The following is a 130,987-nucleotide window of genomic DNA, read 5'->3' on the forward strand; positions in this document are numbered from 1 at the left end:
AAAAATGTATAAGAATGGAAACCTGGAACCACATCAGTTACATTATACTAAAGATAACAAAGAAAAAAAAATAAAAAAATAGAAAGAAAGATAATTAGATTGCTTTTTTCCCTTGTTGTTTTCAAGAACCGATGGTATAGGTACATGCAATATCATGATGTAAAATTATGATACACAATAATATAGAGCTACATAGACTTTTATGAAAATAATTTTTACAATTGAAATCAAGATAATATGCATCAAAAAGATACTTCAATATTAAAATCAAATGACTTTGACAGACAATTAAGAACTATAAAACATAGTCTCATTTCTAACAGAAGAGGGGTTTTTATTCTACAGGACACATATATTAATATATGCAAATGATCTTGCACCACAACGTTTGACTCTAGGTAAACTATAGCACCTACTTTCACTTTATCTTGTAGTCGATGAATAGAAATATATTTCAGCCAAATGAATTTACTATCCATCATGTATATGGAAGTGTTGTTTCTATTCCTAGGCAATATATATTCATGTTAAAATGGTTTATTATGGCCCCTATTATACATATCATTTTAGTCATGTCAAGTGCTGCGCCTCAAAAATACAACGGCACGATAAACACTACAATGAGCGGTTTACCTTGTCAACACTGGGTCGATGATACCCCTCATCAACACGGGTATCACGATCCCGATGCATACCCTGATAACACTTTAACTGACGCACACAACTACTGCAGGGATCCAGACAGGAGCGGATATATTTGGTGTTATACACTAGATCCAAGTGTTAGATTTGAATCTTGCCAGCATGAAGGTAGATTTATCTACTCCTTTATTTATTCATGTCGCATGAAGTCATTTATAATCATACAGTTCTGAATCTGAACGTCACGAACCGAACAATTTTGAATATTTGTAGATATATTGTTTTGTCATTGTATAGTATATACCTTACCTTGTCATGTACATGTCATATTTTTTACAGCCTGACAATGTTATAAATATATCACTAATATTTTAACGTTATTTAGGAAATTCAAGTGAAGCTGTAATGATTATACATGTATAACTAGATTGGGCTATTTTCTTACAAGCCAATCAACCCCCTTTATTGTCCTGTCATTGTTTCCAAAACCTTGGTCACGATCAATTGACATTGACTTTAACGTTACCATCTTTTGTTTCTGTTGCATTTATTTGCAATTAGTACAATTATAGTAATGTAGTATTTTGTAATGAAGTCAAATATTTCTTTGTTTACATTTTGCTACTGTTATGATTAATAATTGTACATTTAACGCTTTTTTCTTCACGCGACAAGTGTATTGTTAATATGCTTTAAAACTAAAATTTAAACATTATATAAACACATATGTTTGTCCTTTGTAAAGAAGAAAAAGTTAAGTTAGTCATTGTTCTTTTACATGTCCTTGTACCAATATCAAATGATAACATTCTATAGAATTTTTTTTCTATAGAATAAAACTTAGAGGTTGCTAATGTTTCAGACTTACTTCTTAAACAGAATGTTAATGAACTGTTTGTGTGAAAGGCAATGTTAGTATATAAATATGCAACTTTAGAAGGCAAAGGAAAGGGCACAAGAGTGTTCTATGGACACATTTCTAGCTTTATTTCTCTTTTCAGGGAATGATTTTGTGAAATCAACTTTATTTGCCTATAAAGGTAATGTCTATATTTGTTCATAATCTTTTGGTACTATAACATAATTTGACATATTTAGTTAATTTTACAACGTTAAACCTGTATGCCTTTTGACGAGCTTCTTGATGAGCTAAACTATTACAGAAAAACAAACTTGAGAAAAATATTCTGATATTTTAAGAAAAGTTAAAAAGGTATTCATAAATATTACGTGCGATTAATACAGAAGTTAGTACAAAACGAAAGAATTTTTAAATTACGTTATATACTTCTACTATGACTAACTGTTATAACTTCACAAGCACATTTTAAATCAATATTTATTACAAACCCTGTTGAATGGGTGAAATAAACCCGTTTAATAAAAAAAAAACTATATAACATAAGACTTAGTTTAGTAACAATTTAACGTGGTGTCATTTGCATAGCGTCATAAAGATACAGATAATAACGCTAATGTTAACGTTACTCTATAGGCGCGTCAACAAAAAATAAATATATAACTGTAAACCGTTCTAATTTTGAGTATGCGAATATAGAATTTTAGATTTAATACTGAATGTATTGAATTCGTTGAATAAAACAATATTATGCTAACCAGAAGCTCGATTAAAAAATGATTTTTATGCTGTTTTCAATATATTTACTATTAATCTGCAATCTTTTACAAAATTTTTTAAAATACACTTTGTATAAACAAACGTACTCATATAGTCATTTCTACGACGAACATTTAAAAATATTTGTTTTGAGAATGAACATTTTTTCTACTTTGATTGTTTATTGTTGACTGTCCTCTGTTTTTCTTATTTCATTTTTCTTTGATTCAGACTTCGTTTGTTTTATTCAAAATTTAAAAATTAGACTTTGATAATGTTATTATATTCCAGCATGTTCTACAACATTTAACAAATGCTACAGTATTTTTTCTGGTACGACTGTTTCTTGGAACACGGCCGGCTATGAGTGTTGGATACGGAAGTTAAGGCTTGTATCCTTTTCGTCTTACGATGAAATGTATCTGGTAAAACAAATGCTAAGAAACTTTCGATACGCTGATGTAGGCAAAGACACAATTGATACTATATTTACATATGATGAACCGGATCCGCATTATTACTCCCATATAGGTAAGCCCCAGTCAATTGGTCTTTGCATATTTAAATTATTGGCGGTTTTAGGGGGTGTGTGTGGTTTTTTTTCCAATAATTAACACATGTGTATAAATTTTCTTCTTCTTAAGTAAGTAAAGTATTTAAAACGTTTTAAAAGCGATTGAAAACTGCTGTTCTACGACAGTGAAGGGATAGTTGCGGTTGTCAAGAGTTGTCTAATATTTCATCTTAATGCTATTTTATTTTTAGTGACTGAAAGTATTCTAGTGTACGATTTTAATAATTGATATCGAGAAGAATTGAAAAATATATTCTTGAAAGAGTTTCTCACATTTTCAAATCATAGTATTGTGACTACCTGCAAGTATTTCTCATTTCTATCTATACGCTACTTTAATGAGGCCGAAAATTATGTTTTTATTCCTCATATAATGACTTCTAATTACTGGTGATAATCATCTACTTCAGGTTTACACAAGGTACGAAATGGTAGAGGTGTAATTGAGCATATTTGGGATAACGGCTCGCCTTCAACATTCGCGGCATGGTAACTGAACGTTTTATCTTTCATTGACAAAAACAATCTGTTTTAAATAGTGTAAGAAATAGACACTCTCATAGTGTAAAAAATAAGTTCGCATTTATAGTTTATAGAATAGTTAATAAATTTCAAGCTATGAAATTCACTATGAATATAACGTATTCTTTTAAGTCATTGGAACATCGAAATTTACTTGTTATAGAAGTATTTGACCACATCATTAACAGGTTATGGCTTAAGCTAAATATTTGCAGGAATAGAGATGAACCTTCGTCCTTTAGGGAAGTTTGTACACAGTATGTTTCCATCTTGGGCTTACAATAACACTTGGGAAGTTGAGGACTTGCGAGAGAGGACTGGCCAAATATTTCGTCTGTGAAGAAGGAAAAACGGATTCAACTATAAGTAATAAATATGTCATTACCTTCATTTTGTTATGAGAATGCGGGTGTACTGTAGAGGCAGATTCTTTTTTTGTCGTGGGATGAATTTAACTATTTTCGCGAATTAAAGCTTTTTCGCAAAACGCAAAAGTAGATGTTCGGAAGTATCTACAGTGTAATTTCAAATATCTGATTAACAGTATTTATTTTATAGCTGCATAGGAAAAGAATATGCTTATGTCGCAAGATGTTAGTACAATGTTAGTGAAGGAATCATGTGGCAAGTAAACGCATATTGACATAATTGATTCATTTTATTCAGAAAATATTAATTCAAAATGTGTTTATCATCAGTTCACATCATTATATCATTATAAGTTCAAAAGTAAGTATATAAAAACTAGTTCATTTTGATTGAATATGCAATATTAAAATAATTAGTGAAAATACTTTTGTGTACGATTGTCGTACTTTATGTATTTCCCGGTCTAGTATAAACGTTTAAAAGGATTAATTAGATTCACGTTGAGTATAGAAAACACTTTCTTACTTATTCATTTTTTTTCACAAATAAAAGAAAGGAAAAATAATATCTGTTTAAATACTTTTTTTAATTTTAAATTTAATTCAAATAGTGGTTTTCATTCAAAACATATAAAAATGCTCTACTTATAAGCTATTGGAAGGGCCAACTTTCGAAAGTTGTTAAATCTAACCTCCTCCGACCCTTTTGTTTTTTATAGACAACTACAACATCCATGTAAATACTGTAAACATGTAAACTTAGTTCTTAATTGGTTTTGTCTTATGTACATATGCATATGAAATTGTATTTGTTTCTTTTTAGAAAAAAGGCAATAACATAAAATTAAACTCAGTTATACTTAAAGATATTATTTTTGTCTTATAAGTTCTTGTCAGTTTATAAGTTCTGCTGATATTATTTGTTTGTTTTTATTCTATGTCAGTTCTGCCTAATGTTGCACCTCATGAATATAACGGAACAATAAACATGACGAAATCAGGATTACCTTGTCAGTTCTGGGTGGATGATATCCCTCATCACCACACAAACCACAATCCGGATTACTTCCCAGATGATACTTTAGAAGAAGCCCAAAACTACTGCAGGGATCCAGACAAAACCGGGTATATATGGTGCTATACCACAAATCCTATGGTTCGATTTGAAGAATGTGCTTTACAAGGTTTGTTGTTTGATTTTCCTTAAATGATAGACTAATGACATACTTATGTTCCAAGGAAATCAGCAATGAAAATATATAATATGACTTATATAATTAATCGTGCAATCAATAATATGTGTTACCAGTTGCATAACGAAATGATACCAATTGTTGCATATACGAACGGATAAGAGGAAATACTTGTATGTATGTACACGTGTGGGCGTCCGTGTTCGAGTGGTTAAGGTCGTTGTTTTCAAACCACTTGCCTGTCACTGTTATAGGTTCGAGCTCTTCAAGTGTCGTCGTTTTCTACATATGAGAAAGCTGTCCAGCTTGCTTACGGAACATCGAAGGTACTACTCAGCTGCCCGTTTTTAACTGAAATAATCTAAAGAGGGTCACCTGAGGTCTCTCCCCCCCCCCCCGCCAGTACACCTGGAAAATCGCAATATGACGTATACTGTGTTAGCGCGACGTAAAACCGAACGAAACCATGTATATGGATGCATTACGAAATGAAAAAAAAATATATACGAATTATCTTATTATGCTTAAATTACATACATGTAATGCATCACTCAGGTAACGACGAGTCTGCTCTCCATTTTTACGACTGGAAAATTGAGTAAAACAGCGTCAGGTAAAACATGTCAGCGCTGGGACCAGACTATCCGCATATGAAAAGACGACACTATTAAAGAAACCCAGTTCCCGGATGAGACACTCGCAGATGCGTCAAACTATTGTCGTGATCCGTTTCACGAGAGTATTCTTTGGTGTCGCACAACGGATCCTGAGACAATTATTGAAAATTGTCTCTTTTTCGGTAAGTAGGATATTTTTTATTTCATTTCATAAAATTTAATGCATATAGTAACATTTATATTGACGTTTAAAAAAATGGATTTGTTTATAAACATTTGCACTTAACCATTTGTTCGTAGGGGCTCATTGGCTCTTCCATTCCTATATAGTCTTCTATTAATATGTTTTAATGGATTTTCGATGAAATTTTAAGAAAAAAAATACGAACCCAAAGAATTAAAAACAAATCAAATCTGCTATTACATCCCTGCCGTCTGATCATCGTCTGCACAATTCGCTATACTGTAAGCACATGTATATTTTGAAAATTTCGCTAAAATGATTAATGTTTATATCCGGATTTAAATTAAAGCTGAGTAAATGTATTTAAGGTATTTATGATTGAAATGGTTAGATATTTTGAGATTTAAAAGCTCAATATAAATTAAGCGATTTTAGTTTCTTATTTTAACATTTAGTTTTTCTGCATATAAATCTGCTTGTAGAAACTGCATCAGACAGGTGTTTCTCAACCCTTTCCTCGTACGAAGGAAAACATAATGAAACATACACCGGCAAGTCTTGTCAATATTGGAACGAAACAACACCTCACGATCACGACAAGTTTTCCGATTCACAGTTTCCAGACAGAAATGTTGAGGAAGCACAAAACTTTTGCCGTGATCCATACTCTGAAGGTTACCTATGGTGTTTTACAACTGATCCAGGGACACGTCTTGAGCCTTGTTTGTTCGACTGTGAGTATCTTCAGTATTCACCTCTTTTATTTTGTGTACTGAAAGGAATATTCATATTATACTACCAATCTTACGTTTAGGCAATAAATTTAGATTTTTTAACACTTGAAATTTACCATTTTTTCTTGCCAAAATTAAAATTCTAGACATTTATACAAGTATATAAATATTATGTAGATTGTTTGAAGACATTGATGAAGATTTATGCTAGCATGCATATTGGCAGGCAGTTTTGTTGTAATAAAATAAGCTATCTTGAAAAATGTGACTGAGAAAAAAACTTTTTGTCAGCGATAACCTGTATTGAAACATAAACAGAAACAATATTAAATCTATTTCTGTATCATTTTGTAATATTTTATATTATTACACTAATGAGGATCTCAACAAATTGTATCCTTCTATTTTATATAAGATAAATACCAGCTTAAAGATACAGGCAATGTCATTGGTTGGCATGGGCCACCATTTGTTTGTGATAACGGAAACATTATACCATACGAACATAAATGTAACGGAAAAGTTGATTGCGTGGATGTTTCGGACGAGGATAATTGCACAAGAGGTAGGTTAACCAACCATTTTATATCTCCTTTAGGTGCTATGCACCGATATCTTTTAATATTCTTAAGTACATACCCTCTCGACTATATAAGGCATTCAAAGTTTTTTTACGGTAATTGATTTTTGAGTAAAACTTCATGTCATACATAATATTTGACTAAAATACTAATTTCTGTATCATAAATGATAAATTGACAGTAGCTTATTTTCAATTTCTTTAGGATATGTTTACATTCCATGGGAATAATTTATTGACTTATTGCTCTTTAGTTTTACGAACATTATTTCAGTTCGATTGAATAGAAAGTTTTTTGACACACTTGGAACCAACTAAAAACTAAGTTTCTTGCTCGATGATCTTTTGTGGTAGCTGAGAATGTTGAAGATTTTTTTCTACTCTTTATTTTGTTGCCATTCCATGATTTGACTGTTGTCATGATTTAGTACTATCATTTTGAGCATAAATTTGCTCATCATGTTAAATGTTCACAGTTGAAACAAATATTTCTTCGTGAAATTGTTTTATTTCCAGCGCATAAATTATTAACTACTATGATTTCACCAGAGGAAGAGCCTTCAATGTCAAGGGAAATATTGTTCCATTGTGAAAGTCATGAATGGGTTTTGATCATTGCAAGATGTGACGGTGTGACAGACTGTATGGATGCCTCTGATGAGAAGAACTGTGCAATAAACAGTTCGTTATACTTTTTTATCTAGTTTACCATTGTCATAGCATCTTATTTACCCTTTTGTTTACAGGGCATACTATCGCCACATTTTTCAAGCATCATTTAATGGTTACATCCATCAATATGTAGAAACATATTATTAAACATTTTAAAAGCTATATTCACAATTTTGAAATGGCAAGGATGTTGATGTTTTCAATTTGTATGCAATGTCGGTAGCAGGTACAGATTACCCTGTTTCAATTAATTAACTGTTTATCATGCAATAAAAGGTTAACTTCATTGCGTGTGCCTTCTTTTATTTCAAAGCAACTACAAGAGTAATCAAGAGACTTTGTTTTAAGAAGATAATGTCTCTAGGGCCAGGGTCAATGCTTATATAAATGTTAGTGATTCTTGTTTTAAATAAAAGGAAGGAAAATAATAAAAATGTAGTGTTTATATTGAATAGATTGCATATAATATCCAGTAACGTATGTTTAAATGCAAATTCGCATACTCTCCTTAAGGATAATTATGTATTGTTCGAAATAAGTGATAATTCCTTCTTTGTTTGTCTATATCGTTCCTCATTTCTTCAGTTCTGTTCCAAATCAATCTCAATCGAAAACGTAATTATTTTCTTTTCATTTTTCATGATAGGTCAGAATTCCAACTGTTCTCAATATCATTTTGAATGCTTAACTGGGGGCTGCATTCATATCAGTCAGGTTTGTGACTTTATTCCCGACTGTCCAGACTCATCTGACGAAAGCTGTGGTAAGTAACGCTTACAAGCGCTCTTATTGAATGATGTAAAAATGTTACATGTACACTGCATTAAAATCAATCGTGTGTTATTTGCATAAAACAATCGTGCCTGAAATACTTAGTAATGCATGGAACGGAACCCTAGTTATATTTTCAACCAGTAATGCTTGGCAGCCGTCATATGACCTCTATTATTATGGTGCGACGTAAAACCATACAAACATGTACACAAAACACATTAAAGAACACACAACGTACAAGCAGATAAAAACAATACTATCACAATAAACAAATGTAACACATTTTCAGATTTTGTTCGTCACAGTACTTCATATAAGTGATGAAATGTATAGATTTAAAAAAAAAAAACAAGTTATCCATGTATGTATATTTTGTAAATTAATAAATTTTACGTCCTTCCATATACTTAAAACCTGTAAAAAAATATCCTCGTCCTAGACAAAAGAACTTAAATTGTTCACTCGGAACGAAATGATATTAATGTTTAGAGGCTCATATTTAAAGTCATATATATTGAGCAACAATCATTGTTTTTGTATCTATAGATCATCCACTTTGCCTGAATACGGAATACCGCTGTTCTAATGGACAATGTATTCCAGAAGATCAGAGATGTGACGCATTTAAGCAATGTATTGATGGGACTGATGAACACAACTGTGGTAGGTCATTGTCGAGTACATATACATACAGTCAACTAAGTGCAGTAACGGGTCAACTCCTTAGTTAATCCGTTTATGGCTTCAGTTGACGAATTTTCTATGTAATCACTTATTAATTTATATTTTAGGTGTAATTATTCCCAACTATATGATGTGTATACAAAAGTCAACATAGACAATTGTGTTTTAATTTTTATATTCTACTAAATATTACATGATTCATTAATATCCCACACAAATTCCCGTATATTTCACACAAATGCCCGCATATTTCGACGTAATAAATTGTTGATGATTAATCATAATTGGATTGTCTTTTCCACTTTTCTGTTATTTTTTAATAATACACTACTTAAATGTCATTTTCTTATTCTTACATATTACAGATATTTGTCATAATGGAACTTTTCACTGCGATAAAGTGCGATGTATTCCAAGTAGGCTAGTTTGTGATGATTATCCTGACTGCGAAGACAGGACGGATGAAAAGCGATGCACTCCACCAGTATATTCTTCCTGCAACGACATTTGGACTGCAGGCTATCACACGAGTGGATTTTATAAACTAGGTATGGCATTTAAGATATGAATTACTCGGATATCGACTTTCTACATAATAAATGAAGAATAAATGCAGAATCTCCATTCACCGAAACAGAGAAGCTTTATCACCAGTAGGATAAATGGGATATTTTTTGAGATATTAAAAGCTAACATCACATATGATTAAGCCAAGATGAATTACATGCCGACTTTTGTATCAATGCAGTTGTATAAAAGAATGATTCAATCGTCAAAGAAATGGACATGTATTTGTTTCAATTTACCTGTAACCTAGGCTTTTCTAAATGATTAAAGAGAGTGGCAATGTTTTATAAAGGGCGACAGTATCCAACAAATATCTTTATAAGTGTTTTGAATAACTGGATAGATTAAACTTAATGTAAAGAGGAAAGATTGATTTGGTTTTTTGCCAAATTATTCCTTCACTGGGGTGGGGGCCCTGAGCATTAATTTTGTTCGCTATTTTTCCCCTAAGAAATCTATTGTACCCAAACTGTTTTTTTAAAAAAAAACTTGTTTTTAAGTTTCCCAAAAAAGATAAACATCTACCAAAACATTTTTTGCTTTTGTTACCATTTGGGTAATTAAAATTTAGTATGGATGTCAAAATACTATTTTGTTTCTTTTATGGCAAACAATTTCACATTTAACACTACTTTCTTCAGATGACATGCTTTAAAACCAATATATAAATGTTATGAATCTCAAGTTTGCCCTTTCAAAAGAATAAAAAATGTATTCCGTTCTAAGGCATAATGTGACATTAAAACGAATTTGCATTTTTTTCATGTAATTTTGTTGTTATCATTGGTAAAGTTCTTCTGTTTTTTTATGTTTCAGGTTATACAGAAGTTGAGTGTGATTTCAGTAAAGTAAGAACAGAGGGGAAAATATACACGATATCTCATAATTATAATTTTCATAAACAGTATGTATTTCTAAGTTTACATGTATATATGTACTTAATTACATCAAGCTCGAGTATAAACACGTGCTTTAAAATGCTCTTCGGTGTATACACACTCCTGTTATACGAACTTGTGGTTCAAACATTTTATTTTAAAAATGTATGTTTATAAAAAGTTTTTTATATATTTGTATTGTACATCTTGTAAAATGAAGGAATATAATATCTTTAAACTAAACTTAACATACTCAAAGATATACCGCTAAACAATCTTATTTATAATTGAAAAATAAAACGATATGTTGGACATCGTTAACATAACAAAATGCAAGAAAATATACATAAAAAACATTTTAGTAAAGTATCACAGTAGTGCTTGGCAGGTATATTTTTTTGACGTTAATTAATTAATTCAGCACCGCGTAACGCAAATTTTGCTTTTGTAAATAACAAAATTCAAAATAATTCTAAATACGAGTAACGATTATACAGTGTTTGAGATGTTTGTAACAGTTTTGTTGTAAGAATTGGAATATTTCAACATTTTTAAAAAAAAATGTTAGTCGCTTTTTAACAATGATGTTGTAACCATTTGAGAAGTAATATCGAATAACAGATAATGGCTGCTAGGACAATATTATGTTATGCGTTGAAACCCTCATTGCCTGATTTCCCCGCATCTAATAGATTTGTAAACCAGTGGTCCTCGGTTGGGTTGATATTTGTTAGAAAAGAGCGTTTTGTCTTTAGAATGCAATAATTACATAACATAAATGATTTATAAGTCTTTTTGAAACAATAATATCACATATTTGATATCACAATGTTGTTATCATATCATACGTCACCTTTTTGAATGCTAGATATAAAGCAAATGTTGTATTTTCTAGACTTGACGGATTGTTGATATACTCCTATAAAAATGACTCAACTGGAAAACTCGAAGAGGGCATTTTAAAGATACTGAAAGACAGACAGTACACCTGTCAACAAAATGTAAGTAAGGAAATAATTGCAAACATATATTAGATTGAGATCATTGTATTTGATAAAAGGTGTTTCCATAATTACTATGTTAAGTAATGCTTGTAAAAGTTTAATCATTATTAATACATCTGATCTTAAAAGACATAAGACAACGAATGTTTAAATAGCGTTTCCATAAACACCATATTAAACAGAACAGAACAGAACAGAACAGAAACTTTATTACTTGGTTTAAGCATAAAAAGCTCATCACCATATTAAATATACAAATACAACATATAATACATAAATGACACATGACATGAATATATATAATTACAAAATAATGGTTTATGTGATGTGAGAATGTTTAATTTGAGATACGAAATTACTTAAAAAACATATGAATACATGTATATAATACACAAGAATTGGCCTATCTTTACCAAACATTATCAATTTAAGCTACAATACATTTTCTTTTATGTGAATACAAAAAAGCAAACTGTGACAAATGAAGGGGGATAACTTAGGTAACTTTACGTAACCAGTATTTTAACATTTACTTCCCCTTAATAATTCATGATCAATATTAATAGAATTCATTTCTATATGAAAAATGAATACATTTACTGATTTTGTACGTTTTTTTTATATATATAAAGAAAAGAAAAACCCACACAAAACATACCAATACCCAAAACAACTAACACTTGACTTAATTATAAGGATTAGTTTTGTCAAAACATTTTATCATGGTATTTATATTTGGTTATGTGTTGAAAAACAGATATAGTTAATTTCAGAAGATACAAATATTAATAAATAAATAAAATAAAAATATATGTATATATGTACAATTTCATATTCACATATAACTTTACAAATCTACACGATGGATATACAATGCGCATTTAACAGTTACAATGATACTTTTTTCATTTTTTTTTTAAACAACCGAAAAAAACAGAGAAAGAGAGTAAAGCTTACATGTCAGTATATTATAACAAACTATCCCTCAATTTAAAAGCTTTATCACAGAATATAGCTAAATTTTTCAATTCTTTCTTGCGACCAGTTTGCATTAATGAAATGAATTTAAACATACTTGTGTTGCAATAATAGTATCTTGGAATATATTGCTTTCTTAACTCAGAATATATCGGACATTTAAGGATAAAGTGAAATTCATCTTCTATATCATTCATATAACATAAAGTGCACTTTCGTTCATTCCTTGGTACATTATTATGTCTTCCTAACTCGATATTAAGTTTGTGTGAGGAGAGTCTTATTTTTGCTAAAACATTTCTATATTTTACATTTTCAATATATTTTATATATAACGATTGTTCAAATGTAATCTTATATTCCCTATATACATCTAACAATGATGAAGATTGAATACCATCATTCCAACAACTTATATAAATATCCCGTAATCTATTCCTAAAAATAGGTACAAATAGTTTTATATTAATAGAATCGGGATATAACCAGACTTCATTAAATCCTGCTGACTGAAGAATGTTTTTAACTTTTGAAGCCCAGTTTGTTGAACAATTTACCACATCAACATCATATATCTGTGTACACAATATTGTTCTCAATATACAATTATCTTTTTTACTTGTATTTAACTTAAGGAAATATTTAACCATACGAATATGCCTTTCAATGTAAAGAGGAAATCTCCCCAATTCTGCATATAATGCCAAAGTATTTGTCGACTGTTTAACATTTAAAATAAACCTACAAAATTTTTTATGTACTCGTTCCAAAACTTCTGCATTCATAAACCCCCATACTTCACAGCCATAATTTAAAATTGATAAAACATAAGCGTCAAAGAGATTAAACATAATGTTAACTGGTACTTTGTAGTCACGTAACATATTAAAGCATATTAGCTTGTAAAAAGTTGTAAAATGGTTGCAATATATCATTATTGATATTATAATAAAATCATAACTTATACCTACAAAAATGATAACTTATACGAACAGTAAAAGTATTTCAGTGTAAGACCTTTGTTAAAACTTAGAAATCGTTACTTGTTTCGTTTCGAACTAGAATCATAACAAATCACGCCACCATTAGCCATCTTAATTTCCCTGAAAAAGTATTTTTTCATTTCATACATACATTTTTCCAATAAAGTCATATATTTCTAATTTATAGCATTTACATTAGGAATAAATAAATAAAAACAAAACAAAAAACAATAAGACAAAAGACAAAGAACGTGAAATGTCATACTAAAAGAGGAGTTTTCAATACTCTAAGGTTACTTCCAAATATCGCCATTTCTTCATCTCAATAACACGTCTAGGCTTTTTATGATTCATTTATTCATGTTCATCAATGATATAAATCATTCGTTTAGTTCTAAACATTAAGGTAGACCATGGGTAATGAGCACTATAAGGAACTGTAAAATTGACAACATAGGACAGTTATATGTCTTCAAGGTCACCTGTATTCAAAATTCAAATAAAATTTACCGTGTGGTTTATGAGTTATGGATATATATTTCTAAACTAAGGCTGTGCCATAAGAAGGGCTTATTTTCAGAAATAAGGAAACTCTAAATAATCTATAATATCATCATTATGAAAAATGATTTCCTATTGCTCATTGTAAGGGAAAATATTTATTTATAACATTCAGGTAACACTTACACAAGCAAAAATTGTTTCTAAACAAAATGTTCTTAGTATGTATAAAATGTTACCCTACCCCACCCACTTTAAACACTAATTTGAAGATTTCCCTGTATAAACCCTTATTCAAAATATCCCTAAAATTTACCACAATGAGGGGCTGTTTTCAAAGTTTGTCTAAATTTTCTTTAAGGTATATTGGTTGATCATGCGAAATATAAAATACCTTTACCGTGTAGTTTTTTATTTTATTGAACTTTAAATATATCTGGTATCATATTTGCTATAAATTTTGGCATTATTTAGAAAATAAATCCCTACAAAAATTAAATAATTTAAATCAAACACTTTTTGCTTCCATAAGGGATCAGAGAGATACATAAATAATGTTAAAAGAAAAAAGAAAGAAAAACAAAAATGCCCTTCTGGGGTTTAAACCCACGCCTCTCAATTTCAATGTATTTGGAAAGTGATTCTAGCGTCAAAGTGAAGGTAATGCATAACCCATGGTCTACCTTAAATGAGAATGATATTCTTGTAGAATTGTTTGAAAGCAAAACTTCAACACCCATCGGTAAATTACCTTGACATTATGTTCTTCCAAAAGGGGTGGCGGCTGCGCATATTAAAAACATGATATAATTGTAAAAATACAATCAATAATCCACGTTATCTATGGGCGTTCCTTCAAATATTGTTAAGAATATATCATTAGCGTTCAATTTTTAAAAGAGTCTTCACAATTAAGGTAGTTTTAAAATTTGTAGTTTTGTATTCTATCCTTAACATTTTCCTTTATAACCAGTCATTGGCAAATCACCCTGATAAAAGTCAATCTTTTGTAATATATTACTAATCCATCACAACTTGACAGAGACAAAAATGAGCATGATATCAATTTATTATTTTTTGTAAACCATGCATCTTCGCTTAACTACTTTCATACAATTATTATAAAATAAAAAGTAAATCAGCCAGTCAAAACAGTGCGTGTTTATATTCCATCTGTTTACTGTTACTACACGTTCCTTTTGGATAAAAAACTCAAACAGCAACACGTCCATGCTGACCCTGAAGTCTCTTACAATTTCGTTAACTAAAGTACATCTATTTTCATCCGATTTCCAAACAATTTGAAAAGTTTTAACTTAATAAATATGACTTCTAAAGAGTACTTTCAAAGTTATATTTCAAAATATATTTCTATCAATGCTTTTTGTATTTATGCTTAGCAATTTAACCCTGAAATGAGACCAAGATTAACACGAGATAAAGATACTAAATACAACAAACAAATGTTGTAATAATTAAAACACATGTTCTGAATTGATATTGAAATAAATATAATATTTACTCAAAAATGTCTATTTTCTACAGATAAAGAAAAAATTGCTGATTCTTTCTCTGTTTAGCTCATTTAAAGACATTGTTGACAACGGCAAACGACAAACAAAGACTTAGAAGAAAACGACTTAAAAGAAAACTGCCATAAACCTTTTTGAAATCTATGACATAATGTGTCATGAAAAAAATCCGAATGATTTGTTTAACTCATTATACATAGACTTTCACTGGTAATTAATTTTAGATCACGCAAAAATGTTCACCGACCCAGGAAGCTGTTGTATTAGCACGTGATGAGGAACAGGAAGGGACTTTAAGCCACCAATGCCGATGTATTGTTATGACTGTCAAGCCTTTTCAACTAGATAGCCTGCCGTAAGTCTCTGCATTATTATAGCCTTGTGTTATCATTTTATTTTATATTATATGTGTAATATAATTGTAGTTTCTTATTCAAGGTGCTGTTCCTAAGGTGCCTCAAAATAATGCAGAGGGGTGTCTGAGACCTCCTACAAGTAAAGATACTAAGTCGTCGTATGAACTGTCACAGTGTCAGGGCAGCTTATATGTTGTCAGAAATGCAGTTAAATGTATTTTGGCCAAGAAATGTTTTATTTATGTTTTTTTTTTAAAAACAACAACATTGAAACCATCTATAACAGCAATTATCAAGATCTGTATAATCATACAATTATATCATTTTCTATAAACGCAAAGAGTAGCTCGATTTGCAGGATCGACTTTTAAGTTCTTTTAGGGATTTTCTACTTTAATGCTATTGTTCATTTTCTTCAGCAGTTTTGTTTTTTGTTTTTCTTGTAGTTTTTGATGTTAGATAGACATTATGTTCATGTTTTCATTGACAATATTGGCTAAACTGACTATAAATTGGAAAAGATTGACTTTAATAATGGGGATTGACAAAAAGTTGATATTGGAAAATTGTTAAGATTCGATCAATATAAATCTAGAATTGAAATTGATAAGTCTTGAATTGAAAGAATATATGGTAAAGTAACCAATTATTTTGACTTTCAACTTTTCACCTACTATAATATATGCTTTGATGGGCATAATATCATTTTAAAAATATTTGAATTATATATAAATTTCAGGACCATTAATTACTGTGATAATTTTACATCCAATGTGTCAGAAAGTGAAATTCTCTTTCAATATCACGAGGTTCACAAAAGGCGCAGTATCACAATTTATAGAGATGTTGAGAGTTTTATTGAAATTAAGATAGGCTCAGCTGTTTGTTCATCCGGTAAGTTTACATTATGCTGATATTTTCATCGATATTAGATAATGTTTAGGATAAAATATAATCTACCTTATATATAAAAAGACTGTGTCTCTCTTTTTATCAATTAAACCTCACTTGATCTATACAAAAGAAAACCTTGGGCCACGTGAGTAATTTATCGTTCATGCAAGGTAAAATTTGAATTTTAAAGGAATTATGTGTTAACTTATTTTTACTTTTACCTGTTTACTCACTTTATACCCTTAGATCATTTTTGTCATTCCGCACACAGATTGTTGGTATGCGATTTATTTTGAGGCAAAGAGGAGCACCTGACCCGTTTTAGGTACATGGAGGAGCACGAGTGTATTTTTTAATGAGTCGATTAAGCTATACTGCATGCACATATGGTAGTTTTAAATGGGTATACGTTTGAGATTTTTATATACATATAAACATAAAAAAGACACAAAAAGTTTTGCTTTTTTTTGTTTTTTAAACAGATGCAAGAGATATAAGTGCCAGTGAAGTTGGTTGTAACAGAGGCTCTAAATCGTTTGATAAATCTATAAAATGTTTATATAAACGAGATCCAGCAGGATTTATGTTAGGCTGTAACACGGGAGTCCATCTTCAGAATTGTCGTAAGTAAATAAATATTCTATTTTACGTATAGCGTTCTTATTCTTATAGTGTTTTGTTTTTCATTTTCATGAAATTTGGAAAACCTATTATTAATACGAAAGACCCGTGATTTCATCTTCACGGGTTCAGGATTTCAACTTTATGAATTAAATTTTAAGTTTAAATAATAAATTCACTAAATAATAAAGGTGTTGTGAATTCACGAAGTTGAAATTTTGAATTCATGTAGTTTGAAATCTATATTCATGAAGTTTAAATCGTGAGTTCGTGAACCCGAGAAATCAAGATGTTGAAATGCCACCACTGGTCTTTTGTTATTTATACATATCTCTTATTTATGCATTTATTTAAGAAATTATTCATATGTATATAATTATATGTATATATTCAAAGAAGTTTAATTAACATTTCAGATGACTTCATTTGTCCACCGAATACCGTAAAATGTCCGAATAGTTTTTGTCTCCCATTAGAATACGTGTGTGACGGTGAAAAGCAATGTCCAGGAGGCGAGGATGAAATTGGCTGTGGTATTAACAACAAACACAAAGAATTTAAATCTTTAATATATGCATACTTAGAAATGAAACATTAAGAAATATTAATGAAATAAAATGCGTATTTTCATTTTTCGTATTTTCATTTAAAAAAAAATATTTTTCACTGCAGTGAAACATATTTTCCGTATTTTCACTGGTGTCTTGCCGGACTCCTTTCTTTAAAATTCTGTCAGTACACAAAATTTAAGAAAAAGTCTTTCAAATTGTACTGCAAAAAGAGGAAAATGTATATAATAAACAGAATATTCAGGGTTTTTTTTAAAATACAGAATTAATTTTCATCTTTTGTTATGAATATTTTCATATTGAAATATATGAAATATTTATTCACATACCACGATGAAAATAAATCCTGTATTTATAGAAAAAGTTGAATATCCTCTATTTATTATAACGATATTATATTAATGTAATTATTTAATCATTTTTTTTCAATGAATGTTCTCAATAAACACTTTGCAAATAAGTATTATTATAATAATCATGCTGCGAGTACTCCAATTCTTCTTTTTGTTCTTGTCCGCAGGATGCTTTCAGGAAGGGAATGAAATTGTAATAATGACAGAAAATGAAGACTTCGACGAAACATATCTGAAAAATGTTGCTAAACAGTTCTCTGATCGACATTCAATTTTCAGAGTATTGCGTTATAAAGTCAGAAAAGATCCGACAAAAGTTGAATACGAGCATTTATTTCTTGATATATCAGACACGGAGGTTAATGCATATGACATTATCAATCGTGAATACATGTGCCGTTATACTGTTCTAGCTTCCAACTTCATAAACAGCGTTCAGTTTTCGAAGAATAATTCAAGGGCGTTGGTCTTTCTTCAAAAATCCGAGGTGTCGAAACTTGTTGCCGAAATGATGTTCAAGAATATTAGGTCATCACCGGACTTCCATGTGTACAGAGTGGTCGAAAATCTGAATATTTCTGCTTCAAAACTTGGTCCGTTTGCACACGTTATAGAAGTGTCAGTAAAGCATTGGTCGCATCTTACCTCGATAGGATCATCATTCTTTCCGATGATATGTAAAAGTGAGTGTTAAGTTTATTTTACATACCCAGGTAGCCGAGTGTAATATATCACTCTATCCTCTTATCAAATATGATAAGTTTTAAATTTTAATTTTCAAAATATGTGTTTTCATTTTAGAATTTGAAATAAAATAAATTCTAACAAACGGGCCCTTCATGTTAAAGACAATGTCCTGAGATATATCATATAATTAGGAGATGTTGTGCTAGAATACTTGATAAACGCAATGAAACAATGAAGAAAAAGAAATCAAAAGTCGTCTGAAATTGTTTTAAATGTAGTGCACTGCCTTCTTGTCATTTTTTGCTAGAGCAGAGATCCCTCCTTATAAAAGGAAATCTTTTCATGTTTTAATGTAACGTATATTAATTATTGTAAATTAGTTATTCCGGTAGCTACTCAATGTGTCATTAGATCCGTAGTAACATATATCTTTCATTTAAAATATACCTACATTTTACATTCCAGAACGTGCATCAATGTTTTGCCCGAATGATTTTAAATGTATGGCAAGTACAAAATGCATTTCAATGGACCAAATGTGTGACGGAAAAGTTCAGTGTATCAATCATGATGACGAGAAAATGTGTGACTTCAGATGTCCTGAGAGCTGCAATTGTGTCGGATTCATGGCTGAGTGTAGATCAGCAAATACCTCACTAAGTTTGTTAAACAAACGCACTCGACTATTAGATGCCAGCGGAAATACTATGATTTTCAATGGTTTAATTCAGTATCCGTTTAGAGGCTTACCTTATTTAGTAGCATTAAACCTTTCAATGTGCGGAATACAAGATATATTTCAAGATAACTTTCGGCATTTGAATAATTTGCTATCTCTTGATTTAAGCTTAAATCATATATCGGTCATTCGAACGTCGGCCTTTCTGGGTTTGAAAAGACTAAAGGTTTTGAAACTGAATGGAAACACTAACATTGCAATGATAGAAACTCGAGCTTTTCAAGGCCTTGTTAGCATTAGGACACTAGTAGTAACAGGATCAACCATCAATCACATCTTCTTCTATGCATTCCATGGTCTTAAACTCACAACATTGACATTTTCAAACAATAGTATAAACCAGGTTGACAACTTTGCCTTTGGTGAATTGACTGCTAGATATCTTGATTTTGAAAGCAGCATTGTAACAACGTTTGATAAGAAGTTATTCACGGGGTTGTCTCAATTAGAAGTGCTGCGGACACCAGCCTACAAGTTTTGCTGCATTCGGCCGAATTACTTACCCGAGAGTCAGTGCACTCCAGGGAAAGATGAGTTTTCATCGTGTGATGACCTTATGAGAATAACAGCATTACAAATTATGGTTTGGATTATGGGAATATGCGCTCTGATTGGCAATTTTATATCAATCATATACCGTTTTGTGTATGACAGATCAAAGTTCAAAATAGGATATGGAATATTTGTTTCTAATCTGGCCGTTGCCGACTTCTTGATGGGTGTTTATTTGATAATAATAGCTACTGCAGACACGTTGTACAGGAAAAGGTATGTTTTCTGTCCTTTCTGTTCAGATAAGTGTATTGACTTTTCATAGTTTGCATGTCTTATTAGTAGTCATTATTATGCTACTGACCGTTCCAAGGCGGCGCCCCTCTGTGTTCCTCAGATGTATGTCTATGTTGTTTTATACTGTTTTGGTGACACATTTGCTTGTTTCTCTTGTTGTTTCTCGTCTACGGTAAGTATCTTCCCCTTTGTCCCTATTTTTTATTTATTTTATTTATTCCCCTTCCCCGTATCTCGTGTCCCCTTCCCCTGTGCCTTTTGACTTTATGGGCCTAATATCTATTCATTTATTTGTTTTCTTTTAGTTCCTAATCAGTTGCTAATTATTTGCCTGCCCGTGCTCTACCTTATGCCCTGTCCTATTTTTCTTTGGGGTCCTCCTGGGCTCCTTACCGATGGCGCTTGTTGCTGGGTCGGGTGGGGGCTGCGTTCATTGAACGCCGCCTTTCCTTGTCGATCTTGTTCATCATATTTTAACATTTTATGACGTTATAACTGGCCTTTAATGGTGAAATGTTTGTAATATATTTTGCATAGTAACTGCTAGTTTAAGTGAAGAATGTCATGGTATACGCGATTTTTATGTTAGTTTTGACCTTTAAGAAAACGTTTAGATGCTATGTAAATCGACCAGAATGAGTATTTTCGCGCGCATGTGCATCAGCGTATGGCAAAAGGACCATGCCCCTATACACCAAACACAGAAATATATATAGACGTCCGCAAAGAATGTATTTAAATTTGTTGAATATTATCACAAAGAAAGTGATTAGCAGAAAAAAAACATTTATAGAGCTGTACCCAAGGGTGAGCATAAAAATATGGAGGCGATTAGGAATATTTTCTTACATCTCCCATTAAGGATCGTGTCATACTTGATAATTAAAAGATGATTTTTGTAAAAATATCTTTTGATTTAAATACAAAACTCAAAATTCTGCATTTTTAAGATTCATTTACTTCACAAAGAGATGACTTGAAATGGCAGGTAAATGAAATTAAAACAAAATCATGTACAAGATATGCGCGTTTGCCGGTTTTTTTGCTTATATGATCAATGAAAAATTAAATGACCATGTTTGGATCCTGATTCTTGTGAACCCGAGGACTGGATTTATCTTTTAGGTTCCAGAAACATTACGAATATTTCTATTGAATTATCCAGAGCAATAACGTCTATGATAATCCTATATACAGTACAGCGTTTTCACTGGCATATCGTATTCTTTTTCTTCAGGTATATTTTCATGGACGAGAGTTGGAGAGCAAGTTCTTGGTGTACTTTATCTGGTGTTTTGTCAACCATTTCATCGGAGGCTGGTGTTTTCTTTCTCTGCTTCATCACGCTAGACCGGTTTATTATCATAAAGTATCCATTCAGCAGTTTTCGTATAACGCCTAAAAAGGCAACCATATGTTCAATTATTTCTTGGGTTATTTCGGCATTCATTGCTTTGTATCCGTTGGTCCATACAAGCTATTTTCAAGGCCGGTTCTATACAAAATCAGGAGTTTGTATTGCATTGCCACTTACTCGTGACAGGCCTCCTGGATGGATGTATTCAATTGTTATTTTCCTTGGTCTTAATTTTATCACTTTTATTTTAATAGCTGTCGGTCAGTTGTTAATTTATATTGAAATTAAGAGTGTGTCTGGGAAGATAAGAAAATCAATGAAAAGGAAATCCAGAGTCCGCAGTGCAGAATTAGCTGTTGCAAGGAATCTGTTATTTGTTGTTTCAACCGATTTTTTGTGCTGGTTCCCGATTGGATGCATGGGTGAGTTGACATCCCTTTTTCATTTCTTATTTCTAGATATCAGATGACTTCTATTTATAAATTTCTGTTGTTGAAAATTTGTTTAACTAAGCAATCAGAGATTGGCTTTTTAAGTTGCGTTTGTCTTACCAGTGTATAGAATTTTAATTGACCTTCATATAGATTTCATGACAAAACATGTTATACAGCTTGATTAATGAATCATAATAATTTTGTTGTTCTTCTTGTTATTTCTGTAGAACGTGCATAAGAGTAATATAAAAACATGAATTTCTGTACTTAATGAACTCGACATGTTTGTCAATATACTGATTAAAATCGTTTGTTAGGATCTGATTGAAACCACATTTGTTTAATTATTGCTCTAAATTGAAATTTTAAATGCTTTTGGAAATCGTAAATATTGTATTTCAACAGCACTTATGGCTCTTACTGGTCACGTGATTCCGGGAGATGTGTATGCATGGACAGCGGTATTTATATTACCCGTGAATTCTGCAATCAACCCATTCCTGTACACATTGACTTCAATACTAGGAAAACGGGTCAGTTTCATAATAATTTCAGTGGTAAAGATTTCTAGAGATACGGAAGAAAGTCAGAAATCATTCTTTGTATACATTCGACACTAAGCCAAGGCCCAGTGACACCGATTGTATTTTTATGTGCTACAGTAAAATTATATTTAAGAAACAGTTACCTATTAAATATATGACTTCATTTACATGTATACCATATCATTTTGGCATAACTGTCAATATTAATTATTTACTAATTTAATAGCAGACAAAAAAACTCAGGTGCATTTTGCGTGCCAGAAGATGCATTAACAAGTGCCTGATTATCATGCAATACATTGAATATTTGTGATAAAATTACGATATATATTTTGTTCTTACGTCTTTTTTATACATTTAAAACGTAAACGGTAACTGAGCGAGATATGGCAAAATACCTGCTCGCGAAATGACTTCAGCTCCATCTATCATTGTTTAGTCTCTTGATAAACTTTTAAGCAAAAATTCTATACGATCACTATTCAAGTGGGATTTTCACGGAAACTTCTGACAACATGAATCATTTACAAAAACCTTTATCTGCGTAAGTGATTTCTCAGATTTTTTTTTTTGTTGATGTATTTTGCTGAATAAACACGAATAGAAAAATTATAGATACGTTCGCACGCTACTTTCTGTTTACACGAAGTTTACGTAAGTTTTCAATGAAGAGTTATAAAGTAAATACAATCTTACATCGCTAAATACTTTCCTCCCCCAATACTTATCAAAGTAAGAAATCCCGACGATTTGGAGCTTTATAAAAACTTAATTGCCGAATGGCATCATACCAGCAAAGCAACAACAAAGAAAAAGCAAAAACTGGAATAACATATAACCAGACGTATATTTGTTTGCAAAATAAGCGCTAATACACCATTTTTTTAAGCATTTGCCCTCGACTGATTAAATCCTTCGCTTTGCGGACTCTGGCTATGAATGCATCTTCGTGCTTCTGCAGATGTTATTTGCATAAATAGCCACAAAATGTGTATCTATCCTCTTATAGAAACTTGTATGGTTAAATAATAGAAAATAGTGATTTTTTCTTATTTGATACAAACTGAGAAGTACTTTGAATCATAGGCATATGCTGTACGTATTGATTTCCCAATTCAATTGCAAGTTGTCTTGGTTGATTTATCACCAAGGACACATTGACTGTTTATGATCCGAGCGTTGATGTTGTGCATTCTGTAAAAATATGGTAGGTCTCCTTCGATGATGCGGAGATAAGCTCAGAACTTTGCAACCTACGAATCACCTGCCAATGTCCAGACGAAATCCGAGGGGATGGCTCTGCAATGTACAATGTAGGCAGGGATAACGAGAGAAGTGTGTCTGGGCCCCTAGCACAGAGTGTCGGCACAAAAGAAAGGCCCTTAACTGATATAACATCCTTTTCTATGTTGTTTCAGGATATTATTCATTAAGATTCTCATTGGCTGCCTTACATTGACTGATTTTTGGCTAAAAATTTATATCTTTTGCTAATACCCCGGATTTGTAACCCTTAGAAAATAAGATAAAAGATGTTGATTATTCTGTTTCTATTATTTATTGTTTTATAGAAACAAAGATCTAAAAATGACGAAAACAGTAGAAGTGTCCAGGAAACGTTTATGTGTAAGTATTTTATATAGGAATTTTCATATTTTTGGGCAGGATTTAAAATTGTCTTGGCACCGCCTTACCCATGTTACCTTTGTTAGTTCGACGATTCACCTCAAACAATAGTTTACATTTGTAGATGACATTTATTGTATTACTTGTTGCCCAAACTAATCAGTTGATATTGAAGGATATGTTGTTGTCTGACATATTTTCTGATATATTTGACCGTTATTGTTCGGTAATATTGGTCTGAGACATTTGAATAATCAATGACGTTTTGTCTGTTCTTTTCTGATTTTGAAGTGAACTATACGGATATTTTAATGTATGTTAGAAAGGTATATGTATACGATATCTTAACACTTGACGCATTAGCCTCAGTGACATTACTCAACTATCAGTTTAAAACTGAAGATAGTAGGTTTTAATCTTTATAATTATTTTTATATATTTTTTAAAGTCATTCTTTATTATATTTTCTGACATTGACCAATATGTTTTATGTATGCAAATCAATTGTTGAAGGACTTTACGCGTTGCGATCAATGAAATGAAATGTATGTTGTATATTTTTAAAGTATATTTCATATCACATAATAACTCAAGCTAGCATTAAGAGAAAACATACTAAATGCATAATTTTTCTCAAAATTTCAACATGTCGCAAATGTATGTTGTATATTTTTAAAGTATATTTCATATCACAAAATAACTCAAGCAAGCATAAAGAGAAAACATACTAAATGCATATTTTTTCTCAAAATTTCAACAGGAGGCACATATATACAGTACAATTGAATTTTGTAATGGACTTTTTTAATATCAACTTTTTCTTGTAGCGCAAAAACACAAACAGAACCTACGCCGGCTGTTTCGATACTACATGGCTCCAAATGAAAACTTTCACCAGGCCTTTATCTGTCTTGATGACGTCATACATTCAGATGCTGCCGTCACAAATGAAGTCGTCTGCAAGATCGCATATGAATTGATCAAGTGTTTGTGTTTGCTTCATGTCAATTCGCTTAGAGTCCCCAAGCTACATAACACAGCGTATACAAATGTGGAGAATGGAAAGGTGAGTTTATAAGAGTCTTACGTTTACCCATTTGCAATTATTTACTCGCTTTGTATATCGATTGAATAGCCATCCCTCACAATTTAAACCGTTCACATTTAAGAAGCTTTCATTTTAACATCCGAACATATCTCAAATTGATAAACTGTTTTAAATGCAAAATCATACGCTAAACAATAAGCACACACATGGTCTAAAATTGTACAATTGCATTACAAGTAGGTATAGTCTTAATCAAGGTTACAGCGGACTTGTAAGCAAATAAGTAATAAGCTATCTTTTCAAGATATGCGTTGACCAATCCTGTAACAATTTGCATAAACCTCATAAGACATCATTCTAAATACCCAAAGCTACGCTACTCTCTGTGACAGTGCTTTTGGGCGGCGAAGACAGCAGCTTGCATTTACGACTGTCATTCATTAACGAACTCAATCAAGCCGGCCTGCAATGATTTTTATCATCATTTTTGTTTAGGCGTTCTTTAAGGAATCAATCTCTTTTTCATACATTAGAAAGGACAAATGTTTAGTAAAGTGTTGTTGAAGTTGGAAACAAAACGTTTCATCATTGCGTTTTCTGAAGGATGCAAATATATGGTTACTGAGATGTTTCTTAACGTACATTATTTATTCAGAATGAATTCAAATTTGGTTTCTTTTTCAGCTTGTCGGCGAGATTCACCTCAGACGGGAACCCGTTGTATCATTTAGTCAAGTAACTAAGTCGGAAGATATTTATCAATATGGTGTTATTTTGCGCAGCCTTGTTTCCAAACTTTTGCTTCAGGAAAAGTGTAATGTCACAAGTTAAACAACACCGATAAAGTAGTGCTCTGGCGTTTACAGATCTTTTGTACAGTATTTAAAATGATAGAAATATCTTTTCTTTTTTTTTCATTCATGTAGATTTGTCATTTAGAAATGATACATTTTATTAAGTTTTTTTTTAAATATCTGAAACTCTTATTTTCATGCAATAATTGTTTGAATGTTCAATGTTATATTTCTCATTTAGATTAGTATATCTTTTAATTGTCTTCAAATCTAATTCCATATGTATAAAGAATTTGTTATGTAATGCCTGTTAACTTTCTTGAAAAAGATATGTAAACATATAGGAAATAGTTTTCATTTGATTTGATAGATGATATAGAAAGCAAGCAAGCTCCTGGGCCAGGTACAATTTGCATAGTTCCACATTATATATATATCTTCCTGAAAAGAAAACAGCTAGCCTTTCGGAGATATTCCTTTTTTCTTTCATTTTTTTTCTGAAAGAAAATGTATTCCCAGAGGACCAATAAACAATGGTTTATATAGTAAAATAGCTAAACTCCGTCCCATTAAGATTAATATTATTGTGGAATTTTGTTGAGGACTTCCGTAAAATCAGTCACGTGAGGTTTAAAGAATATGTTATTTAAAATTCAGTCGCTCGATCACTTGTTGCTTAGGAAATTTTGAATATAAAACCTCAAAACATGAGTTAATAAGTCCATTTAATGAACTTAAAAAAGATAATGATTAGAGTCATACGTAGTATAAACCTCGTAAGGAAACTCTTGGAACTTAATCCTAAACACCTTTACATTAAATTGTCTGACTTCTATTTCTGGAACTCACTGGCGAACCAAATAACAACTAGTCAGACTGCACAAATGTGCATACTGACCTGGGTTTTACTGATGGCAAAAGCTAATCACTTCGGATTTCGGCAAGTTAAGGGTCACGATTTGTAAAGAATATACGAGGGGTATTCAAACATAATGCAACTATGTCAATATCTCGCTTTCACTCAAGTTTTGCATAAACTATGTATATGTATCGAATTGATGGTTGTGTCAGCTCTCAATTGATACAATACATGTGTCAATTAGTTCAGTCTTAAGAGTGATGTAGATTCAGTTAAAGATGCAACTCATGCACGCCTTCCGAAAACTGCAACTATGTCAAAAATGATTGAACAAGTAAAGGATTTGAATGCTAATGATGCAAATTTTTTAACCTATGTAAAAATGTAGCTAAATGCGTTGGTATCTCTGTAGAGCTCGTGTAATTCTCAGACGTGATTTAAAAATGAGAAGAATAGTGAGAGATTAATAATCCATATCCTTACAAAAACTTGGTCGGTTAAGAATTTCGAGACATTTGTTGAAATAGTTCCCTATATACAACAATCGATCTTTCGCAAATTAATGACTGGCGATGAGACGTGGGTTCACTTTTATGAGCCCAAGCGAAAGATGAATAACAAAATATGGCCAACGAAAGGAAGTCGAAGACTTTGCATAGTTAAAACACCATGAGCGTCAAAAATGTAATGTATGTAATTTTCTTTACCAATCAAGGTCCCGCAATTCCAATTGCTGTACCAAAGGTTAAATCTGTAAATTCCAAGTCCTTCATAAATCAAAGAAATATTTAAAAAACCGTCGACCACCAACATGTCTCCGTGGTGTCATGTTGTAGCATGATGCATATAAATGCTTCGTCACACAAAGCGGCCATTGTACGAGAATGCCTGGAACCAAAAAATAATTTTGTCGAGCTTCCTCACCCACCTTATTCACCACATCTTGCCCTTGTTACTTTTTCCTATTTCTGAGACTCAAAAAACACCTTGCTAGAAGAAAATATCAAATGCGAAAGAATATCGGTTCGGCTATTTTCCAGTGCCTGAAAAGTATACCTCGAAAAGACTATAAAAATGCATTTTAAAATTGGATTAAACGACCAAACGTTTGTATATCACATGGTGGTGAGCATTTTGAAGGATTGAGATAATTATTTTTGCAATGTTTGTTAAGCACTTCTGAAAATTGACCCAATTGCATTCATATTTGAACACCCTTGTAAATATGGGTTGTGCTTACTTTTTATATCATTCAAAACAACTATTAACATCATGCTTATTAGTCATTCTTTTTAAAGTTATGTCTTTGATTAATGTTAAAAATTATGTCTTTGATTAATGTTATAGTAAGTAATATTTTAATTTTTTGTATAAAATGTATTATGTGTGTGGTAAGTTATTAAAACGTAAGTGTTTATAAGATGTCGATTGCAAGTAACATGTACTTTTATTAATGGTTATATGTGTTATTAACTATTCATCGCACACAAGTAACATTGTAAAATTTGGCTACATTCTTGACTTTATTAGCCGATTCATGATAATTTTTCGTATCTGTGTATAATAGATATCAACAATTAGTGTTTATTAAATTGGTTTCATTTTTGAAGAATTATATGTCGAACATAAATTGCATGTACCTTTATCATTCTCCTCTTGCTGTTTTGGCTGTGTATAATTTTCAAAAAGTAGCCAGTTTAGTATTTATTATATGGGATGATGATTTTTGTCGACATCGATTTATTTGTTAGAACATCTTTCATTTACCTTTATAAAAGGGTCATGAAATATTAACTGATAAAATTTATAATCGGTAAAGTTACATTGTTTAGATAATCTACTGTCGATTCTCTGAAGAGTTAAAACATAAAATGAGCAAATTAATTCGTGCATGCGCCAATCGCTTTTAAGGTGAGATACATATCTCTTTTTAACAGGCATTTGGAAGAATTTTCCAAACAAAAACATTATAAGCGATTATAAAACTTTGTACTCTTTAATGTGCTTATCATTCAATGTGTTGATTATTAAATGTAGTGATATTTTTGAAGACTCATTGGTCGTTTACATGTTCAATGTACCTTTATCGACACTCCTCTTTTAATCGTTTATTATCTAAATATAGTGTTTATTAATGAGGATTCTTCTTGATTTCTTTTTTCGTTTTTGACAAAAACATGCCCCGTGTACATTTATCGGTGCTTATCTTTTTAAACAGACATAATCAATTACCCATCCTAGTAAACCGTGAAATTTCTTGATATATAAACCTAATTTTACCGAAAAAGAAATATCATCTAAAATATACTTAAGCCTTATATTACTCAAATATAACTGTACATATTGTACTTTTTGGCATGAAGTGTTGGTACCGTTTCGATGATAAATATGTTGACAATCCCCTAAAGTTGCGGCAAAGATAAAGTCATATCATATTCTTACAAACATTTAAAATAGTCTCTTTTTATTGCAACTCAAGCACGCTATCTGGAGATACCCTATATTAAACATGTATGCATACAGAATAAGCCCGAAATTAGACAATAGTTCAATAAAAAAATCGCATCAATAAACACTAGGTCACATGGCGACTTTCCAGCTTTATAGGTCAAGGAAAGCCTCATGTTCTCTTCCGTGCATTATTTAAGGGACGATCGGATACCTGAGTAGAGCCAGGTCGAAAGCCTACTCACAAGAAAGCTTCCAAAGTCCTTTCGGAATTCGAACCCGCAACAGTGAGTGAGATGTGATGTCAGATCAACGTCCAAAACCACTCGGCAACAAACGCAACTTCAAACGATTTCAATCACATGACAGTAACATACTAATAGTATAGTATTTTTTCAAAACGATATTTCTTGTTTAAATTAGAAAGTTGATCTGAAAAATTTAAACTACACTTTATTAATATTTGTCACAGTAGCTTAACTTTTAATATGTATTTTATTTTCAAGAAGAAAATTAATTGGAAAATAAGATTGTCTTAAATGATATTTTAAAAATGATAGTAACGTTGTTTTTTTAATTGTGTTGAAGTAACAAACTTGTGTGTAATTGTTCCAAATGTGTAAATATCTAAATAAAATTTACTTGCATTGAATCAAAGACTGAATCCCAAAAGCAACGCTCATTGCTTTTGAGGTTTTCAGAAAATTCAAATGCTGCAATGATTTGCGAGGGCAACATCTTGAATTGAACTTTTTTGAATCCAACATCATTTCAGTCAGAGCATGTGTTGAAAAAATGACAAAATACGTTTTAATAAGTTTCCATAAAGAATGCAGTATAAAGCCCATAGAATCGGAATAAGAGCTGTTGTATACATCCCATATAAAAGTCATGTTACATTAATCAATTAATGTTTTACAACGAACGGCCTCAAAGCCTTTATACGGATAGAATAGAATAGAACATTTTTTCCTGCCCAAGAAGATTATAAAGAATTCCAAACTGGAAAGTATTTCTGCTACATTCAATGCTTGAGTCCCAAGACACAATATCATTTTCATTTATTACCCCATTAGTGTTACATTAGTGCAAAACTTATTTCTGTAGGACGACGTATACTGGGAACATGAACTGCCTATCAACAAATGTATCGTTTATACACCTTTCTTAAGTCAAAAGGTTGTGAATTGATTTTTGACAAGTTATAAACAACTGAAGAGATAATTATTTTTTGTTGAAACAAGTTTTCGTGCAGCGACCTCCTCTTAACTTGCGGCGTAAGACATTCTTTACTTTCGTCAATCTCTTCAATGCTAGCTGGTTCACTATCACAACAGCTTTCACTGCACTCACACAAGTCACATGGTCGTGTAAAAAGAAAAGACATTTGTTCACTTATATGCGAGAGCATCTTCTCTGTACCCTCAATAATCGTAGTTGTATCATAGTTTGGAGACCTTTCTGTTGAAAATGTGTCAGGGTACCTGCATTCCAGAGCATGAACTTTGCTTGGCTCATTTTTGCTGGGGTTTACATATTGTGACGGTAGAGAAAGGGAAAGCAACAGAAATGTCATATTCAGATGTTCGTTCATTGGTTCATTTTGGCCGGTATTTCAAATTGTAACATGTCTGTTCGGAGCATAGCTCAGAATTATTGGAAGTATCAACTACAAATCTATTTCATAAGTGCATAGATCTCGTTTCGAGGACTGTGCACAGCGCTTACAAAGAAAATCACTTTGTCCTTCATATTTTAGTTATTCGAGCAATACATATGAATAGATATTGCAATTGTTTTAAACGATTTATAGACTTGTTTGAGTATTTACCAATTAAATATCTTTATTGGCCAAAAGCATACTAAAATTACAATTCCAAGAATAATTGTACATTCATACAATATTCTGTTTCTGGACACAAATTCTACTGCATATGTTATAAGCAATTACACAAAATATTTTTCCACTGAGCAGTATGCAGCATCCAATTATACTGCCAGTAAAAAGTTGTTTGATTCTGTGTTGATTATTTCTTAATTCAAACAATTAAAAGAGATAAAATGATATTAATTATAATAATACAAATGTATTTACATATCGTTAAAATTGAAAGCCACATTTATTAATCAATCTGCAATACAGTGAAAATCTAGATCATTGCCAACTCTATTTAACACAAGTAATTGACTGAGACCTAGCAGCATAACAATGCAGTCGTTTTAGTGTTTTGTTTAAAAATTTCGCACATTTTTTATTTAAGTTTTTTTTTAATGTGCTTTCAAATGTTTGGTTGTTTTCATTAAAGATATTCAGAGAGAAAACGGACAAAAATTCATTTCTATGAAGATAAAAATGCCAACTTAAAAAAAAAAACCACAAAAAACACATTATACCGAGAGCTAAATTGCATTTTAATTTATTACAAAATATTTGCACATTGTGTTTTTAATTCATTGATTAGGGTTGACATTAAAAGGATAGAAACAGTGACATTTTGCCAATCCAAGCTATATAATGAGTGAACAGGAGAACGTCAAATAATTTTACATCTTGCTATAATTCCTTTTTATTAGTAACTTTACATGAACGATAAATAACTCACATGGTCCTAGACAATTTCTTTAAAAATTCATCGGTAATTACCCGAAGCGTTCAATTCATAAACAGATAGGTACAGTCTTTTTATACTTTACGCATACTTATATTTTATCCGAAGCATTTTTCTAATATCAACCGTCTGTTAATCACCATTTTTACAGTCAATCATTTGAAGTATAAAAATCAATGCAGCACAACTTGACAATGACAAAATGGGCATAGTATTATAACCATTTAATTGGAAATTTAAAAGCGTTTATGTTTTACAATTAAATATTTCTAAACACCGAAATTTTTCATTTAAACATGTTTAGTATAACGCTTATATTTAGCGCATCTTTACGCTATGTTTATTTAACGCAAATGACGTCACGTCAAAATATATGCACGGCCATGATGTTACATTTTTACGGAACAGGTATGTAATAAATGATTGATATTGAATAGTCTTACCTTACAATGTTTGTTTATCATTTGTTAAATAAATATTGACGTGAGAGAATGTTCTTACACTGTCAGACATTAATTCATTTATTAAAGGACTCCATTGGAAAGTTATATGTTCTTCTGAAGATGAAAGAGGACGAAGAAACAATACACAACTTGCTGACTCTATGTCACCGTCTTCACAGTACAAGTTTCAGCTGTACAATTAAGACGATTCTGGCAAATTATATAGGATTAAAATACGTATAAAGTCTGTGCAATAAAATTGTCTGACAACTCTCCTCATGCTAATGCTAAGCCTGCGTATGGCACAAAAACCTTAAAAGACACCCTTATCAAAATTAGACCGATGTCACGCGTCAGTGATTAATCAGAACTTAACAAAAACAAAACCAAACATGATACACTTTAATATCAAAGTATCACTTTTAACTTAACATTTGCTGTTAGTGGGAACCAGAAATGTACTTTTCATCATTTAATGAAATCTGCACAGTTTATTTAAAGGCTAACTAAATGTTTTTGTGAAATAGAAAATTGCTAAACAGGTATTTAAAATGGTCGTTGACACCCCAAATGTATATGTTTCTATCGTAAATAGGCTAGTGTATGCCATTGTTAAAGTATATCAGTATTCATCATGATCAATAAGATAATTGAATATTACCATTGTATTTGACCGTAGTTACCGAGTCGATTCTGTTTTATCTAATAGTCACGCAAAGGAATACCTAAGTCATTAACCAAATGTTTTTTGTTTTGTTTTATTTCTTACTTATTTAATTTGTGTGATTGTAAATATAATAAATTGGATGAGAGATAACACTCATTGCCATATTACCAGCTAGAATAAATGGAAATATAAATAACAAGATCAACAAGGAAGGTTGTCATTTAATGAACGCATCCCGTACACGACTCAGCAACACATGAACATAAAAACAAGAAAATAAGTTAAAAAAATAAATGCAAAAATATGAGATGTTGTTTCTATAATTGTTCTGTACATTTTTTAAATTACATAATGGTTTATCACAACTTTCCTAAAGTAGTTTCTAAAATCAAATAATGAAATAATAATAGATAATTGAAATGGAAGCCGTAAAAGATTGTTTGAAACCACTAATTCTGTTCCTATTTCGCTATTTTCATAACAAAGCTTGATACAAAAAGAACTTTTTATTATCATTTGTTGTGATTAATGACAAACATTTGTCTTATACAATAGTTAATTATAATTTGCTCTTTTATTTTCTATCTTTTATTTTAAGAAATAGTTAACTTTTCTAAGCCAACGTTTCGATTTTTGAATTTAAAGTATCTGGTTGCAAAACATATTGAATCTTATATTTATGAATTAATTAGAATTGTCTTATCTGTAAATTACAGCCAGATAGCCTATATGTAACATCTGGACCATTATAGAGCAATAATCTGTATTAAACAACAGTATAATTTACCCTTATTAAACTCAACCACTCTAAAGCAATATTTTTAGCAACACCAGCAGCAAAATAGCTTAGTCTCAGTAAGGCAGTTGTTCTGTACAGGTTGCACTGTCTTCAAAAGAAGAGAAATACAAAAAGAATTTGTCGTACAGAATAACCTACTGTGTGAAAAATTGAACTTACCCAATTATTTTAAGTCACATTATGACTGTGATCGAGAAGAAAAAGAAGAAAATCATGTAGATATGTCTTAAAAATAATTGTAACTCTGTTGAGTTTAATGTCCTATATGCCATTAAAATGTAAGAACAGAAATACATTGGTTAACAAATAAAGGCATGACGTTTTTGAAAAAAAATCCTTACTCCTACAGCACAGCACAAACAAATTGAACGAGTTGAGTCCAAGCTAGAAACATTGATCTTTACAACTGATCAATGCTGTCTTGTAAAAAGACACCTTAATACTTTTAATGACAAGAAATTTTCTCTTCTGGTAATGACGATTTCCACGCTTTGGTGATTTAGCTTAAGTGCATGCACCACAACCAACCACCAAAAACTGCATGCGAAATGGGCAAACAAATGTATTGTTCCACAATATCAAGACTTCCACAGCGCAGCACAAACAAATTGAACGAGTTGGGTCCAAGCCAGAAACATTTTGTGTGTAAACATTGATCTTTACCACTGATCAATGCCGGCTTGTAAAAAAGACACCTTAATACTTTTAATGAGAAATGGATTTTCTCTTCTGGTAATGACGATTTCCACGCTTTGGTAATATAGCTTAAGTACATGCACCACAACCAACCACCATAAGCTGCATGCAAAATGGGCAAATCCAGTATTTTCCCACGATATCAAGACAAGAAACACAATATGTCATTTTAGTTGATTTAATTTAAATGTCTCCTTGAGTTAATAGAGTAGCAATTAAACTTAACTGTGTAAATCTTTTTTTATATGATCAAACACCAGTAACACCATCATGTTATGCGTTCCTACAATTCATTTTGCATGATATATATCAAATGCATTTTTGTAATACTTTTATAACTACTTTCTTGATTCATAATACAGTACAAAAATGTCTGTTTTACTGTTAGTTTTATTTAACCAATTAGATTCAAACACTACCAGTTTTCTACACTTACTTTTCTCAATATGTAATATGTTTTACTTTGTTAGATGTGTAAATGCCATTTAAAGGGACGCAATGCAATAATTGCATGAAATTTATATTTGAAGAGTTAGTTATTCGTAAAACATGTATGTATTAATAAAAAATATGAACGTCTTATATTTCGTTTCGTTTAACGAGAAAAAGTAAATATTGTTAACTTTAATAAAAGCACTTTGTAACTGATATTACGGCTGACGTGCACATTTACATTTATGATCTTACAACTGCGCCATAGAATGTATTCTTGGGCTAAGTGGTCTAGCACTTGGTTACTTTTACACTTGCTGGAGTTCAAATCCCAGCCATAGCGGGATTTTTTATGCAAAATGTTGTAAGGCGTGATATTATGGTTCAGTATAAAAACATTTCTAGAAATTGCGAATGAAATTACAAATAAACGACATGAGACCGTTTTTTTAGAAGACAAGATTTTATACGAATAAAGGCGAAGTTATTTAAATAACTGCAAGACATTTCAATCGATTAGATGCTGAGGATGCTATGGAATATGGCGTATTGACATCGCCGCTAATCCTGGTTGTCGCTCTTTCTAAGAAAGAGATAGTTATCGATAAAACAAAAAGTTTCAAAGTTTTCAAAGTTTATTTCAATCAAAACCATTAGGCTTAAAAGCCCATGAGGCATACATATACAAAACTTTATGACGAACAGTTTATACATTTAACAATAATTTCATTTTAACAATATATCTTGCAAACAAAGTTTACTTTGGAGAAGGTTTTTTCAACCTTATTCACCCTTACCAATTGTGACATATTTCGAACTAAATTTCATGTTACCTCTTTCCAGTTTTAAAGTCAACCTTTTAACGAAACGAAACATAAAGGCGACTGACTGGAGTGAACATAATACTAAGATAAACTACATGACCAATGTACTTGTCTGTGTTATAAGACCATTGTGCTACATATGAAAGACAACTTAACACAATACACATTAATATCCATTATATAGATACAGCACCAAAAGTGATAATGCATTCGATAAATTAAAACTTTACATGATTAACAATCTAGATAAATATTTGTATAACATATACCTTATTTCAATTACCATATAATATTTCGTTACGTTTTTTTAAAAGCAGTATGTATGAAAGTTCCAAGCATTCTTACTATCATCTGGTTTTCGTTATTCATCAGTTCTATAAATTTGTACATATTTGGCCGTCGCCAATATTTTTGATAATATATATTTATGTCTAAGTTCATCGTACAACTTGCATTCAATAATAAAATGATACTCGTCTTCTAAGACGTTACAAAAGTTACATAATCTTTCATTTTACTGGTATATTCGCCGGTCTTGACCAACGACCTGCTTCTATTTGCAGTCTATGTGACGAAACTCTTAATCTAACAAAAGATTGACAAAATTTACTATTTGTAAAGTGTTCTAAGTAAGGTTGAAATCTAAAATTTGAAATAGTTTCGATAAAACAATGCTCTACTAGAACTTTCTAATCTATCATGCCAATTCTGCTTGAACTGATCGTGTAATCTTTGTTTAGCTAATGACAAAAATAAATTACTATTACCAACATTTTGTTGCAACCATACATCATAAAATCCAAGTGTACAAAATAAGTTTTTTACTAAAGAGCACCAATTTACTTTACTCGGTGCATTTTCTAAATCATTTTTGAGCATATTATATACCAAAGACACATATTTATTTTCTTCTGTATGTACAACTTTGACCCAATATTTTATTATGTTATAATAGTGTATTGTCTTAAAACTAAAATCTACCTAGTTCACCGTAAAATAAAATCATTTTGTGTGGTCTTTTTTCACTCCAAGTACTTTCTTGCAAAACTGTAAATGTACCCTTTCTATTGTCAAATTTTTAGCAAAACCACACACTTCACTTCCATAATTTAGAATAGGAGCTACTAATTTATCAAATAAATCAAATTTATGCTTAGGAGTTATATATGTGAATTTATACAAATATTTGTTTAACTTAAAAATAGCTTTTTGAGCTTGTCCAGCTAGTGTACTTTGTGCTGTAGATAAAGATCCACCACTTGTAAAAACAATACCTAAATAAGTAAACTTACTAACTATTTCAATTTCTTCATCGTCGCAATAAAATTTAAGATTTCTAGGAATGGTTCCACCTCGTCTAAATATCATTACTTTTGTTTTTGTTGTGTTTACTTTCATTTTCCAAGTTTTACAATAATCTGCTAATAAATTTATATTCTGTTGCAATTCTTCTGCAGAGTTACCAAAAATTACAATGTCATCTGCATATAGTAATATATATATTTTAAAACATGCAAACATCTATTCCCTGTGATCCACTGTGGATGTAAATATCTTCTAAGTCATTGATACAAAGTGAAAAGAGGAAGGGAGATAAGCATTCCCCTTGTCTAACGCCAAGCATGCATGGGAAATCACTACTTAATTTATTCATATATTTTACTCTTGACTTAACTGATTGATACATAGACTTCATGATATTTAAAATATTTCCTCTAAGACCTAATTTTATTAATTTGTACCACAAATTCTCTCTAACCACATAATCAAAAGCTTTAGAAAAATCGACAAATAAAGCAAACAATTGTTTTCCTTGATTTAAAACATGATTAATTAGACTATTTAACACAAAAAACATTATCTACTGTACTCATTTTTGACCGGAACCCAGCCTGAGCTTCAACATATACATTATAATTTCAGCCCAATTCTTTAATCTATTGTTAAGTACATGCGTAAAAAAGTTTACCCAGACAGCTCAATAGTGTAATGCCACGGTAATTATCTACAATATTAGCATTACCTTTTTTATATAAAGGGATAATGAGCCCTCTGACCAAGTCTCGGGAAAATATCCGATATCAAATATTTTATTAAAAAGCTTATGTAATACAGGCACTAATACAGTTTTACCATTCGTAAAAAAATCATTTAACAAATAATCTGGACCACTAGACTTATTATTCTTTAACTGTTTTATAGCATGATTTATTTCATCATATGAAAAATTGTTGTTTAATTCCTCAAACATAACATTAAACTCATTATTCTCATAACGTTCTATGAAATGTATGACATCCTCATCTGGAACAAAAAATCTACTGTCAGGATTATTTTTTGCCTTAAAATACATTTCAAAGGATGACAAAGATAAATTTGTAGTTTTAACACATGCAGTTTCTTTCAGCATGTTCCAATATAGGCGTGCATTTTCAAACCTAGCATTAACAAGTTTAGATGTTTTTTCTTTATCATCATTGAAACGACATTTTCTAACAGTACTCTTATATATTGACCGTGCTTGTACCATATTTATTCTATTTAAATCACACGGGTCATTTCTATATCTATTCAATAAGTTTAAAAATACATTTTTCTTTTCAACACATTCATATCATACACGGGCTATTATTTACTAACTAGGAATGCTTTCACAACCTTTCATAACAGTTTTTTTAAATAATGGCGATGCAACTTTATCAATAATATTTTGAAAATTTTGTAAAACAATCATCAATATCTTGTTTTGTAGAACATAATGTGATATCATTTGACAACGAATCAAAACAATTGACATATCAACACTAGACAATTTCTTCAACAAACTGTGACTTATAATCATTATTCCAAACATAGCGAAAATTTACACATTCTTCATCATTCTCAGAAGTGTCACTGTTATGAACAACTATTCTCGATCTATCTAAATTAAAACGTACAGCTTACAAGACAGTGATCTGATAATATATTTTGGTATATCTATCTCAAATTCATTTATATTACAGAAAATTTCGGGTTTACACAAAACATAGTCTATAAGGCTACAACCACGATTGTTAACAAACGTATATTTTCCTATATGTAAATCATTACCCCTTCTGCCGTTTTACTATACGTAGACCTGACTGTTTGCAAAAATCTAGTAATTGAATGCCATTATTATTAACATGGCCAGCATCTTGAGAAAAAACGTTCAATTTCATTATCACATATATAATCTTCAGGGAGCATATGTAACATATTTAAATGTACGTCATTATCGTTTGTAACAAAGTCCGGTAATAATGACGTGCGTGCATTGTAATCGCCAAATAATGCATAATAACAATTGTTATTTGAGTTATTTTCTACATCAATAAGTGAATCTGTTATTCTGTCAAATATATTATTTTCAACCATAGCTTGCCTACTACTGTCATCCGGTAGAACATAACATAAGCACAAGTAAAAGTACGTCACTCAGTTGAACAAAGTAACCAGAACCCTTTTGTCCCTGTGTTTTATTTATATTTCTAGTTCATCATCTACTTCTCAATGTCATAAAGTTTCTTACGATTCGTCTGAAGATGTAACTTTAAATTAAACTACATGAATAATTGTTTCGCTATTAAAAATTCTGCTACCGACAATATGAAGTCACTTCGGCGGGTCATTTCTTTGCTGTGGCACAGTATTTCTTTTCGTATTTACAGATTTGTAATATTAAACTGTTCTGATGTCACTTGATTATGGAATCAAAACCTAACCTAAAATTGTGTTTGAAAGTGACTCTAGCTCATTCAATGTCTTTGAAGTCACATAAAGTTGGTAACGTCATTTTGCACTTACTGCTCTCATTCACTCCATTCATTCGTCCCCATTATGGAAAATAACTCTTAGTACAAAGGCGACCCAAAAATGAATAATGACCTTCAACTTGCCATTATGGCATTGAAATATCCTTAATTTTATTATTGTTTGTAATATTGATATTAATTTTGTTTATCATTTTCTGTTTGTGCTTAGAAGTATTTTATTGAACGCAATAACACTTAATTATTTAACGGACAACACAACTCTACCGAATTTATTACACGCCGCGTGCATGCGCCGTCTAGTAGATTTGCATTTGTCCATACAGCAATGGGGAAAATTTTAGACTTGATTTTGTGTATTTTTTTTTGTTTAATCAAAATCACACTGTTTTCAAATTTTCTACTAAAATAGTTTTTCTGATGTCAACATGTCACAGAGCTTTTAGGGATTAGAATAAACGTTTAACTGAAGTGATAGTGACATGTTTGAATATCATATTCTTTTGATCATTACCTTATTTTATTTACATATTAAATAACGTGCCAATGAGCCAGTCTATAGTCGATCGTTCCAAACTTAACTGTTGAGAGAGGTAACGACTGAGTCAGTGTCACCCACTTCATTTGCTCCGCCTGAAGTTAGGCTCCGATTTAAATTGTCGCCAAATTTAATGTGATGCTCCGTATGCTATCATTAAGTCTTCGTTGACGGGGCGGAACTTTGATCAATATCACTTGTCGAATCATTAAATTACAGGTTACAAAGCCAAAACCACGCCAACTATCAGAGAAGCGGTTCTCCCTCAATCGTAAGAGAGTAAGCCAAACTCTGCGCACCGGTTACGCTACGGTCAATAAGGGGAGATCACTGCAGAACAATTGGTCCTCAAAATCATTCGAACATTATGCAAATCGAACCAATATTTAAATGGACATATTCTCGGCACATATTGTCTTGAATTTATTACCGAGTATATTAATCATTTCAATTTTACTTGTTGCTTCGACCAGACGTTTCAATCTATGTCGCAACAGACAAATATTTCAGAATTTGAGACATGGCAATACTTTGTGAATTTATGTATTAGGTTCTTCTTTTTCACAAAAATATGAAACTTAATAACTAAACAACGAGCACATACCAAGAACACGATGATCAAATTGATTTGTGCTTCGGATATTCAACTACAATAGAGAACGATTGTCAATGTTGATTGACTGTTCACATCATTTAGCGGCGTCTTTGATGTGCAGCTTGCTTGATTACTTATATACAGTTCCCTTTATGTTCTATATATAGAAGAAATCAGACAATGCTCACATTGTTTCCCTATCACTTTATTATAAGAATATTTTGAAAGTTTTATCGCTTTTATGTGCTGCATTTTTTCGACTCTGTAAAAAAGGTACTGCATGGCTGTAAAGGAACGTATATGTCTACATTAGAACAAATGGATATACATATATCAATCACATCACAATTAAAACTACCATACAATGTTCAGGATTTTTTTCAACCTGAAAACATTAACTCTAACAGGACCGATGGTATATTCGTCTAACGAATACTGCATGGTCGCCTGCGTAAAACCCCTTTTTCTACATGTAAACCTTTCACTAGACACCTGAAATGTAAAGGGAAAAAACAAGTTCCAATATGACATAATGATATTTCAGCGTTGTCTCCCTTCTCATAAATAGAGAATTACATGCTACTGTCTTTTGATATCAATTTTATCAGGCGAGGCTGATATGGGCTAGAAAGGGACGAGGCTTGCCGGACCCTTACTGCCAATATCATCCGAGTGTGATAAAATTGATATCAATAGACAGTAGCATGTTTTTCTATTTATTATGTATTATATAAAAATGTCAAAATTACAAAATAATCTACTTTCAAACAGAGAATTTCGTAGAAAGGGGCATTTGTGTTCAAAGAAATAATTCTTAAAAACACATTCCTCCGATCCTGAAACTTAGAATTTGTAAATGGCTGCCATTTTTTCTTTTGACTCGAGAATAATTCCTGTTATAATAGCTACAGCAGAATGTAATACGATAAGATTCTTACCTTTAAACATCGATCAGATTCCGAATAATCACATAAATTTTACTGCACTTTTTTCCTTGAATTGTCAAATTCAAAAGTTCACGATAATTTCACTCAAAGAAAAGTCAAATCGGCAATCAAACACAAGCTACACAAACATGCGTCTGATTTTTTGAACAAAACAATTTATTCACTTAAATCATAAACTGGCAAAATAAAGTAAACATTTACAATTTCTTAAAGAAAATTGAATGAATGAATGAATGAATAAATTAATTAATTAATTAATTAATTAATTAATATTTTAATACTAAAATTTCTTGAACGAGAGAGGCTCGCAAGATATGATTTTATTTCACGAGTTCAATCAATTCAATATTCAACTACACATCTAAAACAAGTATTGTTTTCAGTTAAACAAGAGTCATTTCTTGTTTATTTACGGTGACACAGAGATGACATGTGTGTGTTTTTATTCATCTTGAGAAAGTTACCTAGTGTTCATAGTTAACTATGTTGTGAGCACGAGTTTTGATGTCGTGAGCACGAGTAAGTAAATGGTGCACACATGATAATGAGGTATTGTGCAGAAGATACTATGTCGTGTGTTGATCAATAAATTCAGTATCAAACCTTCATTCATTCCATATCTTTTTGATATAGCAAATCTTATATCAAGCATTAGACGAAATCTTTTAATTTATTTATGCAGTTTATTATAAGGGAGACAAACCTGCAATGTCATAATTTTCATATTGATACTTTTTGTCTCCTTTTATCAGTAAGGCATGTAGTGAAATGGTTATGATTTTATGACTTTGTTTTGAGTTAATTATCATCATAATGTTTAGTTTGAAAACGTTGAGAATTGGTCTTAAAAAGTTAATGAATTAACCCTGCCAACATTTTAACATTTAAATTTGATTCGTTGATATTTGCTCAGTCGTTAAATTGTGATAAAATGAGATCATACCTTAACAGATAGTTAAATTCATATTAAACGTTATATATTGACCATTTGTGATTGTGATAGAGAAACACATAAACTCTCACAAGTTTCTAAGAAATTACTTCACAATGCAAGTCCAGGCTGAAACTGACAACTCTCGAGTTAGGCAATATCATCTTTTTTGTGGACAGGCAACTGTTAACTAAATCTGAAGATATCTCACAACTTAAAATTGAAATAAAGTATACACTTACACAAAAGACTGTATTTGTAATTAATTATTGCAATAAACAAAGTTATCTGTTTGCAATGATTAAGCGGGATATATTGTTGTCGTTTCTGGTTGTCTTTTTGTTGTTGCCATAAACTACTGGCATGCTCATGTCCCGTGATACGAGTGTGTCGATCGAATTCGGATGCATGATGTTTTCAAGTTATAAAATGTACCAGTAGAGAAACTGATGTGCTTTTACCACGACTTTTTTAATATGTTGTATGATACAGTTTCAATTTAAAACATGTTTATTTACATGCCGGGATGGGAAAAGCCTTTAACTCTATAACAGCCTATTTTACATTTTATTTACATAGCGGAGACTTTGCAACAGTAAGTTTAGATTTACTAGCATGCTCGCCTTTTGTGCAAGCATTTGCGGGTTCGATACTTGGATAAACATTATTTTTATTGTAAACATATTATTATAGTAACACTACACATATCTTATTAATGAATAAAAGATACAGAATATGTATTTTATTTCTTCTAATATGTCTTACAACGCTTTTCAACAGCATTTCTTTTATATAGCGGCGGGAAAATACTGAGTACCCCAAACCTTTTATATTACAGCAAGAAAAATAACCAAACAGGTATGCACCTCTATTCCCTATTCTCCGCAAATAATCGCCAAATTCTTCACATAAATCAGAGATGAATGACGAATGAACCCGCGATATACACGTGTTTATTCGTGCAGGATAAGAAAAATAATGCATAAACGATAGCACAAAAATGAAACTAAACTAAAACGGAGCGAGTTTTGTGTATATTGGATTTTTAATTTAATTGCCATGGTGTATAACTTATGTATAAAATATTTTATAACAGACAATCGTCTGCTAAACCAACTGACCAGGGGAAGTAACTGTTGCTAGGGGTTTTCGGATACACTACACTTTTTGTAGCAGCGGTTACCTCCCCTGACCAGTACAGAAAAGTACAGAGAAAGGACAGAAAAGTTTGTGGTTAATAAATAACTTAGTCAGTACTGAAAAACGCACATTTTTAAAGAATAAAATATAACACGGCTATAGAAGATCCTAAAGTTCAATTTCAACTTTGCGAATTGATCGAAATCTGTAGGGTTTCATAATTAAGGAGTCAATATTTAATGTTACACAGGCGTATCAATTTGATTAAAGTTCCATTATTTGCATATCATCTTCTCCACATAAGATTAATGATTGTCAGTTCACACTATTACAAAAACCATAATAGTTCACTGTCCAAGAGCAAGAATTCTAGCATGAATTTTGACAGTATAATGACCCTTGTGAACAAAGAACAGTACTGGACGACTTGAACCTTATTATTTTTCGTAGATACTGCGTGTCAATTTCCATGGCCCATATATTTTACTTTGATTGAATTATGACCCTTTGTAAACTTAGAACATTCCTGGTTCCTTGTTTCCCGGACATACCAGTACCGATTGTCCGCAAGAAAACTACATATATTTACGCTATTATCTACGTTACGTCTTACCGCGCTATTTTGACGTCAACGTCACTTCTGACGTATGTTGTTATTGTTTATATATTACTGTTGAGATTTTGTACACAATTGAATCGAGAGTCAAATACAGATCGAACCTACACAACGCCTTTGTATTTATTACTTAAATTTATACGGAAACCACTTCCACATTGGTGCCGTTTGTAAGCTATTGACTAATCATAATCTTACAGGAAGCTTATTTCAAACAAGAGAAGGTACATCGCAGAAATTTCAGAGAAAAAAATTAGCCGCAAATTGATCAAAATGAGGAAATAGTCGTCGCTTAGAATTTCTTCACTCATAGATTATCTGACAGACAAAAGCTACGATAATTAAAGGACTGAATGAAAAAGATCATTAATCATTGTAAGACGATATTGAAACAGAAAATCGTGGAAAGTGAAAGAATATTCATACGATTTGGATTCTGAGGATTCAAAAATTAAGCGAGACTTACCGGAAGCATACTCAAGACTTTACAGAACAATAGTTCCGTTGATAAGAAGAAAACCCTATTGGTACCCGCGACATACGAGTTCGAGTACATTTGCCGAGCAACATTAAAACTTCCAAAACTTACCATACCTAATTTCTGCACGGAGATCTTACCAACTTGGCAGAACTTTCTTGGGACTCTTATGAGTCATCTATTCATACTGAATTGGTAACGTTATCGGACGTTCAGAAGTTCAACTTTTTAACCTTTTGGGCGAAAATTATTTTTTTTTCTCTGGTTCAAGGTATAGCAGCACGGGTGTATAGACGGGTTTCCTTTGACGAATGCGAACTGATTCAAAGGCAGTGAGTCTATTAAGGGAGCGTTCGGACAACCACAGAAGATAATTCATAGATACATTTTGCAGTCCTTGCCTTTGAACTTCAAGACTAACAACAATGTTAGTAAGTTTACAATGCTTTTTTATTGATAAATGGGAAACTTTTATTCAGAGTGTTTTAGAATCACTGGGCAGTCACAGAGAATCTTACGGTAAGCTTAGCTTATTAATACCAATCAATCTTAGAGAAGTTACCAGGCATAATGAAAGCAAAATATAGGCACTTCGTGAAACATCGCAGGTTGGTAAACGGGAATTACAAGAGTTAGGTAGCTATCTGTAAAGAAAGAAAATTTCTTTCATGAAGCAGGATTTCTACTAGTGATATTATCAACCGTGAACCTATGTCCATATTCCCACAGCATCATTTCTTTACTTGGAACCAGACAAAAGTACAAATGAACGTAAAATACGTTAAGAAAGACGCAATTCGGAAAACTTTTCAAGAAAGTTTGTCCTTTTTTAGGATGAACATTCCCAAACGATGTGCAGGAAAGGTTACATCTTATGATCTCGCGTATAGACATTGTAAAAGAGACACATTTTGTGTTAACTGTTTACCGGAACATCGAAGTTATTCGGCAGGTCGCTTCAACCCAAATGAGGTCGTCACTGTCGCGCCAAACATTTTTCATTTCGAGTATCTGTGAACAAATCTGTCTAAGCAATTCAGACTCAAAGTGAATCCAAATGCCGCAGTTTCACCATACCAGCTTACTTCCTGTGTTTTTCAAATCAACCCGAGGCTGCAATTCTACACTCTACCACTGAGCTAAGACATGGACGTTCTTCTGAGACAGCCGTTGCACAGATATGTTTTAACAGCGTTTCATTGGAAACAAATCTTCTTTTGCATGAGGGAGCTCAGCGTTCTTTTATCACTGAAGAATTAAGCGGAGAAAATACAAATTAAAGCAGACCGCGAAAGTGAAGTCGTTTCATTTAGCATCTTTTGGCTGATACTAGCCAAAGAGTACGACACATGAGGAATGTTGTATACAACCTTATTACAGACGACAATGAGAAAAATATGCATTGATGTTTTGATGTTCCCAAAGATAGCCGTTACCGCTGCGAACATTAATCAAGAATATTTCAGCCCTCCCATACTTCGCATGGTTTAAAGCTAGCTCATCCAGTTACAAATGACCAGAAATTTTCGAGCATCTCGTTTCTTGATTGGAGCAGATTCATATTGGAAAATTGTTTCAAGATAAGGTAGTCCGAGGGAATGGCGTCCAACAGCGGTGCAGTCGAGACCTTGGATATTCTTATATCCGGTCCACTTCGGTTTCCAACTTTCAAGCGTCAAGACACACCAAAAACTTCCGGTTTCTACACTTACAGCGTTCCACATCCCAACAGCCTCCAGTTCCCGCACAAGAAAACTGTCCACCCATTTGTTTGAACTTTCTAACGTCCTCCCCAGATTCCCTTTGATATTGAGAGATTTGGAAGCTTGAGTCTCTTGTATATCATCAAGAAGAAGAGAACCCCTTGAGGCGTACATACCTTAGAAAACTTACCAACGTATTCAATCACCTACAATAACGGACGTTACACAGCCAAACTGCCTTTGGAAAGAAAGATCCGCTTATTCTTTACCAAAACGATCTTATGACATCACCAAGAACGCCACTCGAACAACGTAATTCAGCGCTCTTAGTCAAGATACCTAGTAGTCTACAAACGCTTATGGCAGAAATAATCCACATTATCAAGAAAGAGGTTTTATTGAGACGTAGAACATGGTATTCACACCCAACACAAGATACATTACATCCCACCACGCGTTCAAGATAAGACTCAGTCACAACCAACCGATAGCATCGTATATGATTGTAGTTGTCATCAGTCCACGTAACCAACAAGCTTAAATGGGACCTGTTTTGAAGTTTACGCCACCAGAGCTTAAACGGATCTCACTCAAATTCTTATCCGTTTTCGGCTACATAGATATGCTGTTTACTACCGACATAGAGAAGGCTTTTCTACAAATACAGCTTGCAGAAGAAGACAAGAGATGTAACAAGATTTCTTTGGTTAAGTGACCCCAAAAAATCTCGACAGTACTTTGATCACCTACAGGTTATAAGCAGTTCTGTTTGGCTTGCAACATGTTCCCCGTTCATTCTTAATGCAACGATTTTAAAACATCTAGCAAGTAACAGTGATGTATGGGTCAGTAGTATCTTTAAGAAGAAGATTTGTACGTGGACAAAACGTTTTGTCAAGCTTTGAAGATGAAAATCAGGCACTTTTGCTTACTTCCATTGATTCACGAAAGCTTATGTCGTCTGCAAACTTTAACACTTACGCTCTTGGAATTCAAATAGCCAGAAACTACGAAATTTAGCCCTAAACTACGACTTACAAGATAGAGATAAAATCACAAAAGATACTTGGAATGCGATGGAATACAGAAACAGATATGTTTGACTTTCCAACAAACCTATATACCAGTCACAGATTCTACAACGAAACGAGAAATCTTGCGACAGACGTCAAAAAAATGTTTCGATCCTCTTGGTCTACTTAGTCCGGTTACGGTACGTGCTAAGATTATATTGCAACAAATTTGGAAGAAAAGTTATCGATTGGGATACTCCACTTCCAGCAAATATAAAAAGAGGTGGAAAAAATCTTGCTGCAGATTTGACTACACTATCCACCAACTCAATACAGACGTTGCTATTTTCCCGCAGCAGACGAGAAAATTAGACAAGCAGACGACCATTCACATACTACCTTACACGTGTTTTGTAGATGCTAGCCAGTCATCATATGGAGCTGCAGCTTACCTTTCCAATGGTCAAAATTCATCACTAATTATGGCAAAGAATCGTGTGGCACCTCTTTAAAAACTTACGTTACCCCGACTAGAATTAATGGCAGCTGTAATAGATGCTCGACTTTTTAAGCCACATAAAGAAGACATTAAAACACACAAATTTCTATCTTTGGTCAGACAGTCAGATTGTTTTACATTGGTTAGAAACAGTTAAAACTTTACCCCGCTTCGTGAGGAACAGAGTCGAAGAAAATACAAAAACTGACCGGGGGGACCGGAAATGGCAATACTGTCCAACCAACTTTAACCCAGCAGAATTTACTTACCCCGTGGTATAACAGCGACCCAGTTTGTATCAATAACAGCCTTTGGCAATATGGACCATCCTGGATCAACAATCAATTAAAATGGCCTACATCGGGAATCCAAAAGATGCAACAGTGCTCACAGCCTTCCTTATATGAACACTTCCGGTCATGAAACCAATACTTCCGGTCCAGACCCTAGCACTATCAGTACTGTTCCACAACTTTAGCGAGCAAGGCATTCATAGAGTTATTGATATTGACAGATTCGGTTCATACCAGAAACTATTACGTGTTACTACATATGTGATGAAATTCATACAAAACAGCAAAAGTTCTAAAAAGAGACTCGAACCCCTGTCCCCCAATGAATTACTTCAAGCTGAGAAATTATGGCTAATAGACTGTCAGGTCCCAGTACTTATCCAGCAGAGATCAGCAACATGAGATCAAGTAAATCCCGCTCACAGCTTGTCAAACAACTTCGACTATTTTTAGAGTAACGATGGCGGAATCCGTTGCGGAGTCGAATTCACAATGCCCCACTGGTCGAGAGTTCGAAATCCCTTACCTGTTACCATCAAAAACATAAGTTGACCCGTTTGATTGTACTTTATTACCATCAAAAATTACTACATGCTGGAGTAAATTCTACAATTACTTATATACGACAGAAGTATTGGATACCTGCCATTCGTCAATGTGTAAAGACAATTCTTCGCAAATGTGTCACTTGTCGGAAGGTAGTTGGCCAAGCATACTCACCCCCAGATCCTCCTCCGTTACCCAGATATCGAGTAGAAGATACAGTGCCATTTACAGTGACAGGTGTAGACTTTACAGGCGCACTTTATGTCAGAACTAAAGACGGAATGGAATCAAAAGCATATATTTGTTTATTTACGTGTGCTTCCACACGAGCGGTGCACTTAGAACTCGTGCCAGATTTGACCAGAAGACTCCTTTCTACAAGCATTTTAGAAGATTCAGCAGCCGAAAATCTTTACCACATGCATCATGATCTCTGATAATGCTTCAACATTTATGGCTGCATCCAACCATATAACACGTTTGTTCGAGTCCGACATGTACATGACACACTTACCAGTCATGGTACCACATGGAAATTCATTCCTAAGCGTGCATCCCTTGGTATGGAGGATGGTGGAAAGCTGATTGGACTCACAAAGACAGCACTCAAGAAACCCTGGGCCGTACCTACGTTACATACGACTCTTTGCAGACTGTCATAACCGAGATAGAAGCCGTAATGAATGACCGATCCGTTAACATATGTCTCATCCGGCAATCGCCCAGAACCAGAACCATTAACACCATCCATCTTTTATATGGTAGACGCATTACTACATTACCGTATCCTGACACTGTTGATGAAACGGACCTAATTTGAGCCTTGGGAAAAAACAGAACATTATACAACGTGCCAAAGTTCAGATTAAAATCATAGAAGACTTCCGTAAGAGATGGAGACATGATTACCTAACTTGCTCTTCGTGAACAACATCGTACTTCCGGGAAAAAAATAAACAATCCATATCAGTTGGTGACGTAGTACAAGTTCACGATGACATACCACGTGCACAATGGAAATTGGCGGTCGTTGAACAACTCGTGCACGGGAGAGATGGACTTGTTCGGTCGGCGAAAATTAGAACAGACAGTGGTGTTACCAATAGACCGATAGTGAAACTTTTTCCTTTGGAAGTTACAGAACTTTAACTATGAAATAATATTCATGCATAGTGACACTTCAAAAGACTGTATTAATAACGATAATAACCATAATATTTTTGACAAATGAATGCATTAAAGACGATACTTACTTATTTAAATTACTCTTTGATATTGCTGATAAGTTATTTCTGAACATACTGCTTAAATATTCTTAAATCTTTTGTGTAATAAGTGTTAAACATTTCGCGGCCCCCAGTATGTCCGCAAGAAAACTACATATATTTACGCTATTATCTACGTTACGTCTTACCGCGCTATTTTGACGTCAACGTCACTTCTGACGTATGTTGTTATTGTTTATATATTACTGTTGAGATTTTGTACACATTGAATCGAGAGTCAATACAGATCGAACCTACACAACGCCTTTGTATTATTACTTCAAATATACGAAACCACTTCCACACCGATGTCAAAATAATAATCATTTTTGCAGAAAGGCTTAGCCTATAACTGGGTATATATGCTGGCATGTTAATCGTGAATCCTGTCAGTAGAACTTGCTTTTAACTATATTGACCATCATTGACTCGGTTTGCTGGCCTAATTGTTGCCATAAAACGATGGCGGTGAGGATCCCCGAGGATTACTGGGTACGGCTGTAGACATTACTTCGCAAGGACCAGGTGTTCTTTAATGACTTACAAACAATTCATTTTTAAAAGTTTTATTTTCATATAAATAAGAATATTATATAGATGTGTTTATTTTATTAATCAATCTACATACATTCTTAAACAACAAAATATGCTATTAACATATCTTAGTTGTTTAAGACTTTACTGACAGACCATACTAATCACATAAAACAATGAAAACAAACACAAGGTTATCTCCCTTCATAAGGCACTTTACTCCACAATAATTAAATATAACTCGTACAAAATAAATAATTTAATAAAAGCTCAGACACTTACTTTTTTCCAAGATATTTACGAACATATAACTTGTACAACCGAAGATATTAAATATATAAACTGAGGCTCTTACTTTCTAAAATATTTACATTTAACTTGTACACATTAAGTGATTAAATAAAAACTTAGTAGTACTTATTTATCACAATAATTACACGTAAGTTGTACAAAACAAGTAATTAAAAATAAGCCTAGGCACTTACTTTTCCCAATATCTACATATAACTTGTGCAAACTAGGTGATTAAATATATGCATAGGCACCTACATTCCCGAATAATTACATATAACTTGTACAAACCAAGTGATTTAATAAAAGCTTAGACTTACTTTTTCCAATAATTACATATAACTTACACAAAATTAAGTATAGGCATTTGCACTAACTTTTCCCAAAATTACATATAACTTGTATAAACCAAGTGATATTATATAAGCTTAGGCACTTACTTTCCGAACAATTACATTTAACGTGTTGAAATTAAGTGATAAAATATAAATTAAGGTACTTATTTTTGCATTGTAATAGCAAAGATAAGTCAATAAAACCCTACCCTCAAGGCCAGTGTATTTGCTGAGCTTATAACATTTAAAAAAAAAGCCTTTAATTACTGTTATAGAACACATAACTTATGCATTAAAGAAATTAATCCTGGCTCTTGAAATCCACAAGAAAGTATTGTCTAAAATATACATAAAGAATATATATACATAAAGAAATAAGTCACTACACTGTTTGATAAATCTACAGGGTAAAACATTTATAAAAAAATGTTAAAAAATACATATAAGATTGCCTTAAACAAGCAAAGATTTTCATGAATAATGAATATCTAAGCGTTTCTACCATAATTGTATATAAAATCTTCATAGCAAAAAGCATGTACACTTATACATGTAAATACATATAGATCAACAGTTAATCTTTTTTCTAAAGTTTCATTTATGTTATAAGCAACTATTACTGCAGAAAAATGAACTAATAAAAACACAACCGTGAAACTTTCATCAAACTCATACAATAATTCATGTAATACAGAACTGAATTCTTAAAGGACGCTATATACTAGGCTTTATTATCAACTTAATAGTAAAATCACTGTTGTTTTACAATTCTAAATGTTATATCATTTAACTCTTAAATTGCGGAAAAAAATATGAATTTAAGTAGAAATATTTAGATTAGACTTTTTTTATTACAAATGTTTTCTACACAAGTTTCATTACGGCTGCTATTAGAGTCGCGGTTTCATTTGCGTTAACTTTTCTAAAGTTTTAGCCTCAATTAAAGGAGTTTTTAGAGTTCTTAAACATTTGACAGCGGTCATGGTGATTTGCGATCGTATTGGAGAAAACAGGTACAAGTAGGACACTTGTGATACACAAATTATTTTGTCTTTTTACATTTAAACCAGGAATCAGAAGCATGCACATGGTACTGGGACGAAACGTTGATTATTGTGAAACAATTTGCTTCCGAGTTTGTTTTCAATAAGCCGGAAACCAGGAGTAAAGCTCTAATCATCCCTGTATGTAACTGAAGCTGAACTTCTGTAATGAAAAAAAGCTAACATTATAATATTTCGTTACAGTACATTTCCTTAGATTTCCTTTATATGTTTTGGGTGTTTACATTTTAAAGTGATTTGTCAGAATCATCCATGTTGAAAGCACTCGTATGTATCACGTTCAAGATTCCAGACACAATGGTCCGATAGTCAGCTACATGACTTGTATATTAAATTATTTATGTATGAGTGGACATCAAGTTTGATCCACCGACCTTCCATAAATAATTATTGTGACTCTTATTTAAAAGAACAACATTCAAGTATAGATCCAATTAGCTCTCTCATAAAAAAGCATTATGAATTTAACTATGAAGGAACGAGCTGACATCCAAGTAGACCCACCGTGTTCTCTCCTATATAATCAATATAATTTAATTATCAAGTAACGAGCGGACATCCAAATAGATCCATCAAGCTCACACCTATAGTAGCATTATGAATTTAATTATTAAGGAACGAGCGGGCATCCAAGTAGATCCACCGACCTTCCGTAAATAATCATTCTGGATTAAATTTTGAAGGAACAAGCGGATATCCAAGTAGATCCACCAATCCGAAAAGATCACTCGAGCTCTACCTATATTATAATTCTAAATTTATTTAAGGAACGATTGTACAACAAAGTTGATCACCCGAACTCTCTCTCTCTCTAACCATTTGGTCTTTCATTCCAAAGAAACAAGAGGACATCTCAAGATCTAAGTACCGAGCGTTTGTAGATAATTAGATAATTATCAATCTTATTATCTTGAATAATAATTATGATATACATTTCATTCAGCCTATCTAAATTTCACAGACGCGCAGTTTCTTATAAAAAAAACAGTACCGTACCTACAAAACTGGAAAAAATCCTATTATTTCTATTTAATAAGTCTACGATTCAACGGAAATAAACTATACCTAGGGACTAGGAGAAGAACTAATTATTCTTTAAATAAAACCTTCGCGAATTGTTAAAACAGGCACATGGTCAACGGAGGCCACCTTCGAATACCATTTTACTATCTCCATTCGCAGTTTATTGAGCGAAACCATTTAAGATTATATAAGAAGTATTACCTTGGCAAGAAAGAAACTAGTCTATGTTGATGAAGTAGTCTATTTTCATTGTTTTGATGTCACCATTGAATCTGCATCACAAATATTCCACGGCCGCTGAAAAGAGATAGTAGAAATATGTTATGACCGAATGTTCAATATTTTGTTGTCTGTGAAAAATATGTAATGAAGACAAAACATAAAAATAAAATAAAATGTGCTGTCTTAAATAAAGTATTTCCTAATTAATCAAATGTCTATTTAAATTAATCTGCAACTAAATATACTGTTCGTGTACCTTTTGAAGGCACATTCATGCAAATTGGTCATGGTCTATACTGTTTGTAATTTCCAATTTTCTCCCAAAATGATGATGGTTTCTGTGCTGATTGGATCAGAAACAAGTTAAGAAAGAGTTAAATTACATACATACATACATACATACATACATACATACATACATACATACATACATACATACATACATACATACATACATACATACATACATACATACATACATACATACATACATACATACATACATACATACATACATACATAAACAATTAAGATAAATATTAAAGACTCTTACCTGTCAAATATTTATATCTCCTAATAAATGTTTTACGAATTTTATATCAATTAATTCCGTAAAAAACGTCAAAATGTTTTTATTTGAAAAATATAACAACTGTCTCTTAATTAGCTTCCAAATTGTTAATCATAACCCTAAATGTAAATAAACTAAATCGAAAAAGTTAAGTTTCATGAGTCTATTTTTTCTGAGTGTTTTCATTTAAAAGTATTGAATTATTCTCTTTAGCTAATTTCACAAGTTATTGTTTTTGTCTATTCTTTGCTTGTTTTTATTGTTTTGAACTCAATCTCCCGCCTGACGTCTCGTATCACATGAAAAGTTTGTGATCTCCGAATATTTTCTCTTACACATTCATATAATGTTTCCGGTTCTATGGCGGCCATCTTCACTGTAACTGACTGCGGCAGATTTTCCAGCACAGTTATAAAGTTCTGTAAACTTCCTACAGACATTTCTATATACCTCAACTCCACACGTTCAATATTCAACATGTCACGTGACAGTAACAATGAACTTTCATCTAGATTTATGTACCTCAACGTAACATTAACTAACGATGGTGTTGATAGATTTAATTGTAGCCTAGGTAACAGCTGCAAGTATAACTTTGATAGAGTTGAATGTTGAGACAAGTCCAAGTTCCATCTCTTACAATCATGGCGCCAGTGTTCTTTACAGTGAAACCTCGTCAATGTTAGCTCTTTCATTGATTTCTGACCAGAGATAAAATTGAAAAATGTTTCCAGTTTTTTGTGAGAGAACGTGAACTGTTCAATATCTAGATATTGTAAGTTGTGACATCGCGCCAAGTTTTCACTCAGATTTCCTTCATCATTTGTCCATTTACCACACCGCAATTTTACGTGCCGTAGACAGGGAACCAATATCTGATTTATCTCAGCCTCCTTCTCCCTGTCACCAAAATAGTAAAGTTTCTGTATATGACTGAGATCTGTGAGAGCGAATAAATCTATAATTTCACGTAAACTGCTGGAAGTATATCTGATGTCTATATAAAGTGATTTTACGTTAGTTATATTTTGTTTTAACAAACGTTGTAACTGCCCACTGTGCATGGTGTCCTTGTCAATGAAGAAATCTTGTAAACATAATTGAATATTTTCACTTTCAGGCATTTCTTGTAAACACGACATGAACATTTTCTGTATGTTATACAATGGATTATTGCACATGAAGCCCTCGCCATCTGTCCTAGTTCTATAGTCGCGTGTTATCTCGTCTTCATTTATCACAGACATCAAATCATTTGATATTGCACACATCAGGTCAGCATTCAGTCCACTTATAAATTCACAAATTTTTGACATGTCCAAAATGTCTTGAATATTTCTACATTTGTCTACAAATTTTGTCTGAGCGTTACTTATAAATATGGCGGCAAAGAATTCTTGAATTTTTTTGTGAGCAAATGATACTTTAATAATTTCATTGATTAAAGTTTTACTTCTACTTTCTGACAATATTCCTGAATGAAAACCTAATTTCATATCGTCTGCTTTGAGATATGTTTCAGCAATCATTCCATCAAATACCAGCGTGTTTTCTTTGTTTTCATTACATAATGTTTTGTAAGCTAGTTCTGCTAATGATGTAATAAGACTGTAAAACTTTTTACAAAATATATGACTTCTGAAATATTCTGGGATATCGCTGACAGACGATTTACGAGACGGTTGAACTTCCGGGTGTTTCTTTGACGTTCTCGATAATAGAAATTCAATAATATTGGTGTAAATTTCTTGTTTTGAATTTCCTATTGAAATGTTGTTACACCATAAGCAAACTATATACATGAGGAGGAGTGGAATCACTTGCATATGCTCTAGGTCACGGTCACGTATCACTCTATTCAAGTCCCGTGTTTTACTCTTCAGTACTCTATCGTCATGGACACCGGTCATTTTTCTTATAGCATTTTCTTCTAGTTGCCGCGCAGAATCTGCATTTAATTGAACCAATTCTACTTTTTTGTTTATTTGACTTGTTTTCAGATTTGCCACACCAAGCTTCCACGGTCGAGTTGTCGTTAGGATAACACAATTATCACGTAGGTACCGATGTGGAATTGTTTCTGTTACTTCGCAACAACTATTTACAGGGTGATTCCATTCATCAAGACCGTCCAATATAATCAAACATTTTTCTCTACATAAAACTTCATGTAGAGATGCTGATGAAGGAAGTTTCTTAGTTATTTGCTGTTCAATCATATCGTCAATATTACAAACAGAGGTGCAGTCTCTTAAGAAAACCAAAAATAAGAACTCAAAGTCAAATAATGTTTTTAACTCGTCGTCTGTAAAACATGCGTAGTTGTCATCATGACAATGAGCTTGACACCACGTGATTGCAAGATATTTTGAGAAAGCAGTTTTTCCTAAGCCTGCATCAGCTAATAGATAGATTTCTTGCTGATCTCCACTTCTGGTTGAAAACAGGTCCCTCAGAGACTCGATCGGTATTTTCTTCTCTTCATTACAAGTTAGGGACTTCTGTTTTACGGCTACTATATCTGGCATCACGTAAAACCCAGCTAGATGTGTCTCTGTTTCTTCAAGAAGCGGTGAGAGAGGCATTGAACTACATCTATGTTTGTAAAATTTGATCAGGAAGCCTTGAAGTTCTGTAAAGGGAGTATAAAAATAATTTTCCGTGACATATCTTTCTATATAAAATAAGTACTGAGAATATTCAGGTGCTAACTAACTTCAATAATGTAAATTTAGGATAAGACATCGTGTACGATGAAGAAGTAAATATGTAATATGACGTTTATATGTGTCACCGTTGTATTAAGTTGAATGTACATGTATGGTGATTATATGAGTGTGGAAATCATACAGCAAACGGTTAATTATACTCGTCGGTTTCAATTAACAAAGTATACTTATCGGTATATACATGTATAATATTTTTGTCTTCATTAATTTAATCAAAACAGCAGTAATTATATGTTATTAATGTATAATTAAAGAAACAATATAAGTTTTTCGTTTATGCACATATAAATTGCATACCTGCCGCACAATAATTTGAAATTGTGTATTCCCGGATAAAAACGGGAGTTTGTTTTTTGACTTGAACATACCACGCGTTTTTGGTTGTTTACAGTTTGGGGGCTATCATGTGAATGTCTTAGCAGGGTGATCTATCTTGTGGGCGGTTAAAAGCAGACTGGAAATTTTAACCCAATATAACTTGACATTCTTAACTAGTTTATAAAATGCAAGTAAAAAAATCAAGGGCTTTACAATATTTTTAGTCGCAGCACATATCTGCTTCTGTTTGTCGATCACATAATTGAAATTATTTTAAAACTAAGAAGTAATGAGAAGTTCGGGAAAATACATGTTAAATAAAAACAAGTAAATGAAGATATATATGAGTATAAGATATACGCTACAACCTATGTAGAGCAACACCTCTGTAAGACAAAGATTTTGGTTGTTTTTGTGAGGTGTTGTACCATACATAAAGGCCAAGTAAATTGTGAATCTTGACTTGCGAAAATGTAAGACTGTTGAAGTAAAAAGGTTGCTGCTCAATAGAGGACCACTATGTAAAGATAGCACTGTATAAATCTAATTCATTATTATTATATTTCAAAGCGATATGACCTTACAAGCAGGAAAATAGCAAAGGGAAATAAATACTCAATACATGAACTAATTCCTCTTGATTTCTCAAAATAAATGGGGAAAAAAGGTTATGATAATTATTTTGGAACATCCTTTGTCGTTCATAGAGATGAATTTCCACCAAATTCGTAAAAAAGCTTTACCGCTTTAAAATTTTTACATTATTGACAAATGACAAATAAATACTTAGACCGTCACGAAGTCGGATTTGTATCGATGATCTGAACGCACCGAAGTTGACATATGAATTTCTATGTCAGTAACTTATAAAGTAGGCATATACAATATCTAGTTCTTACAAATTCACACCCCCCCCCCCCCGCAGCCATTCCCCAAAAGCACATATTAAATCATTTTTCAGTCAGGAACCCGCCTTTAAGTATATATGACATTAGATATAATTATGGTAAATATCTTATCGAAACAATAAATAACAGTAAACTATAATATTAAATGTGTAAAATATAAGCTACCTGAAAAAAAATCAACTGCAGTAAATAGAATAATTTGCGATAAAATTAAGCTAAAATTGAAAAGAATAAATTGTCGTCTGCTGTCAGATTCGTGACAAAATAACATCGTGTAAGAACATTGTTAAAATATTTCAAAAATAGAATAAATCAAATTTCAGTATATCAAAATCTTACCATTTTATACTACTAATACTAAAAAATTCCGATCAAAAGCGCAGTTTTTTTTAAATAATTAAAATGTTTATCACTGGTGCAAAATGGAAAATGCGCGGATAACTGAAAGACATATAATGAATCCATAAATAGAAATTTATTACTTTTTGACAAGCTGAGCCAACCATGCGAAGGAGAATCAAGGATTAAAGGTAAGAGGGTGCATATTATTTAGAAAGTAGAAGACACACAGTGATTAAACCATTGCAATATTTTAAGAGCTGGAAATGATATATTGTCGTGAAAGAGTCACACTATTACCTCAATTAATCGGCTAGGATTGTGCCCGTAAGGCCTTAGCGTTCAGGGACGTAGCTAGGTCAAAATCATATGGTTTGCACGATTTCTCGAGCGGCTGGAAGGAGCGGTGATCTGAGCTCTGGTGCCAGTGCCTGACAATTTTATGAGTCCACATTTGTCACAATAACGCTTTCTTGATATTTCTACGGCGTTTAGAGTTTTTTAAGTGCCTGTAGTTTAATGACATTTAATGCTAATTTCTCGTGCATATGTTATACAATACCACTCACAAACTAACCTATTCACAAACTCACTCACTCACTCACTTAATTCCTCACTTGCTTGTTTAATTCCTTACTTACTTACTAGCCTACTAAATCACTCACTTGTTTACTCACTCACTCACACACTCACCCACTCACTCACTCACTCACTTCATCACTCACTCACTTTGCAACTTGCTATTTCTTACTTACTTGCTAACTTACTTACATACTTTACTTACTTACTTTACGTACTTACTTGAAATACTTTCTTGATTGCTTGCCTCTTTTCTCACTCTCTCCCATGTTTACTTACTTACTAACTTACTTGCTTACTTGATTAATTTCATTCTTTATTACTTTACTTTACTAATCTGCTAACTCACTCACTTACTCACTTGATTGCTTACTAATTTTACTTTTCTTTAATTAATAAACTTCTACTCAATCACTCTCTTCCTCTCTTCCTGTCTCTTTCACTCACTCACTTACACACTCACTGATTCCCTCCCTACCTTCCTCCCTTCATCCCTCACACATTCAATCTATATTATTTTGTTTAATGCTAAGTTCTTTCATGATTAAACTTGCTGTGTCCCATCTAATTTTTTTTTCGTCAACGATATGTATTTCTTTCCCTATCGTTCCATTTCCCCCTCTTCCCTAACCCTTTGGTACGTCCCTTTCGCTTACAATTTTATCCTTGTGTCTGGCTTTAAATAAAAAATCTTCTTTATGACTTTTTGATAATTATAATTTTAATAAATAAAAACGCCCAGTCGGTGTTTCTACCTTTTGATGCCCTATTTGACTTCCTCTTGGTGGTCACGTGTTGTTTAAGTATGCGTTAAATGAATGCCGCCCTTCCTTGTTGATCTTTTCATATTTTCACGGTATGGAATCACGTGCCTTTTACGGTAACGCGCACTGACAATATGGCGGCCTAAATACCACGATTCGCATACATTTTTCAGGTATTTCTTCATTTATACCCCTTATATTTACATACGAGAAAAACTGTTGCCTTTGCGGAATAACAAATTGCTACCGCCTGTACTTTATTTTCCACCCATGTGCTAATGATTTATACAAACACTCAAAAATTCAACCGAGATTTTAAATGTCGAGAAATATTTTTTTTCTTTCTTTTTTTAAAAATGATGAAACAATGTTGAGTTAGCAACGAAAAAGGGGTCATAGATTTTTTTATTTGAAAATGTGAATATGAGGTGTTTTGAATGTTGACTGGTCATTTTCTTTTCAAGTTTAATAGAACAAAATATTTGGGTTACAAACACGGGTTCTTGTTTTGTTGATAACTCCCACGCAATATTTTATGTGCAAGCAGTTATATAACAATTACCATTTATGCAATAATGAATAGGCGACAACAATTTTTTATCCCTTGTAGGCTGCAGCAGGTCTCATATTGTCAGTGCGCGTTACCGAAAAAGGCACGTGATTACCTATCGTGACTTTCTATATGTGATTCTTGAATTTCTTTTTGACTAAATGATTTACTTACTTACTGACTGACGGACGTTCTAACGAATAATAATGTGGCTACTCTATTGTTCTCTCTATTGTTCTTTTTATCCACACAAAAGAAAATAGCCACATTAAAGCATTACGGATTGAATGACATCAAAGAGACAGAACAGTTACCTATTGTCCCTATAGCCAAATTATTACCTTCCGGTGAGAGCGGACGCACGGACGGAAGTTCTAACGGGACAGTAATTATGTGGCTACTCTTTTGTTCTCTCTATTGTTCTTTTTAGCCACACAAAAGAAAATAGCCACATAAAAGCATTACGGAATGAATGACATCAAAGAGAAAGAACAGTTACCTATTGTCCCTCTAGCCACATTATTACTGTCCGGTGAGAGCGGACAGACGGACGGACCGACCGACTGACTAACTGACAGATAGACTGACTGACTGACATGATTAGTCTCTCATCATAGGCATAAGTTAGGCCGAAATATAGTATCTTTTCTATGTATTCTTACTTTTATGTTCGAGGGTCTCATCAAGGGCCGAGCAGTTGCTGTTGGTTACAACAAACATATATGACAGCACTATTTAGAAAATATGGTTAAAGCTATTGTGTGTGATCTTACGACACGTCTTAATGTATTGAAAAAAGTTGTTTGCAATGCGATTAAATTTAAGAATTAAAAAGTTTCAAAATCTCTCACGCCCCTTAGCATCGACTAAGATTTGTTTACATACTCATCTCTTATTTAGAAGAACAAGGAAATACACTACACATAACACATGTGGACTTTGATTGATTGATTGATTGATTTTCTTTAGACCGGGCGGTCAAGGATAACCTACGAAAGTGCAAGCACTTATTTCCAGTAGGGTCCTTACCTCAGCAGACACTAGAGACAGCTATGAGATACAAGGAAATCCGGGAACCAGTCCCTAGTTCTTATTGAATAGATTCCTTGGTTTCTTTTACATGCCCAGTGTATAGCACTGATACATGCGAGGATAACCTGGGTTTCGTACCAGTAAACCTCTAGTTAGGTGGGAAACACTGAAAGTGTTTCTGAAAAATCCCAAGGGTGTTACCCAGGATCGAACCCGGAACCTCAGGAGTGACAGTCAGTGGTCTAACCAACTGAACTATCGCGCCACCTTTTACTTTTCTAAATAAACTGATATTACTAAAATAAGATAAAGCTTAGTTTGCCTTTTACAACATACATATTCAAATACATAACTAAAAGTATGATTACTTGAAACACATGATTTTTATAATTTCTTACTTTTTGGCGGCGAAAGTGATGTACAAGTGAGTCCAATGCAAGTGTAAAGCGAATGAATTAGTGAAATATACATAAGCATAACATCACTCACAGTGTTATTGAACCCCTATATTATAATCCAATGTGCGATTATCATTTCTTGTGAATTAAGTATGTGATAGACAAAAGAAACCCCTATTTTTCCAATAATGTTACTGTTCCTTACCTTTTTTCTGTCTCTGATATGTTTCCTGCGACATCGTACTACTGGCTCCAGCTATACAAAGTAGAAAACAAACATGTAATGAATGATAATTAGCGTGGTTTCTCAAAATGATAAAAAAATGCTGTTGATAAATGCATTTCCCACGATTGACGTTACAAATTCTATTTGTAGGACAATATAATGCTGGGAGGTCCGATATACTGAAAGATATTTCTTAAGAGGTAACCACACACGGCAGAGTAGGGCCGCAAAATGAATAATGATCCCGAGGGCTTTAGCCCATGTGCATTATTCATTACAGGGCCGATTATCACCGCACATAGAGTTGCTTCTCTTATATGCGTACAAAGTCCTCTAAAATCTAGAAGGAAATTTTGTGTTATCGAAATAAAATTGTCGCATTTTTTTGTTAAATTTCAATAAATATATGTTGTAAAAATTACGCTTAACTTCTCATTTTAAAATCAACCGATCCGTGCTTTAAACCTACTTTCACTGCTATGTGTTTTGATGTGAAATGTGTCGCCATTGATTGAACTTTTGCCCGTGATCATGTTCAGCGGGTCGGTTATGATCATGAGTTTTTGGCCCTGGACGCAACTTCATTATCGGTCACGTGACATTCGTAATCAGCTAACACCATTTGCAATTTTGCTACTATATATAGTCACAAGTGTGTTAATATACTATAACGCATTTTCCTAAAACAAATGATATAAGTTGAATCAATCATATTGTTTTAATCATAAAAAGTTTTGTAAAAATACACAAATTGTTGGCAGTCAGGTTATATATCGCTCCTTGTTATTAAATAGCCTTGCGGATACACACCGCTTAATTTAAGCGGTCCAACAAAAACATAATAGTCCCCCCTCCCCCGAGGTGGTCACTACACTTTTTGTTGGGGACCGCTGACACTTATATAAATAAAGAAGGATTTATTTACGGTATAATATAAACATATTTATGATAAGGGAAATCAATATTTCCTATATAGTCATTTTTACAATAAACATTCGACAGGTCTTATTTGACCATTTTCCTACTTAGAGGGCTTAATTCAATAATCCGTAAAATTTACTAACATGAGGGCTGTTTTCACTGTTTGCCTAAAGTTTCTCAAAAGTATATTGGCTTATCTTGTGTCAAATTGAAGTATTTTAACGTGTAGTTTTTTTTTTATATATATTAGACTTTGAAAATATCAGGTACCATATTGCATATAAAATGTGGCATAATTTAGCCGAAAATACTTATAATAATATTATAATTAAAATAAAACACTTTTTTAATGTCCAAGACTGATCCGAGGGACACTTTAATAATGTTAAAAGAAAGAAGTAAGACAGAAGTCCCCCCCCCTGGGGTTTGAACAAGCGCCCCTCAGTTTAGAGGCAGTTGACAGTATTTCAAGAATATTTGAACACTCTTCACAGCGGAGGTAATGTATTGGGGGGGGATACCTTAACACATTCATCATATCATTATTCATATATATTAGGATACTGTATTATACAGGACGACGGACCGACAGCTGTCCACCCTAAGTTCGGTTTTCCTTTTTTGGACCACTTACGATGACGCAGTCAACCTTGGCAATGGAAAACAAGCGGGAGAAGAAGTATCTAATTCATTGGGTAGTCATCTGGGGAACTGGATTATTTTTGAAAATAGCCAGTATACTGCTTCGTTGCAATAGAGACATAATCATAAAAATCTGATATTTATAGTATTACATAATAATCAAAGACCAGGAAGAAAGAGGATTTATCGAGAAACATTCTTTGCATACTGCCCAGTCCACAACAAAACGTGTCAACATTAAAGACAATGGCAAAGATTTACGACCCACGTGGTGCCGACCTTATCATTCGCGCAAAAATCTTACTTCAAGATATATTTAAAAATAAAAGTTTTAGTTAGACACGCCCTACCAGAAGATCAAGAGATGAAATGGCATTCATTTTGTAAAGACTTAGACAGTGTTAGCCCTACTAGACACAAGGGGAGTTACTTCAAGAGAATGTTGATTTAAAACTGCATTCCGTTCGGTACAGACAACAGTGCTGCCAGGACATCTTCAGAAATTAACCTTCATTTGATTTGTGATACCTACCTTAAAGCATACGGATATGCGATGCACATTACACGTGACGATCAAACGTGTTTAACCCAGGACAAGTCGCACAGTTGTCAAGGACATTTGTCGCACCTTGAAAACTACACACATTCACGGGGGAGGAAGTGTTACACTATGGAACATAATTAATGCATTTATTCTATCTTGCTTGATGACATTGAAACTTGCATTATTCTTAATTCCAACTTGCTTGATGACATTGGAACTTGCATTATGCTTGATTCCATCTTGCTTGATGACATTGGAACTTGCATTTTGCTTAATTTCATCTTGCTACATGACATTAGAACTTGCATTATGATTGATTCCATCTTGCTTTATGATATTTAAACGTTGCATTATTCTGGATTCAATTTTTCATTATTTCATTCAAACATTTCGTAGTGACCAATTCTTTCATTGAGTGATAACTATTAAACTGGAACAAGCCATTTGGAATACTAAAATGTTAACGTCTTATACCTTTATGTATAAGCTACCTTTCTTCATGCTCTATACAAACTATTTACGGTTTAGTTTTTTTGTATTACTTTTATGTAGAAGTCATTTAAAATTGACTATTTTTTGTTCCCTGGTGGATTTTGTTAAAATGTGACTTATTTGATTTACAGCTCGCATGGCGTGATTACTGTTAGCTTTCGCTTATTTCCATTATTCAGTGTTTATGCTTAATAAAGCTCGGTGTCTGAGGCTTTGTGGATTATGTTTGATCATCTTACATTATGATAAACAATTTAAACAATGTCTAGCGATTTGTGAACTGTTAAGGGGCGAGAACTCTGTTATCGATATCAACGAATTTTTTTCCATGATTTGCCTATCATCGGAATTTTCCGTACATGTATATATTACGGAATACCGTTAGGGCCATCGTGGTTATACGTTAAAATACAGAGGGCGACAATGCTATAAATACGTACCAAGCGCTTAATACATAAATTGCAGTGGAAAGAACATAAATACAAGTAGTAAGGATTATGTAATATAATTTTATACATGTATATGTATACAGTCTAATAGAAAAAAATATGCTCGTAAACAGTTATTCAATGGGGCAGTTATACGTACAGTGGCGGATTCAGGCTTTGGCTTAAGGGCTGCACCTACCCCTAAAGATACGTTGATGAGCTGGGATGGAATATATACGTGTAAGTTTCATGCAATAGTGGTCATAGTGTACTCCCTTCTCAAAACATATAATGCTGTCATCCAGTTGTTAAACACCTGCCTAGGTACTGCGATTGCGAAGGTCTTTATCTAATGACTTGGACATTAAAAGCAAAACTTATTAATTGGCCTTTTAACTTAATAAATGTCTCAAAGTCACTAATAGTGGCGAATAGGTATGTAACACATTAAAATATACATGTATAATAAGGAAAGAAGGAAGTTGTTTATTTTTGTGACATGTGCATAGTCAATTACAAATGTTGGGCATATGTGTGTCTGATTATAGATCAGACGTCCCGCACACACCACCACATTCACATACATTTGTGCTTCAGTAATATATTTTTATCACAAAAATTCATTGAAATCTATAAAATTCTTACTAAATATGTTTTATTTAAATAAAAACACATACACATAATGTATAGGAATCTGCTTTCCTTATTACGGGTCAAGTAAAGTTGTGCCTGTCTTTAAAAGAAACTTCTATATATATTTTTGTAATAACACTATACATGAATATTCATACTGCCCACTTACAGTGTAAAGTATTTAAAGCACAATGTTTGTGTGAAGCCAAATTATATTTATTTTATTTTACAAAAAAAAAATCAAGTTTGTACTGTACTAAGTCGTGGCCACGAGTTACTAAGTGACATGTGTGTGTTTTTATTTATCTCGTGCGCACGAGATACTGTGTCGTGGCCACGAGTTACTAAGTCGTGGCCACGAGAAAGTTAAGTCGTGGGAACGAGATACTATATCGTAGCCACGATATACTATGTCACGGCCACGAGTTACTAAGTCGTTTAAGTCGTGGGAACGAGATAACTAAGTCGTGCAGACGAGATAATTAAATAAGATTACACCATGATTTTTAAACTTAGAAACTTTCTGTTTAAAGATTTACGTGCAACATTAATCTTTGAAAATACTGAAATGTTCACTTTGAACTTAATACATGTCTTTAGAATCATAAGGCCCATAAATCAGACATTAATTTTGACTAAGTTATAGCCCTTTGTTGGGACAATTCTATGATAGAATTGGTCATTTTGTACGTACAAAGGCCTGTTAACATTGTTTATACCATAACTTGAGAGAGACTTAGTCCTGGGAAGGGACATTGCCCATGGACAGTAGATATCCTATAAGGATGTTTGAGGTCACAGGTCAGATAAACATGACACTTCATGAAAAATCCTTGTCTGATGAATGATTTAGAAAGAATAAGCCGTAGTTTATATAAACCTAAAAAGATCAGTACATGAAACCTAATAATTTTAGGCAATTTGGTCAGAAATCAGGGTCACAATGACGCTAAATCTTTGACCAATCAATAACTTGTATAAATGGCACTTTTACGGGCAAGTGAAGTAGGGGCATCCTTGTTAGGAAAATTCATATAAATAGTGTAATTTGATTGGCCACGACTAAACTTTCTCGTGGCCACGACATAGTAACTTGTTCCAACGACTTATTTATCTCGTGGCCACGACTTAGTAACTCGTGGCCACGACTAAGTTATCTCGTTCCCACGACTTAATTACCTCGTCGCCACGACTTAGTAACTCGTGGCCACAACATAGTATCTCGTTCCCACGACTTAACTATCTCGTGGCCACGACTTAGTAACCCGTGGCCACGACACAGTATCTCGTGCGCACGAGATAAATAAAAACACACACATGTCACCTTCGTGCCACCTTAAGTTTGATAAAATTCAATTTCACTTATCACACACGCTCAAAAAGAAGTGTAAATAATTGTATAAGAGGTGAGTTGCCACTTGTAGGATGAGTTATTAGAGACATATATAACTTTTTTTCCACATGCTGGCGGAATCTTCAAAAACACGCACTTTTCGTCTGTCGCATCTTGTTCTCTTGTTTTTCAGTAAATTTTCCCTTTACATGTCAGTCCTCAACTAACACTGTTCTATATACGCCCCTATATAAAGTGGACGTAACTTTGCCAAAATACGGGATCATCCGGAAAATAACGGGATGTACCGACAAAGCGACACCTGCTGTCATAATATGAACACAAATTATTGCAACTCGCATTATGCTTACTGCCAACTGCTTAGTGCGTACTGTCACATGCGACTATAATATCGCTATCGTTGTCATCTCCGTTGTTGATGCGCAGTGATCATGTATTGCATTGTATTTGTAATCAGTGAATATATTGAAGCATATGAATGCTAAGACACATCAAATCAGTCAATTATTGATCAAAATGAATAGTTTAATTTGACATAATGTCGACAATATAAGTGGCAGATTTATAGCAAATTAAAGATACAACTACCATGTTACATATAGTTATAAAGAATGTTATCTTAAACACCAAACATAATACGTTGTCCTTAAAAAAAGATGAAATTAAACATATAGCATATTAAAATATGTGAGTTTGATGGTTTAGTAGGGAACACACAAGGTTGCAATTACATGAAAGTGCATTCAGTAATCATAAGGCATGACTGAATTCAGCAAAACGAAGGTTTTTATTGTCATAAAGAAGTAAAGAAGCAAGCATAATGTAAGTTCCGATATCATAAAGCAAGATGGAATAAATGCATTAATTCTGTTCCATATTACACGAAGGTTGGAGTTCTTATGATAACTTGTTCAGGAGGTCTTGTGATAACTGTCACGGAGTTCGTCGGAAAACATTTGTAAATACTACAAAAAAAACTCGTCAAATTGGTTATTTTCACTTTTTAAAAATAAGTTTTAGGTGCTAAATTAAACTTTAATGATTAAGTGTTACATCTTGTATTATGTGTCAAAATCTAATTGATGAGCCATTTTTATCGCTTAAAATCTGGTAGTTTTGGGTAAAATTGCCAATTCACAAGTATTGACCTGTTTATTTCTGGTCTTCAATCTTGTCATACATAATTTCCTAATTATAATGAAAAATTGCTAACAAAAAGCACCGGCGAACAGATTATACCCGATTTTTTAAATGTCCTTGTCTCAAATATTCCTGAGAACTTCATCCTTCGTGTAACAGTTCCTCCTCCGTGACATTACTTAGACTTAAATTTATGGCTGCCGTAATTGGCTAAAAACTACATATACGAGGCAATACCTGCAACATCTTTACACATATGGTCTGACCGTTAATAAGTTACTCACTGGGTGTCATCAAACCGGTAGTGGACGACATTTCACTAGAATACAATGGCTGAGAGAAACGAATCTTACAGATGATAAATAGAAAGTGGATCCGATGTACTGCCAGACCAAGAATATGAGATATTGACATGAGGAATTAAATTCACTGAATTTCTGAAGAGCAGATTACGAGAAAAAGGTCATAATTGTTTTAAATATAAATGCAATATATTATATTATAGTCGCATGTGACAGTACGCACTAAGCAGTTGGCAGTAAGCATAATGCGAGTTGCAATAATTTGTGTTCATATTATGACAGCAGGTGTCGCTTTGTCGGTACATCCCGTTATTTTCCGGATGATCCCGTATTTTGGCAAAGTTACGTCCACTTTATATAGGGGCGTATATAGAACAGTGTTAGTTGAGGACTGACATGTAAAGGGAAAATTTACTGAAAAACAAGAGAACAAGATGCGACAGACGAAAAGTGCGTGTTTTTGAAGATTCCGCCAGCATGTGGAAAAAAAAGTTATATATGTCTCTAATAACTCATCCTACAATTGGCAACTCACCACTTATACAATTATTTACACTTCTTTTTGAGCGTGTGTGATAGTCGTATGAGCAATAGTGAAATTGAATTTTAAGATATACTATGCTCAAACTTACGGTGGCACAAAGGTGACATGTGTGTGTTTTTATTTATCTCGTGCGCACGAGATACTGTGTCGTGGCCACGGGTTACTAAGTCGTGGCCACGAGAAAGTTAAGTCGTGGGAACGAGATACTATATTGTGGCCACGAGTTACTTAGTCGTGGCCACGAGATAATTAAGTCATGTAATCTGATTTAATTATTTCGTCGGCACGACAAAGTTATCTCGTTCCCACGACTTAAACGACTTAGTACAGTACAAACTTGATTTTTTTCTTTAAAATAAAATAAATATAATTTGGCTTCATACAAATATTGTGCTTTAAATCATTTACACTGTAAGTGGGCAGTATGAATATACATTTGTACATGTAAAGTGTTATTACAAAAAAAAAATATATGGAAGTTTCTTTTTAAGACAGACACAACTTTACTTGACCCGTAATAAGGAAAGCAGGTTCCTATACATTATGTGTATGTGTTTTTATTTAAATAAAACATATTTAGTAAGAATTTTATAGATTTCAATAAATTTCTGTGATAAAAATATTTTACTGAAAGATGTGTATAGTATATCATTAAGCACAAATGTATGCGAATGTGGTTGTATGTGCGGGATGTATGATCTATAATCAGACATACACATGCCCAACATTTGAGCCGCGTCACGACAAAACCAACATAATGGGTTTGCGACCAACATGGATCCAGACCAGCCTGCGCGTCCGCACAGTCTGATCAGGATCCATGCTGTTCGCTTTCCAACTCTTTTACAAGTAGAGAAACTGATAGCGAACAGTCTGGATGCTGATCAGACTGCGTGGACGTACAGGCTAGTCTGAATCCATGCTGGTCGCAAACCCATTATGTTGGTTTTGTCGTGACGCGGCTCATTTGTAAATGACTATGCACATGTTACAAAATAAACAACTTCCTTCTTTCCTTATCATACATGTATATTTTAATGTGTTACATACCTATTCGCCACTATTAGTGAATCTGAGACATTTATTAAGTTAAAAGGCCAATAATTTTTGCTTTTTAATGTCCAAGTCATTAGATAAGACCTTCGCAGTACCTAGGCAGGTGCTAAACAACCGGATGACCGCATAATATGTTTTGATAAGGGAGTACAGTACACTAAGAAGACTATTGCATGAAACTGACACGTATATATTCCATCCAAGATCACGAACGTATATTTCGGGGTAGGTGCAGCCCTTAAGCCAGGACCTGAATCCGCCACTGACTGTACGTGTAACTGCCCCATGGCATCACTTTTTATGAGCATATTTTTTTCTATTAGACTGTATACATATATAAAATTATATCGCATAATCCTTTACTACTTGTTTTTATATTCTTTCAACTACAATGTATGTATTAAGCGCTTAGTACGTATTTATATATACATGTACGCAGTATCTATACGGAAAATTCCGATGATAGGCGAATCGTGGAAAAAAACCCGTTGACATCGATAACAGAGTTCTCGCCCCTTAACAGTTCACAAATCGCTAGACATAGTTTTAATTGTTTATCATAATGTAAGATGATCGAACATAATCCACAAAGCCTCAGACACCGAGCTTTATTAAGCATAAACACTGAATAATGGATATAAGCGAAAGCTAATAGTAATAACGCCATGCGAGCTTTAAATCAAATAAGTCACATTTTAAAAAAAATCCATCAGGGAACAAAAAATAGTCAATTTTAAATGACTTATACATAAAAGTAATACAAAAAAAACTAAACCGTAAATGGTTTGTATAGAGCATGAAGAAAGGTAGCTTATACATAACGGTATATGACGTTAACATTTTAGTATTCCAAATGGCTCGTTCCAGTTTAATAGTTATCACTCAATGAAAGCATTGGTCACTACGAAATGTTTGAATGAAATAATGAAAAATGGAATCCAGCATAATGCAATGTTTAAATATCATAAAGCAAGATGGAATCAAGCATAATGCAAGTTCTAATGTCATGTAGCAAGATAGAATTAAGCAAAATGCAAGTTCCAATGTCATCAAGCAAGGTGGAATCAAGCAAAATGCAAGTTCCAATGTCATCAAGCAAGGTGGAATCAAGCATAATACAAGTTCCAATGTCATCAAGCAAGATAGAATAAATGCATTAATTCTGTTCCATACAGAAAGTTCCTCTGAGTCACAGCCTAAATGAGGAAATTTTTTCTCATTGAGTGAACTCTAAATAATACTTTAATTTAGACATTAAATGTAAAATGACTCGATTATGCTAATAAGATATGACTGAAAAGTTGCCAAGCAACCGCCTTTAGAGCTAAGGTAATGTATGAAGGAGAAACCTTTCACTTGTGGCGAGGCAACAGCTACAGTTATTCCTTAGCGTTTATGGTTACACCCGATACACCTATTGCAGAACAAACCTGATTCCCATTCTCACTTCCAGCTAACCTTCAACTGACAAACCTTATAATAATAGAGGCCAGTATTCTCCTTACTAATAGGTGATACTGGATTGCGTAAGTACGAAAGTGCATTCAGACAATGATTTAGAAATGCAACCAACGCCACCGAGTGACAGGAATACCTTACATAGTGCCAGAACCACAACATTGACCAAAGATACGAGTTCATGATACATAACCTATTACTTTTTTCTGGGGCTAATTCCCCGGAACTTTACATGTACGAGGCACAACCGGAAATATGAAAGCTTATATTTCAATATATATCTTGAATTTTACAAGCGTCAATCCGAATCAACAGTAGAAAATCTCTACGAATGTTTATAATATCGGATTACGTAACTTCGGTGCAAGCTGCAACAACTACAATCAAACATATTTATTAATTCTAGTTCCCTTCATGGCGCGGAAAAAACATTTATACCAAAGCACATCCCCGGGTATTGGCAAGTACAAATTCAACATATTTAAGTAATTAAGTCCGGTAAGCTATCAGTAGGAGTAGCAAATACACAATTCAACTTATCTATTCAGCTGTGGTTGTCTCGCTAAGTTGAAATATTACATTAATTTACGCCGATGAACATTCACTATATTATTTACAACATAAAAAAATCAATCACATCAATTTCCACACAAGTGGCCATTTTTAAAATATATAAACACAAATATACAGCCTTATATCTTAAATATAAGATCAGACTGTATAAGGCTTAAACAACGACGCTGTGTGTGTGCGCGCGCGTGCGTGCGCGCGCGTATGCTTGTACGTGCGCGTGAGCTGTTCGTGTTTACATAAATTGAATACTTTCCTTTATGATTATTTGTTCAGTTGTTCTTTGCCCCCCCCCCCCTCAATCTCTTTTTAACACGCACCATTATGAACTTTTTCTTTAACCTGTAAGTTTGTATTGTATTAACTGCAGTATACGATTTTATTAATCAATTAACTCAGAAAGATGTCGCAATATTTCTAACACCTCTTACCCTTCTTTCAAGCAGTGCTTATAAAGAATGAAAATGAGATATAATTAAATATGAAATACAAAATATTCAACTCGCTTCTCTTCATTGCCTTTATTTGTGTTATTTTCCATCCGGCGATTGATAAATTTATGAATTTAAGATTGAAAACTAACCTAAATAATTAGCACATTTTAATACCGCTTAAATGTCATTAACATTCATAAGGCGCTACATCTATGAAAAGTGAACAATTAATATTTCTGTTAACTAAGTAATTGAGTTATAAAGCTATTAAAACGGATTGCACCTAGTTATACTGTTAAAGTTTTTTAATTTAGATCGATTTTTAAGATATTTGGTAAAAATATAGTATGTGCAATACAATTTTTGAAACAAAGGACTATCAAGCAAATCACAATAGCAAAACATTTTTCTTTTGTTTAAGCCGTCGATGTGTTAACGAATCATTAAGCATTTAAATGGGTTGGGCCATTTAATGACGCAACCACTGACTCGTAAACGGTTTCGTTCATTCTGTAATCAAGTCATTATCCTTTCAATAAATCATTCATTTTTGAAACAAACACACGTCGTTCAATTTGGCAAAAGTCCATCCATATAAACAAAAAGAGTATAGAATAACTGATCTTTGCCATTACTTATACTTTATTGTTTAACACTTTTGTATGATATATCTTTAAATCTGTGTATGCTTCGTGAGCACTTTTAAATTTGGCATTTAAACTTTAACATGGAATCTTTTCAGGACATATAATATCATTCAACACAATACATTTTTTTAAGATACATTGACGTCAATAATTTCTGAACAATAAAAAATTTGTTTTTAGGAAACATTTTCAGCTATAAATGAACCTTTTTTAAAGGTACGCCAGATATAAACTTATGTAAGTAACGACGCTAATAATTTTAATGCAGTAGCTGTATTTTAGCATAGTTGTCTTGTAAATAAAAAACCAAAATATTAGAAGATATAAAAACTTATTAAGCCATTTCATTTATATAGTATTCAGAAAGTACATATTTTATTTATTCATTATTTACCCGAATATTCAAATGATTACAAATATTTTAAACAATAATTACTGATGATTTATTTATTCTGTTCAAATACCGTGAAGACAGAACTTTTATATTTCAACTATAACTTCTTTCATTTAAGGTGTGACCCCCATAGGCACTATAAGGCACTGTAAAATTAAAGAATTTGGTCGGTTACATACCCTAAAGGATACCTGTATGCAACATTCAAACAACAAATACCGTAAGATCTACGAGTTGTGCTAAAGCTTGGCTATTAGAAGGTCTCTTTTTCAGGAATGAGGAAACTATATATAATTTCTAATATCATCATCTGAAAAAATGTTTTTCTTTTGATCATGGTTAGGGAACAAATAATAGCATCACAGAATAAAGATTATTTATACTCAAAACTGTTTGAAATACGAGGGATGTTCGGAATGTATTGCTTATTTCTATCTGGAGACTTCAATTTTCAAGTTAGTTCAAAAATGTGCATTTCATTCCCTTGGCTAGAAATGCAAAGTTTCAGCCGATGTATCCACTTCTTGAAGGCGTCACGGTACGTCAATTTGGGCACAGTAATAAGGTACTGATTAATGGCAGATCCAAGTGCCTGTCGGAACTTGTATTTCCGCCCAGCAAGGAAGGATTTCAATTTCGGAAACAAAAAGAAATCACATAGGGCAAGGTCTGGAGAATACGGGGGTGAGGCAAAACACTTACTTTGACAGTTACTTTTTCTTTTTTCAAAACGCCGAAACTTTTGCGGAGGTATGAGCTTTGGCATTGTCATGTAGAAGACGGATATGCTTAAAACTTAAGAACTACGTCTTTGTAGTACTTCCCAGTGATACTTTTGCCCTTTTTCACCGGCACTTTTATTGCGACTTTGTTGTGTTTAGTGGCCCAGATTTTGTTGCTAACTGACGGGCTCAAAATAATGGACACAAGTTTCATCACCTGTGACTACATTGGCAAACTGTTTTTGTCATGTTTTGAAAACATTTGAAGCCTTAACCCGTTGCTTCTTTTGCTCATCAGCACTCATCTAGCAGAAATCTTTCTGACTTTCAAATGCTTCTTCAAAATAAAGTGAACCATTGATAGTGATATGCCTACCTTTCGTGCAATATCACGAACTGTAAATCTGGCATCTCCTTCAATGATACCCTTTATTTTGTAAATGATTTCTTTACGAGATGCAGACTTTGGCCTACCTGATTTTGGTTCATTTTTGATGCACTCTACACCAGACTCAAATTTCTTTTTCCATCGCCTAACTGTCTCATAAGACACAAAAGAAGGTCCATTAGCAGTAGAGAGTTCAATCTTCAACTGCTTCAAAGAGCAATCCAGTTTTCAGCGAGCTTTGATGTAAGCCCGCATTTCATCTTTTTTGTCGACGCTTCTACCAACCATTTTTACTACAGTGGTCAATGACTGCGTGTATGCAAATGACAAATTGTATGTCTTACACTTAGTCTAACATGTACATTGAATCACCGTTGTGTAGGTATTGAATTACCCTATAAAGGTATGTATTGATTTTATCGTGTCCCAGGTGGATCACGAGATAGAGGACAATAAGCAATTCTTTTCAAACAGCCCTCGTATGTATGTATAATAATGTCATCACTATCCCACCGATTTTTTTAACACTTTTACCTAAATACTTTAAGGAGAAGAATTTTATAAGACTTAGTCTTTCGTTTTCATCCTTTTCTTTGAATATATTATATATTTGTATTCTGATTGTATTGTATTATGTATATCATGTAAATATTCGGGAAATAAATATGTTTATATCACTTGTTTTTTCTTTCTAATAGGGATCTGAGATATATATATAAATAGTGTTAAAAGAAAACAAAAGAGAACACATTTCCCCTTTTATGAACCCATGCCCCTCAGTAACAATGAAGTTGCCATTAATTATTCGGTAAAACAATGAGAAAACTTTTTGCCTTGAATAATTCTAAAAAATACATCCAATTTTAAGAAAAATACAATATCATGCAAATGGTAGATGACAAGGAAGAATTCCCCATAGCAGTCTATCTGCACATGACACGTAAAGAGGTGTCCCATAGATGACTATCTGCACAATAACATCGTATGACAATTGTCACGGATAAGAATTGTGCAATTATTAGGGGAGAAAATGTGCAAGCGGTCGGATATCTCAGTCCAGTCGGTAGAGCCGCGGAACGATATTCCGAGGGTCCCTGGTTCGAGGTCCGGTCAATACAATATATAGTTTCCGAGATGAGAAAGGATTATCTTCTTAAATGAACATCAAAAACATGTTCAAACAGATGTGTATGTGTATATATGATGGATGACAATTCTTATGAATAAAGAGGACGGAGAGATAGGCAAAAGATAATGAAGAAATATACTCAATGTTTAATTGAGCGTCGAATTTTTGTGCGATACACAGTCCGGTTGGAATTTAAAGATTCTGGATGATTTTCATATTTGGGCTTTAAAAACGGAACGAGCTAATGATGTAAAATTTTGCAGATCGCATCAATTTGTGCGTAAATCTTGAAAAGTATACTAGTATTCAGTCCCCTTATGTCAAAATAAATAAGATGTGTTCCTTAAATATTGTTGAGATTTTCGAATTAAAATGCATAACTATTAAAAAATGTCTGATACTCTGACTTCAAGATCGTTTACAAAATCAAATTATGTAAGTTGCTTTTACACAATTTAAAATAGGTATGTTTGTACTCAGGCCTGAAAGTCTTCCTGTAGATCTTTACTATATGTAACATATAATGAACAAAACATATAGGGTTGAACAAGATTCAAACATAAAAACACCGTTAGATTTAAATTTGATCACATTGTCGTCAAATCTAGCAATACTTTTGTAATACGTACTAGCGTGTGTGTACCATGCCAATCAAATCACTGTGAGTAGATTGGCATACTTAAAGTTCAGGCCCATATGCTAACCTGAAAACTGACAATGTCCAATAAAAGTCCACTGGATAATGAATTTCAATATGAGTTGTTCTAACGCATTTTTATGATCTCTGTTTAATTATTGTATACATAAAGAAATTATGTTATGAATGTATTTTTACCGTGTGAACTTCTTCTATAATCCATTTTCAGTGTTTAGAAGCAATGGTTTTGATATTCTTCAACTCGAAGATGTTTCATACATGATCATCACAAATGTTTGTGTTAAATAAAATACTTCAATGGTCACCCAACGCTCGTTAGAATATTGTCTAACAACATTTAGTACAATATATATTTCCTTCACAGCTTTTGAATTTCAAATATTTTAAACATACTTGTTGTCAAAATTATATTCGTTTAACGGATGAATAAGCCGCTTGCCTATTAGCCAATGAAAATTCAAAGACAATACGATAAAAATTGCTATATATAGGTACAATACATATGAATCAATCAATGAATAGCATGTTGTTATTTATAGGTACATTACGTAGGAATAAATTAAAGAGTGTCTCGTTTCTATTTTGCTTTGTGCAAACATATGTGCTCGATTGGTCATGAATGTTCTTTTGTTGTTGTTTTTTATTTTTATGTGATAAGTCTAATGCACTGAACTGGATACAACTCCAATGAACATACCCGTTTTTAAACGCTTTGAGATTTTAATTTCGTAAATGTTGTTATTTTTTTCAATTTATTTTTATATTGTTATTCATTTTCCTTGCATTTTAGTCGTCTGTTTCTAAATATATTGTTATACATGTTATACATACACATTGTTGTTGACAAATTAAACCCAAAATTTTATGTTCTTTATGTATTGCCACTTTATAGGCAAATTGTTTAAAATCCAACGCTATTTTGTACACTTGATGAGCATCTAACATGGTCTGGATCTTAAATTTAAATACTTTACAACACAAGATACTATTAACACATGTTGATTTTTTTTTCAGAGGAAAATCGTATCAATTTCTGAGGATTAAGAATACTATTGTGAAAAATGTTTAAAGTTTCATGTATTTCAATAAGAATTTCAATAAGTCAGTGCCTTACTTTTTACATCTAACAAAGTAGGATGTGACTTAAACTACCGAAATTACATATGAAAAAGAATCTGGCATCTTTACTTGTTACTACAAAATTAAAATTGCAAAGTAGTACCGTATCAGTATACACAATTTCACGACGAAAACTATGACTGTATAATGAAATGTTTAAAATCGTAGCTGGAAGGTGACGCAACAGTGTATACATATAGAGTTATTATGAAAAATAAGAATACAATATATAAACAGCAATGGAAAAATGATGTTTGACTTTTTACTAAATCACAATTATTTGTCGTATATCAATTATTGTCTTAATTAAATTAATTTAAACTATTCGTGGTGTAAATTTATTGTAATTTTAAGTAACACCTGTCGGCCATTTTCGTGAGGACCAGAGATTTATTATTCATCATTTAATGATATTTGCAATGTGTTTTTAAGGCTTAAATATATTTATGATTTTTGTGAAATAGATAGTTGCTTTATAGGCTTTTGATATGGTCTATGATACCTCAAATGTATTTGATTTCCCTTGTTTATCGGCTGGTTCATTCCATTGTTAAACTTTTTCAGTATTTTCAATTCTATAATGCTTTGTGGTGTTTTTTTTTAAACCAAATAAAATTTACTACATTTCCAATTATCTACACTGAATTGCTTTCAATAGAATATAAATATGGTTGACTTTATGTTTGTGTCTAATATGGAACAAATCATAGGTCTATCATGATCAATTTAATCATTACAATCAGATAATTGAAATTTACCATTGTATTTGATCGAAGTTACCGAGTCGTTTAATTTCCTTTTGTCTAAATATTCACGCGATACCATAAATAAATGCCTATACAGTTATAAACCAACCTTTTGTTTTACTTTATTTCTTTGTTTTTTAAGTCAATACCATAAAGAAATACCTTAGCCATTCACCAATTTTTTTCTTTTCTTTTCTTCTTTGGCAATTAATTTGTACGCACCTTCCCCCCCCCCCTCCCCACGACCCAAGCAACACAGGAATAAAAACAGTAAAGTACTTTAAAAAGCGGATGAATAAAAAGATGTCGTTTCGATAATTGTATTATTATCTTAACAGTTATATTATGCTTAACCCATTACCAGATATATACGCCTTTCTACGCCTTTTTCACCCCCCCCTTTTTGCTTTCTCAAATGGTGAAAAATGCTTTCTCAAATGGTGAAAAAATGCCTTATTTAGGCCCCCAAACACTTGTTTTTGTTTGAGAAATGTTGTTTAAAAAATTGACCTCTTTTTCGGCGCGGCCCCCCATCCAAAAGATACATCAGGGGGTTGCCAGAAGGGGGATATGCCCCCTTCTGTTTGGGGGGGTTGAAGGGGGGGCGGAGTCCCCCTCATCGCCGAGAAAATTTTGGACTTGTGAGAGGCTAAAAATGGTCCCAGGTCGATCATAAGGTAACGTGTAACCAATGCTGAAAAGCCGTTGACTCTATCTCATTCCATTGAGAAGTGGCAGCACTTTGAAATCAATTTTTGATGGAAAAAATCAACGCAAAATAGTGATTTTTGGCAATTTTGAGATGTCCCCTAGTTGCCATGGTAACAGGAAAATTTCAGACTGAGCATGTTGTTACAAAGGCAATGGTCCAGTCAACATTTGTGCCAAGTTTGATTAGTATTGAAGCAGTTTTTATAGTTTTATAGCAACTTGAACTTGTAACGGGAGACTTTTCAATGAAAACAGCCATTTTTCACAAAATGCTCATGGGGTAATGGGTTAATCAAAACCTTCCTAAAGTTTTTTTTCTAAATTTAAAGCATGTTTTGAAATAATAATAATTAACTGAAGTTGAAATCGAAAATGAGATAATTAACATACAAATATTCGAAACCACTAAGCTTGCACCTATTAGGCTATTTCCAAGAAAGGTTAACGCCTCATAAGCTAGCTAGATGTTTTTATTGTTATTTGTTGCGTTTAACTTAGCAAACGCATCATATTTCTAAAACAATAGTTTTATAATGATGGGCTCTTTTATTTTCTATTTTTAGGCTCAGAAATAGTTTACTTTTCTAAAATAGAGAAAAAAATCCCTAAAAGTGCAAATTACCGCGTCCACGTCCCCTAGCACTGGCTTATGCAGAATTCAACATTGAAACACGAAAATGGTGTAATTTTGAATTTAGAAACCTCCACAGTTGCACAGTTACGATTTTTTAATTAGGGATATCTGGTTGCCAAAACCAAATTAATCTTTAATTCCTAGACCTAATTAGAATTGTGTTATCTACAAATTATAACCAACTACACCATATGTAACATATATGGCCCTTTATAGAGCAATAACCTGTATTAAACAGCGGTATAATTGTCCCTTATTTAACTCAACCACTTTTAAGCAACACTTTTATCAAGTATACTGTATTCAAAAGAAAAGAAATACAAAACGAGTATGCTGTACAGCACAAACTACTGAATGAACTATTTTACTTCCCCAATGATGACTGTGGTCGAGACAAAAAGAAAGAAAATTAAATAAGGAATGTCTTATTAACAATTGTAATTCTATGGTATTCTAAGATGTGCTATATGCTATTGAAATGTTACTTTAAGCAAATAATGTTAAAGGTTACTCTACTGAGTTTTTTTTTTTTTTTTTTTTTTTTTTTTGTATGGCGTGACTGGAATATAAATGTTTCATTTGCTGTAGGTCCAGACCGATAGTGGTGTGCAAATATTCGGATCATTTGTTTCTTCAGTTTTACCACAATAATAATTGTTATTGTAAAAAATGACCCAAAATTGGAAAGCGCCGCCACTCTTTTCTCTCAATGGGATAAGAATAACACAACAATATGATTTTCAATTGTTTCTAGGTATATTTCTTAACCATTTTTCTGTTTTAAGTGCCTCCTTAAATTACGATCAATGTAAAATACTCAAATTTGTTTTTATGCTTTTAGACATCAGTGGAGTTCTAGTTGTTCAAGATACAAATATGATAAGTTATGTTTTGATTTAGATACAGGCAAACTATTTGATCGGATATTATTGTCCTAAAAATTTGACCTTCCTATTTTGCTTACATAATCCAATCGTTTTTTTTAAGACTGGAACATCTATGCTAAATATTATTTTACGTTTTTCTTCTATTTTAAGTAAATACTAGTTTACCGGTATTTACTTCAAATGCATCGATCGCACAGTTTATAAGAATGTCGCAAAAAGTCATGCCGTTGGTGTGAATTCGAGAAAACTTGGACCTATTGTTGGAATACATAAAGAAATCCCATAGCGACAAAGTTGGAAATTTAGCATCTTCGGTTTGAGTCTGTGTACTATCGCACCTACGGAAGCTTATCAGGGTTTCCACTTACCTAAAAGTTTCACATCATGTCAACTTGTTTCTTCTCGTTTTGACCAAAAACATTCCAAGAAGACGTTATGATTAATACGTAATACGTAGCAGTTTTCAGTCATTGCAAAAACTTGAATTACGTGAGCTATTTGTCAATGCGAGTAACGTCTTTGCGTCTTACTGAATATTTCAGCAAAGTCATGAAATCAAGAAGTTTCGACAGGATTTTTGTGCTTCAAGCATATCGAGAAAAAATCAGTTGCAATGCCTAAAAGCTTTTTATCTTTGTCAGTAAATTTTATTGAAAAATGCAAAAAAAATATTATCAATGCAAATAAAAATAAGTTGACTTAGTGCAAAACATCTCACCAACTGTAGGCCCTGATACGCTTCCGTACGCACGATATCAAGACAAGAAACACAATATGTCATTTTAGTTTAATGTAAATGTCTCCTTGAGTTAATAAAGCAGAAATTGAACTTATCTACGGAAGCTTCAAAGGGTCACCTTTTACGCGATCTTTTGTGAGAAGATTTACGCAAGTGGAAAAAATTAAGGCGCAAAGGCATGATATTGTCAGTGTTTTCGCAAAAAATAATTCGAATAAACGAGAAAATTCTAGCTAATTGGCCAAATATTTTGTTGCATAAAACAGAAACATTGCACATGACGAGTAATATTTTGACGAGAAATTAATAAAAGGTCTTTTTCGAGAAACATGTAGACGCAATACGTGATACATTTCACTTTCTCGAAAAAAATTGTGACGCAATACCTAATACATTACACCTTGTCGCAAAAACTTTTGATGCATTACCCTAAAACATTTCATTTGATGAAACTATTTTTTGCGCAATTCCTAAAGTGTAGTCTGGTTTTCGTTATATTCTTGTCGAGAAATGCTATATGGTTTTTATTCAATATCCAGCCAACATGACATCAAAGTTATTATGATGATGGCGTGAACGTCAACGCGCACATTTGATACCAACGTTCATGTATGAGTTGTGTGTAATGTCTCTGGACATGAAGTACATCTAACTCAACGGATATAACCTGATTACACACCGTATATTATTAGTTATAAAAATTGTTGACAGGTCATATGGCCCTATATAAACGGTTGTCTGTAAATATAACACGAGCCGCCAGGTGAGGGTTAATTATGTTGCAAACAACCGTTTATATACGGTCAAATAACATGACAACAATCTTTATAACTAATTTATAATACTGCAAACTACCTTTTTTAGAAAAAAAAGAGAAGCTGTGTATATAAAACTATATAAAACTACATTAACGTCACGATTATCCAATGAAAAGCGATGTTACAAACGTGCAGTACTAGTATTACAACGAATATTGCATATTGTGACAATCAGAAGCCACGAAGGAAGGCATATTTAAACTGACCTTCCTGTCCGTCCAAAAGGAATCTTAATTACGAAAAATATAAGAAATTTGAAATCATAAATAACAACCACAAAGCCTTTGTTTACAATCTGGTTGCCTTATTTCTTGGTTTCTGGTGACATACATAAAGCATTATGTTTTCTCGATCAATCTTAGTTTCAGTATTGATTATCTTATAAATTGTTTTGATTAGACTATCTTATGAATTTTTCATATCATTACATATCTACATGTAGTTCACTTTAATGAAAATACATGTATTACAGAAGCCATTATTTTTGTTATATCCCTTTGCGGGTTTTAATGTACATATTTCGAACAAAATATAAAACTTGGTGATTTTCAGACTATTTAATTATGCAAATTACGATTTGTTTGTCTACTTTACCTGTTTTCAAAATAAAATCAAATGTATTACTGGACTTTAATATAACCTGGTAATACTTGTTTGAAACTTTACTTTGATGAATACAAAATATATAAATTACTATTCAAAATTACTGTGAGTCTGCAAAGACTTTTAATACTAGATTTTAAAAAACAAATCAGTTTCACGGAGCTAGTAATCAGTAAATGGCTTTTAGTATTTGTGTCCAACTACTTGCCCCTCACCTTTGGGTTCGAATCCCACAAGAAACTTAATATTCTTTTATAGTTATGAGGAAGATACTTTAACTAATTTACGGAACGTCACTGGTTTTATTCAGGCTGAAATAATGTACGGAGAGGCACCTGAATTTTGTCTTCACCAGTAAGTCTGAAAAGTCACAATTTATGTTCCTGACGTAAAATCCGCAAAAAATCTATTTGTATCAGACTGCTTATTTTGTATATATTGTTGTAAGTACTAGCGTTATACAATAAGATATAAACTTGGTTATTTTTAGGTTATACATATTTGTTTTAGTTCTGTCGTTTTGGAAGCCCGATGCGTGATAAGACACTGGAACTGAAAATCAACAAGTGCTAAGCAATGATTGTAAAATTATTTGCTAACGGTAAAAACGACTTGCCACTGACTGGATTTGAACCAACACGGCCAGCAATCGTTAGATTACTAGTCTGACAAGTTAATAATTGGACCATACCACATCTAAATTGATTATTTTAAATGATGTCTCATTAATAATCTTATTACGCACATCCAATGTGTTCGATGAGATCAAGACCCAATAAAACAATTAATAATCATAATTCGGTCATCTACGGTACATGTACGCGTGTGTGTACGTGTATGTGCGTTTATGTATAATTGTGTTTGTTTTAATTGCCTTTGTCAACGGCAAAAAACATGAGATCACTTACATTTCCGCGATACCATGGTTTTTTTTTTTGGAGCTTTTTTCCACTAAAACACATTCATCCTTGCATACTACATACCGGCAAAGTCTTGAAGAAATGGATGCATAATACAACCAGTGGAGATCTTCTATCTACATGTACTTTAGTTAGAACTTTTTAAAACTTTTGAAAAGAAAGATTTTTTTACATTAAACTGATACTGGAATCCATGCTAAAACCACTGGAAATGCAATTGAATTTGTTTGTGTTGAATAAACGCGCAACAATATCCTATTACATCGCTATTACATGTACATCGCGTATTGCCATTTAAAAAACACGAACCAAAGTAATTAGAATCATATAATATTATTATTAACATCTGAGTATAATCATTAGCCTGCCAGGTTAGACCAATAAGTAAAGTGTCTGGCATTCTCCTTCTCTTTTTTTTCTAGATGATTTAGGTGAAGTTCAAAAGCACATTAAACTGGTGATAAAACGCATTTCCATTATTTTTATTAAGCAACCCAGATGTGGGTTCAAGCTAGAAGATTGTCCAAGAAAGTTTCAATAAAAATTTAGAATCAGTATTTTGTATACTGCTTGTCAACCTTTCATCTACAAAACATGTTTTTATGGGTCGGGTGGGGGCTGTGTTCATTGAACGCCGTCTTTTCCTTGGTGATCTTGTTTATCATATTTTATAGACATGTATTATAGGTATTGTACTATCGTGGTATCACAATTGGATAAATTATATAATGTCATAGATGTAAACAAATCTGATTACCTTTTCGCTCTTCTTTTTTTTCTTTTCTTTCATTGGCAGTAAAAATATATATTATAACCAGTTTAATATGCTTTCCATGACCAGTTTAAAATGCTTTTGAACCTCACTAAAATCATATAACGGCGCCACAATGTCCGGTGTCCGTCCGTTTTGTGGGTCAGTTGAATTGCTGATCCAATTTCATCACAATTTTACAGGTATGTTCTTGCTATAAATCTCTGCCAAATTTGCCCACAAAATTGATTGCATACTATGCAGAACTCTGGTTACCATAGCAATCAATAGCATAAAATCTTAAAACTTTCATTCAACTCAAGAACCAGAAGATCTGGAGCTTATATATTTGATATGTCGCATATTCTGGTAGACCTCTACGAAGCGTGTTCAAATCATGTCTCTGAGAGTCAATGGAGTCCCACAATGGGGTCTATTAGTTTTGTCATAGAGATATAGGTCTTCTTCTACAGAACCAAAAGAGCTGCAGTTTAGATTTCTGATATGTAACACTGTCTGTCAGGTGGACCTCTACCAAGTTTGTTCAAATCATGACCCCAGGGGTTAAAGGGCCCTCACTTGGGGTCACTTAGTAAGTTTATAGACTTATACAGGACAAACGTCAAGTATTTTCTTTTCCAGAACAAGAGGACCAGGGTGTAGCATTTTCTAGTTGACGTCTACTATACGTTTGTTCAAAACATGATCCTTTGGGTCAAACTGACCACACCCGAGAGACACATATTTCCGAAAGGAATTTTAATCAAAAATTGTCCACTTCATCATGAAAGGAGCTACAGCTAAGATATTTGATAAGAGTATCTTTGCAAAGTAAATCTCTGTTAAGATTGTTCACATCATGGCCCGATGGGCAAAAATGACCACACCACAGACCGCTGTCTTCTGAAAACTTGTTACACCTCTACTCCCTAGACTTGATATTTGCACATGGCATCCCTATCGACAAAACCTTGAAAATAATCCGTGTGAAAGTGACCTTCCTAATCTTGACCGTCACTGTCAACATTTCAAATTTACAAATATCTTTGGTATTAATTTATATATTTTAGTCTAACTTGAACAACACAATCTTAATGAGACCTCTAAAGGGACTTATATAAATCTGGTATTGGCCTTTATATGACTTGTAGCAGTCAGGTTAGCGATTCAGGGCCATCATTGCCCTATTGTATTTTATTTTATCTTCACAATGTCGTCATTTCACTTTGTAAGTTAATAATTTTTGGGGGGAGACAAGCATTTTTTCTCCAAAAAACAAAAACAAAACAGCATCCAGTTTCATTGGGAATCATTTACAGTGCTTTAAAATGTACTGAAAGCAATAAAATGTCGCAAGTCAGTCATAACTAATAATCGTGCTTATAAAATTAAAAAGGTATTGAAAGTTAAATTATTTGTGAAAGTGCTCTCATACGACTTGTGTTCAAGAATAATTCCGTAAGTCCGAAAGAGCATTCGGGAGCATTGTCTAAATACTACAATAAAATAGAGAGAGAGAGAGAAAACAGAACCCCCCCCCCCCCCCCCCCCCCCCCAAAAAAAAGCCCAACACTTGAAACTGAAAATTGAAAATGTTGTAGGCTTGGTTAGATTGAGCCTGTTCGTGGACAGTACAGGAAAGTGCAAGTTACCGTCCAAGCTTCGTAGCACCGGCTTGAGCAGAATCAAGCTGGTTAGTGTCAGGAAGTGGACTCCAAAATGATAGTTATATAACCTGTGTCACAATTGATCTTTAAAATTCAAAAATCAGTTAGCTACATTTCAATCCCATTGTTTTGAAGATGATAATCACTACTTCATGTAACTTATTGTTGAACTAAGCTTTCTTGTTACATAAAGTTGACAATTTTTATTTATGTTTCAGGGTATGTTACTGCTTTGATGGCACATTGCCAAAGAGCTTAGAGTAAGACACTCTTCTTACAGAAAAGCCTGTGAAAGGAAGGAAATGAAGGCAAGACCATTGCCATTGGCACAACGCACACCAAAAAGACTAGGTGTTTTCTAAGGAGTTACTGGTGAAAAACCATGTAAGCAGGTTCAACCGATAATTGAAGTGTTATCTTAGAGTGGCTACGGAATCATTATTAACTAAATCAAAAGCAGCATAACATTTGTTCCGGAAGATTTGGTTCAATAAATGTACGAAATATTCATGTGTGTTGAATTTAAGAGAACTTTCAGAATCAAAATATTTTACCAGTTACAATTGTGTAACCCTTAAACATCACTTAAATTTAATGTGCATACCAGAAATCTTGGATCTATGATGTCTTGGAAATAGTGTTTATAGCATTTTTTGTGTTTATTTATTGAAAACTGTGTTTGACCATGGTAAGCCTTACACCTGGTCTAAAAATAGACATTTACACTCAGTCAGCCTTATTTATAGACATTCATATGACAAGATACCTTATTAGGGGTCACTGGTGCTGAAAAAAGTTTATTTTTTTCGTTTAGCTCATGTAGACTTTGTTAATATAGTCTTTGATATATAACTTGGTAATTTTTTTTCCTTGGGTTGACTTTATTGTCATTTGATGTGTATTGTGTTTAATATTTGTTTAGCCTTTTCTCTGCAAGCAGTAGAATTAATAGCAATGGCATGCCAAGCTAAATTTATTTCTAACAATAGGTCATGACTGTCAACTTTATATGACTGTAAAATTGTCCTGAGCACCATCCCCCTTCTATGATCTCGAGTGAATGAGTTAAACTTGTTTGCAAATAGTTAAAGGCCCATTATGCCTCAAGAATATTTACCAATTTTATTTCCCCAAAACCATTCTTTTTGGTATTTTACAGTTTTTCACAGTAAAGCTCATTTGCCATATGCATGGACTTTATTTTGCACAATTTAACACATGTTTGACATATTTAAATAAATTTTTTTTATTGATTTCTGAGGCATAATGTTCCTTTAATTTAATAGACCCTGGCACAAAAAGGATTTTCTTGTATTGTACAGTGAACTGAATATATAAATGTAAAATGTGCAGCTGGTGAATTTCATTGATAGATGTATATGGAAATAAATATTAGTTACAGTTGAATACCACCATTAGTGTTTGTTTTCAAGACCATCATATTTATTTATAAACTTGTGTTTCTGCATATAAAGCATGTCTGCCTAATGTTAGAAAATCGGAGGAGAATAATGTGGGTTTTTCTTTGAGATACCAACTTGCATACTGAAACCTAACCAAAGTATGCACAAAGGCGAATACTATAGCTCCATATTCTTTAAATAGTTTAACTAAAAACTACATTTTATGACACCATTAATTTTAGTGATCTTTGTAGCTTGTTTGGACATAAGTGTGCTAAAAAAAACAAAAAAACACTTGTGTGAAAGACCATAATAAGACTAAAATCATGGATGGGGATATAACCTGCATGTTTAAAATTCAAACAAATACAAAAATACTAAGAATAATTTATTTATGATAATATACAGAACATTTGAATCCAAAGACAACAACTGGGGGTAACGGAAGCCACTGTACTCCTCTGAGGGAAACTGTTCTCTAATGGCGTTGACTGCACATGCAGGAATGACACGCCTACACTTTCTTGGCAGTAATCCATACACCCATCTTGTAAAGCGCCTGTAGGCAAGGTATCTATATAACCTGAAAACAAAATAATGATCAGCTATTATTCCGGCAAAAGTGCTTCAAAGACTGAAAGAGTGAAAATGGTCTGTTGTATTTCAATAAATTTTACCTCCTCATAACATATTTAATATCTATCTGTGTTCCATAAATGACAAACCCCTTCTGGGGGACGTAGACATGACTAGACTTCAGAGACAAGTATATCCCGGAATCAGTTCCTAGCTCTTATTAAATAGTCCCCTTAGATTTTTACATGCCCTGTGTATATCACTGATAATGTGAGAATTACCTGGATTTCTCACAAACACCTCTAGATAGGTGGGAAACACTGAAAGTGTCTCTGAAAAAATCTGAAGGGTGTTACACAGGATCAAACCCGGGACCTCAGTAGTGACAAGTCAGTGGTCTTACCAACTGAGCTACTGCAACGTGCCACCATTTCAATACTCAAAATTTATTTTTACTGACAGGAAAAGATGAACAAAATACCTGATAAAATTGATTTACTGGAATGTTTGTAAATACAAGTTTATGAATTCATGAAACAAATTAACATTCTTACAAAGCAAAATCATATTATTTAACCCTGAAGTTTATTTTACTCACTCATGAATTTCTTGGTTTTCTTCTCTTGGCCCATTGTTGTGTATAAATTCATAATACGAGGTCTCCAATACATGGATGTTGAGACAGTTCACCTGGAACCCCTCATGAAGTGTGATACAGGGCACACCTTCTGATTCTGCCTTTCCATCAACTATGTTTGTTGACTGGCAGCATTTCCTCTCATGGGCTGTAGGCATGTGAATGCAACATCCACATTCACACCTGTAAATAATATTATAAATAACTATTAAAGCTATAACTATTTCAAAGGTAGTTATTAAAATATTATCTTAGAGATGGACGGACGTTCTATTGAAAGTGGTTGCATAGAAAACTAGAAAGCACCAATTTTTTTGTATTCATTTATTTTTTTTGGGGGGGGGGCGGAAAATTTCATGCTTTAACTGATAAATATATGTGAATCGCAAAAATCAAACTATTCAAAAGAGATGGAAAGATTAAAATTAATCATAGAAAAAAAGAAGAAGACTAAACACAATTACCACTCGTCAACATTGCCGTTAAATGAATCATCGGAGCTGTCTTCAAACTCCGAGTCCGAGTCGGACACACTTTGTTCCTCCTGGCTAACAGCTCTTGGCTCGTACATATAAGGTCTTATTTCATTGACCTCTTCATCATAAATCTCAGAGTCGTCAGAAAAATCCATGATATTGGTTAATTTTTATTCAGTATAAGTTATCTGAGAAAGTTCGATATATATACTCTTTGCTGGTATTCTCGCGTTAAATCTATTCTCGCGTTATTTTTATTTTTCACGAGGTTGAATCACAGCGCCACCTATTGTAAATATTTGTGACCTACTTTTATTCAGCAGTGTTTTGAGTAACATTTTACAGTAATGAACCGATTAAAGGTAAGTAAATCACAAATTTTACCTTGTAAATGCAAAACTTTAACTAAATCATTCACAAAAATGTCTATTCTTTGGTAACTTTCCTCCATTTTAAGATTGACATCTTCCGTCTGCTGACAGGACTCCATTTGTTGTTGTTGTTGTTGCCTAAAACTCCAAAACCTATACCATACCATAGTTTTTTTTTGTTTTTTTTTTCCGGGGTCCCAAAGCAGGCTTAAACAGCAATATGACAAGGAAAGCCTTAAGAGAGCCTATGCAGCTTGTGTTTCAAATGGCATGTCTGTTTATCGGGCATCTAGAGTGTACCATGTCCCGGAGTCTACTTTGAGAGACAGGACTAGACATAATGTCACCCTTGAGGCACGTCCTGGACCAGAGACTCTATTGTCTTCTCTGGAGGAGGACAAGTTAGCACAGCATATAAAGTATATGGCCAGTATCGGATATGGCTACACCATGACCAACATAAGATTTATGGCTGCTGACTATGCCAGGTCAATGGGGAAGAAAGTTGTTGCGAAGGATGGCTTAAGTACTGTGTGGTACTATAGTTTCATGAAAAGAAACCCAGACTTGAAAGCTGTCAAGCCTCAAAAGCTTGATTTGGCCAGAGCTAAAGGTGCCTCTGAAGAAAAAAATAAACAACTATTTCAAAAAACTGAAGAATATTCTAGATGACAATGACTTAATCAATTCACCTGAAAGAATCTATAATATAGATGAAACAGGAGTAAGCACCCAGCACTCACCACCTAAAATAGTTTTGTGGGAAAAATGATAAACCTCAGGCAATTACCTCCCCAAGATCTTCCAATGTAACAATAATAGGAGGAGCAAATGCCCTTGGAAATCATGTGCCTCCTTTTTATATATTCCCTGGGAAAAGGTTTAATTCTCAGTTCATGGAAGGTGCTCAACCTGGTGCAGATGGTACAATGTCGGATAGTGGTTGGGTGAATGGTGAAATTTTTGAAGATTATGTCACGAGACATCTTGCAAAGCACTGTAACCTTGATGCTGTCTCTTCAGATAGACCAGCCACATTGATCCTGTATGATGGGCACAAAAGTCATTTATCGTTGACTTTAAATAAGTGGGCTAGACAGAGGAATGTGGTCCTCTTTGTACTTCCCCCACATACCAGTCATCTCACGCAACCACTGGATGTTGGTGTTTATGGCCCATTCAAAGCCTTCTACTACACTGAGTGTCAACAGTATTTGCAGCATAACCCGGGTGTATACATCACCAAATATGAAATTGCTTCACTAACTTCTAAGCCGTACTTGAAAGCTTTCTCTCCATCAAACATCACATCAGCTTTCAAAAAATCAGGAATATATCCATTTGATGAGTCTCAAATTTCCAAGAGTGACACTGCACCTTCATCAATTTATTCCAGTGAAAATCATGATCAGTGCCAGGGACTGGATACACAAGTTGAATCAACCGAAAAGGCACCACAGCAACCAGAAGAGCCCTCTGACTCGCAAGAAACCATTTTGTACGATGAATCTGTCACTTTCTTTGCAAAGAGACAAATTAACACTGTCAAACAAAGACCTAAGAAAAAATTCATTCCACCATACATAATGGGAAATCTGTTAAATGAAAGAAATACACATATTCTGCAAAATCAAAGGAAGTCTAAGTGTGCCAAATCTGAGAAAACTGTTCAAAATAGACAAAAAAATCCCATACAAACTCCGTCTAAGAAACAGAGGAAGAGTAAGGAGCATGAAGAACCATTCCTAGCACATCTGGAACAACTAAGACAGGGGTACCTATTTCTTTGGACTCTCCAGCACATATGTCAGACAGTGATACTGATATTGAGATAGAGGAGAGAGACAAATGTTGTGTCTGCAAGCTCTACACACCCACTCAACTCAAGCATTGTGTTAGTATTGTCTTCACAAAGTGGGCTCAGTGTAATTTTTGCTCTCATTGGGTACATCTTAGATTTTGTACACCAATTACAGTAGTAAGAAGGGCTACTGTGTTCAGATGCCCACATTGTGTAACTGAAGAATAACTCTTGTGACAGGAAATATTACAAATCAATTTACCTTGTGCTCAGACAAATTTGATTATAGACATGTTTTTGCATTAATTATAAAGTCACACTTGTTGAAACTTTTAGTACAGTTATTGTTCAGTTAATTGCATTAGGTAGTTTACACATGTTTGACTTGCTGAAAGCCTACTGTATGGTATAGATTTTTACCGCGAGAATATAAATAACTTCTATTCAAATGTCAAGGTCAGGGTACCTGTTTATAAAATGGCGGAAAATAAAATTGAAATGTTTTATATCGATTTTTGCAAGTAAATAAATCAATTATTGGTAAAATTGGATGAAGAAAAGGAAAGAACAACAAGGTAAATATTTTGTTTGTCATTACATGACTTTATTTCCTTAGTACCGCGAGAATACCTGCAAACAGGGTATAGCGTTTCAATATGGCGGCGTATCGAAAGTACACCTCTGACGTCACAAGCAAAGGGAAATAATCGATACAAATTTTAACTAAACGGTGCGTTATGCGAACATTTACCTGGTGATTTATGACTTAGAGCGGAGGGTTATAACTTTGCAATTTATTTTAATCTTCTTTTTATATTACATACTTTAATATTTTCAAATAAAACAAAGCGTTAAATTTGACCTTTAAACACGAAAATTGTAAAACTTTGAATTTTGAAACATCCGCAGATGTGGTCATATATACGGCGGTTATTATTGAAGCTTCAATGTGACTTAGTAGTGCCAGTACATGAAAAGCGACGTATGGTCTCCAAGTAAAAGAATGTGTGTGCCCTAAACGAGAAACGAATGGGCGGACTTAAATAAAATAGAATTTTGAAAGCGGATCTGAGGTAACAGTGCTTTAAAATGTACTGAAAGCAATAAAATGTCGCAAGTCAGTCATAACTAATAATCGTACTTATAAAATTAAAAAGGTATTGAAGCCTGCATATTAGGGTCAAGACCCCAAAAGACAAATTCAAAAAGCAGGCGATATATCTTAAATGTGATTATACGGTTGGAATACTAGAACCACCCAAGTTGACAGAAACTAACAATACCACATAACATGTGTACACAACAATAATGTCGTGCTGAACGATCCTCAAGGATTGAACATACAACATAAAACATGATCTTATAGCTTTTATTTTTAATACATACCAGATCAAATTATAAATAAAAACTGTTTGCAAACCAAACACTTTCAAAGCATGGGGAATGTTTGATAGTAACGGGTCTTTGTTTAGTATAGACAGTTTTGCAATTATCTTGTTCTTATAGGTGAATTTATAAACAAATCTGTGTTTACTAAAGACTAATTCAAAATGTTTTATTGGTGCATAAATCGTTCCTACCATTTCAAAGAAAACAACCAAAAACAAAAACGAAATACCTAAGGATGCCATAATCTTAGATTTTCAACTAAGCATTATACTCGGTTCCTATGATATCAAGGGTTCTATGATATCAAGGTATTTGAATTTTCTGTGATTGCTAGTAAAAGCAACACACGATTATGCTATTATTTGTTAAACTTGCACACTACATTCATTTTCATCTGCCAATAAATTTAATTTGGTGAATAATGAATATATTCTATGTATAAACTATTTTATAAAACCTTCATATTTGGCTACCATTTTCCTTAATGGTTTTTACACAGTCAATTAAAATATGTTATAAACACATATACTGACATAGTCTGTTCCTATAGTTTTAATTTTATAGCAAGTTAACTGTTGGAAGTTTTTCACAACTTAACTTGAAAGTTTTGACACATCTATCCTTTCATACTTGCTTTTTAGGGGATTACCTTGATACCGTAGTAACCTCCTCTGAAATTACCCAAAATGGCAGACATTGAAAATAATCTAAAAATGTCATTTTTATTGGTTCTTTTGAAATAATTTTTTGACAAACAGTTCTGGAAAAGGTTCACTTATAAGATGGAAGAAAACACCTCATTCATTTATGATATTTATATTTAAATATTTTCCGATACACATTAAGTATCATGATATCATAGAACCCCGGGCTACATTGACTGAACAGGTTTGGCAGATTTATTGTCCACACAAGTTTTGGTATATCTGTGGAAAAAATATACAAGACTTTGTTAGGAGTTGCGGTGCATTCTTTACCATCTAACTTAACTATAATTTTCCTTTGATTGAATTTATGTAATATTTAATCACCTTACTTGATAGGTCTAGTCAGTTATATATTCTCACCATCTAAACAATACTTTTCAATTTTTATTTTATACCTCTACAAATGTGCCAATTTGACATTAGATATGCTTTGATATTCTTAATCTAAACATGTATTTGAACAATTGTAGGGAGTTTGACACATTTCCATTCTATAACACTTTAACAAACATCAAAAATATTTGCATGTGCATAATACAGAAAGAATAAGAACAACTACACATGGCCTATTTACTTCCCTTGTCACATACCCCCATATACCATTTCCAGATGATACAAATCAATTTAAAATCTAATTCTGTAGTAGTCCATTATAAAGCGTTGTTAATAAGTTTGATACACTTCGCTTGCTTGTTCTGCAATATTCAGTTGTTGAAAGGAATGTGCATTTAACCCCGACAAAATTACAATGAACTGCACCATTTCAGTAGGTGGTTCATCGGCATACATCCAAACCAGATTCTCCAATTTTTCATCAGAACAATTTATTTCAAACGAACAATCTGCACATCGTGTGATTATTCATCATGTTGGGTTCACATGTTACAGTTTATTGATAAGTTGGTGAAAATGGTATTTATAATCCAGGATTTCTTAAAATTGACAAGATTATATTTTAGAATGATAGGCTTAAAACAAAGTCTAAGGCATTCGATATGCATCTGATCGGTATTATCAAATAGGTTTTCATGAATCAAATCTTTAAAGAGGTTAGTCCAAGTAAAAGTAAAGTTTATTGAAAAAAAATCCAATGTATTTCAATTCATGATTTGCAGTTGATCTCCCAACAGATTTGTACCCTGATAGCTATCAGTATGGAACATTCTAAATGCGACCCAGAGTTCTCTTATGTACAGTTTTCGATCCCTGCATCAACTCTTACGATTATTGGTACATGACCGTGTTTCTTTACATGATGCATGAAATAAAATACAACAAAGACAGAGTTTCTATTAAAAGGTGAAGCTTTCAACCATAATTTTGTTTTCGGTAAAAAACCATCAATAGCTGCATGAATTGATATTCCAAATGGTTTCAATTTGTCATATTCATCGTCATAAATTACGAAGTTTGTGCCTCGATTGAAATATTTGTCTACGTCTTAATAGTCTTGCATTCCTGTTGACTACTCCACAAGGGTCTAACATTTTAAGAAAAAATCCTCACTGTATTTTAATATGCTCTAATTCCATGTCTTAAAAACAGCATTCTCCCAGCTACTTGGTAACCTTGTCCGGAATTCTCCTGTCGATGGACCTGTACTATTCCACAAGCGATATCCTCTGGGTTGCTTTCCTCACGTCTACGCAAGTTCAAACGTTTAAGCATTATTTTTTTGCTTGGTTTTTGAAATTACAATTTGATGAACAAACACAAACATTCAAGTCATTACCGAATACGCATATCTAAGTTTGAAAGGTTTTTGACAGAATCGTATAGCCTCTGCTCATCTGGTGTCGTTCCACAGGACGATTTGATATGAACGGCCACAAAAAGTATCTGAAAGTAATCAAAACGCAAATTAAACTATTAGAATTTTTCACAGAGAACAGCATCATTGCAAAACATTAATACCAGAACTTTTGCAAAGAATATTACCTTATACTATTACATTAATATAAATGAAATATCATAGGACGACTAACGACAATAACTATGATGACAACGAATACGACAAAAACGACGACTACTACTGCGACTGATACTACTACTCCTACTAATTAACTATTTCGGCTACTACCACGACTAAAAATACTGATACTACTGCTACTGCTACCCTGCTGCTACTGCTATTGCCATTAATGCAAATACTACTGCAACGTAGACTGACGCTTTTTCAGGGATTTTAGATCAACAACAATCTACTCTTTCAAACAACCACACGTCTCTAAATAATAACACACATAACTATGAACCGTCTGAAATGCAAATTTTAAAACTGTTTTCAACATTGAATGCGTAGTTTTCATGTGACGCACTTTTTAATGTAGGTTACATCCGTCAAAACATTTGCTTAAAAGTGACCACTATCAAAGTCCATGTAAGAGAAATGTTCGAAAAAAAATGTTTATAATGGAACAAGTTGGTAGAAATTTTACTAATCAGTAATTTATTTATGTTGTGCCTTTGAAGTACTCCCCTTTACTAGAAATGCATTATATTAGTCGATGGATCAATTTCCGGAATGCGTCATGTATGTTGATTTGGGTATACTAGTAGGCAGATCCAAAGCTCTGTCTTGTGTGATATAGAACTATGTCCAGCGAGTAATTTTTTTTAATTTCGGAAGAAAACAATGTCTCAAGGGCAAGATATGGTGAATAAAAAGGGTACAGTAAAACTGTTACCGTTCTTCTGTCAAAATATCTTTCACAATGGCAGACTTATAAGTTGGGGCATTTTAGTTCTAGTGAAACTTGCCGGTTTTCAATGTCAACTAAATTGCAATACCTTCACTAGAGAACAAAAGCATACAAAGCATTTGCACTAAACGAACGTTCTAGCAATAGTAGGCCTGTTGCTTGCTTTGGTAGCCAATATTTCATTTTCAATTTTTCGTAATGGTTCAAATTAATGCACCCAAGTTTCATAATTTACTGCATTTGCAAATTTCTTTTTATCATACAATGGAAGTATTTTGGTAAACTGTTGGTAAACTGTTTGATTATTATTTTTAAATTACCTCACTGTCCTCGTAGATTGCAGTTACCAAATTTTGATTGTAAAGTTTAAATTTAGAATTAAAGTATGAACTGTTAAATCTTAGAAATATTTAATAGATTCCAAAACAATAGTGACATTTTCATTTATTTTCATTATACACATTTGAATGTATGTCTGTCTCTGTGGCCTAGTGGCTTTGGCGTTCACCTACGAAGAGGCAGATCGAAGTTCGCATCCGACCTGGGTGGCTGAGGGAGTCGGTTGCTGTATGCCTCCCTCACATTATCTAGAAGAGAGGATTTGAGAGATATTGTGCTCATGAGCTGATAAAGCAGACCTTTTTCAATCCGCAAACAAAGCCTTCACATTACCTTTATAATGCTCAGCCCCTGGTATAACACTAGCTGCGGTAATGAGGTATGTTCCATCCACGGAACAAGAAGTGTAGGCAACCTGGTAACCAAGTCCAAAAGCCACCATCCAAAGCTGAACCAAATACAGCAACATGGACCTCATGTTTTTTTTCTATTTCTAAGAACGTGTTCTGAGACGACTATTACCTTTTATAAACTTTTAACGTGGAAATGTACACACGTGTCCAAAAGCTGAACATGGATATTTTTAGCCATGAAAGGGGTCCATATGTTCCAGTTAATAACCCCACTGACCCGGTCACCTCACTGACCCGGTCGTTCCAATATTCCTAGATCTCTTCCTTATACTTCTTCCTACAAATTATACAAAGGATTTGTAGATACATGAATTGCAGGAGTGTCCAAAAGCTCAAAATAGGCATTTTAGGTCATGTGGAGTAGTTTTTTGGTATTTGTAGAACTTATCCAGACACAATATCTAACTAATTATACTTAAGATATGTGAAAATAGCAACTAACCAGATTGACCGAAATATGGATATTTTGTCTCCCTTAAGGGGTCCCCTTGTCTCCGATATTGAACCTACGCACCTGTTCTTTTTCACCCATGCTTATAAATATTTTGGCCATTTGTAAAGGTGTGTAGAAATTTATAACAACACTAGAGTAACTAGAAGCTCAAAAAATATTTTGAGCCATTTTAACCACTTCAATGGCAGATTACTCAAAAAGTAAAAAAAACAAGTCAGACGAACGTTACATTTTTCCAAGATTACCTATTGGTGGTTATTATAGCATAGGTTCCTTACACCTAAGGCATAATGGTGTTTGGATTGTGTGACAAATTGCTATTTTTTTACCATTTTTGTTATTTCTTAAGTCACTGTGACTCTGAATTTCACCCGAAATAACCCGTTTTCTAGGCTGGTCTAGCTTACACAAAGATACAACTTCTGGTCAAAATCAAAACAAAATGGGTAACGTCAACTTTGTTTACAGACGATGGACAACGGACGAAAAGAGTCTGTTAACCACATACTATACATTAAGCTACCATGAAAAGCTGAATAAGTGAATCTATTAAAGCATTAAAGCGTTTTCCTCTACAAGTACATACTACGACTGCTTGCCTTTGCTGCTGCTGCTGTTTTTACTGCCATGCTACAACTACCCCCGCCACTACTACTACTGCTAGTGCTACTAATAATAGTATAATAATAGTAATAATAATGACAATAATAACATACCAATACTGTTAAAACTTTCTCCATGAATTCGATAAATATGCTGCCTATGCCTGAATGTCACAATGTCATGAAAAACTCATTTTACGAATTAACAGTCACCTTGTGTGAAAAGGTAAGACAATGTCGACAAAAAAATAACGAAAAGCGCACAACACTTTAAGCATTTTAAAAACATTTTTTCATCAAATGAAATGTTTTAGGGTAATGCATTAAATGTTTTCTCGACAAGGTGTAATGTATTAAGTATTGCGTTATAATTTTTATCGAGAAAGTGAAATGTATCACGTATTGCGTCTACATGTTTTACGAAAAATACCTTTTATAAATTTATCGTCAAAATATTACTCGTCATATGCAATGTTTCTGTTTTTTGCAACAAAACATTTGGCCAATTAGCTAAAATTTTCTCGTTTATGCGAATTATTTTTTGCGAAAACACTGACAATATAATGCCTTTGCGCCTTAATTTTTTCCACTTGCGTAAATCATCTCACAAAAGATCGCGTAAGAGGTGACCCTTTGAAGCTTCCGTACTTATCTGTGTATATCTTATATGACCAAACACCATTAACATCACGTTAAGAGTTTCTACATCAAAATTCAATAAATAAGTAAAGGCATTATTTCTTTGTATATGTTAATATTTCATATTGCATGTTTTTTTTCGGATGCATTTTTGTTTGTTGTTTATTATATATATACGGAAGCGTATCAGGGCCTACAGTTGGCGAGATGCTTTGCGCTAAGTCAATTTATTTTTATTCGCATTGATAAGATGTTTTTGCATTTTTTAATAAAATTTACTGACAAAGATGAGAAGCTTTTAGGTATTGCAACTGAATTTTTCTCGATATGCTTGAAGCTTTTGTCTTTTCGACAAAAATCCTGTCGAAACTTCTTGTTTTCACGACTTTGCTGAAATATTTAGTAACACGCAAAGACGTTACTTGCATTGACAAGTAGTTCATGTAATTCAACAATTATTAAAAACTTCTACATATTACGTATTAATCATAATGTCTTAATGGAATGTTTTATGTATTACGTATTAATCATAACGTCTTCATGGAATGTTTTTGGTCAAAACGAGAAGAAAGAAGTTGACATGACGTGAAACTTTTAGATAAGTGGAGGCCCTGATAAGCTTCCGTATATATACTTTTATAGCAACATGCTTGCTTTATAGTACAGTAAAAATGTCTTATTTTCTCTTAGTTTATTCAACTAAATGGATTCACACACTACCAATTAAGTAAAGCAGTTTTGCGATACTAGCTAAAATAATTCTCAATGTGTAAAAAGTTTTATTAAGTTACATAGGTAAATGCCGTTTAAAGGGACACAATACAATTACTGCATCAAATTTACATTTAAAGAGTTAGTTATTCGTGAAATGTGTATATATTAAAGAATATGAATGTCTAAAAGTTCGTTTCGCTTAAAACAGTTAATGCTGTACACATTAATAAAAAACAACACTGTCAAAAGTTTTTACGGTGAGTAAGATGCCTTTCCCTTTTATCGCTAAAAAATGCCCCCAGGGAATTCGATTCTATTTCAGTGGTCCCAGAACTTTATTACGTTTTATTTGCTAGAGTTCGAATTCCAGTTAATGCGGGATTTTTTTTTTATATATTTGCATCTTTCTGTAAAAAAACAAGAATAAAGATCAACAAGGTAAAGGTAACGTTCACAGGAAGTGGTCCCCCGACACACCCAAGTAGGGCACCCAGAAGACACCCAACAAGAACATGGAGTTGACACAAGGGCGGCGAAAGGAGAGGGGCATGTAATGTGTGAAATAATATAAACTAAAAAGGGCCCATATGTGAATTAAAGGGATAAGGGCTATAAGGGTGAAAAGGGGAGGGGGGTAAAAAATTGGAGGGGGTGAGAAAATGCGTACTGTAATTGACAATCCAACAAGGCAGATTTCACAAAACATGTAAGCATTAAAAAACAAGTAACAATACAGACATGAAAAACACGCGAAGGAACACAGAGGGTACCGCCTTGGAACGGTCAGTGGTGGTTAACCACTAGGGAGTGTAACCGGTTTTGGGCGCGCCAAACCTCAATCTTAAAATACTCTCAAAATGTTCTTAAGACAGTTAAATCATGGTTTAATAAAAAGAAGTTTCAAGTACGAGTATAACAAAGAAACGACATGAAACAGTGCGGAGATAACAGTTATTGTTATCATTTAATCTTGGAAACTAAATTTAAAATTTGTGTTTTTGTTTATCATTTACTTTCTTTTTCAACAAATAGAAAAAAAAATGTCTACGGACAAGTACAAAAGTTTGACAGAATAAAAAGGTATACGTACCATTAACTTGTTTTCAATGTTGCTCTCTTACTTTACTTTTGAATTAGAATATAGGCCTGAATGTAACACCTTTTCTCACTCTTATTCAAAAGTTCATAGCAGTTTTTCGCACTTTTTTTATTTTGAATATAATTCAGTACCAGTAAGAAATACTTAGCTATATAGATCATTTATCAAAGAAATGAAACTTTCTAACCTTTTCCGTGTTGTCTGCAAATATATTGTTCAAAAGTATTGATTTACCTGGGGCCTCAGTTATTGCGTATGGGCATTCAAACTAGAACTCCCCATAGTTGCTTATTTTTAAATGTCGCAAGTTTTCTGAGGTAACTTTAAACAACCGGCAAAAACTTCAAAACACATAAATCGCTGTACCATTTTAACTGCAGTGTTGCATAGAAAACAAACGTCTCTCTGATTTGATGAAGTAATATAGATGTCCTAGTGGTAAAAATAGACTGTACTGGACGAAAACGTCAAAGGTTCGGAAGAGTGCTAGGGCCGGGCCGGAAACTGCTAGGAAACCAGTAATATTTGTATTGAGAAATATTATCTTGATGGTAATTACGTATTACTATTCGTTTATACAGCTTGAAAATTGGGTTATAAAATTTAATTACAAAATGTACTTAAATATATAGTTTTCTTCTTGTCCTTATCTTACTAGTAATAGACGAAAACAGATAATAATCATATTATTTTTGTTTCAGTTGTTTATGGCTATATTTTGAAATTTTATCACATGCCCGTGCCGCTTTTGCGACTCTGAAGAAATGGTTTTGCACTGTTGTGTATATATTTTGACGAGATGTCATTTTAGATATACAAACATTGTGTAAAGCCGAGCAAACTGTCCTGATGCACTATAAGTTCGTCTTTTTTGTAAACATTTTTTATTTTGGATACATGATAAATATTTTTTACTCCAATTGACATATAAAAAGCTTCCTAACTAATTGAGTTCTAAAATATTGACCCCGTGACTTGTAAAGGTTCTCTAGATTTATTAATGCCAAACAACAAATATCATTATACTTGGACTATTTTATGTATCATTTTCCTATTGCTTTTGTAAATTCAAGTGACTGCTGAGGTGAAGCAAATATAAACTTTTTACCAAATAATACAGCAAAAAAGCTTTCAGTATTCGGAGGAAGGTCTTAGGTGCCCCTTTGTGCATAATTTCAGGCATGAGCAGGCACCCTGTAAACGAACTGGCAGTTCACCAGCTACTTGAATAGCTTCCTCACATCAAAGAATCGACAAACCCTTGCGGGATTAAGCTGTGACGGATAAGTGGTTCGTAGTCAGCGTCCTTAAACCACTCAGTCAGTATAAAAGAAATGACATTGCAAACTGCCACTTGGCAATGCATAAATGTAATTTTTCAACAAAGAAGTGTGCATAGGGTTCAATAGCCGTCTTGAAACTCTTATACATATGTAATTTTAAATATATAATTTCAGGCAATTCTGTTTGTCTGGTATCTCACATAATTCAGTACAAAGGCCATTCTGTTTGTCTTTTATTTAACATAATTCAGTAATAATGTATAGCAGAATTATGTACATGAAATATAGAATGACTGACATACATGTATATCCTATGTTAAATTTACGTTTATTTCAAGTGCATTCTATGGTGTTTTAATAATGTTATTGGTAGAATTTTCAAAAAATCTTTTCCTGAAAATTTATGTCTCCATAGAAAATTTATACCTTCCAAGACACCACAGAAATTTATTTGTTCGTGGAAAATTAATGTCTCCACAGAAACTTTTTATCTCCATAAAAATCTATATATACCACGACACCACAGAAAAGTTCTGTTTTCACAGAAAATCAATCCCTCCACGGAAAATTTATACGAAAAAAATTTCTATCTCTAAAAATAGTACCTTGGTCTCCACAAATAATGAATATCTCCCAGGACACCGCAGAAAACTCGTAAATCCGTGGAATACTATACTATAATGTTAATTCAAAACATGAGATTCATGGGCATGACTTAATTTCAACCCTATTGCCATGATTAAAACCTTGCAATTTTAGAGTTTGTTCCTACGTGTATATGCGCCTTATTCTTATGATAATTAATGTAAGCCTTGCTCCTATAATATCAACGTAAGCACAAGAATTGTTCCTATGTAAGCCTTGTTTAGAACTAAGATAATGTAAGCCTTGTTTCTAAGATAATGTAAGCCTTGTTTCTAAGATAATGTAAGCCTTGTTTCTAAGATAATGTAAGCCTTGTTTCTCAGATAATCTAAGCCTTGTTTGTAAGATAATCTAAGCCTTGTTTCTAAGATAATGTAAGCATTGTTTCTATCTCTATGTAAGCTTTGTTTCTCTGAAACCATAAGAGGTATCAACATGAAACTGTGTAGGTAGATTGATCTCATTAAATAAAAGTGCTTAGCAAAAAAACTTTACTCGGGAAGCATCACCCGGTTCAACTGGTTCTTGTATATTTTGTGCTAGTCATTTTCATCATAAATTATAGGTCAATCACACATATAAAATTAATGTGAATCTTTTGAAATAAATTCATTTTTACATTAAAAAAGAGAAAAAGATGAAGGTCTCTTAACTGGTATACAGAAATTATGAAAATACATGTAATAAATATACATGTACTAAATTATCATAATATTTTCTTTTATGGTTCATTTTATTCATTTCTAAAGACATGCGTCTATACAAACTGAAATATTAATTTAAAATCAAATTAAACACTATAATTATTATCTGATATTTTTAAGTCATTTTCATATTTTTCGATGTTAGCGAAAGGAAGATCTCTGACCTTGTGTATAGAATATATGCAAATAAATAGCGATTTAGCCATCATAATGATTATTTTTTTAAATAAATATCAATAATTTTTGAAAATATACGTCTACAAACTGCAATATTGGTATAAATTTCAATTTAAACGCTTTATTTGATATTTTTAAGTCACTTTCGTATTTTTAAATGTGAGCGAAAGGAAGATCTCTGATCTTGTGTATAGAATATATGCAAATAAATGGAGCTAAAATCATCATAATGATTAGTTTTGAAAATAAATATTATAAATTTCTGATAATTATATATACATCTACACAATGCAATATTATTTATAAGTTTCAATTTAAACGTTATATTTAATACTTTATATCTCATTTTTGTATTTCTTTTTCAATGTAAGCGAAAGGGAGATCTCTGAACTTGTGTATACATAGAAATTATGCAAATAAATGGAGATTAAATCATGCAGCATGATTATTTTTGAAAATAAATATCATTAATTTCTGAAAGGAAGATCTTTGAACTTGTTTGATTAAATTATCATAATGATTATTTTTGATAATTAATATAATAAGTTTCTAATAATATATGTCTACAAACTGCAATTTTATTGTAAAATTCTACTAAAACGTTATAATTGATATTTTTAACAATTCCGCTTACTTTCGTCAAAAAAAAAGGTCACTTTCGTATTTTAAGTACACGAAACATTTAGACTGGTCTCCTGCGTATTTCTAAAATACCAATCTATCCTATTAAAAGAAAGTAATTGGACAGGGAACCAGAGTAACGATTTAAATCAATCGCAACTTCTCGGCTCTTTCCGCCAAACTAATGACAAAAATTAGATTCACGAATTCGAAAACCTAGCTAAACGCCGTTTTCCGGTACTTTCTGTACATAGCTCTGGGGAATTCACCTACTAATGGAGTGTAATAGCGAACTCGTTGTTTTTGGCCTTTTTTCAATTTAAATTGAAATAAAACAGTTATTTCTTTATAAGAAAATAATTAAATATCATTATATGAATAATTCCATACAAAAAATAAAGTAAATACACAAGTTTATGTAGAAAATAACCTTATTTATTATGGAAGATTCCACTACGTCTGTTTGAATTTTATTGATTTTCATTATAAATAATTTTTTTTTTAATACTTTGCAATAGATATGAAAGGAATATTGATAATTTTCAAAAACATCAATTTTTTTCACCTTAAACGGTTAAATAATGATAGAAAAATAGAAATATAACGTAACTGTGTTATGTACTTCATTTGGTGTAATTCCCCAGAGCTAAAACGGTAACGTACCGGAAAACGGTGTTTAGCTAGGTTTTCGAAAAGTGTTGAAAATATTTGAAGTGTCTGCAGGGATAAGTTTCCTCAAAATATGCGGGTAGTGTCTTAGGGATTAAGTTCTTGTTCCTAAAACTTCGGATAATAAAAGATGGTAGAAAAGTTCAGATTTACCTCTGATGAGTAATAAAAGTCGAGTTGTTCCGATTGATCAAAAGTAAACATAGCTATTACTGAATTCTGACTCATTTAGTCATTATTTGAAAATTATACAATTTCTATAATAAGTTCCTACATTTTTTTATATTCATTTCTGCACAATGGCAGGGAAAGCAACAAGCTTCGTCGTTGGGTTAGAAACGGAAAATGACAGTAACAGCCAGAGGGAAACTGAGACAAAAAAGGAGGAAAAAGAAAATAATAATTTGTTATCGGTTCTCAGGTCAAAGTACTGTAGCGGTAATGAGGAGTTTAAGTTTGGATATTTTGGAGGAAGACCACCAAAGAAGCGCACAATCTCTGGAGGGGATGCAGAACTTGGGTACCTAACAAATGTTGTAAGTAAAGTTTTTCGAGCTTTAGCGTGTGAACAGTTCAACCAGTTCATTTTAAAATAATCAGAACATTTGGTCAATATGAAAGTAGGCAAAGCCTTTGAACGGGGTCAAACAGAAATATTCTTTCATTTTTGGCCGGGTTGCATTGGTGCAAACCCGGGTTATAGTATGGTGAATGGCGGGCGGGGCAAAAACTTTCGTAACAGTTTTCTCAGCAACTACTTATCACAGCCTTTTAATATTTGGTATACAGCATTATCACGTGGTCCCATACTGTGGGATTTGATTTCAGGTCTGTTGCTCATCCACTTCCTGTTTGCCGACTTAGTTAAATTTTGACATCATTAATGATCAATAGATAGTAGGAAATTTTCGAAACAGTTTTCTCAGCAACTACTTACCACAGCCTCTTGATGTGTGGTTCACAGCATTGACATGTGGTCCCATATTGTGGGATTCCATTTCAGGTCTGATGCTCATTACCAACTAAGTTAAATTTTCAACATCAATGGTCAAGACAGTGGTAGAAAATTTAAGTAACATCACAGCCTCATGATATTTTGTATACATATGCAACCCGGCCTTTTCTGTCTTTGACCCATTTTTTATTTTACATTTTCTGTTTTAAAAAGGTCATTAGGTATGTTATAAACAGATAAACTGCTTCTGTTTAGACTGGTCACCAGCACACTACAACTTTGAAGGGAACCATAATAGGACAGGGAACCAGAAAATGCTTCCGTTTTCAATCAGAATACCTCTGCTTTTATTGTTACCTTGTAAGTCGAAAAGTTGCGACTGGTCAATTATCGGAATTTTTGCAGTTTATCAATGTGTTACAGCGCCCAGCTAGTCTAATTAATGTGGCGTGAACGGTCAACTTCTTTTTCCTATTGTCAAACTGTGACCGTAACAGACATCGCCTGTCCAAAATTATCTCTATGTCTCTTTGATAATTCTAATTAGTTGGACTAAGCGCCCAACATGAAGTAATACTGAAAATTTCATTGATAGGTATAGAATTTTTTTAAGTTTCCCTATATACTTTTTTATGTTTAATTTCCTTTTAGATATAAACGTGTAGTCTATCATGTCTATAGCCAGGCAAGCCAATATGTGGTTGTTGTTTTTTTTCAGTGTGTCAGTAACAGTAACATTAGAACATCAGCATCACAGGGACAGAGTATTAGATCATTATGTCCGAATGTTGTTGATTTGGATATATCAGGTATGATTGTGAATATCTTGTAGGGGTGGGTCAGTGTTTATGTGGCACCAACACAGTAACGTTGACTTTAAGGTGAATATATTTTGTGGGGCATAGGGGTTTAGGTGGCACCAACACACTAGTTAGGGGTGACTTTAAGGCTACACTGGTGGAGGTAGACTTCAGGTAGACCTCATTGTAGCATTTCAGACCATGTATGAGTGGGCCCCTGAGTAGAACCACTAAAGTTGTTCCGCTAGCTAGTCCAGGGAGGGTGTCGAACCCACAGGGGTGAGATCAATATAAGATCCTTAATTGCAAGCCAAAAGAAAGGTGGCAAATCTACAAGACTTATGAATATTAAATGAGCAATGTGTATTGAAAAATTCAGATTTTGATTTCCACAAAGTAGTACATAATGTATTTTGACTACCATTCATAATACTTATTCCCAATAAATGTACTTATCGCCAAAAAGCAACAGATAAAAAAGAAAGTTCTGGTAATTGGCCAATTAGTGAATTTTTAGATACCATAAAAGTACAACCAAATTAACTATTGTTTGAGAAATTAAATAAAAGCCTTTTTAAGGCATGATAGGCCTTTAAGAATTTTTCACCATGCATGCTACTTGTCCAAAATCATGGACTATTTTTAAAAATGATGTCATCCGTTGACTTTACCTTGGATTGATGACTCATTTCATTTTATATTTAACCCATTGTAGAAAAAAAAATACAATGTACCTGGCAGTACTTAAAGATATGCTATATGCTCATCTTTGAGTAAAATATTTTTACTGCAGAAATTTATTGAAATCTATAAAATTCTTCTTGAATATGTATTTTATCTAAATAAAAGAATGTACAAACTTTTATGGGAACCTGTGTTCCATATAACAGGTCAAGTAAAGCTGCCAGTTTTTTTAATGACACTCTTAGTCCACTATAAGTGTGTAGGATTTAAAGCATAACCTATTAAGTTTGTGAGAAGTCAAATCATGTTTATTATCCCCCGCCGAAAAATTTCGGCGGGGGATATAGAAATAGTCTCCGTCCGTCCGACCTTCCGTCCGTCCGTCCTTCCGTCCGTCCTTCCGTCCGACATTTTTGTCCGGAGCATATCTCTAAAAGTATTTGAGTTATCAACTTGAAACTTCATAGGTGGATAGACCTCATTGAGGAGGAGTGCAGTGCACAAGAATGATAACTCTACCCTGCATAAATTTTGAGTTATTGCCCTTTGTTATTTTTCAAAATTGATTTTTGTCCAGAGCATAACTCCAAAAGCCTATGAGATATCAACATGAAACTTCATAGGTGCATAGATCTCACTCAGGAGGTGTGCAGTGCACAAGAATGATTACTCTACCTTTCATGATTTTTGAGTTATTGCCCTTTGTTATTTTTTTAACTTAATTTTTCACCTGAATGAAGCATAACTCAAAAAGTGTTTGAGATATCAACATGAAATGTCATAGGTGGATAGATCTTATGGAGGAGGAATGTTGTGTGCAAGAATGATAACTCTTCCCTATACAATTTTTGAGTTATTGCCCTTTGTTCTTTTTCATACTATTTTGTCCAGAGTTTATCTCAAAAAGTATTTGAGGTATCAACTTGAAACTTCATAGGTGGATGGATCTCATTAAGGAGGAGTGCAGTGCTTAAGAACGATAACTCTACCCTGCATAATTTTTATGCCCCCGCCATGTAATGGCCGGGGCATATAGTGTTACCCTGTTCCGTCCTTCCGTCCTTCCGTCATTCCGTCCTTCCGTCATTCCGTCATTCCGTCATTCTGTCATTCCGTCATCATCGGTTTCCGTTCATTATCTTAGTAACGGTTGCACATATTCAACTCAAATTTGGCATATGGATATGTCATGAGAAAATACAGGTCAAGTTCGAATTTGGTCATGGTTCGATGATTTTTGGCAGAGTTATGCCCCTTTTACTTTGAAAATAATATGAAATTTTCAGTTTCCGTTCATTATCTCCCCAACGGTACAACACATTCAAATCAAATTTGACATATGGATATGTCATGAGAAAATACAGGTCAAGTTCGAATTTGGTCATGGTTCGATGATTTTTTGGCAGAGTTATGTCCCTTTCACTTTGAAAATAATATGAAATTTTCAGTTTCCGTTCATTATCTCATCTAGGGTATTACACATTCAACTCAAACTTGACATATGGATATGTCATGAGAAAATACAGGTCAAGTTCGAATTTGGTCATGGTTTGATGATTCTTGGCAGAGTTATGCCCCTTTTACTTTGAAAATAATATGAAATTTTCAGTTTCCGTTCATTATCTCCCCAATGGTATTACACATTCAACTCAAATTTGACATATGGATATGTCATGAGAAAATACAGGTCAAGTTTGAATTTGGTCATGGTTCGATGATTTTTGGCAGAGTTATGCCCCTTTTACTTTGAAAATAATATGAAATTTTCAGTTTCCGTTCATTATCTCCCCAACGGTACAACACATTCAAATCAAATTTGACATATGGATATGTCATCAGAAAATACAGGTCAAGTTCGAATTTGGTCATGGTTCGATGATTTTTGGCAGAGTTATGCCCCTTTTACTTTGAAAATAATATGAAATTTTCAGTTTCCGTTCATTATCTCCCCAACGGTACAACACATTCAACTCAAATTTGACATATGGATATGTCATGAGAAAATACAGGTCAAGTTTGAATTTGGTCATGGTTCGATGATTTTTGGCAGAGTTATGCTCCTTTTACTTTGAAAATAATATGAAATTTTCAGTTTCTGTTTATTATCTCCCCAACAGTACAACACATTCAACTCAAATTTCACATATGGATATGTTTTTGGAATGCCCAGGCCAAGTTCTAATTTGGTCATGGTTCAATGATTTTTGGCAGAGTAATGCCCCTTTCACTTTGAAAATAATATGAAATTTACAGTTTCTGTTCATTATCTACCCAACAGTGTTACATATTCAACTCAAATTTGACATATGGATATGTCAAAGGAATGGGCAGGTCAAGTTGGAATTTGGTCATGGTTCGATGATTTTTTGGCAGAGTTATGTCCCTTTCACTTTGAAAATAATATAGATACATCTTAGGAATAAGCAGTTTAAGTTTGAATTTGGTCGTGGTTCAATGATTTTGGACAATTACTTATCTTTCTTGAATATTGGAAAAAATTTGAACTTTCAGTTTCAGCACTCATACTTTTGTGGAAATGTATGTAGCCATTATTTTGGCTACAAATATGAAATATGCTATTTTCAAAAGGTTAAGACTGAATAATTTCAGTGCCTTGAACATTGTATGAAAATGGTTTGTGTAAACGTTGAAAAGTTTTAAGGGCTTTGAACTTAAAATGAAAACAATAATTTGTGCAAACAAATTTGGAACTAAATATTATAACATCTGAAATTTTGGCTGCATGCGGGGGCATCCGTGGCATGATGACACATTTCTAGTTGAGTTATTGCCCTTTGTTATTTTTCAAAATTAATTTTTGTCCAGAGCATAACTCTAAAAGCCTTTGAGATATCAAAATGAAACTTTATAGGTGCATAGATCTCACTCAGGGGGTGTGCAGTGCACAAGAATGATAACTCTACCTTTCATGATTTTTGAGTTATTGCCCTTTGTTATTTTTCATACCTAATTTTTCACCCGAGTGGAGCATAACTCAAAAGTGTTTGAGATGTCTACATGAAATGTCATAGGTGAATAGATTTTATTGAGGAGGAATGCTGTGCACAAGAATGATAACTCTTCCCTGTACAATTTTTGAGTTATCGCCCTTTGTTCTTTTTCATACTATTTTGTCCAGAGTTTATCTCAAAAAGTATTTGAGGTATCAACTTGAAACGTCATAGGTGGATGGATCTCATTAAGGAGGAGTGCAGTGCACAAGAACAATAACTCTACCCTGCATAAATGTTTAGTTATTGCCCTTTTTTTATTTTTCAAAATTAATTTTTGTCCAGAGCATAACTCAAAAGGCCTTTGAGATATCATTATGAAACTTCATAGGGGCATAGATCTAATACAGGAGGTGTGCAGGGCACAAGAATGATAACTCTACCTTTTATAATTTTTGAGTTATTGCCCTTTGTTATTTTTGTGCCCCCACGTTAGTGGCGGGCATTTAGATTTACCCTTGTCCGTCCTTCCTTCCGTCCGTCCGTCCGTTCACTTTTGTGTCGCACGTAACTCAAAAAGTATTTGACCTAGAGTCATGAAACTTTACAGGAATGTTGAGCAGCATGTGTAGTTGTGCACCTGGGTATTTTCGTCTGGATATTTTTAGTATTTTCAGAGTTATTGCCCTTGACTTAGTAAAATTTTGCAATTTTCAACTTGTGTCGCACGAAACTCAAAAAGTATTTGACCTAGAGTCATGTAACTTTACAGGAATATTGATCAGCATGTGCAGTTGTGCACCAGGTATTTTCATCTGGATTTATTTAGTATTTTTAGAGTTCTTGCCCTTCAATTTTTGCAATTTTTAGCTCGAGTATTCGATAAGAATAAGTAGAGCTATTGCAGTCACCCGAGCGTCTGCGTCGGCGTAACCACTTATGTTAAAGTTTTTGTAATAGTTCAAATATTTTCAAAGTCCATTGACATATGGCTTTGAAACTTTGCACACTTGTTCACCATCATGACCCCAACCTGTAGACAGGAGGAGGTAACTCTATCAAGCATTTTGACAGAATTATGCCCCTTTTTCGACTTAGAATTTACGTTAAAGTTTTTGTAATAGTTCAAATATTTTCAAAGTCCATTGACATATGGCTTTGAAACTTTGCACACTTGTTCACCATCATGACCCCAACCTGTAGACAAGAGGAGGTAACTCTATCAAGCATTTTGACAGAATTATGCCCCTTTTTCGACTTAGAATTTACGTTAAAGTTTTTGTAATAGTTCAAATATTTTCAAAGTCCATTGACATATGGCTTTGAAACTTTGCACACTTGTTTAACATCATGACCCCAACCTGTAAACAGGAGGAGGTAACTCTATCAAGCATTTTGACAGAATTATGCCCCTTTTTCGACTTAGAATTTACGTTAAAGTTTTTGTAATAGTTCAAATATTTTCAAAGTCCATTGACATATGGCTTTGAAACTTTGCACACTTGTTCACCATCATGACCCCAACCTGTAGACAAGAGGAGGTAACTCTATCAAGCATTTTGACAGAATTATGCCCCTTTTTTGACTTAGAATTTCCGTTAAAGTTTTTGTAATAGTTCAAATATTTTCAAAGTCCATTGACATATGGTTTTGAAACTTTGCACACTTGTTCAACATCATGACCCCAACCTGTAAACAGGAGGAGGTTACTCTATCAAGCATTTTGACAGAATTATGCCCCTTTTTCGACTTAGAATTTACGTTAAAGTTTTTGTAATAGTTCAAATATTTTCAAAGTCCATTGACATATGGCTTTGAAACTTCGCACACTTGTTCACCATCATGACCCCAACCTGTAAACAGGAGGAGGTAACTGTATCAAGCATTTTTTTTACTATCAAGCACTAAGAATAGTCGAGCGTTGCTGTCCTACCGACAGCTCTTGTCAACTTGTGTCGCAAGTTTCTGAAAAAAGGATTTGACATAGTCATTAAACCTTATGGGCAGGTTGCTCAGCATGTTTTAGATTTGCACCTGGGGTTTCGCTTGTGGATTTATCCAGTATTTGTAGAGTAATTTCCCTTGACTTAGTAAAAAGATTGACAGAACAGTGGCGCGGTAGGGGCCCCCGTGTCTTATGGACACATTTCTAGTTCATACTTAATTTTTCAATTCAATTTTTTTCTCAAAAAGTATTTGAGGTATCAACTTGAAACTTCATAGGTGGATAGATTTTACTGAGGAGGGATGCAGCACACAAGAATGATAACCTACCCTGCATTATTTTTCAGTAATTGCCCTTTGTTATATTCAGCCATCAGTATTCATTTCAAATCTATAATCACTATAGCCATCAGGTTTTCATTACCAAAAGACCTCCTGAAATGGAATTATTCTGCTCTACTACTTGTACATTCTTCCAATGAGCAAACACATTCGGCGGGGGATGGCCATGTTGACATGGCTCTTGTTTTATATTTAAAGTCAGAGATCATGTAGGAATTATCAATATTTTCAAATATCAAATTCAAGTATAGTTTACAATGTATCTTTAATATTAACAGCAAATGATGATTGACATTTTGCTATAATTGGTTTTCAATGAAGCCAAATCCTAATGATAATTATGAAACCTGTTTAATTTCTTAGATGGATTTGACCACCTGCTATTTTTAGCTCACCTGTCACATAGTGACAGGGTGAGCTTTTGTGATCGCTTTTCGTCCGGCGTCCGTCGTCCGTCCGTCGTCCGTCGTCCGTCGTCCGTAAACTTTTACTTTAAATGACATCTCCTCATAAACCACAAGGCCAATTTCATCCAAACTTCACAGGAATGTTCCTTTGGTGGTCACCTTTAAAAATTGTTCAAAGAATTTAATTCCATGCAGAACTCTGGTTGCCATGGCAACCGAAAGAAAAAACTTTAAATATCTTCTTTAAAAAAACCATAAGAGCTAGAGCTTAGATATTTGGCATGAAACATCTTCTAGTGAGTGTCTACCAAGTTTGTTCAAATAAAAGCCCTGGGGTCAAAATTGGCCCCGCCCCGGGGGGTCATTGATTTTCCCTATATGCATATAGTAAAAACTTAAAAAATCTTCTTTTAAAGAACTCAAAGAGCTATGGCTAAGATATTGAGCATCAAACATGTTCTAATAGGTGTATACAAAGTTTGTTCAAAGAAAAGCCCTGGGGTCAAAATTGGCCCCGCCCCAGGGGGTCATTGATTTTCCCTATATGCATATAGTAAAAACTTAAAAAATCTTCTTTTAAAGAACCAAAAGAGTTAGAGCTAAGATATTTAGCATTAAACATGTTCTAATAAGTGTCTACCAAGTTTGTTCAAATAAAAGCTCGGGGGTCAAAATTGGCCCCGTCCCGGGGGTCATTGATTTTCCTTATATGTGTATAGCAAAAACTTAAAAAATCTTTTTTTGAAAAAACCCAAATAGCTAGAGTTAAGATATTAAGCATGAAACATCTTTTAGTGAGTGTCTACAAAGTTTGTTCAAATAAAAGACCTGGGGTCAAAATTGGCCCCGCCCCGGGGTCATTGATTTTCCTTATATGTGTATAGCAAAAACTTAAAATCTTCTTTGAAAAAACCCAAATAGCTAGAGTTTAGATATTAAGCATGAGACATATTCTAGTAAGTGTCTACAGAGTTTGTTCAAATAAAAACCCTGGGGTCATAACTGGCCCGGCCCCAGGGGTGTCATTTTTTTTAACTATATGTGTATAGTAAAAACTTAAAAAAAATCTTCTTTTAAATAGCCCAATGAGCTAGAGCTTAGATGTTAAGCATGAAACATCTTCTTATGGGTGACTACCAAGTTTGTGCAAATAAAAGCCCTTTGGTTAAATTGGCCCTGCAACGTTTGGGGGGGGGGAGGGGTTGGGGGGGCCTATATACAGGTGAGCGACCTCAGGGCCATCATGGCCCTCTTGTTAGAATTGTCAGTTGTCAATTTACAGGTGATAAAGATGAAGAAATAAATTTTTAAGCAAAGTTTTACTTTTTTAATAATCAATCAACAGTGTAGAGCCTGGTCAGACACGGACGCATATCCAGAGGGTGACGGGGTGGGTTAAGGATTCTAAGTTAATTTGATTTTTTTTATAATGACGGCCCCCACCCCCTCTCTCTTTCTCCCCCTGGAAAACTAGTACAATTCCCAAAACCTACCTCTTGTTGAAAGTGTCTCTCTGTAAAGAAAAACAACACTGGATCTACGTCTGTGGCTTAACACAGAATGTATGGCTAGGTTTTATACTGGAGGAGTAGGGTGTAAGCGCTTTTAGTAAATTTATAATCAGGCTAATAATCACACAGATCATTATTCAATTTCATTCTACATTTGAGCCGTGTCACGACAAAACCAACATAATGGGTTTGCGACCAGTATGGATCCAGACCAGCCTGCGCTTCCGCGCAGTCTGATCAGTATCCATGCTGTTCACTATCAGTTTCTCTACTTGTTATAGGGTTTGTAAGCGAACAGCTTGGATCCTGATCAGACTGCGCGGATGCGCAGGCTGGTCTGGATCCATGCTGGTCGCAAACCCATTATGTTGGTTTTGTCATGACTCGGCTCATCTATTTCTTTGACATCTTTCACAGATTTTTTTTTTCAATTTTAAGTACTTCACTTGATACATTGTATATGTAATAATTACAATTTTATGATGTTAGGATTTTTTTACCTCAGTGTGGAGCTCCTTCAAGGGTTGAAGACTTCTTTAAACAGATGAAATGTACAAAGAAAAAATTATAAATTTATAAGTTATTAATAAGAACAAAAAGGTGAACTTGACATTAGAAGAATCTGTGAAGAAGTGCTTGAAATGATTTTGTTGTTTTTTTTTACAGGAAATCTTCTGGATTCTTGGAGTGAAATTTTACCATTAATACAGGAGCTACAAAACCTGAAGTTCCTGAACATAGCTAGAAACCCTATTGCAAATAATAAGGTATATTTGTATAGGGGATATTTGTTTGTTTTGCATGTAAGATTGAAATATAATTTCACTGAGTGAACACCAGATGCAATATTTTCACGAGTGGCGTAGCCACGAGTGAAAATATAATAGCTGGTGTTCACAAATGAAATATATTTCAATCTTATATGTAAAACAAATAAATTTTCTTTTTATTTCATGCTTTTTAAGTGATTTTAAGTATTTTTACTGATTTTGCCGCGTAACGTCGCGCATTCTCCTTTGTGACGTCATCACATCATGACGTCATATCATCAATTTTGAAATATAGTTCTGTTAAATTTCTCTAATTTTGTTACATTTTTAACATGATGTATGGTGACATCGACTTTCTTTTCCTAAAGAAGCAAAATTTACGTATGACGGCATTTTTTTCTGCCTGTAATTCCATTTAGTTTGATTTTCTTTTCATCCGCATTCAGATATAGTCCGGCTACAGTGAAAATTATATTTTATAAATTTCACTAGTGGTTAATCAGAATATAATGATCTGATATATTACAATAAAACACTGGAGAGCATGAAATAAATATAAGACTGTGAATATGTAACTTAAGTACACATGGGTTAACAAGGATGATTTAGTCATTCTTTTTAACCCATGTGTACTAGTTACATATTCACTTCATTCGCATGAAATGAATGTAGTTCAGCGAAATTTATACCCGTGGGTTTCCATGATGTACATAAGTATGATATTTCTGTAGAGTACAACATTTAAAAGCATATATATATTTTAAGCTACATGTATATTAATTAATATTTATATTACTGCACATTTGTAATGTCGCTTTTCATTGGATAATCGTGACATTTATATAGGGTTAACACACGTTTTTCCGTGTTATAACGTCTGCAGAGTCCCTCGGAACTGTTGGAGCCCTCGCCCTACAGGGCTCGGGCACCAACCGTTCCTCGGGACTCTGCAGACGTTATAACACGAAATAAACGTGCATTGACGCTCTATTATAGCATAAAATTTTAAAACAGATTCATGATGTATATTTAATACAAAACAAATTAATACATTAAATCCTTGATCTAGGACAGTATTTATCCTATTCTACATGTTTTATGTATGCGTTTTATGTTTCCGGGGCCAACAACTTTGGAAATACAATTGCTCAGAACCTAACGAAATTTCGAATTTTAATTGATTTAACAGAGCTTAACATTGGAGATTTAATAACTCAAGAAAAAAAACACATTAAATTACACTACCAAAGACAAAACATGACCCTCAGAAATTCCAAGAATGATTTCAGATAGACGGTAGAACTAGAAAAAAAGATCAGTGACAAAAATCTTTTTTTTTAAAGCACACTTACTCGTACTGCAGAAGTTTATAAAAAAATCAGGAACTAAACATTATTCTCTTAAAGAAATATAAAGAGCATTTATCAATATAAACATCAATAAAACATTTGCTCATATTCATTTTGTGTTATCTTGTTTTGTAAGTTAATCGGAGAGTTAAACTGTATGACAAATATTTATTTACATTGACAACCGTCCGTTTCTTAGAAAGGGCGACAACCAAGATTAACGGCGATGTCTATACGCCGTATTTCCTGCATAGTTACTTGAATGCTGCTCGCTGTTATGCGATTGAGTCCCTCGAATCAATAATTTCAATTATAACAAGATAATGACTTTTTGACAAACAGGCCAAATTGTCATTTATTTGTTTGTTTACTGGGCCCTGTATTATTGCGCATAGGTAAAACCGGGCTATAACAAGAGCGCGTGACTATGTTAACACATGCTTTTGGTCCCGTTATAACATGGGCAAAAGAGGGAAAAATAGCCGATTTTATGCTATAATATAGTTTTGTATACACGACTGCTGTAGATTTATGAAAAAATCTTGCTTCATTCCTCTAAAAATGATGCTTGCTGTATTATAAATTGGTTATAAATATTTCTCACAGGTTATATGGCCGCATATAAACAGTTGTTTGCAATAACCCTCACCTAGCAGCCATTTATATAGGATAATAGGGCCATATAACCTGTCAAAAATCTTTATAGCTAATAATCTATACTGCAAAAATTATTGTTTGAACTTTAAAAAAGAATACCTACAAAATGTGGGTATGAAGGGCATGATGCATTACATAATATCATTGCTAAATGGATAAAAGCCTATTTAAAAACGCAGAATGATAATTATATTGTTCCAGAACATTTTATTCTGTTTATGTACAAATATTCATTTATGTTAATGATATATATATATCCATTATATTATATATATTTAAATATAGGAAACTTTTATATTAAATACCATAAAGGAAACATGTTTTTATACATATGTATGATAATTATTAGCTCGACTATTCGATAAGAATAAGTAGAGCTATTGCAGTCACCCGAGCGTCGGCGGCGTCGGCGTAACCACTTATGTTAAAGTTTTTGTAATAGTTCAAATATTTTCAAAGTCCATTGACATATGGCTTTGAAACTTTGCACACTTGTTCACCATCATGACCCCAACCTGTAGACAGGAGGAGGTAACTCTATCAAGCATTTTGACAGAATTATGCCCTTTTTCGACTTAGAATTACGTTAAAGTTTTTGTAATAGTTCAAATATTTTCAAAGTCCATTGACATATGGCTTTGAAACTTTGCACACTTGTTCACCATCATGACCCCAACCTGTAGACAGGAGGAGGTAACTCTATCAAGCATTTTGACAGAATTATGCCCCTTTTTCGACTTAGAATTTACGTTAAAGTTTTTGTAATAGTTCAAATATTTTCAAAGTCCATTGACATATGGCTTTGAAACTTTGCACACTTGTTCACCATCTGACCCCAAAACCTGTAGACAGGAGGAGGTAACTCTATCAAGTATTTTGACAGAATTATGCCCCTTTTTCGACTTAGAATTTTACGTTAAAGTTTTTGTAATAGTTCAAAATATTTTCAAAGTCCATTGACATATGGCTTTGAAACTTTGCACACTTGTTCAACATCATGACCCCAACCTGTAGACAGCAGGAGGTAACTCTATTAAAGCATTTTGACAGAATTATGCCCCTTTTTCGACTTAGAATTTACGTTAAAGTTTTTTGTAATAGTTTCAAATATTTTCAAAGTCCAGTTGACATATGGCTTTTAAACTTTGCACGCTTGTTCAACATCATGACCCCAACCTGTAAACAGGAGGAGTAACTCTATCAAGCATTTTGACAGAATTATGCCCCTTTTTCGACTTAGAATTTACGTTAAAGTTTTTGTAATAGTTCAAATATTTTCAAAGTCCATTGACATATGGCTTTGAAACTTTGCACACTTGTTCACCATCATGACCCCAACCTGTAAACAGGAGGAGGTAACTGTATCAGGCATTTTTTTTACTATCAAGCACTAAGAATAGTCGAGCATGCTGTCCTACCGACAGCTCTAACTTGTGTATTTTACGAACGTTTTGTTTTATTTTGTTGCCATATGGCACATTGTTACGATGTTTATTTGATGTCACGAAGGTTATTTTTTAATGAAGTTACTGTATTTAGCGAAAAAAGTAATTAAAATTAATAAAGAAGTAAAATACATGTTGTTAAATTGGACTTTTCTTGTTTGTAGGATACATTATATGAATGGTCAAGCCCACTTCCAAATGTAGAAAACTTGGTTTTAAACAGGACAGGTATCAAATGGAAGGATGTCTTGCAATTTGCGAAACTGTTACCACATTTAAAGGAACTTCATCTATGTGCAAATAGTAAGGAAGTTATAAATTGATATGCTCATTGATTAGATACATGAAAATATAAGAAAAAAAGTTATTGTTTACCTTCAAAAAAGTTATCGTTTACCTTCATTGTGAAGTATCTGCCCTTGAGTTAGTTCAGGGACAGGTAACTCAAAAACGAGAACGGTGAACCAAAAACTTTGTTCATGGCGAATAATTCAAACTTGACCTTAACCTTGTAAAATGGCCAAATTATTCAGTTTTGCTAATAACTTATTTTGTTAATGTACTTTTTAGCTCACCTGTCACAAAGTGACATGGTGAGCTTTTGTGATTGCATTTTCGTCCGGCTGTCTGTTCGTAAACTTTTACGTTAAATGACATCTCATAAACCGCTAAGCCAATTTCATCCAAACTTTACAGGAATGTTCCTTTGGAAGTCAACTTTAAAAAGTGTTCAAAGAATTTAATTCCATGCAGAACTCTGGTTGCCATGGCAACCCAAAGAAAAAACTTAAAAGCTTAAATATTTGGCATGAAACATCATCTTGTCAGTGTCTACCAAGTTTGTTCAAATAAATGCCCTGGGGTCAAAATTGGCCTCGTCGGGGGGGTCATTGATTTTCTTAATATGTGTTTAGTGAAAACTTAAAAAAAATTTCTTTAAAAAAAACTAGGGCTGGGAACGAATAAGGAATTTGATGTTCGAATATTCGTTTTCCATATTCGTATATTCGTTTTTACAACATTTGTTCCAATATTTCTCTTTGACGTATACGTATCCGAAATTGATTGCGTCGAATACTATATTACTGTAATATGCTTGGAATAATCGACGATTAAAAATAACCTTTATTACTATGTAAAAGTTTTTTATTTTATATAATTATTGAAAATCGACATATATGTTTACTTTTGAAATAAATTCATAATTTGATTGCCTTTTGTTCAGTTAATCCGACTGATGATCATTTGTCTTATTAACGGGAGGTAATTGACGTGACTTGATTGATAGTCATACGAATCACTGCAGCCTCTTAGCCCCAATAACACATAATTATATTAAAACTTAACTTGTATTTAATATTTTTTTATTTATTTATAATTTTAGATAAAGTTTAAATTATTCTCCAAATAAATTTAGCTATAACACAGTAAATATCACACGGAGTCTAATTTCTAAGGAGTAAATATATTCTGGCAGAATATAGACACTTAACCATGCTTTCATAATGCACCGATTAATGCGTGTCGATTTTTTCGTCTTCACAAAATTTAAGACAATTATTGATTAATCGGAAAGATTATAGCACAGAAAACAATAAAGAAAACTAAAATCGGAAAGAATTACGTTAGAGACTGTTAATCAGGTAAATTGCAAACTGTGAAATGGGTGCCCTTTTGATCAACTAGACCCCCAAGTTTTCACAGTTAATTGGTGATTATCGTTGACACGTGTCATACAAGAATGTCAGACATAATCCCCTTAGGACAAAATCCCCTTCGCCTATCCGGACAAAATCCCCTTCATGGGTGGACATAATCCCCTTCATGTTTTTGCAAGGCTGGACAAAATCCCCTTCACTACCCGGACAAATTCCCCTTGTTTCATAGGTTTCTAATTATTATTATGCTCCATAAAAATTTATGAATAATGTATTACTATACTCCCTAAAAAAATTGATGAATAATGAACTTTTGTTTTTTTATTTATAATTATGTATCAATAGTTAAACCTTTATTTAGTTTAGAAGTTTTCATTAAAGTTTATGGTAAATTATCAACTGCATAACACATATTTGATTAGGCAATTTCTTTAATTGTTTTAAATTGATTAGTATCAAAAAACATTTTTTTTAGCCAATAATTGTTTCATTGATTGTATAAGTTGATAATTCTAATTGATACATACTGTCCATTGTTACAATTTCTATTGATGAATGAGTGATAATTTAATCAAACCAAGATCACTGTACTACTTGATTGATTGTTATGAATGCTTTAACAAAGCAATTTTAATGTGATTAAAATGTGCTAATTGAATGTGCTTTTCTGCTGAAATAATTTTTACTTATTTATACATTAAGATATTTACCACACAGCATAATGCAGTATGTCACTCTCTTACCCACTTTATAAACCGAGGGGGATTTTGTCCTAGGTAGCAATTTTATGAAGGGGATTTTGTCCACTTCAAAATTTCACACATGAAGGGGATTATGTCCACCCATGGAGGGGATTATGTCCAGATATACAAAAATGCATGAAGGGGATTTTGTCCGAAGGGGATTATGTCCGTACACCGTCATACAAACGTGTGAACACCTGGTCAAGTAAAGGTCAATGGTTAAATTTACGATCTTAATTGAAATTTGAAAGTAATAACAAAAAAAAACACTTTTTTTTTCGAATATTCGTATTCATTTTTCAATGTTCGAATATTTGGTAGTGTTTCGAATATTCGAATATAATTCCCGGCCCTAAAAAAACCCCAAAGAGCTAAGCATGAAACATCTTCTTGTGAGTGTCTACCAAGTTTGTTCAAATAAAAGTCATGGGGTCAATATTGGCCTTGCCTAAGTGCGGGGAGGGGTGTCATTGTTTTTCCCTATATGTGTATAGTAAAAACTTAAAAAACTTCTACCAAAACCCCAAAAAGCTATAGCTTAGATATTTATCATGAAACATTTTCTAATGGGTGTCTACCAAGTTTGTTCAAATAAAAGCACCTGGGTTAAAATTGGCCCCACCCGGAGGCCTATATACAGGTGAGCGATATCAGGGCCATCATGGCCCTCTTGTTAATACATAATTAGACAAATGAAGACTTTCTACATATAATGTTCATAATTCAAATACGATCTTTTTGAATGGCCTTGACTGTCAAGGTCTTGTGTAAAGGCACAAGCTACGGTTATTTATAAAATAGGCGGAATGAAAAACTTGTAATAGAATTTATTTAGAATTCATTCAAAACTTTGCATGATTTTGAATGTGATAACAGAACAATTTAAGCAAAAAATGGAGTATTAGATCATGTTTTTTTTTTATGATTACAGATTTCAGAGATATACCAGAAGGGAAACATCTTGGTCTACGTAGTGTTGAATGTCTGAGAATGAATGATAATCACATTACAAGGTAAATATAAACATTCTGAATATTAAACTTAGGAAAAAATTCTCTCTTGCAGCTGAGGGGTTGCGTTTAAGGGTTGAGGCATCAAAATTGCAGCCAAAGTTTATTTCTGCATGATTGTAAGAGGTGACTAAATGGATTTCGAACAACTGGAGTCTATGCATTTCTTAACTCCAGCAGGTGACGTGGTTTTGACCCCCTGGTGTTGCATTAAGTTTGTAACACCCGAGGTTAGCCAAAATCATCTTTCTAGTTTCGGCAGGGTATGACAAAAATTGCTCTGGTGTGCCGTAAAACCAAACAAAACAAAATAAATTAGGAAATATTAGTTGATATCAGGTTTTAAGGTGTTTTTAAGTCATACAGTGTGAAGGCCATATGGCAACTGTCCAGCTTTAATTTTGGCCTAAACCTTTGATTGCATCTTAAAATTTTCTTTATTCAGTACAGTGACTGTAATAATGCACTTGACTATAGTAAGTAATAATGAGATGCATGTTGGTATATGGAATAAATATTTACCTCCCTTGCCAGTTATGTTGACCCATTATTCTCTTCAATATAGTTCACGAAATAGAAAAAAAGCAATATAAACACCTGACAAAGGGAAATTATCTGATCCTTCTTTATATATAATTATATGAAAACGGCATAAATGTTTTTAATGTAATTAAAAACCCTAACCTTACTATTGATTTTAAAAGATTCAGAAGAAAATTTTTTTCTTATTTAAGCTGATATTTTAAAATTTTTGATAAGCTTAAAAATGCCGACCAGGGGACGTAATACATGCTATTGGAAAGGCATCTACGTGTATATAAAATATTTGAATGTTTATAATATTATAATTCTAGTTCTAACAATAAGAAATTGTAACCACTTTCCTGTTCAATACAGTATAATATTTTTCATGACTTCAGCTCAAAAAAAGTTCTAACTTATTACATGTATATGATTATCATAAATTAATATAATTTTATAAGATTTTGTCTGTATGTTTTCTCACAGCATCTCTTGTCATCACTAATTTTGTTTTATGGGTGTAAAAGTTTAGTTGAGAAACTAAAATATACACAATAAAAAAAACTGAAAGTCACTTTTGTAAAAGTGTGTCTTTGTTGTTTTAAAGGCTGCAGGTTGTATAACAAAACTGAAAAGAGTATTTCCTGACAAAATATTCAATAATGACATAAGAAAATGAAATTTTGTTTTCTTTTTATACTTTAGTTGGGATGAAGTTTGGAAACTCCGTCATTTACCAGGCTTAAAGTCACTGATCCTATCTGGAAATCCTTTAGTTGATATACATTACAAAGCAGGTGACCTTGACCCTGATTGTAACTGTTCCTGTCATGAAACTGTAACTGTTGATGACATCACTGCTGTCGACAGTGACAAAGTTAATGATAACCATGATGGAGATGCAGTAAAACTTGATGATGCCACTGTTGCTAATAGTGATGACGTTATTGAATCGCTTCAAGAAGAAGTTCGCCAATATTGTGAAAACATACTGAACTCTGTAATTGATGAGGCTATAAGAAATGATATTGCACAGTCCAGTGTGTTACAAGGCAATGATGAAGAAAGCATGATGTGTGAACAAGAGGAAAACAGCCCAACTACAAGTATTGGTGTAGTTGAATGTTCTGAAAGACCTAAAGATCAGCTGGTAGATTCAGGGTCTGAAAGTTTGTTTGATATAAAAGATAAGGAAGATCAGGAATGTTTAAAGCAACTGAGTAGAGAGATTGTAGAGCTTATCTTAAGGAGAGCTTTTGATGTTGTCGTTGAAGAGGCCAAAGTTGAGTCTGCCGCGGAGACAAATGCAAAATTTGATCCAGAAATGAACCAAAAGGATGCAGATTGTGCTGATGAAAATAAAGAAAACAATGAGCTGAAAAATGGAGAAGGGACAGATGGGAAAGGCTTAAACAGTGGAGATGACTCTTGTTGTCTTTGTGATGAAGAACCTGTCAGTCAAAAACCGTTTATCTCCCTTGAAACTTTGTGTGTGAGTGAGACAAAGATTGGTAAATGGAAACATCTGAGTGCACTGCGAACATTCCCTGCTCTAAAATCAGTTAGAATGAAGGTAAAACTTTGAAATGAATTTATTATAATGAAAATATGTAATATCTGTCAATTTTCTCTTTTTTATACACCTTTTTATCATAAAAAAGAGATTTATAATGGAAATGTTTTTAGCCGGCAGCCAGTGTCCAGGCAACATTCAGTATTGTCCAGAGCACAATGTTCTTCATGCATGGATGGATTTTAATAATATTGCTTGACAAAAATATGAGGTTGTGTCTTGTGCATGAACAAAGTTACTAGGTCAAAGGTTAAGGGCACACTTAGAGGTCAAAGAAAAACATTTGTCTAGAGCAAACTTCAACATGCAGTAAAAGACTTAAATGTAACTTGGCACAAATATTTCGATGATAAGATGGTTTGTCTTGCTTGAAATTTGGGTTCCTGCAGCAAAGGTCAAGGTCACATTTAGAGGTCAAAATTCAGTTGAAAATGTGTGTATGGACAGTTTAATTTCTTTGAATGGAGAGATAATATAAAAAATGTCTACTATTTAGAGACAAGACTTTATTTTGCCAGCATAATTCAGGTCAATTTATGCAAGGTCAAGGTCACCAGAGGTGATTTAATATAAAGAGCATATCTTCTATATGCACTGAGGGATCTTAGTATATCTTGACACAAATGTTCACCATTATGAGACAGTGTTACACCCATGGAGGCATGCAGCCTTAAACTTTTACTTAACTAGAAAAAATAATTGTTTCAGAATGTGAAATTAGGATCAAAACTAAGTGATGAAGACAGAAGAAAACTATTCATGGCAAGGTATGTGCTGAACTCTTATACGTGTTTCACATTAAGTTTGAACTCTTTGACCCCCAAAATTGAACAAGTATGAACATAATGAATTTTCATTTGTGTAATGCCAGCCTATAAAGCGACTTTTATAGCTATCATATCTAAATAATTGTTACTGTGAAAGAGTCTTAAGTCTCTTGAAACTGGTAATAACCTGTGCCAATAGATTAATCCCAGGCTTTTTGGCCCATCAGCGTTTTCTAGATTAAAAGGAGCTCAACAGGTCAAAAACAATAAAAATATTTGAAATTCTAACTTGAAAACTCTGCAAAAGGTTATAAAGAAATATGCCCAGAATTAAATTGAAAATCAATTTTTTGTACGATTCTTAGCCCGAATGAGTAATAAGCAATGCAACGCTTTTCCTAAGAAATACTGAAAAGAGGTTTTAAAAGGTATCGGGTATTTATTGCAAGTAAGCAATTTTATGGTACTGGGCTTCAAAATGGCTAGGAAAAGGCATATTTAGCATTTTGTCTATGAAATGCTTTAAAATTTCTAATAGTCTGTTCCAAGTTCAAAGGAGGATATGTAAATTGCCCATATTCAATAGATATAGGGTTTAAATTTCTAGAATAGCTATGGGATGTTACAAATTCAGAAAGTAATTTAGTGGTGTGGAGAAATTTAGTGGTTTTGAAAATGAAAATTGTACAGTAAAGGTCAAACATCTTTTTGCAGTTTACCAAATGTCAAACTGCTCAATGGAAGTGAAGTGACTCCATCAGAGAGAGAAAAATCTGAGCGTTTCCTATTAAGGCATTTCTACGATAAAAAATTGAAGCCTGATATATATCATACACTAGAGAAAAGACATGGTAAGTCAGAAATACTGATATATGTATACATGTATATCATTCACTAGAGAAAAGACATGGTAAGTCAGAAATACTGATATATTATACACTGGCGAAAAGACATGTTATGTCAGAGATACTGATATATATCATACACTAGAGAAAAGACATGGTTAGTCAAAAATGATGATATATATATATATGATACACTGGAGGGAAAAAATGGTAAGTCAGAAATACTGATATATATCATATGATAGAGAAATAAGTCATGGTAATTCAGAAATACTGATATTTACATATATACCATACACTAGAGAAAAGACATGGTAAGTCAGAAATACTGATATTTACATATATACCATACACTAGAGAAAAGACATGGTAATTCAGAAATACTGATATTTACATATATACCATACACTAGAGAAAAGACATGGTAAGTCAGAAATACTGATATATATCATATGATAGAGGAATAAGAGATGGTCAGTGAAATTTACTGATGAAAATATAATATCTAATTGATAAATATGGCAATGAAAGTGACCTATTTTGATATATTTAACATAATTAGAAAAGACATAGTAAGTCAAATAATCTGATATAATTATCCTATAGTTGAGAAAAGAGAGAAATGTGATATATATCATATACTTTAGAAAATTGGTATGCAAATTATATATATTTATATAATAATTATTGTATATTATGGGGAAAAATGCCATGGAAAGGGAAATGTCCTGATATATATCACATACTTCAGAAAAGACATAGTGTGACAAAAAACCTTATATATTTGTCATTACCTTAAGGCAAATAACTTGATTTATTTAATTTTACCCATAAAATATGGTGCTATATCAGTCAAATATATTTCATATTTTTAACCTGAAAACAAATAACCTGATATATAACATACACTCGAGACAAATAACCTGATATATACATGTATATCATTTGCTTGAGAAAGTACTTAGAAAGGCAAATAACCTAATATATATCCAATACTTGAGAAAATATATATCATTAAATCATGATTTCACTCATGTTTATGTTCAAAATTAATTGTGGGGAATTTCTCAAATATTCCAAATGCAAATTTTTGTGTACGTCCAGTACTGAGCTACAAATTGCCATTTTTCAGAGGTTTTACTGCATATACATGTATTTTATTAAAGGTCAGCTCACTCCATTGGTAGACGTAGATATAAGCAAAGGGTTGACAGATTATGTGACAGTGAGGTTTATTCATAATGGCAAATTGGCGTTCACAGAGACCATTTCTGTAAGAAGTATGGCCGACACTTTGAGGAACCTTATCGCAAAGAAAATTGATGAAAGGTATTTCCTTATCCTTATTAAAGCTGCCTTAAAATCAGCTTTTCTAAAGGTTAAATTTTTTTTTAAATAAATTGTTCCATATTATTGTCAAATTAAAGGAATGAAGGTGGAAAATGAAACATTTGCCTCTAATAGAAGACAACACCTTGTTACCTCTAATCTACCTGTCTGCTATCTATTATGTAAATGAGTAAAGCGGACGATTATGTTTGTCTGAACTTTCTGTGAAAGACTAACTAGTGTAAACCCTGAGACAACATCACTATAACCACTATGGCTGGTTTACATGAGAGTATGATGAATGTTGGCCATTTCAATGTCTATCATCAATCGACTCAATCAAACAAAGACTGCTGGCAGATATCTATTTCTGTTGTCGTTACTCACAAGTGATCTCCCTTTGTAGAAAATATGGTTTGAATTAAAACACAGTATGTTTATATAGGTTTGGTCATCAATCAGGCTTTCATAACTTCAGACTTTGTTGATCAATTGGGCTTTCATGCTGTCAAGCTTTGTCCGTCATGCAGTGAATTTTGTACACTTTCTGTCCATCAACAGTGACAAAACGGGAAAGTCGCAGTATCCGTGTCCTGTAGACACATTTCTAGTTTTGACTATTGTTTCCCAATTTTCATACATTCAACTCAATTGGGTTCATTACATGTAGTTTGTTGTATAATTTCAGTACCATGTATGCTGTTTTAAACCACAAACGCTGCAATACTCAGCACAATGAGTCTGTGGGTGAATTTCAGGAAATTAGGGGTGGATTGTTGCCAATTAGCAGGCTTGAAATTCTAGATGGGGATGAAATTCATATTGATGATACTAAATCTATACCAAATTTAAAAGTGGATTATTATTTAAGAGATAGACAGCCAGATGTAAAAGAGAATGCTTAGTAAATAAACTGTTAGAACTTTTATATTCAATGCGTTATGCCAGGGAACTAAACACAGTTATAGGCCCCTGGTTTATTAGCAGAATTCTCGATCCACCAATATGATTTAAATCAGATTCTAAATGACTGCTACACTTCATATGTAAACTGTAAGAAGATCTGGGTGCGGTTTTATCAACTGTCGTACGCTCAGTTGTAGCTCAGACTTGTTCGTACAATTGAAAATGGTCTTAGCTGCGACTGAGTGCATACAATCATGTACATAAAACGATCTTATGGTAATCGCAGGTTCGGTCATAAGTTTCAATCGTTAGATCCTTAACGATGGTCTTTGTTGATAAAACGGCACCCAGAACTTTTGTCAGGTATTTCAATCCATTTGTTATTGTATTAAAATTTGTTGATTTTGAAATTCCATTTTGCTAACTGTAAGTCTTTCATGGTCTTAATTTTGTTATCTTTTTCTATTTATGTAATATGTTGTGAGATATTAAGCGCTTGAAATCTATTTTAAAGAATTTAATTTTGATTTTTATCTTGTTACCTTTTTACTTTATCAAAATTGTAACAGTAAACCTTTAAGCGTCTGGTTAACTCAATAGGTAGAGTGTTGGACTGTTAATATATAAGAAATTCTTCCAACTTACAAACATTCAAAACAAATTATCTTAAATGGTGGTTCTCTGGTGGGCACCAAATAATCTAGCTATGTTTTAATATCACATATATACATGTATGTCTCATAAAATGTACAATTTCATACTTTCAAATGTTTGTATTCATTTTCTTATTGCATTTTTCAATTACTCTACTTTTCTATGTTGTATAACTATTATACATTAAGTTTTCTTTCTTTGTTTATATAAATCTTTGTTTGTAACTGTATATATGTACATTTTTGATAGAGGCTCATAGGGAAGACTGGGCTTGCCTAACTATGTTGCCTCTTTAAATAAAGTCTTTATTATTATTATTATTATTATTAATCCAGTGACCTGGGATCGATGCTCAGAAGTCGCAGGTCATTTTCATTGTGATTGATCATGAAATGCTTTCTACGGTCATTCACATTAAACTGCTGTGCTACATGTACAGAAGTTATCAGTTCCTTGTGGAAGCTAAGGCAACTAGTACTGGTTAACTGCTTGACAGCCTACACAGGAACGATGCAGTGGCTGAACTGTTCTCTGGTTAATTAAATGTGGCTCACTGCCTTGATTGGGAGTGGAAACTACCATGACTGTAACCTTTAACATTCTGAATTTATGTAAATAAATAGACTTGTCCTGTCCATTAGATTGGAACAGTCCATTCTAATTTTAAGGAATTTCAATATCAAAGTACAAATATTGGGACAAACAACAGTTTAAATAGAGTCTGAACAGGCTGCACGACCTTTCTGTATAAATGTTATACAGGTAGCAAAGGTTAACAGCTATTGGTTCCAGTGGGTTAAGCTTTTGTTAGTGTTCTACTATTCTGACTTATATTTTAAATAGAGGATATTGAATGAGTGTAGATTTAATACTTAATTTATTGAACAATTTAAATTAATTTAATTAATTAATATTTTGCGAGCCTTTGGCAAGCATAATATTGTTTTATTCAACAAGTTTAATAAATTTAGAATTGAATCTACACGAATATAATATTCTGTTTATCACATATCTAAAATAAGAATGGTTTATAGTTAAATGAGTCATTTTTCGTTGATGCGCCTATAGTGTAATGTTAGCATAAGGGTGCTTTATATTAAAGCTATTTGTATGTTTGCATATAATGCAGATGATGTCATTTAAGTCTATAGTGTAATATTGTTTTTATTAAATGGGTATATTACACTTCTGCCCCATGGTTTATGTGATAAACTAGGGGTATTAAATTTTGTTTACCTCTTTAGTAAAAGATATATAATAAAACTTTTTATTAAATTATGGATATTTTGGGTAAATACTACAAATTGACAATATCAGGGTACTTCGAAACACTGTTTTTATCATTGTAGTTCTTCGTCTGCATTTCCATTAATTAAAACATAGTGTCCTTTTAATTTCACTTAACTTGACCTGCATTAAGTTTTTTAATGAATATTTTAAGGTTGAAGTAAGAAATGTCCATCGGTATTGGTTAGCTTGAAAACACATATTGATAACTACATGTTATGATAGTTTCTTTCATTACAAAAATTAAATTTCTCTTTTAGTCAAAAACCAATTTTTTAAAGCTTTTGTTGCTAAGTGAAAAAAAGCAATGTGAACATTAGTTAATCACATGATTAATCACTGATGTGATCACTAATAACATTTTTTTAATAATGAATTTTTGAAAATGTGTTTTTACTGTTAACATAAGTGGTTTATTATTATTTATGAGGTGTTTAAGTTTAGTATGTGTCATTTTTAATATGGTCATTTAAAAAAAAAAAAGAATTTAAAATTGAATTTTTAAAAATGAGTATTAACTGTGAATTTTTTTTTTTTTTATATATTATTTTCGTCTCAGATTATATAATATGTTATTATCTAAGCGCCTATTATATGTCAATTAATCACTTAGGAGAAGAATTTTATAAGACACATTGTCTTTCATTCTTATCCTGTTTTTTTTAAGAATATTTGAATTGCTCTCTTTATATTGTAAATTGTAACATGTATGTATATATATATTCTGAGAAATAAAATATGTTTAAACTAACAAAAAAAACTAAGTGTGAAATCATGTATTTTCATGAGGCTAAAAACAAAATTAATGTTTCTAAATTATTGATGTTTTAAATACATGTACAAATGTACTTTCAAATTTGTAATTTTGAGTTCAGTTAAAGGGACTCCACTGAGATTTTTTGAAATGATGAATGTGGAAATGATTTTTCGATAATAAAGTTTCATTTGATGTATGTCTAGTTCAATAATTT

At 33.0% G+C, this 130,987-nt stretch overlaps 4 protein-coding genes across 4 annotated transcripts; 2 read left to right on the plus strand and 2 right to left on the minus strand.

The window, feature by feature from the left end:
- Positions 1–16,445: 16,445 nt before the first annotated feature.
- LOC132747465 (G-protein coupled receptor GRL101-like) lies at positions 16,446–26,482 on the plus strand. Its single transcript, XM_060736858.1, has 10 exons — positions 16,446–16,855; positions 17,338–17,478; positions 17,893–18,009; positions 18,566–19,081; positions 19,551–20,592; positions 21,851–22,392; positions 22,810–22,937; positions 24,521–24,575; positions 25,403–25,641; positions 26,308–26,482. Exons 2-10 carry the CDS (start codon positions 17,439–17,441, stop codon positions 26,452–26,454), a joined length of 2,826 nt encoding a protein of 941 aa, XP_060592841.1. The 5' UTR covers positions 16,446–16,855; positions 17,338–17,438; the 3' UTR covers positions 26,455–26,482.
- Positions 26,483–51,239: 24,757 nt separating this feature from the next.
- On the minus strand, positions 51,240–77,291 carry LOC132747466 (uncharacterized). Its single transcript, XM_060736859.1, has 5 exons — positions 77,069–77,291; positions 62,415–62,465; positions 54,575–57,224; positions 54,001–54,096; positions 51,240–52,918 (listed from the first exon to the last, which is right to left on the minus strand). The coding sequence occupies exons 1-3, from the start codon at positions 77,091–77,093 to the stop codon at positions 54,832–54,834; spliced, it is 2,469 nt and encodes an 822-aa protein (XP_060592842.1). The 5' UTR covers positions 77,094–77,291; the 3' UTR covers positions 51,240–52,918; positions 54,001–54,096; positions 54,575–54,831.
- Positions 77,292–88,279: 10,988 nt separating this feature from the next.
- On the minus strand, positions 88,280–89,782 carry LOC132747464 (P2X purinoceptor 7-like; the record flags this gene model as incomplete). Its single annotated transcript, XM_060736856.1, has 3 exons — positions 89,567–89,782; positions 89,064–89,285; positions 88,280–88,472 (listed from the first exon to the last, which is right to left on the minus strand). Coding segments are annotated over exons 1-3 (582 nt in total), but the record flags the coding sequence as incomplete, so codon positions are not given.
- Positions 89,783–105,145: 15,363 nt separating this feature from the next.
- LOC132747467 (tubulin-specific chaperone cofactor E-like protein) lies at positions 105,146–128,291 on the plus strand. Its single transcript, XM_060736860.1, has 10 exons — positions 105,146–105,443; positions 106,581–106,671; positions 115,168–115,268; positions 118,887–119,025; positions 122,055–122,136; positions 123,361–124,228; positions 124,937–124,995; positions 125,710–125,846; positions 127,007–127,169; positions 127,858–128,291. Exons 1-10 carry the CDS (start codon positions 105,207–105,209, stop codon positions 128,072–128,074), a joined length of 2,094 nt encoding a protein of 697 aa, XP_060592843.1. The 5' UTR covers positions 105,146–105,206; the 3' UTR covers positions 128,075–128,291.
- Positions 128,292–130,987: the final 2,696 nt, after the last annotated feature.

The sequence above is a fragment of the Ruditapes philippinarum genome, unplaced genomic scaffold (genome assembly GCF_026571515.1).
Source record: "Ruditapes philippinarum isolate M1 unplaced genomic scaffold, ASM2657151v2 ctg3457_1_1_1_1, whole genome shotgun sequence".
In the NCBI taxonomy this organism is placed as follows: Eukaryota; Metazoa; Mollusca; class Bivalvia; order Venerida; family Veneridae; genus Ruditapes; species Ruditapes philippinarum.

Bases quoted from the DNA above. Each gene is read 5' to 3' on its own strand.
- LOC132747467 (XM_060736860.1), top strand. From the start codon at position 105,207: ATGGCAGGGAAAGCAACAAGCTTCGTCGTTGGGTTAGAAACGGAAAAT. The intron at 115,269-118,886 runs GTATATTTGTAT...TCTTGTTTGTAG, and splicing joins ACCCTATTGCAAATAATAAG to GATACATTATATGAATGGTC. The intron at 124,229-124,936 runs GTAAAACTTTGA...TAATTGTTTCAG, and splicing joins TAAAATCAGTTAGAATGAAG to AATGTGAAATTAGGATCAAA.
- LOC132747465 (XM_060736858.1), top strand. From the start codon at position 17,439: ATGTTAGGCTGTAACACGGGAGTCCATCTTCAGAATTGTC. The intron at 19,082-19,550 runs GTGAGTGTTAAG...TTTACATTCCAG, and splicing joins CTTTCCGATGATATGTAAAA to AACGTGCATCAATGTTTTGC. The intron at 24,576-25,402 runs GTAAGTATTTTA...TTTTTCTTGTAG, and splicing joins TGTCCAGGAAACGTTTATGT to CGCAAAAACACAAACAGAAC.
- LOC132747466 (XM_060736859.1), bottom strand. From the start codon at position 77,093: ATGGATTATAGAAGAAGTTCACACG. The intron at 62,466-77,068 runs GTAAAAATACAT...TACTTTGTATAG, and splicing joins TTATAGAAGAAGTTCACACG to CTGGAGCCAGTAGTACGATG. The intron at 57,225-62,414 runs GTAAGGAACAGT...CTCCCTTTACAG, and splicing joins ATATCAGAGACAGAAAAAAG to AACTTCAAGGCTTCCTGATC.